Source organism: Phaeoacremonium minimum, assembly GCF_000392275.1.
Source record: "Phaeoacremonium minimum UCRPA7 unplaced genomic scaffold PA7_03_scaffold_3, whole genome shotgun sequence".
In the NCBI taxonomy this organism is placed as follows: Eukaryota; Fungi; Ascomycota; class Sordariomycetes; order Togniniales; family Togniniaceae; genus Phaeoacremonium; species Phaeoacremonium minimum.
Genome location: NW_006920910.1, coordinates 211,003 through 347,587, shown reverse-complemented (window position 1 = coordinate 347,587; position 136,585 = coordinate 211,003). Strand labels below are relative to the sequence as shown.

General features: G+C 51.9%; 33 protein-coding genes across 33 annotated transcripts in view; 19 read left to right on the top strand and 14 right to left on the bottom strand.

The window, feature by feature from the left end:
* The window catches only part of UCRPA7_90 (putative curved dna-binding protein), a gene marked incomplete at both ends in the record, with an annotated part of 1,545 nt that extends 679 nt beyond the window's left edge, over nt 1-866 (bottom strand). The window contains 3 exons of the mRNA XM_007912688.1: nt 1-407; nt 495-683; nt 842-866. The exon at nt 1-407 is cut by the window's left edge and continues 406 nt beyond it. Coding sequence (XP_007910879.1) covers nt 1-407; nt 495-683; nt 842-866 — 621 coding nt within the window. The remainder of the gene's footprint in view (nt 408-494; nt 684-841) is intronic.
* Nucleotides 867-1,965: 1,099 nt separating this feature from the next.
* On the top strand, nt 1,966-4,308 carry UCRPA7_89 (putative transcription regulatory protein snf5 protein; the record flags this gene model as incomplete). The annotated part of the gene is made up of 2 exons (XM_007912687.1): nt 1,966-3,891; nt 3,955-4,308. 2 exons carry the CDS (start codon nt 1,966-1,968, stop codon nt 4,306-4,308), a joined length of 2,280 nt encoding a protein of 759 aa, XP_007910878.1.
* Nucleotides 4,309-4,949: 641 nt separating this feature from the next.
* On the bottom strand, nt 4,950-9,475 carry UCRPA7_88 (hypothetical protein; the record flags this gene model as incomplete). The annotated part of the gene is made up of 3 exons (XM_007912686.1): nt 4,950-5,570; nt 5,620-9,081; nt 9,140-9,475. The coding sequence occupies 3 exons, from the start codon at nt 9,473-9,475 to the stop codon at nt 4,950-4,952; spliced, it is 4,419 nt and encodes a 1,472-aa protein (XP_007910877.1).
* Nucleotides 9,476-11,718: 2,243 nt separating this feature from the next.
* Nucleotides 11,719-13,088, top strand: UCRPA7_87 (hypothetical protein; the record flags this gene model as incomplete). The annotated part of the gene is made up of 4 exons (XM_007912685.1): nt 11,719-11,941; nt 11,994-12,300; nt 12,353-12,594; nt 12,706-13,088. The coding sequence occupies 4 exons, from the start codon at nt 11,719-11,721 to the stop codon at nt 13,086-13,088; spliced, it is 1,155 nt and encodes a 384-aa protein (XP_007910876.1).
* Nucleotides 13,089-13,852: 764 nt separating this feature from the next.
* On the bottom strand, nt 13,853-15,144 carry UCRPA7_86 (putative mrna capping enzyme alpha protein; the record flags this gene model as incomplete). Its single annotated transcript, XM_007912684.1, has 2 exons — nt 13,853-14,855; nt 14,963-15,144. 2 exons carry the CDS (start codon nt 15,142-15,144, stop codon nt 13,853-13,855), a joined length of 1,185 nt encoding a protein of 394 aa, XP_007910875.1.
* Nucleotides 15,145-15,839: 695 nt separating this feature from the next.
* On the bottom strand, nt 15,840-17,819 carry UCRPA7_85 (putative sorting nexin-41 protein; the record flags this gene model as incomplete). The annotated part of the gene is made up of 4 exons (XM_007912683.1): nt 15,840-15,935; nt 15,988-17,106; nt 17,159-17,425; nt 17,481-17,819. 4 exons carry the CDS (start codon nt 17,817-17,819, stop codon nt 15,840-15,842), a joined length of 1,821 nt encoding a protein of 606 aa, XP_007910874.1.
* A 6,648-nt stretch (nt 17,820-24,467) lies between these two features.
* On the top strand, nt 24,468-28,172 carry UCRPA7_84 (putative tetratricopeptide repeat protein 1 protein; the record flags this gene model as incomplete). The annotated part of the gene is made up of 3 exons (XM_007912682.1): nt 24,468-24,803; nt 25,014-27,080; nt 27,129-28,172. 3 exons carry the CDS (start codon nt 24,468-24,470, stop codon nt 28,170-28,172), a joined length of 3,447 nt encoding a protein of 1,148 aa, XP_007910873.1.
* Nucleotides 28,173-28,889: 717 nt separating this feature from the next.
* On the top strand, nt 28,890-29,900 carry UCRPA7_83 (putative methylitaconate delta2-delta3-isomerase protein; the record flags this gene model as incomplete). Its single annotated transcript, XM_007912681.1, has 1 exon — nt 28,890-29,900. The coding sequence occupies one exon, from the start codon at nt 28,890-28,892 to the stop codon at nt 29,898-29,900; it is 1,011 nt and encodes a 336-aa protein (XP_007910872.1).
* A 2,108-nt stretch (nt 29,901-32,008) lies between these two features.
* Nucleotides 32,009-34,006, top strand: UCRPA7_82 (hypothetical protein; the record flags this gene model as incomplete). The annotated part of the gene is made up of 3 exons (XM_007912680.1): nt 32,009-32,722; nt 32,921-32,985; nt 33,040-34,006. 3 exons carry the CDS (start codon nt 32,009-32,011, stop codon nt 34,004-34,006), a joined length of 1,746 nt encoding a protein of 581 aa, XP_007910871.1.
* A 222-nt stretch (nt 34,007-34,228) lies between these two features.
* On the bottom strand, nt 34,229-36,471 carry UCRPA7_81 (putative ser thr protein phosphatase protein; the record flags this gene model as incomplete). Its single annotated transcript, XM_007912679.1, has 6 exons — nt 34,229-34,700; nt 34,756-34,915; nt 35,085-35,645; nt 35,696-35,902; nt 35,960-36,064; nt 36,126-36,471. 6 exons carry the CDS (start codon nt 36,469-36,471, stop codon nt 34,229-34,231), a joined length of 1,851 nt encoding a protein of 616 aa, XP_007910870.1.
* A 2,249-nt stretch (nt 36,472-38,720) lies between these two features.
* UCRPA7_80 (putative rna recognition motif containing protein) lies at nt 38,721-40,400 on the top strand (the record flags this gene model as incomplete). The annotated part of the gene is made up of 7 exons (XM_007912678.1): nt 38,721-38,776; nt 38,859-38,868; nt 38,925-39,012; nt 39,127-39,179; nt 39,560-39,835; nt 39,890-40,143; nt 40,196-40,400. 7 exons carry the CDS (start codon nt 38,721-38,723, stop codon nt 40,398-40,400), a joined length of 942 nt encoding a protein of 313 aa, XP_007910869.1.
* Nucleotides 40,401-41,615: 1,215 nt separating this feature from the next.
* UCRPA7_79 (putative short-chain dehydrogenase reductase sdr protein) lies at nt 41,616-42,628 on the bottom strand (the record flags this gene model as incomplete). The annotated part of the gene is made up of 4 exons (XM_007912677.1): nt 41,616-41,757; nt 41,823-41,974; nt 42,035-42,281; nt 42,342-42,628. The coding sequence occupies 4 exons, from the start codon at nt 42,626-42,628 to the stop codon at nt 41,616-41,618; spliced, it is 828 nt and encodes a 275-aa protein (XP_007910868.1).
* A 5,069-nt stretch (nt 42,629-47,697) lies between these two features.
* Nucleotides 47,698-48,489, top strand: UCRPA7_78 (putative ph domain-containing protein; the record flags this gene model as incomplete). Its single annotated transcript, XM_007912676.1, has 2 exons — nt 47,698-47,772; nt 47,842-48,489. The coding sequence occupies 2 exons, from the start codon at nt 47,698-47,700 to the stop codon at nt 48,487-48,489; spliced, it is 723 nt and encodes a 240-aa protein (XP_007910867.1).
* Nucleotides 48,490-49,343: 854 nt separating this feature from the next.
* Nucleotides 49,344-50,725, top strand: UCRPA7_77 (putative ribonucleoside-diphosphate reductase small subunit protein; the record flags this gene model as incomplete). Its single annotated transcript, XM_007912675.1, has 3 exons — nt 49,344-49,373; nt 49,436-49,708; nt 49,772-50,725. 3 exons carry the CDS (start codon nt 49,344-49,346, stop codon nt 50,723-50,725), a joined length of 1,257 nt encoding a protein of 418 aa, XP_007910866.1.
* Nucleotides 50,726-51,211: 486 nt separating this feature from the next.
* UCRPA7_76 (putative wd repeat protein) lies at nt 51,212-51,763 on the bottom strand (the record flags this gene model as incomplete). The annotated part of the gene is made up of 2 exons (XM_007912674.1): nt 51,212-51,595; nt 51,692-51,763. 2 exons carry the CDS (start codon nt 51,761-51,763, stop codon nt 51,212-51,214), a joined length of 456 nt encoding a protein of 151 aa, XP_007910865.1.
* Nucleotides 51,764-52,451: 688 nt separating this feature from the next.
* On the bottom strand, nt 52,452-53,717 carry UCRPA7_75 (putative wd repeat containing protein 82 protein; the record flags this gene model as incomplete). The annotated part of the gene is made up of 3 exons (XM_007912673.1): nt 52,452-53,239; nt 53,295-53,529; nt 53,586-53,717. The coding sequence occupies 3 exons, from the start codon at nt 53,715-53,717 to the stop codon at nt 52,452-52,454; spliced, it is 1,155 nt and encodes a 384-aa protein (XP_007910864.1).
* Nucleotides 53,718-54,606: 889 nt separating this feature from the next.
* UCRPA7_74 (putative mitochondrial oxaloacetate transport protein) lies at nt 54,607-55,444 on the top strand (the record flags this gene model as incomplete). Its single annotated transcript, XM_007912672.1, has 3 exons — nt 54,607-54,623; nt 54,680-54,754; nt 54,811-55,444. The coding sequence occupies 3 exons, from the start codon at nt 54,607-54,609 to the stop codon at nt 55,442-55,444; spliced, it is 726 nt and encodes a 241-aa protein (XP_007910863.1).
* A 7,190-nt stretch (nt 55,445-62,634) lies between these two features.
* On the top strand, nt 62,635-63,879 carry UCRPA7_73 (putative cellulase family protein; the record flags this gene model as incomplete). The annotated part of the gene is made up of 1 exon (XM_007912671.1): nt 62,635-63,879. One exon carries the CDS (start codon nt 62,635-62,637, stop codon nt 63,877-63,879), a length of 1,245 nt encoding a protein of 414 aa, XP_007910862.1.
* Nucleotides 63,880-64,240: 361 nt separating this feature from the next.
* UCRPA7_72 (hypothetical protein) lies at nt 64,241-65,393 on the bottom strand (the record flags this gene model as incomplete). Its single annotated transcript, XM_007912670.1, has 2 exons — nt 64,241-65,275; nt 65,331-65,393. The coding sequence occupies 2 exons, from the start codon at nt 65,391-65,393 to the stop codon at nt 64,241-64,243; spliced, it is 1,098 nt and encodes a 365-aa protein (XP_007910861.1).
* Nucleotides 65,394-68,794: 3,401 nt separating this feature from the next.
* UCRPA7_71 (putative nuclear and cytoplasmic polyadenylated rna-binding protein pub1 protein) lies at nt 68,795-70,523 on the top strand (the record flags this gene model as incomplete). Its single annotated transcript, XM_007912669.1, has 5 exons — nt 68,795-69,172; nt 69,268-69,363; nt 69,426-70,073; nt 70,132-70,261; nt 70,321-70,523. 5 exons carry the CDS (start codon nt 68,795-68,797, stop codon nt 70,521-70,523), a joined length of 1,455 nt encoding a protein of 484 aa, XP_007910860.1.
* Nucleotides 70,524-73,851: 3,328 nt separating this feature from the next.
* On the top strand, nt 73,852-75,965 carry UCRPA7_70 (putative cmgc dyrk yak protein kinase protein; the record flags this gene model as incomplete). Its single annotated transcript, XM_007912668.1, has 4 exons — nt 73,852-74,649; nt 74,710-74,909; nt 74,965-75,124; nt 75,186-75,965. 4 exons carry the CDS (start codon nt 73,852-73,854, stop codon nt 75,963-75,965), a joined length of 1,938 nt encoding a protein of 645 aa, XP_007910859.1.
* A 2,318-nt stretch (nt 75,966-78,283) lies between these two features.
* Nucleotides 78,284-79,217, bottom strand: UCRPA7_69 (putative pentatricopeptide repeat protein; the record flags this gene model as incomplete). The annotated part of the gene is made up of 3 exons (XM_007912667.1): nt 78,284-78,913; nt 78,984-79,108; nt 79,175-79,217. The coding sequence occupies 3 exons, from the start codon at nt 79,215-79,217 to the stop codon at nt 78,284-78,286; spliced, it is 798 nt and encodes a 265-aa protein (XP_007910858.1).
* A 2,934-nt stretch (nt 79,218-82,151) lies between these two features.
* Nucleotides 82,152-83,333, bottom strand: UCRPA7_68 (putative pentatricopeptide repeat protein; the record flags this gene model as incomplete). Its single annotated transcript, XM_007912666.1, has 1 exon — nt 82,152-83,333. The coding sequence occupies one exon, from the start codon at nt 83,331-83,333 to the stop codon at nt 82,152-82,154; it is 1,182 nt and encodes a 393-aa protein (XP_007910857.1).
* A 1,115-nt stretch (nt 83,334-84,448) lies between these two features.
* UCRPA7_67 (putative dna polymerase alpha catalytic subunit protein) lies at nt 84,449-89,078 on the top strand (the record flags this gene model as incomplete). Its single annotated transcript, XM_007912665.1, has 5 exons — nt 84,449-84,743; nt 84,802-84,905; nt 84,959-85,931; nt 85,979-87,273; nt 87,327-89,078. The coding sequence occupies 5 exons, from the start codon at nt 84,449-84,451 to the stop codon at nt 89,076-89,078; spliced, it is 4,419 nt and encodes a 1,472-aa protein (XP_007910856.1).
* A 1,139-nt stretch (nt 89,079-90,217) lies between these two features.
* UCRPA7_66 (putative eukaryotic initiation factor 4f subunit p130 protein) lies at nt 90,218-94,836 on the bottom strand (the record flags this gene model as incomplete). The annotated part of the gene is made up of 3 exons (XM_007912664.1): nt 90,218-90,326; nt 90,379-94,388; nt 94,507-94,836. The coding sequence occupies 3 exons, from the start codon at nt 94,834-94,836 to the stop codon at nt 90,218-90,220; spliced, it is 4,449 nt and encodes a 1,482-aa protein (XP_007910855.1).
* A 7,777-nt stretch (nt 94,837-102,613) lies between these two features.
* UCRPA7_65 (putative atp synthase delta mitochondrial precursor protein) lies at nt 102,614-103,396 on the bottom strand (the record flags this gene model as incomplete). Its single annotated transcript, XM_007912663.1, has 5 exons — nt 102,614-102,646; nt 102,698-102,876; nt 102,936-103,086; nt 103,204-103,233; nt 103,295-103,396. 5 exons carry the CDS (start codon nt 103,394-103,396, stop codon nt 102,614-102,616), a joined length of 495 nt encoding a protein of 164 aa, XP_007910854.1.
* A 5,085-nt stretch (nt 103,397-108,481) lies between these two features.
* UCRPA7_64 (hypothetical protein) lies at nt 108,482-110,800 on the top strand (the record flags this gene model as incomplete). Its single annotated transcript, XM_007912662.1, has 1 exon — nt 108,482-110,800. The coding sequence occupies one exon, from the start codon at nt 108,482-108,484 to the stop codon at nt 110,798-110,800; it is 2,319 nt and encodes a 772-aa protein (XP_007910853.1).
* A 935-nt stretch (nt 110,801-111,735) lies between these two features.
* On the top strand, nt 111,736-112,648 carry UCRPA7_63 (putative small monomeric gtpase protein; the record flags this gene model as incomplete). The annotated part of the gene is made up of 5 exons (XM_007912661.1): nt 111,736-111,864; nt 111,992-112,031; nt 112,097-112,162; nt 112,248-112,547; nt 112,608-112,648. 5 exons carry the CDS (start codon nt 111,736-111,738, stop codon nt 112,646-112,648), a joined length of 576 nt encoding a protein of 191 aa, XP_007910852.1.
* An 810-nt stretch (nt 112,649-113,458) lies between these two features.
* On the top strand, nt 113,459-115,861 carry UCRPA7_62 (putative patatin-like phospholipase domain-containing protein; the record flags this gene model as incomplete). The annotated part of the gene is made up of 2 exons (XM_007912660.1): nt 113,459-114,470; nt 114,519-115,861. 2 exons carry the CDS (start codon nt 113,459-113,461, stop codon nt 115,859-115,861), a joined length of 2,355 nt encoding a protein of 784 aa, XP_007910851.1.
* Nucleotides 115,862-116,442: 581 nt separating this feature from the next.
* On the bottom strand, nt 116,443-116,991 carry UCRPA7_61 (hypothetical protein; the record flags this gene model as incomplete). The annotated part of the gene is made up of 1 exon (XM_007912659.1): nt 116,443-116,991. The coding sequence occupies one exon, from the start codon at nt 116,989-116,991 to the stop codon at nt 116,443-116,445; it is 549 nt and encodes a 182-aa protein (XP_007910850.1).
* A 6,159-nt stretch (nt 116,992-123,150) lies between these two features.
* UCRPA7_60 (putative heterokaryon incompatibility protein) lies at nt 123,151-125,098 on the top strand (the record flags this gene model as incomplete). Its single annotated transcript, XM_007912658.1, has 2 exons — nt 123,151-123,956; nt 124,096-125,098. 2 exons carry the CDS (start codon nt 123,151-123,153, stop codon nt 125,096-125,098), a joined length of 1,809 nt encoding a protein of 602 aa, XP_007910849.1.
* Nucleotides 125,099-128,872: 3,774 nt separating this feature from the next.
* On the top strand, nt 128,873-129,627 carry UCRPA7_59 (putative gpi anchored serine-rich protein; the record flags this gene model as incomplete). The annotated part of the gene is made up of 2 exons (XM_007912657.1): nt 128,873-129,459; nt 129,516-129,627. The coding sequence occupies 2 exons, from the start codon at nt 128,873-128,875 to the stop codon at nt 129,625-129,627; spliced, it is 699 nt and encodes a 232-aa protein (XP_007910848.1).
* Nucleotides 129,628-134,282: 4,655 nt separating this feature from the next.
* Nucleotides 134,283-135,360, top strand: UCRPA7_58 (putative parasitic phase-specific protein psp-1 protein; the record flags this gene model as incomplete). The annotated part of the gene is made up of 4 exons (XM_007912656.1): nt 134,283-134,580; nt 134,647-134,707; nt 134,766-135,170; nt 135,228-135,360. 4 exons carry the CDS (start codon nt 134,283-134,285, stop codon nt 135,358-135,360), a joined length of 897 nt encoding a protein of 298 aa, XP_007910847.1.
* Nucleotides 135,361-136,585: the final 1,225 nt, after the last annotated feature.

Sequence of the window (136,585 nt, the reverse complement as noted above, 5' to 3'; positions counted from 1 at the left end):
GCTCTCGACAAGGTTGACATCATATGCCTTGGCTACCTTCTCCAACAGGCTGTTGATCTTGGTCTGCGTAGGGGCCTTGGCAGCTGCCGCCTTCGCCTTCTCCTCATCACTGCCAGTAGCCAACAATCCAGGGGGGATCATCAGTCTCAGGAGCAGCTCGTTGGCATAGTATGTCGCCAAGATGAGATCAGCTGGCTTGCCAGAGATGACATCCTGTGGCTTGTCTTCGGAGGGAACGAGGATTGTGTCGCAGACGATCGAACCGAACCCGTCGATCTGAGCGCCGAGTTGGATCTTGACAGGCTCACCGGGCTGGAGTTCGGTGGATGCCTCGCTCTCGTCCGAGGTCAGAGGGGTGTAAGGAGTGACATAGGAGCTCGGGGAGATCGTAGTCGGGTGGGAGAAGCCTGTGTTAGAGAGGCTTGGTGTGAGTGACTCGAATATTGAATACAGAATACAGACAGGGTGAACAGTTTAGGCCAGATAGCATGTACCTTTGTTGATCTTCTTGCCACGGTAGACCTTGCCAACCTCCTCCTCAATGAGCTTGTCACCCTTCTCGCAGATTGTGACAATCTTCGCGCCGGCAACACAGAGCTCCTTGACGGCAGCAAGGACCTTCTCAGAGATCTGTGCCGCGGTCTTGTACTTGGTCAAGGTATCCGGGTTGGCCAGAGAGTAGTCTGCCAAAGCTGTCAGTAGCTGTTCACGCCGAGATTCCATAATGGCCGGTCTTCGAGGGTCAGTTGAGGTAGGGGATGGTGGGGCAGGTTGGCAGGGAAAGCAGCTGATGGTGGAAGGAGGAGGGGTAGGCGACGGTGTCGGCGAAAGGGCAACAGACCGATTTCTTTCTCCTCGGTCGCCATTTTGATCTATGATAATGAGGGACGTATCTAAGTGAGTTGAAGTCTGAAAATGACCTGAAAAGGCAGTGAAAGGAGCTTGAGGGAAGGAGGAGGGGAAGAGGGCAGGTGGTGTTGTCTTTCCAATTTTGACCTGGTAGCAGCATTTCAGGTGGGGGAGGGGCTTTTCTGTGGGCGCACCCGCTATTCGCTCCGTCATTACCTCAGAGCTTGCAAGCCAGCCCGTCTGTCTCCCAGCTTCCAATACAACCTTACCTAGCTGACCTACCTACCTAGGTGCTAGGTAGTTATCTAACTCTACCCAATAGATCAGCATCCTACGAGGTTTCTTAACCTCTAGATCTCTCATTCTACCTGGTTGGAATGAATCACAATCCAATGCAATCAACAGCAACATGGATTTGAGCTTTGACTTGCCTGTTAGTGTTCTATGTGAAGTAAGAGAGCTGCCTACCTACCTTAGGTAGGTTGGCGATTCATACTGTCTTTTTCCAGGAGTCTGTCGCTGGGCTGAGAGTACAGACGCTGTGTTGAACGTAGTAGGGGATACTTGCCGAAGTCTAAGAGGATTTGCTGCAAAGCATCCTCCAGGGCTGGGCAGTGTTCGGTCCAACTACTGACAGCTGTCACCAGCTGGCAGCTCCTAGCCTCCTGTCTTGTGCATGTACCGGTACCTCACTCGGCTGCGTTTTCGAGGCAAAGTCCAGGTCTCAGCACTTTTGAACCGCCTTCCCAGCCACATTCGTTTTCAGTCGCTTGGCGGCATGTCCAATCTCCAATCAATAGGGGAGTCCTGCACAGCATTTGCAACCTTGCCCACTAACTCAGACTCAGAGGTCACAACTTGCAAGGGTTCTGCACTCATTAGTGCTCATCCTGGCACCTCCACACTGGCTACCGATATCCTGGCGGTCTTACCCAAAAGGCTACCAGAGTACAGTACAGACTTTCCACAGACTTTCCACAGTGGCCTCCAACATCCCAGCATCCATCACCGCCACACCTTCTCAGCGCGCGCAACATCGTCGCCCACCCTGCCGCCATACGCGAATAACGGCTTCTGAGCTGGTCGTCGCTCCGTTGCGGCGACATTCTTTTCGCGATGGCAGCCTCAACACAGCAGGCCTCCACCCCGGCCATCGCCGCCCCCAACGCGACAGCCAGCAGCTCATCGTCAACCACCGCGTCGGCCCCCGATGGCGCCAATGTCGCCAGATCCAGTGATGAGTCCGCATCCAAGACGTCGAAAGAGGGCACACCCAGGCCATCAGAAGACACGCCGGTGCGCGACAAGGATTCCTTCTTCCAGGTTCTCCTGAACCACTTCGTTACCCGCGACAACATCGCCTATGCTGCTCTCATGGACGACAAGATGACGGAACAGAAGAAAATGAAAGAACGGAGGCTTGAACGGGACGATTATAAAGCTCTAAGAGGCGAATATCGCCAATGGTTTCCCCCGAGCAAAATATTCGGAGAAGGCTACAATGGCTACGGCAATGGCTTCACCGAGTCTGGCCAGCCGTCAAGGATTGTGTATCCTAAGGAAAAGCATCGCCCAGGCAAAAGAGGCACCCCGGCGCTACCTAAATTCAGCCGAAAAGACATGCAGCAGCAAGCCGAGCAGCACGAAGAACTCGTACCTGTCCGATTAGACGTGGACTGGGACAAGGTCAAGCTTCGCGACACGTTCACATGGAACCTTCATGAGCGCCTCATCCCTGTCGAGCTCTTCGCTGCTCATCTTGTCGAGGATATGGGCCTCAAGGCCCCGCTGGTCCAACCTGTCTTCGAGCAAGTACAGCAGCAGATCCACGAGCAGCTCAATGACTTCTACCCAACCGTATTTTCCGAAGAAGACGCGCTCGACCCAGAGCTCCCTTATTCCGCGTACAAGAACGATGAGATGAGAATATTAGTAAAACTCAACATCACCATCGGCCAGCATACCCTTGTTGACCAGTTTGAGTGGGATATTAACAATCCTATAAATTCTCCCGAGGAGTTTGCCCAAAGTATGGCTCGCGATTTGTCCCTGTCCGGCGAGTTCACAACAGCAATTGCGCACTGCATACGGGAACAAACACAACTCTTCACGAGAAGTCTGTACAGCATTGGCCATCCGTTTGATGGAAGACCAATTGAAGACCCAGATCTTGTGTCTGCCTTCCTCCCCTCTCCTTTACCAAACGTCTTCCGGCCACAACAGCAAGCCAAGGAATACGCACCCTATTTGTATGAGCTCAGTGACGCAGATCTGGAGAGGAATGAGGTCATATTCTCTCGCGAACAGAGGAGACAGAAGAGATCTGTCAACAGACGCGGCGGGCCTCAACTACCCGATCTCAAGGAGAGACAGAGAACTATCCGGACGCTTGTTGTCTCCAATACGCTGCCAGGGGCGGCGACGGATGTGGAAGAGAGCAGATTATACAAGAGAGCGGCCGGCGCTGTCGGCCCTGGTAGGGGCAAGCGAGGTCCTGGTGGACATGATGGCGCTATATCGGACTCGGACGATAGTGACGATTCGATGCCCGACTCACCTGCTATGTCACAACTTGCCGGTACGGCACGTACCAGGGGCATGCGCGGTGCGGCATCCGCCGCCCAGCAGCGCATGGCCAATATTGGGAGATCAGAAACACCAGAGGCAGCTACGATTCTACACCATCATGAGACTAGAATCGCTTCTCGTCGTTTCCCAGGACGGGAGGCTCGAGACTCCACCGAGGAGCCTTCGCATTACTGGGTTCACCTGAAGGTCTCCAAGGAGAAGCTCAGGAAGCTTCTGAAGGATATCAAGTCGAAAGCTGCTCCTCCATCGGGATCGCAAACTCCTGTGAGCCAAGCACAACGTGCTCCAAGCACATCTGTTCCCCCAAGCAATATGGGACCTCCCTCAACACCCTCTGCCACGACCCAGAACCTTCCTGCAAAGGCAGGCAGTGCAACACCTGCTCCTCCTGGCCAAATTGGCCGTCTCCCTGCCCCTCCACCACCGCCTCCTGGTCAGCAAGGCCCGCCACCTGTGAGTGTCTTGTCCCTCGTGTCCTAATTCTCCTTCCACCGCCGTGCTAATCCATATTCATAGCCTCCGCCTCCTGAGTGGCTCAGCTCAGCTCTTCAAGATCTCTTGAAGCAGTATCCCAATGACTCTTTCGAAGGCGTCATGCGATACTGTGCCGTCAATGCTGAGACTGAACAGCCAGTCCCGGCACCGCCTGCTGGACAACCCATCCCGCCCAATATCAAGTTCATGTACCTCCCCAGAATCCGCTGCCACGACTGCCCAGGCAAGCTATACACGCCAGGGCCGGAAACCACTGTCACCAACTTCGAGGTCCATCTCAAGAACAGAATGCACCGTGAAAAGGTCGATCAGCGGGTGGGCAAGCCTACCGGACGGTCGAGCTCCACATCTGGAGCCCCCGGGCCTGCATCATAGTAAATTCAGGCCGAGCCCGCGGGGACGGAGATATGTATAACTATGTAATTCTTGTTTGGGGGACGCGTCTGTCCCTAGGTGTTTCCATTGTACATAAGATTGAGGTCGAAACGGGACCAGGATAGCAAAGGACTCTCAAGTAGCCGTTTGCCTTGCTGTCCAGCCATGGAGTAGGGGATTCATTGAGATCGGATAACGGCCGGTTCGGCGTCTTACAAACTTTAGGGGTGCGGCGGCCCCGACTTTCCATTAGAAGGCGAGATTTCCGGGATGACTTTTACTTGGATGATTTATAGGTGACCTCATGGCAAGGTTTCGAAGAGTTTCGAGTTAGCGTCTCTAAAAGAAGCATATGCCGAGCAACGCGCTGCTAGGTATCTCAGAGTTATTCTCTCAATCTGGAATGTGACGTGCAAGTTGAATAGATTGTGGTCTTATCTGATGTTGCAGGTATTATGGCAAGCTGAATACACGAGCCACACATCATGTCACATCTTGACAGCATCAAAGGGCGGTCCTCATAATCTCAGATTACTTTTGTATCGACAAAGTATAATATCACACAGGGTATAAAAACCATAACAGGAAACTGTCATCCATCCCTGAGGCAATACTGATAAATAATAGAACACATTGAAGCCTCAGTCAATGTCCATCTCATATATATCCTTGGCTTTTTTGCCTCTTCCTTTCCCAGTTGTAGAGGCGGTTCCAGACGCCGCAGCCTTGCTCGCTGGCTTAGCCTTCGCGACGGGCTTGGGGGTGGGCTTGGGCTTCGCTCGAGAGGCAGACGCATTCCTCCCTTTCCTGCCGTTCGTCGCCGGCGGCGGAGTGGGCTCATCTTCTTCCTCTGATTCGGGAAGCTGCTCTTCCGCCTCCGGCTCTACTTCTTCTATCTCCTTTTCTTCATCGTCAGCCGCTTCCGGACCGTTGTCTTCCTGGTCTGAGTCTTTTCCTTCCTCATAGTCCCACTCAGCGACTCCATCGAGCATCTCTTCATCGTCCTCAGAAGAGTCACGCTCGATGTATGTTTGCGCATGTCTCGAGCGCCCACTACGACGCCGCTCGGAATCGGCTACTGGGGACGACGAGAATGCCTTGGCCTTCTTAGGTTTCGCCGGAGTCTTAGCTTTTGGTGCCGCCTTCTTTGCTGGGACCTTTGCTACTTTGGGCTGGGCTGCCGTCTTTGCGACCTTTACAGTGGGCTTGGCTTTCTTAGCAGGCGGATGAACCTCCGCACGATCGTCCACGGACTTGCGCTTCTAAAATATGATTAGAGAATGGAGATTGCGAAGAATGCTTGAAACATACCTTTTTCCTGTCGACTGTACGAAGCAGGTCATCCAGCTTATCATCTATACCATCCGGAATGTATTGCTTCTCGGCAATTTCTTGAGCAGCTTCGTGAGATGGCAAGGCAAGATACAGTCCTGTGGGCAGCCCAATCTTCTGCCCGTAGGCTTCAAAGGCCCATCCCTTCTTCTCTTGCCATTTGCGAACAACGGCTTGTGCAAGGTCACTAACAACGTAGAGATTCTCACTCATGTCAGGGTTGATGGCATCCCTAGTTTGCTTGACACGTTCTGCATAACGGAAGATCAGACCAAGATTTGACTCGGTCGCAACATTGCTGACGTAGAACAGAATGTATCGCGCGTGGTCAACGAGATCATCTGAGTCAGTGCTGAAGTCGGGATGATGAGCCAAGAGAGATAGTAGCCGGGCCATGATAGCTTCCATGACAGGTTGCCCACTGACTTGATAGTGGTGTACTCGGGAACGGATCCAAGTCTCGATGCGCTGTTTGAAGTCTTGTGCTGGCTCGAAGGCGGCAAGGAAGATAATTGTATAAAACTTTGGCCGCAACTTTGCTTGAACGAGATACTTTTGCAACTTCTCGATGAATGCTCGCCGGACTTGTGGGTGAGAGTCCTGTGTGACCGTGGCGAGAGCATTGAAGTCATCCGGGGGCAACATGTCGTCGAAATGTCTTTCTGTGCATAGCTTCAAGACCAGCTGAGCGGCAACAAGACGCAGACGCGATTTGTGATGCTTAGGCGTGTCCTTCGTCTTGCAAAACTCGCCCTCATTCTTGATGATTGTCTTGAGCAGCTTGAAAACAGGCTTTGCTCTGTCCTGTAGATCCTTCACTGAGTCGCCGCGGGCAGTGCCTTCAACACTACGAACGCGGTTGACTAAGATCTTAAGAGCCAGACATTTAGCTTGGCACTCTTCGTCAATCTCAGAATCTTCTGCCCAATCCGGGTCTTTTGCGCTTGCGTCGGAGCGGACTTGCTTGAGGATCTTCTGCACGGTCATATCCAGAATAGTCTCATCATACGTATCCGTAACCTTTGGTGCGAGGACTTCTAATTGGCTGACAACAGCTAATTTGTTGAGGAAGTGTGGAGAGTCGTACTTCCAATCCTTCATCACCTTCTGAATGACGTCCGTGGCATTGACCAGACTCTTTTCATCTTTCTTCGCCAGCAGGATGTTCACGGCATACTTTGCAGCTTTCCATGGCTGGCCGTACAGAGCGTAGTTCACCAGTGTCTGGTTGAAGGACCTGTCGGTGGGTATTTCCTCAGGATATTTCCGCGCATACGAAGAGCAGGCTTTCAATGACTCCACGGCCGCAGGTTCATTTTCCTTGGTTGCAGACGGAGCTTGCTCGACTAGGTCTTTGCAAAGCTCACCGATATGGGTCTTGAAAAGATCTGGACTGCGTTGGGAAATCTCATTTAGCACTTCAAGAGCTGTCGCGCCCATGCCGTCCCGGTCACTCTTGGAATATTCCAAGATAGTTGACAAGTGGCTCCGATTAAATATCAGATAGCCCGAGCGATAGAGCAAGGGTAACAAAGTCTCGAGTACGTTAGAGTGCTGGGAGCCTTGTATGCGTTTTGCCAACTCCTTTAAAGCTCGATGGACAGTCTTGAAGTCTGACTCTTGGCTGACGATAAACTTAATTAGCTGGTAGTTGCGACGGTCGTTCGCTTTCGCAAATTTGTGCAGTTCCTGACTGGCTTTGACTCCATCAGGCAAGAATTGAGCCATGTATTTGACTGTTCTGTTAAGATTTGCGGTTTTCTGGGTTGCTTCCTCATCCATAACACCCCCGTTAAACTCCTCGCATTGCTTCACGAAGGTGGCAAGAATTTTGGCGAACTGGGGTTGGCGCGCCTGCATCGCAAAGAAAGCTTTCTTTGCAGTGGTATCTAGCGACTGAACCAACAATAAAATTCGCTCTGCTCTGATAGCGTCTGGGTCGTAAGCTGCCGGGCCTGACTGTGACTGTGTTTGAGAGCTGCCGTTGGTACCCTTTGTCCCCTTCTTTGGAGGCGGCGGAAATGCGAGCGGAACCAAGCATTCGAAGATGACCGTATCGAGTAGAACATTAAGTTCAAGGTCGTTCGCGTAGAAAGCATTGCAGACGCGCGAAGGGACTCCAGACAAGGCGGTAGCAACCACATCGTTGCCTAAAGCCAACTCTCCAGTAGCCGCAGCCCACAGTCGACCCAGGAGAGTCATAGCATCAACTCGAACATTCGGCTTCCTGTCGCGGCATCTGTCGGCCAAATTGCCCAAGACAGAGTTCTCCTTGCTAACGCCTCCATGCGGAGCCAATTTCAAGATTACATCACGAAAGCTGAACGACTCAACAGCCTTGATACCTGCCAGGCGTACTTTCTCATCGCTGTCGTTGAGCTTCTCCCCTAGTCCGCGAACTAGTGTGGTTTCATCATCTCGGCTCAGTCCAATGCCTCCAGCGTCTGTCGATAAGATGTAGCCGGCTGCAATTGTCCAAGCCGCACGAATGAGGGGCGACTTATCATTCCTGCGCCCAACAAAATTTTGATATGCCGCAGGGTGGCCTTGCGCAAAGGAGTGAGGTGAGAGTGGTGTCTTAAGCGGGTTCGACGACCGACTATCCGGAGCCTCATCGCTAATCTTGAGCGGTGGATACACGGCCGGGTCAAGCACTGGAGGAGACGGTGGTCCCGCTGCTCCAATGCCAGATATCATGTCTCCAAGAGTCTCTGTCGCCAGCTGACGTAAGTGCACATTGTCTGCAGATAACTCCGCATCAACCTGCGGAATCACATTCTGTAAGACCATCGGTGCAGCCTTCCATAGCTCTCTAATGAGCAGGTGAGCCTTCCGCAGCTCCTTCAGGTCGGCCTCTGACGGCCCCGCGACACCCTCTTCCTCGTCAGAATCTTCGTCAGCCCGGTTTCCATTAGACCTCGCGATGCCTGAAGCTTCCATGATGACGTCGCTGAAGTACTGCCCAATATACCGCGCCATCTTATCGGGGTGCATGTTGCAGACCGACCTTGCCATCTGATAAGCCTCTGGCTCTTCTTTAATAAGAAGTGTTGATTGGTTCTCATCTATGGCACCTTGCTCTGTCTTGTCTCTTCCGGCGCCCGGAGCAGCGGCGCGGAGAAATTGGGCCATGATAATGTCGATGACCTTGGCGGGAAGAGCAGCTGTTTCGTCGATTATTACGGCAAGCATGTCTGTCATGTACTGTATAACATCTCTGCTTATCTGTTCGCCAGATGCGGCTTTGGATCCTGACACGGAGTCAAAAAACGATGTGAACAGGTGCGCGAACAGAGCATCGTTGTTGGGGAGTTCCTCGAGAAGCAATATGCTCTTCACATCGGTGAGAGATGCGAGAACATACTTGTGTTGGTTATTGTACGTATGCGACGGATCTTGAAGAGCGGGGAGAATAGAGGTTATAATTAAATTGAAGATTTCCTGGAAAAGTCAAGGGTTAGTCAAGACATGACTGATGTACAGCTTCGTGATGCATTACCTTGAGTTGCGCAGGGCTAAAGGGCGCATTCGGAGCGCAAATCTTCAAAATGTCCACTAAGCAGCAGGCGGCAAATGCCCTGACGCCTTTATCTTTATGCGCCAGAATCTGGTGCGAGGATAGCTCTTTTGCAATCTTGGTCAACGAATCCTTGTGCTCCCATTCTTGGTCGAGTTCGGCCAGCTCTATTGACAGCGTGTCAAGTCGCTTGACAAGCTCCCCAGTGGGAATTGGCTTTCCAGCGCGCCAGGAGAGGGTTTCGTTGAATTGTAGACCTTCGACGTCCCCTCCTTCATCCTGCTCCTCCTCGGCGGCTTGCCTTCTTCGAGGCGCCATGGTGCGCGGCCACGGTTCAATTGACGGACTCTCGTGATGTTGTCTTTGGTGTTGCGAATGACGATGGTGTGTGGTGTGGTGAACAGTGATCAGTATAACCAAGACTAATCGCCAGGCGCGGGACCTGAGACACCAAAATTTCCGGATGAAGGTGAAAAGAACAGGAATCGTCCAAAAATTCCACGTAGGGAGGTGTGCAAGAGTTCTTGAGGTACTGCACTCGGAAGAAGATGAGAGGTCGGATCAGAGGTGAGGAAATCCGCAAAACCTCTTGGGCAGGAGGGGAGTTCAATCGGTGCGACAGTAGTAGGCGATTTATTACGGGCGAGCGTCGTCCCAATTGTTACGCGACGGCAAGTGCTAGCTGGTGCCCGTGCTGGTGTGGGCGCGGCACGCGTGCTGCATCTTACTGGAAGAGCGCGAAGAGCGGTACGTACCTACCTCCCTTAGCTGAGGTAGTAGGTACCTAAGTACCTATGCCACTTAAGAGAGCTGGAGTGGGTCCCACTCACTTGAGCCTCAATCCTGGACCCCGAGGCAACATCGTTTTCCTTTTTCCAAGCTCGTCGAGCGCCATTCACCGAATATCAACCTTCCATTGAAATATGAAAGATTATCTTGCATATGAAATATCAAGCAGTAGGTTTGGGGTATAAGACTAGCAATCTAGCTGCCTTGTGATCTATCACGTCTCATTCTGTTATACAGTGCTTTTCGCATGATATCGGGGGTTGAATAATGGGCTACTCGAGCTCTACCTGCTTCTTGGTCAACTTTTTTCAAACTGCCCTTCGCATTGGATATAAACTATCTTTCTGGAGAAGGCTAAGTGGCTACAATCCTTCCTTGTCACCTTTTTAGTATCGATATCTAGTTAATCCATTCCACCTCCTGTAATTGTTTTTCTCTATACCCTTTCCGCATCGCCCTTTGATCGGATATCAGGGAACCATATGGTCTTATCAGCAATTTCTCTTATAATCTCTGAGTCATCGAGTGTTTACACAGTTCTGTTCTTCCACAATTAATGTTATTTTACGAGGCTAATGCACATTGTTTGAGGCAATGCGTCACATAGCTACATGATCTAGGATCTGGTCAATGTGCGGGCGATATTGCAGCCTACAATATGCCGAATGTGCAATGGTTGATACGATTGGCATGGAAGACCTGCCATCAGTGATGCCATTGGAAAACTGTGTGGATGGTGTTAGCTTGTTAGAGTTCACGAATGTATATCTCTACGGCCGGTGGAGGGCTACAAGTCGAGACATGTCTGCAAAATATTGGGATAGGTACCAAGCGTCGTACAGAACCGCCGTTTGCTAATAACCAGGCAGGAGGGTGTCTGTTATATATTAAATGCTTTTCGTGGAGGCCTGCCAATCAAATATGTGGGTAGATGCAGGCGGCTAGAATCAAGGGCAATCCTTGACGGGATCCTGTAGAAAGGGCCGTCTGCAATATTCGTGTGCTGCGTCGAGTTTAGCGGGGACGAGATGTTTGAATTTCGAGGCTCAACTTGATATGGCCACACTGACCCAACGTTACTGTGCCAGTTCCAACCCTTTTTGGGCAATATTTACTCCTCCCAAGTTGTTGCCCCAGCATCATCTTTACTGATCTTTCTCCCACACCACAGACAAGTCTACACATAAAACTTACTTCCAGATTTTTCTCCCCTTCCAACTCTCCTTCCTGTTTACCTCATAGCAAACGCAACCCGCAGTCGCGTTTTCTCGTACCCTCACTCACGCAGTCTCATCTTCATCCACCTTCATTCATTCACTTTCCTTCATCCCCTGGAATTTCCGCGTCTGCGAAATTTCAACAGCCATCCCACGATCTACGCGTCTTCGGTAAGCATAGCTCTGTCTCCATCTCTGCCGACTCTCATCGTTGCTCGGTACCCCTGACCGTATCCCCGAGTAACCTCAAGACAAACACCAATCTTTCTTCATCGTCACACAAGAGCACACAAAGTTCCCTCAGAAAATTTCCATATCCTTCAAATTCATCCGGAATCCCACATTTTCCTTATGTCCTTCATTACACACATTCTTTTATAATTTCCCCGGTCATTTCAAGGTGACGCGAACTCGGACCCGACGCCTGACTCTTACCCTGCCCTCCCCCTTCTATCCCCCTCTCATCTCGCATCGCCATTTTCCCTCGTTTTCATCATCCGTTTCAGCCAGTCTAACTCACCCCGCAAAGTCACTCGTTCATACCGCAAAGTCACAATGGCTACCGTTCAGGATAAGAACATCGATTCCGCCATGGAGAAAGGCAGTCCTGAGACCCCAGGTGCTCTCGATGAGCACACTCCTGCTACTCATGTGAACGCAACCAAGTTTCACCTCCCCCGCCTCCCCAGCAAGAATGTTCTTTGGTTCATCGTCAAGTATGTCATTTGCGTCTTGACCTTGACTACCCTGGTTGTTCTGGCGTTCCAGGTCTACGAGGGTAAGTAGCGCCCACCAGATACCATTCAGTACAGACCTCACCTTCCGCATAGATCACTACGACTACAACTCTCTCTTGGCTAAGTACAACGATCTTGTCAATCACGCCACCGATGTCGATCCCAAGATGGCCCGCGCCATTCAAGCTACCGATGGTGGTCAGGTCTTCACCTCCACGATCGCCCCCTTCATCACTGCTACCGATGAGGTCGATGTCTCTGCGCTTCCCTGCACTGGTCTTGAGACTTCCGTCTCTACCAGCGTGACTGCCGCTCCGATTGCGACCAGCATCACGCCTGTAGGATATTCGCTCGGTTCCTCCTTGTCCCCTGAGACCACTACCGCAACTGCGACCACACTGTAAGTTTGATCGACTCCTGAAAAGTTGCAACTGACTAATACATTTACTCAGGGACGTCACCACTATCACCATCCCGCGATCTACCCTCACTCTGACCACGACTCTGACCACCTCTCCTGGCGAGTTCACGTCTTCGGCTGATGCGTTGTCCGCCTCCATTCTTTCCAGCTCTTCCTTGAGTTCTAGGGAGGTTACCACCACCACTACTATCTTTCAGCCGGCCACTGTTACTGCCACTCTCTCCGCTCTCAGCTCTCTGCCTGCAGAGCTTTCGTCATACCCTCTGGTGTCAAGTGAGTCGGCCTCCGAGACGGGAATCTGCGCTCCAGGAACTACCCTTACTATCACTGCCACGGTCCTGGTTAGCCCTCTATCCAGTTCCCAGCCACTGACAACCACCACAGTCTCTGTCATCAACACCTTGACGACTATCACCAAGATCGTTTCTGGGCAGCAGACTATCCTCGTCACTCAGACCTTGTCTCCGTCCATCGCCACTGGATTGTCCTCGGTTGATGCCCTCTCCGGATCCATCAGCAGCACCGTGGCGCCTGTCTTGGGCACGTCCGTCTTTGGCACTGCTGGAGCCACCACAATCACTCTGACCAGCACCGCGTCCAACAACTATACCGTCTCCCACACCGGCGGTCCGGGCCCTGGAGCCACCATCTCCATTTCTGATGGAGCTAAGGGCCCCAAGCCCCTAGGCGCGAGCCACGGGAAGCCGAGCGGCTCCGTGTATTGCGTCGTGATGATTATCACAGCTCTTGTCACTCTCTTCATCTAACATCACCCGCTCTCCATCCTTTGGGGAACAATTTGGAGTTTCGGCAGTACGACCGGCTAATTCTCAAAACCATTTGCTGATGGATGAATCTTGGAGTTCACTGCTGGGTTATCAAGACGAGTCGACTGGTGGATGGTATTTGGATGTCTTCTGGTCCAAGATACTTCTCGTCCTTCCTCGACGGATTTTCAGGGTTTTGGTGGATGTTTTGAAGAGGTCACCTAATTCATGTTCTTGTCTAAAATAGGGATACTTTCACGGCGTCCATAATCACGAACAGAACTGTTGCTTTGTACCTGATGTGTCATCGCGTACTGATTGGTAGCTAGATGCTATGATTAATGAGAAAAGTCTTTTCGGCACACTGCCATGCTTTAAGTTCAATTCAATTCGTGAAAGATTTTTTATTTCTCTCTCTAAATATTCCTGTTAATGGCCATTACCAAGACTACTAAATGATATTCTGCGCGAACAATACTCAGCAATGCTATGCAAAAAATGGCACTCACAAGACGTAGGCAAAAATGTTCAAGTTGTATTGGACTTCTTATACAAACCCGCCCAAATTGGCGTAAATGATATCCGCGAGAAGAAGCTGACTCCTGGCCATACCAAAACACCTACTCGCTACATTGTACACACAGTTTGCCTGAACGCCACCTAAAGCAGCCTGCCATATCCTATTTTAAACCAGTCTCCCATTCCATATCTGCTTAGATTCCCAGTCCCCTGAAATGGTGTTTCCGACATGTACAACAGTCAAACTACCTCTTCTGGGACTGCTGTGCCTTTAAGCGGTCCGCTCGGATCTTCCAGTTGTCCTTGATCTGCGGTGCTACTTCAAGCAAATCTTCTTTACCCACCGGGTGTAGGATGCTGTCGATGACGCTCTTCACAACCTTAATGTGATTGGCATCCAGCTTGTCGTCTCGGAACCGGTATAGGCGCCACCGCTGGTGCTCGTCCATAGCGCACTCGACAACGCGACCCTGCAACGGGTCCCCCAGAGACTTCAGCTTGTCCCACTCCTCCTCCGTCAGGTACAGCTCAGCATACGGCTGGTACGGCTCCGAAGCCTCACCGCCGTAGTTTGTCAGCAGCTGCACGTGAGGTACGGCCTCGTAGTCAATATATGGCTTTGTGACGCCCTCGGCGCGATCAATATCGTCCGGCTCAACCATGGGGAACTCAAGGCGAAGCTTGAAATCAACAGTGTTTTCCTCTGCCGGTTTCCACTTCAAAATGTGCTGGTCGGTGCCGAATTGGTACGGCGTACCGACGCATGTGAAGATAAGTCCATCATTACCATGCTTGAGATGCGGCAGCACTTCACCAAACATCTTCTCGATGCCGTATCCTAGCTGCATGTCCTTCATTTGGAGCTGGAAAGCCTGGAATGGGCGCTCCTGAGGGAAACGCTTGAACAGGTCCTCATATGGCTTGAACACATTCGCCTGGAAGTAAGCGAGCCGCTTATCTAATGACCGTTCTAGAAGGACCTTGCCATCGATGACAAGGCAGTCGAATACAAGAAATTTTGGCTTCTTAGTGCCGTCTGGCTCTTCATCTATTACCAACTCGCCGTCCACTATCGTGCGAGTGTGGAATGCCTGGTCATCGCCTTGTAGAGGAAAATGGAGATTCTTGTGGTGTATGAACCAGAAGTCGTTCTTGCGATCGATCAGATAGTGGATTTCACTCCCAGTCTCGTCAGATGTTAAGTATAAGAGGTAGCGGATGCCATCGGTCTTTTCGCAGACGTAGTAACTACGACATAGAGGTCAGCGCCAGCTCATGATCCAGTTCTAACAAGTAAAGATGGCAAGGGGTGGCCGCCTGGGCCATTGCAGAATTAGGCTTATGCGCAGACGTACTCTCTCGACAGCAGCTCATCGATATGCTTTTGCGCGAAACTCACGGGCTGCGCGCCCGGGAAGCTGATCTGGTTTCTCTGTAAGAGATCGGCGACTTCTCTCCGCAAGTGATACAGCAGCTGGCCCTCGGCCTTAAGACCAGGCTGGTCAATTGCCGTGATGGGCCCCGAAGCTGAATCCATTTGTCCTGTTCGTTCGTTTGCGCGGCCGGACAACCACAATGCTATCTGCGCGACACCAAATTCTTCTTCTTCTTGGACTTGTCGCGCCTCTGCGGCGACATATCCTGCAGCCGCCTAAGATCGTCGGTCTTTGTGCTTGAGACGGAAACGGAGAAGGGTCCAGTACTGGAATGTGCGCGATGTTGGGAGGAACACCTCAAAAGGTTAAAAGGTGCTTATCGTTATCGGGATGGCGCAAAACGCAGGGGCCACCTCCCGTCTTTATTGAATGCGATGGCGCCTGTTTCATGCATGGGATCCGTGGAGTCGCTGGAAATCCACCTGCTCTCATTGAAAATACATAAACCAAAACTCCTTCAATTACCACCGCTAATTTACTAGCTCACTAATCTACTAGGTTCCCATAAGACAGATTGGTAGGTAATTTCTAGACTATGAAGTGAGAGATTCACAGGAGCGCGTTTTCAGGGATGGCACCTTTTACGTTCCATATGTATGCTTGTACATATTGTGTTTGGATGTAGCTCTCAAGTGAGAGTAGAATTTCAAAAGTTTGCTCTCTTTGACGCCGTAATTAGACGGTTTAGGGATGCTAGTCAGCGACTGGTATGTGTCCGCTATTCAATTAAAGCCCCTGACAATCATAAGGGCTGGGTCTCCATGATCATACATCTGCATGCGCATGGCTCACTGGCTCAAGATTCGTCAATCTTGTTCACCTCTGCTCTCGCCTCCTCCCACGTCTCTCTGTTCTTCTTCGCCCACTCGATCTGACTCTTGGCATATGCCAGCTGTGAAGAGATATTAGCAGAGTTCAGCCACAAGATTGTCGAGTGTACGAACCATATATCGCTTCAGATCATCTTCCTTCTCCCGTTGGAATCTCTTGAGATCCTTGAGCACACTGGCGCTTGCATCCTTTACATCTTGCGCGGCGGCAACTTGAGCTTGCTCGAGTTGACTGATAGACTCTCGAGTCTTCCCAATGGTGTCCCTCCGTGTCCGCTCTGGGTCAACGTCGACAACACCCTGCACCGCGTGGCGGATTGGGCCGAAGATCTTATTCGTAATAGAATTTCCGCTTGCCGCCTTCTTATGACCTGGATTGCTGTTGGATCTCTCTGGAGTGCCGATCTTAGCTGACGGTGCAGAGGAAACATCGCCGTGCGTGGGAGGGAAATCAGAGTCGATAGAAGCGGTATCCTCTTGGCTACCGTCCCTCCGATGCTGGGGCGCTGGATCGCGCATGCTGGTGGACCTTCGCGGAGGTTGTATCTGTTGGCTGCTGCTGAGATATTGATCAATTCTCCTGGCTTCGGCCTCGCTACGCTCTAGTTGGTCCAGGAGAGCTCTCTTTTTATTGAGCTCATCATTCGTCATCTCTTGTTGCACACGCTTAAGTACTCTGTACTTCAAAACACTCCGCACAACTCCCGCGAATTGTGCGTTCTCTCTCATCGGCTCTGCAAAACTGGCACCTAGCGATGTCGACAACTCTTCAGTCGCAATGTATGACATATCAGCAGCCTGCCCTATTCGTTCGATTGCAGGACCTAGTGTCGGTGCCTGCTCAGATAGTGCGAACGCGTTGTACCTAGCTCCCAGCTCGGACAAATCCGAGGCTAAAGAAGACAGGTGGCTCAGTGTTCGTCGATTTACTTTCTCCATGGGGCCCATGAGAAGCTGCTCTAGGTCCTTGATAGAGGCTTCAAATGACAAGAAATATGGATCCAACTCTTGTTCGCTGATATCGCCAGACTCGGGAGGGAAACGGGCAACACTCTCAGTGCCAAAAGCAGTCTCAACACTTGGGCCTGCCCCCTGTCCAGTCTTGAGCTTTGCAGAGGTCGCAGGAATAGGCAGGAAGGCATGGCCTGCTGAGGGATTGGCCGGGTCTAGTGGTGGTGCCCTGAAGATAGACTTCGGAATGGATGCGATAGGATGAGAATGTAGCACCTCGTTCTGGTCAGAAGTCAGCAGCCATGATTACAACTGAGCAAGATGAAAATCATACCCAACTGGCGTTCGGGTCAAGGAAACGCCACCAAACACCGTCTGTCCGCACCTGCTCCATTCTCCGGCAACGATTGAGAAAGACGGCAAGCATGCGCTTTCGAAGGTCAATGATTTGTTGGTCTTGCTTCGCATTCGTTGGGTTTGCTGCATAGTCTGCCATAGTATGTTTCTCTGGAATTGGAGGGATTATGAGTGTGGGGTGAAGTCTAGTCAAAGCATCCCGGAGAGAGGCAAATTCCGAGTAGCGCCTGCGAACCTCAAGATCCTAAATACCCATATGTCAGGAATGCACCGAGCACAGAGAGCCACCAATCACTTACTCCTGTTCGAATGGTATAGACAATATATCTACCACCACTCTCGAGGCTTTTCCCCGCATCGGTGATTAAAATCGGGAGCTGTGGGTTCTCGTAGAGTATCTGCTCAACCCGGCTGTCATAGCCTCCTGGCTTGCGCCGAGGGGCCAGCTCGCCTTGACCTTGGGCATTGTATTCATCGTCGCTCTCGACATCGCTGGCTTCGGTTCGATAGCTAGGTGGAGGTGGAGCCTCGTCGCCAGTCGAGGAGGGGGTCTGAGGCGCATCAAATCGAGGGTCTAATTGCTCCCAGTCGGAATCAGCATCATCTGACATTGAACGCAAGTCTATGTCATGGAACATTGTGAATTTCCCTTTCAGATAGACAAGCAAAAGATGAACTCACACTCACGAGCAGTTGGAGAAGTGGGATTAGCTGTAGAGGAAGTGAATGAATCCCGCCGGTCAAAGCTGTTCCCATACGGGTTGTTGTCCTCGTCGTTCCACATGGCTGTAAGACTTTCTGATGCCCCTCAAACAAGTACAAACAGATTCAACTTTCTACCAACAATGATGGCAGGCCACTCCTTCAGTTTGCCTGTACTTGCCTCGGCTTTGTTGATAGGTTCGGCTGGCCCAAAGCACAGCAGTGCCTGGTCGCGGGGGTGGGGCGGAGGAAGCCGGATGATGCCAGTGCACAATCGATAGAAATCGGCATGAGCTTCCGCTGATTATAGAAGATAGGTTCGTGGACTGTATCAGTTTGCTGCGAGATGCGCTGGGTGTTGTCGAGGTCCCGGAGGCTGCGGACTTGCTTTACCAGGCGATGTTGATGATGTTGGAGCTCAAAGCTTTCGGCCCACTGCTCAGGCACACTACGCTACTAGGTAGGGACCTTACCAAGAAATGACGACGCTGTGCTGTGCACGGACCACACAAGATGCGAAGATAGGCCATGTCCCAGGCTTTGCCAGCCTCCTTCCGCTTACACTACGCAGCAGCCTTACCTAATCCGTCCTCAAGAGCCATCCTCCGCCTCCTTTTCGCCCTCACTGAATCGAAACATCCTTATGTAAATTTTAGTACAGCAACGGTCCATTACCCCCTCAACAAAGGATTACTACCTGTTCGGAAGTTGACAGACCCATAGTAATAAACAGTATCTTCCTGGTCTCAACGAGTATTAAGGCTCTTACCATTGGGTACCTTCACACTTCAAGATTCTACGTTTATTATCCTAGCGGAGGAGTGAATCAGATGTGTATTATACATCTGGATTACACAGTTTGATTTCTCTATGAACAGGAAGTTGAGCATCTTGACAGCCGCCATCACTTGGTACATAGAGCTGACAGCAAGGCAACTTGGCAGCTGTGACAAATATCCAGCATTCAATTAACGAATGTACACCTTTAGAAGTGTCATTCTTCTGAAGGACGACTATGAATGTTATTTGAATGGAGTCTCCAACATTGACACTTTCTCAGACGCACTAAACAGTCTAAATGGCCCTCTGAATGATGGCCTTGATGTTTGATGACAGAAGTCGAGGCCCAATATCTTTGTTAGGTGGTGGACCACAACTTCAGCCATCTCGTGTTCATTAACGCTACGCATTCAGTTGCTAGGAAAAAAGAGAAAATCCGAACAGTGGATCATAATCATGTTTGCCAGCCCATCAGAGGTCATCATCAAACGTCACTCCTGTGGACGAGAAGCACTGGCCAATCGCATGACTGTTTGCGGCGGTCGTGTTCGTTTCGTATAAGGTTTGATTCCAAATGAGTTGAAGAATTCCCGAATAAGCTGTTGGGAGAAGCACAAATCCCTGGTTTGGCGCAACTACCTGGCTACCGTCTGCTGCTGGGGGAGGATAGACGTCCTTGAGATGTCCGGTAGGACTCCACATTAGGAAGCCGTAGACATCCATCCATCCGAATGTAGTCTGCGCTGCTCCAAGAGTAGAGTTATCTGAGGTAAATCCTATAGGACTCACCGCTCCAGCGGACAGATCAAGGTAAGGTTGGAGGTCGAATCTCTGGAAAGTATTCGAACCGGTCTTCTTCGCCAGGTAGAAGGTATCTGGTCCACAACACGTGCTATCTGGACCATCTGTCACAGCGACTGGCCGATTATGTTATTCATGACACCCAGTACTACCATGGACTGACGTACTCGCTAATTGAAAAGTCTCTGATGCCGGGAGAAGGCCACCAAGGTCTGGCGTGTAAGACCCTGGCTTGGTCTCCCTCAAGTACAGCCCTCCTATTGATGTTAATACGCATCCCACGTGAATCTGTAGGAAGAACGTACCATCAGCGTACGCTACAGGACAAGTCAGAACAAAGTCGCTCGTTATTGCCAGGACTTGAGTTGCCAGGGTTGGTACGATTAAATAGTTAATGGACCACATTGTCTTGTGGTTGTTGTAAGAGCGAAGCGCCTTATCAATATTTCAATGAGCAGATCTCTGCTGTCTAATTAATAGAGATGAATGTAATCGTCCAAAGTGTTTGCCTAATCCTGGATCCATCTCACATCTGGGTTGGGGGACAAGCTCCGTGTTATAATCGCCAACGAAATCGTGAACTACGAGCTTGTCTACCGTCAGAAGTTCTCTCTACAGTTGAACAATAAGGCTAAAACTCTTCTCCCATAGCCTGCTTTGAAATTCATTCGGTAATCCCACATTCCGTTCCGTAATCCTTTCTCAGCGTTACATCGAACTAGACATGTTATACAGACTGTTTACATATACCAGGGTTAGGGAACTTTCCCCTCTCCACTCCGTATGTTCACAAGACCTGCGGGGCTACATATCGGACTCTCATCATCGCTAAATAACTCACTTCTGTCAAAGTGATTAGATATGGCACTAGGTTTGAAGAAACCCCCAAGTTTAGGGTATGTACTCCTCCGCCAGGGTAATAATAGTTAATTTAGCAAGGGTATCATTACCTCTTCAACACAGTATTGCTACCTTTATTGAAGTTGATAGACCTATTACAATAAACAGAACCTTCGAAGTCTTTGAGTATTAAGACTCTCAATATTTAGAATCTTCACCCTTCTAGAATTAACGTTTATTACCCTGGCGGAGGAGTGGCTCAAAAGGGCGGTATCTATGCGCTGCGGCAGGGCATGACGCGTCCGAAACCGGGGGGGCCAGCCACCTACTTCTCTGGGCTTCAGCAGTCTCGAGCAATTGCAAGTGGTATACAGAGCAGTCAATCCATTGTCTAAAGTCTCCAAGACGGGAAGCTCAGGACTGAAGGATGTCATCGTGGCTTAGGCTATCAAACGTGCAGGAAACCCGGTTTTCGACAACGCCGATGACACCCCATCCTTCTGCACATGCACTACGACCTATATGCGGCCCTAATTTTCCATATTATCGGTGGCTTTCCTCCTCGCTCTGTGCACTAATTTGTCTTTTGTACGAAATGAGGCACCCGCACGGTGGGCATCTTTGGTCATAGATCATGCAGCGAGAGAAGCGAAACATGACAGCGTCAATTAGGCTTGACTACCTCGGCAGTTGGACCGGGAGAAGTTGGAAAACCATGCATAGAGATGCCGGTACTTCGCCGCCAGCAATGCCTCTCAGAATCTTGCGTATTGGCGTCGAGCAAGAGGTATCGTACATGTATGAAGATTTGTAAAATGAGGCAAAGATTTATACGCCACAATTCTGTATCGTGATGCTTGTCAAGTGACTTGAAATTCACGATTCGCTTCAGCATTCTTTCCCCCATAATTTACGTGAGCTCCCCTTTCACGCATGACCATCTCTGATATACCGAGCAGCCCTGGTAGCTCGTCGCCTATCTCTCCGAGCATCGGCTCCAACCCTGTAAGCTGATCTGCTTTCTTCGTTTAAGTGGTCCCCTAAATTGTCAGAGCTAGGACTCTGGTCATGCTGGTACTGAGCCACGGGGCTGGCTGGTGATGGTCGAGACCCAATCCACTCATCAGGAATTCCGTATACTGGGCTTTGTCGAGGCTGAACAGTAGTAGGCCCAGGAGGTGCTGCATTGGATACTTCGCTGTATGTCTCACTCGATCTGAATTGTTAGCTTTCATGTTTTCTTGAGTGATGTGGGGATATAAAGACGTGCCTTCTGGAATGTCTAGCAGTACTTGTACCGGAATGTCGAGATTCTTCTCTTTGCTGTCTCTGATCAAGCTGCGTCTCTTGTGAAGGGATCTCTGCCATCTCGGTGATAGCATTGAGTACTGTTGGAAGTAGACTTGTAATCATTCTTCTAAAGACTTGGCGCCTTGGTAGTTCGATAGATCTTGGGCCACCTCTTCCATTTCTCTGCGTTTCGTGAGCACTGTTTTCGTCAGCCACCGTTAAATTACATTATACCATTCTCCTTCAAAAGATGCTTATCAACTCACACTGATGAGGATTGAGAAGCTCTATGTGGTGATGAGTCTCGTGGTGGCTGTGAAATATAATGTTGTCTTGCCGATCTCGGTAGATTCTCAAACCCATCTCTATCGTTGTAAGACGACTCGGAGCTGTGTCCTGTGGTTGCGGCCGTTGAGGAGACCGTATTCGATGCCTCTGAGTTTTGAGCTGGTGAGAATAATCGGGGAATAGGAATTCGCATTGTTTCAAAAGGAGATTCAGGTTGAGTTTCTCGTTTTTCTGGGGATGGTCGATGAAAAGTAACTTGACGCCTTCGACGAGGACCTGTAGGCGATGCGGCCTCTGCATCTTCTACATTGCTGTGGTTACCGAAGTGCCTTTCGTTCTCGACTTCAAATGACTGGTCGTGTTGATGATCGGCTGAAGCCTCACCTATCTGTCTATCTCGCAGGAGCTCATCCAAAGATGGTCGAATAGGCGAAGTGTGCAAACTACGATGAGAAGTCCATTGTCCGTGGCTGTGATCTGCTAGGTCTCTCCCACGTCTTGACCTCCGACGGTCGCTTGCCCCCAAGGGTTGCCGTCGATACCTGTTATCCCGCACAGCTTTCAGTCCGAGACTTGTATTTGAATCTTGATGGAATCGACGGTGAGATGTGAGCTCACTGACTTCTCCAGCTGAAACATTAGAAGGTTGTTCCGATGGATTTAGTATCTCATTGGACACTCGTGTCGAGGGCTCATCTAATGATCGCTGTGTTGAAGAATGTTCTAATCTTTCTGAACGTGCAGCCGAGTCTACTTTATGGGAGAAGCTTTGGATGGGTGATATAGAGGCCTCGTTGCTAGAGTTTTCTTCAATAACTGGCTCATGAGCAATCCGTTCAGGTCCATCAATGCTCTGCCGTATAGTTGAGACCGGAGGAGGAGGTGGCGGCTGGAGGACTGGAGGGTAGGTAAGCATCGCAATACCCTGTGTTCGACCCGGAATTTCCCCTGGTGGATAGAACTGCTCTTGTAGAGGAGAGGGCACAACCATCGGGATCCTCCAGGGAAGGTTGTACCAGTTAGGCAGCCCTTGCACCGAATATGGCGGTATGATAGGGGGTGGAGGAGGTGGACACGGAGGAGCTCCTCCTGTTCCTGGTTGTAGAGATGGTAACATCGATATTGGAGGTGGAGGAGTCGGCGATATCGGAAGATCAGTTAAAGATCGTTGGCTAGGGATAGTTGGCCGTTTCGGCAAATCCAATGACTGTCTCGGTGAATCGTGACGACGTGGTGGTAGAGAGACCAACCTATTTTGATCCCGATCGTGTATCCTCAGAACACGCATCTCATATATATTCCTACCACTTCTGCCGTTCCAGCCCGCTTCGATATCATGGTCGACTGGGTCTTGGTGACTGGGAGACCGGGCAAGGAGATAGAAGTACATTAAAAGAAGGGAGACGAAGATGAACACAATACTGAAAATAACGCCAAACTGCTGTGCTTGGTTCATACAGTTCCAGCCAGAACAGTGACTCGGGTCTGGCGAAGCAGCAGGAGAATCTGCCATCATGGTCGCGTGATGCGCCAAGTACCAATGCGATAGGCGAGTTTGATGGGTAACGATACGCGCGGAGCTGGATGACAGAAGAAATTTGATCTTTGGCTGGCGACATGAACCTTTCAGTATTCATCCGAGGGCGGAAGCTTTTTGAAAGAAGTAAAGTTCACCGGGGCTCGAAGGACTTCGGGTTCATTGAGTGGAATTTCCTAGGGCCGAGATGGTTGAATAATATTATGTTCAGAGAAAGTAAGTCAGTGAAATAATAGACTAAAAATAAGTGACGGGTCGTGTTATGAAATAAAATAGTCCTGTGATGATCGCCTCAACTTTGCTCACAAGCCTGTTTGTGATATTTTTTGACCGAAACAACAATAGCGCTCAGATTTTATTATTATTTAAAAATGGGATGAATCCTACCCAAGTCATCTGTATAACAATAAACCTAAATGATCTACCCAGAATATCTTTCTAGAACATATTGCTTGTGTTTTAAGACAATACCAAAGGGGCCAACGAGAATTTTGTTTGGATTAAAGTGATACTTTGAGAGCAAATGAAGCCTCAGTACAAGTGTGCACATCTGCTATATTGTAATACTAGAGTCAGATTCTATGATAAGGAAACTGGGTTATAAATTAGCGACTACTGCTGCAACTATTCGTCTTATAGGCAGCTTTCCAAATAATTGCTGAGAAGGAGTGTTGGAAGAAGGGGTGTCACGTGATATAACTTATGGCTGTGGTCCGTGCATTTTCTCGACAAGGGTGGGAAAGCTTCAGCCTCATCTGGCATGGATACGTTTAGCCTCGCGAAGTCGCTTTATTTCTTTAATTCCCAAGCAAACAAATCTGTCGTGATCCCAACCCCGGAATAAGATCAACCCCAGCTGAGGAGTAGTCTCTGTGAATGCGTTTGCGCGCTTCTAGAGGCATCACAGCTGGAGTCACGACTGCCAAATTTATCTTTCCTTCTCTCGCTATTTATTCACAATTCTTTGTCAATTGACACGGCCTCATGATTTGAAAGGCCGCCTTCGAGTCATCCCCACAACGTCGTATCCCCCTTGTTGCGAGCCACTATGGCATCGACTCTCTATAACGGCCATGTCAATGGCGCGCCGAATGGTGCCGCCAACGGCGCCCCCACGAGCAAGCGATTCTCCGACGTGCCCGCCGTTCTCGATATTCCTGTACGCGACCAGGAAGATGAAGCAGTCGAAATTGATCTGATGAACTTGGTCGATGATCCGTCGGATCTCTGCGATCTTTTCGAGACAGAGCAAGCTGCGCGGACTTATTGGATGGCGGTTGCACTTGCCTACGCGAAACTACGACGGGTTGACTATGCCATCGAGATGTTAATCCGTGGTGGCAATGCGATGCAGAATATCAACCCCAGGGATAAGCTCAGTATGGTGAGCTGTCTCTGTTGGATGTATTTATGGAAGAGTCGTGAGGCGCCGCGAACTGCGCCAGAGGGCCAGCTAGTTTCGGAAGCGAAGACGAAAGAATACTATCTTCAACTTGCAACATCTAGTCTAAACGAAGCATCGAGAATCAACCCAGCTTTTCCGCCTCTTTTCCTAGCTCGTGGCGTTTTGCTGCTGCTCAGAGCTTCGTTCCAGACTCCTTCATCATCCGGACCTGCTGGCTCAGCCGATGCGGATAAGGCAGAGCTCTTGAGAAATGCTCTGAAATCATTCGAGGATGCAATTCGAGTTTCCCAGGGAAAGAACATGCTGGCAACCATGGGCAAGGCAAGAGTTCTATTCTCTATGGGCAAATACCCTGACGCGCTTTCTGCATATCAGGAGGTGCTGCGCAAGATGCCCGATCTTGTGGATCCTGACCCTCGCATTGGTATTGGCTGCTGCTTCTGGCAGCTCGGGTTCAAAGATGATGCAAAATCAGCTTGGGAGAGAAGCTACGAGATTAATCCTGACTCGAAAGTCGCAAACATCCTCCTGGGCCTCTACTATCTCGACAGCAGCGGACGTGTTCCAATCAACAGTCCGGAATTCATTCGTCTCTATAAGAAAGCGATGACTGAATACACCCACAAATCATTCAAGCTTGACAGCAATCTCCCACTTACAAATGCAACCTTTGCTGGTTATTTCCTGTCAAAGAAGAATTTTGATAATGTTGACAAGCTGGCACACAAAGCTATTCAATTCACCGATGTCAATGCCATTGCGAGCGACGGCTGGTATCTCCTAGCGCGGAAAGAGCATATTAACGGAGATGTGGAACGCGCTAAAGAATTTTATAAACGAGCTGATGATGCAAGAGGTGGTGATGAGCGGGGATACCTTCCTGCGAAGTTCGGAATTGCTCAGCTTGCTGTGCTCAAGAATGAGATGGGCGATGCCAGATATCACCTGGATCGGATCATATCAAAGTCGAAAAGCTACGAGGCAATGGCTCTTCTGGGTATTCTATATGCTGAAGAAGTGTTTGCGAATCAGGAGGCTGCAGGCAGGGACGAGAACGTTACTGAACAAATGAGAAGAGCTGTCTCTCTTTTGGAAAATGTCAGATCTGCCTGGAAGGATCCCAAGAAGAATCTATCTCCAGATGCTTCTGTTCTCCTCAATCTCGCGCGTCTATATGAAATTGAACATCCCGAGAAAGCTCTCCAGTGTCTGCAGCAGGTGGAGCAATTGGAGATTGATCAGATCCCGCAGTCTGACTACCCTTCAGACGTTGAGGACGAAGCTGCTGTGCATGCGGAACTTCGCAAATTCCTCCCACCGCAGCTTCTCAATAACATTGGTTGTTTCTATTCTCAAGCAGAGAAGCACGAACTTGCCAGTGACCTGTTTCAGGCAGCATTGGGTGCGTGTATCAGAATTGGCGAGAAGGATGAGACCCTGGACACAGATGCTCTTGTGACAACGATAAGCTTCAACCTCGGTCGAAGCTACGAGTCTAGGGGTCTGACTGATAAGGCTATTGAAGTTTATGAAGGTCTTCTAAAACGCCATGACGATTACACCGATGCTCGCATCCGCCTTGCATATCTCAAGTTAAGGACGACTCCGGGTCAAGACGGGCCTGATGCAGTTGCGAAGTTGTATCAAGAGCACCCAACGGATCTAGATGTTCGAGCTCTCTATGCATGGTTTAGAGGCAAGAGTTCCAGGAAGAGGCCAGGCAGCCTTGGAAACCCTAATGACGATCCTGAAGGCCATGTCTACAAGCGGACCCTGCAGAATCATGACAAGCATGACCGTTATGCACTTGTGGGCATGGGTAATCTATGGCTTATGGTCGCTCGCGAGATGCGCAGGGATACGGATGCCGAAAAACAGAAACGAAGCGCGACCTACACCAAGGCCGTCGAGTTCTTCGACAAAGCTTTACAGGTGGATCCGAAGAATGCCTATGCTGCTCAGGGCATCGCGATTGCATTGGCTGAAGATAAGAAGGACTATAAGACAGCCTTAGCGATCTTCTCAAAAGTTCGAGACACGGTCAGGGACGCTCATGTCTTTGTCAACATGGGCCATACCCATTCGGAGTTGGGTCAGTTCTCTAAGGCTATTGAGTGCTATGAGATTGCCTTGTCAAAGGACGGCAAATCGAACGACTCTAATATTCTAGCTTGCCTTGGTCGGACTTGGCTGAATAAGGCACGAAAGGAAAAGAACCTAGACGCTTACAAGTCCGCCCTCGAATGCGCCAAGAAGGTATGTCGCCCTTACACGTTTTAACAAAGGTAGCTAATTTTTCTTTAGACCTTAGAAGCAGCTCCGGAGCAACTTCACTTTAAGTTTAACATCGCCTTTGTGCAGATACAGCTCGCTTCGTTTATTGTCAATATCAAGGAACATGAGCGTACACTACAGCAATTAGAGGACGCTGCAGAAGGCCTTGAAGCTGCTATCACATCGCTAGACGAAATTTCTACCCAGCCGCAGACTCCATATCCCAAGCATGACATTGAACAGCGTGCGAATATGGCCCGGAATACTCAGCGCAAACAGCTGGAGCGTGCTATCGCAGCCCAGAAGGAATACGAAGAGAAGAACAAAGAGAAGTTAGCCGCAGCTCTAGAGCAGCGACAAGCCGAGCTTCGTCGGCGCGAGGAAGAGCGGCAGAAGGCTCTGGATAAGGAGCGCGAGAGACAGGAGAAGATCAGAAAAGAGCGTGAGGAAATTGCAGCCCGCGATAAAGTAATGGCTGAGCAGCGTGCCGAGGAAGAGCGCGCGCGACAAGCAGCAGAGATGACCACTGACAGCGAAACGGGAGAAAAGGTCAAGAGGAAGCGAAAACCAGCACCCAAATCCAGTGGCGAGCCCCGCCAGAAAGGTCGGTCTAGACGAAAGAAGCCCGAGGATGGCGATGAGTCGGAAGAAGAGAGACAGCCAAAGCCGAAGAAGAGGCGTCTTGGCAAGAAGGAATCATCCAAATACAAATCTGCAGAGCTTGTCGCGGACAGCGACGATGACAGTGACGTCCTTGACGCAGCAGACAGAGTTTCCGCACGAGACGATACTCCAGCCTCACCCATCTCCGATGTTCCCACTCCAAAATCAGATGACCAGATGGATGTTGACAATGAGGCGCGAGATGACGAGGATGAGGAAGGAACTGTGGGCAGGCGGCAGCAGTCAAAGCGATCTAGAAGAGGTCGCATTGTGAGCGATGACGAGGACGAGGAAGACGAAGGGCCCGCATCACCAATCAACGGCGATGACGCTGCAAGCCCAGGAGGAGGCTACGAGTCTCCGCCTGCAGATACTAGCATGGCTGATGCTGGCGATGATGATGACGAGTGATGCAGACCCATTGCTCTTGAAGTTGCCTCTCACAATCGAATCTACTCAACAGGCACAGCGTCAATGCGCGCTTTGCAATGTAATGATATTGTTAGTAGCTAGGAAGCGCATGTAAAATTGGTGATAGTGTTAGCCTCAAACTACTGTATAGAGTATGAAGACGACAATCAAACATACGATCCATCAATTCGAATGCCTGTGAGTACTGTCTTTGGACATGTCGGCACTCCCCCTTTGCTCCTGTTGCAAGTGGGGCCAGCCCCACGCCGATCTGCCGAGCCGACTCCCCGGGCACTCTTCCGAAGACCTCTCGTGTGTCGAAGAGCAACAACAATAAATTCGAGATGAAAACGACAGGCATCTTTCGACTTCCGGAACAGCTGCTGACGTGAGGATAAAAGACAAAGCCGAGCCTTCATAATCAACTGCAGAGGGCTCACACACTCCAAATCGCTAGACATGGCTGGAGTGACGTTCTCGACGAGCTGCAGTATTGTCACCAGGTCCTTGAGAACCTTCGATACTCTACCGAGGGCCCCGCCAATTTGGCAGCGGCGGCGACTTATTTTTGGGGCTGTATCGCATTATTACTCAACAAACATGGTGCCGAGGAGTTTTCCAGCTATCTTCGCCCGAGGTGGGACATCAAATGGTCTGGTTATCAATCGTCATGACCTGCCGCCGCAAGATCAGTGGCACACCGTCTTACCTGCTGCAATGGGCTCGCCTGATGGTTATGGTCGTCAACTCAATGGGATGGGCTCTGGGATCTCCTCTACATCCAAGATTTGCGTGCTATCACCCACCGACCGGGAGGATGCAGACGTCGAATTCACGTTCGTTCAGGTCGGCATCAAGGACGGCACACTTGACATGGCTGGCAATTGCGGGAATATGAGCTCAATAGTTGGACCTGTAGCCTTTGACGAAGGCTACATAGGCAAGACTGTTAAGAACGTCACGGCAGATGAGAATGGACAGATGACTGCTATGGTCAAAATATACAACACTAATACCTCTAAGGTTATCCACTCGCGCTTCAGGGTCGTAGGAGATCCGCTAAGGTACTGCCCTGATGGCGATTACGAGATGGATGGGGTCCCTGGGACGAACTCGCGAATCACGCTGAGCTTCCTCAGCCCAGCAGGTGCGAAGACAGGAAAGGCGTTACCAACTGGTAACCCTGTGGACATTCTCGAACTCCCCGACGGAAACACTATCGAGGCCTCGTTAGTGGATGTTTCCAACCCTGGAGTCTTCGTGCGTGTGTCTGACCTCCCAGTCCAAAACATCTCATCCCTTAATCCAGCATCTATCGAGGCAGATCCTGAGCTAAAGCTCAGGCTCGAGCAAATCAGACAAGCAGGGACCAGCAAGATGGGTCTCGACCCTCAAATTCAGAGCGTGCCGAAAATAGTTATGATATTCCCTCAGTCAGAGATCAGCTCTGACAGCGCAGACATTGACATTAAGGTCCAGGCCATGTCCATGGGTCAGGCTCACAAGGCTGTCCCTCTGACACTTGCGCTATGCTTAGGTGCCGCAACTAATATTCCTGGGACCATTCCGGCACAGATTGCTCGCTCCATGAATCAGAGGGGCTCAACAGTGATTGGGCATCCCAGTGGCAACGTGGAGATAGGAGCCACTATGGCCGGTGATGAGATTGCCTCTGCCGAGCTCCTCCGGACGGCGCGAGTTCTTATGAAGGGAGATGTTTACTTCTGATGACTGCCAAGCTCTTACGTAAATTCAAAGCATCTCTAGCATGCACGCGGCGACTTGTGATTGAAGAGACTTACGAGGCATAGATGGCACAATCCGTCTGCCCTTCGAAGATGCTGTTCACCTAGCTGGATCAGTAGTATTCGCAACGAGATGCTCTGCTTATGGTAATTGATTTTCATGAAGAATCACATAGAGGCAATTGGGTAGATTAACAATCGCGAGCCTTCCAATACCGGGTTATTTGTCAACAACCGGACACATAACTCTGCGACCTTAATGAAGGAATATTGAAAGCTATGTCGCTAAATGGAGCTATACGCCTGGGAGATAACACCGAGTGCATATAGATGTTTGTCTATTGGTTACGCGGATATGAAGTATTCACTACAAGGAATATTGGGCTCCAGACTACTAACGAAGGCATTATTACTACGAGCGAAAGTATCTTACAACCAACAAGCGGAAGTATTTGATGTACATTGTTCAGCCAGCATTTATTCCTGGCTCCATGGTCCCGTGGATCATACTTACGCTTATCTTTTCTAAAAATTAAAAATAAAAAAGAATAAAAAAACATAAAAAAAAGCCATGTAGTTACCAGAGGAGCATGGAGTTAAACGGCTCTAAGGCCAAACAGTGTCAATATCATGTGGAACTATTCAAGCTTATCCGCCGGCAAGGGCAAGCGATTTTTTATCTTCAAGTCACAGCAAAGATATCAGCTCTCCTTAAAGACCAACCAAGTTAAAAATCACCTTGTAAGGGGAATGATTAAGTTGTTTTGTCAGCTTTCCGGTGTCAACCAAAGAAGGAACACCGTATCTTAGCCCGCCGAACCCAATCCGCGCATCTAAGTAATCCTAAACCAAGTCCCATTCTTAAAGCAGTTAATCATGCTTAATGATCGATGCAAGGCTATGTTCCGGGGTAAGGTAGACTTCGAATATCTCGAGATGCCGTTCGTCTATAGAATCTGTATGGCTGACGTAAGATGCTTGTTCGGTGACACTCTAGGTGTTCAAGATACTGCTTCTGACTCTACCTAATACACTAGTTGACCCTGAGCGGAGTATTAGATTGGCGGTCCGCAGAGGAGCGGATGTACGTGCGGACTTAGTGATTTGTATGACCCCTGTGAGGCAGGAGCTTTCTTACTGCTTTATGATCGATCTGACGGTCCATCAATATGCGAAAGTCGATTGGGCTTACGCTTCTTATGTAGGTGCGCCATTTTGGCATTAGTTGCTCCGACTTGTATTAATTGTTGACTTGTGATTGCGTAGTGTGAACCGCGCGAACTGTATGTAGATTTATCCCGTTCGTGTAAGTCAATTCTCGGCGGTTGCATCGGGCCCTAGTGCACACAACCAAACGGCCGGAATAAAGCTCGTCATCTTGGATCACGCAAGATTTTATTCCGGAGATATTTCAGTAAGCCAGAATGCCATCCTTTTTAGTTCCATTACTGCCACTCTAACTGGCTGAAGACAAGAGGATATGATTGAATGACATGACGACTTCCTGGCGGGCTTGCCATTGCAACGAGGGATTAGCACGACTATGAGCGTGATGCTGACACATCTAGCATATCCCCTAGGTTTAGACTTCTATATAATACCGTCATTGCACCTTATAATGGGCATCCGCTGGGAGGAAAGCCGACCGTTCCATTGTGTCTGATTGCCTATTACGGCAGTGTTCCTTGATTCGGTTTAGCGACAAGCCGTAATCGAGGTCTCAGCTACTCCGTCTCTCCAGCCACATCGTTGATTCTTCAGCCCTGTCAGGAGACTGAAGTGTCGCCTTTCCCGGCCGCCACCGGTATTCTGGCTGCTCCCAGCTGGATTTGAAGCCGCCGGAGGGAACACACCGGCATTGACGCAGTCGTCTCAGTTGGGCAGAGATCCCTTAAAGAGGCATCGTGCCGCCCGCCCGCCCTTCTGCAACGCCGCATCTCAAGAGTTCGAGCCACAGCTGGATGAGCATTGGCTGCACTTGTGTGTCCCAGTTCCAGTCTGTCGGTTCTCTCGCTCCACACACACACATCCCTTGGCCGCTTCCTTTACGGAATTCAAAGTACCGTGCATTGCTACAAGGCGGCCAATAGGATGGACCATTTCAATGTCACAGTTGCCCAGAATGGAAAGCTGATCTCAACTCGACGTGGTCTTCAGGTGTCAAAACAGAAGTTCAACGGCACTTCTTTTGTGAACTCGTACCCACAGGCCAGCAATTGCAGTTCTAGCGCAGATCCCGACTCGTCACAGCTCCTGCAACGGAAATTCAAGTTTGTGACGAAGCAGAAGGAGCCTAAGAAACCATCTGTCAGAAATAAGGCGAAAGATGTAGACAATAAAGATTCAGAGGAGGAGACAAGAAATGACCAGGCCAAGAAACCTGCGAGGAGAAGAAACACAACGCGATCCGATGACAACATCTCTGTAACATCCGCCTCTCAAAGGCCGTCTCCCGAGCAAGACGGGCTCCAGCCATCATTTTCAGTTACAGCTCAAGATTTCTATGACATCGCCGATATTGGCAACCCAACACCATCGATCCCAACATGGGCAACTCACGACCTACCGTCATATATGACAGGGGAGAACCGCAAGATGTTCCACAATTACTTCTCCGTTGTGCCGCGGAAGATGTATCCGTTCGAAGCTGTCCTGGACTACAATCCGAGCCGTTCCTACGACTTCTACTACTTGGTCATTAATGACTTGGCAGCACTTCATTGTGTGCTGATGTGCGGGACAATGTTCGAGTCTATAGCGAAAGGAGAAATGAGCTCCAAAGACTTGTCGTATCACATATCTAAGGTGTGCTCGATCATAAATCGACAACTAGACAATAGTCCAAAAAGAGTCGGCTCAATTACTTTAGAATGCATCACGACGTTGGCCCTCATGGGGGTAGGTTTACAATCATGAAAAGCAATACATTGTATCACACTGACACTCGTGAAGAACTATATAGGCAGATATGATCATTGGCATGTACATATGAAAGGCCTACAGAAGATGATTGAAATGAACGGCGGTCTAGAAGGAGTCCGGCCGGCGCTACTCTCTAAAATCCGGAAGTGAGTATTTCTCACATAGATTTTGACCAACATCGCGCTAACAAAAATGGGTAGAACTGACATCAAGGGTGCTGCTACCCTTGGTTCATCGCCTTATTTCCCATTCAGTCGTCTCTACAAAAACGCCTCCGATACTTTACCGGAAGCAACCCGGCAAGAGATCGTCAACGATGTGACTGCCGTCCTCTCACCAAGCAACATCTCCCCTCCAGTACTGACCTCCGTATCCAACCTTGCCAAGCTCGTGAATGCTTACGCCTACGCTAAGACCTCGAGGCTGGTGACATTCGACCCGAATGAATTCACGGAGGAGTACCAAGCCGTGCAGCATGCACTCGTTTGTGAACCCGGACCACTGCGCAGCGGAGCCAGACCCGGTACCCCCGAGGCGGACGTCGACCCAATCGACCCCTCGTGGCTGAAGACCGAAGACTTTATCAAGAACCACCAAGCTGCCATTGCACCGGTCATACCGGCCGAGCACGGCAATACGCTGGATCCGCTGCTGCGGATTTGCTCTCTTCTCTACCTCAAGGAGCTACTACCCGATTTCCCGCGGAATCTAGGCGGCTACAGCATATTGTTGAGTCTTCTAACACATCAGCTACGTCAACTCATAGATGAGAACCGTGTCAAAACAGCGGTAAACTATCACCACTTAACTAGCGACGACGTCCTAGATCCGCGCTTGCTAGACTGGACAGCCGAGAACGACGATGAAGACTGGGACGGCAAAATTGTGGCGATGAAGCCGGCGCTGGTGTGGGTGTGTCTGATAGGGAATCTCTCGTCTCTCATCGGAGACAAGAACGAGTGCCGGTTTGGCGCGGACCACTATGACCGGTCAGCGTATCGTGAGTGTCTGGCGGAGGTGGTGGGCCTGAGCGTGGACACGGTTGATGACTTGACAGATTCCGATTTGAATCTCTGTCAACTCTTGGATATCAGATGGATTCAGGATGGGAAATGGGATGATAAATCGGCACTCAAGAGGATCTTGTCAGAAGCCGTTTATGAGTAACATGTGGAAAATCTGGGGAATAAGGGCGTTTAGAGCGGTATAATGGGCTAGGAAAATGGGCCGGTGGCATAAACGGGCATATATCGGTGGAATGATTTTATCTGTATCAACACAGTGGCGAGAGCGTTGACCCCCTTCGGCACTCGACTACATAGACAATGGTCTAGCAAAGGTCATTTAAGTATCGAAGTCTTCTTTATTTTCACTCTATGTGATGTTATTTTATATGGGGCAATCTGCGATATTCTCCTGCCACTTCAGCTGAGCATATGGAATCAGGTAATCCTGCGATGTGTAGTTGCAAGAGATGTAGCATGAGACCGAGTCCGCAGAGTACGCCGAACCGAGGATTCCAAGGACATAGTCCTCGATGAAATCAACAAACACGACATCCACGACATCAGGGGTACCCGTCTCAGGGAAGCCTCCGCTGCCCTGGAAGTAGTTCGGAATGGAATAGTAGGGAATCTCGCTGTGGGCAGTATCGTCACCGTCGGTGCCGAAATCATCCGTGGTGGTGTAGCCAGGTGTCAGGTCCTGCACCTGTCGACGAGTGATACCCCTGGGCGTCGCCATATCTCTCATCTCGATCGAAGAAACTGGGCCGACAATGGGGTCGGTACAGGAGTCGCGCTCCTGGATGGGCATGGCGGCATAGCGATCCCGCCTCTTGTCCGCTCCTCCGGCGTTGAGGCTGAAATGTGAGTTAGTATTGTGTATCTCGACTCGAGAGCTATGTGATTACGTACCTAGCCAGGAGCGTGCTCGCCTGGGCATATGGCACGTCTGGGATATAGAAGAACACATCCCGGAAGGGTGAGACAATGAAATTGTCATCATAGGTGAAGGGCCCCTTGACAAGATCAAAGCGGATGCCACCCGTGTTGGTGAGTACAATTCGGGCTGTGTCTGCGCGATCAGGGTTAACAACTACAGTACCCAATGCATCGGCCAGTACGGTAAAAATGTTGGTAGGATCCGTGAAAGGAACGCAAGTCTGACAGTAGTGTTCGGGTACGCATCCATCTGGAATTTTCAGCCAACAATATTTTGCCATCAAGCAACGTTTGATACTTACAGACGGTTCCAAGCTTGAGCTGTTCTCGGTAGCTTGTGATCTCTTCAGTGACCCTAAGACCGCTGTGGTAGTCAAACACTGCATCATCCTGCTTTCCAATTGCATGATACTCAAATGAATACCTATTCCAGTCCAGATATCTACGGGAATAGACAAAAGGAGCGGTTGAAGTGTTTGTTGCCTTCCGGGTTGGGTTGGGGACACCGTGGGGATTGGTCACACCAGTATAGCCGCTGTTCGTCTTGTCGAACCCGCTCATTGAGAACCAGCCGAGAGTCTCACAGTATCGCCCCGCCTCTAGAGCGGTTGTCTGCTGGTCAACTACGGCAAAATCACGGATGTGGCTGTGACCGCCGAATATCTGGATAGGTGTGCTAGAGTGAACACTCCGGATAGCGTCGTAGACAATACCAAAAGTGCTACCGCCGGTGCTAGGACGAGCAATGTTGTGCCCCAGCAGTAGGAACAAGTCGACGGGCTCGCTTGTGTTAATCGCATCGAGGAACCAATCCTGCTTGACCATTTCTGCCGCCTTGATCACCTTAGACACGTTGCTATTGCCTGGAATTGTCAGCTCGCCGGCTTTTTATGCTTAGCGAGTGTCATCGTACCGGTGAAGTCATAGAGAATGCCAAAAGCCATTATCCTTAAGCCATGGGCTGTTGTGAAGTACTTGTGCGTCTTTCCGATATACTCAAACGCACCCGTGCTGGGGTTGAGAATCTGGACATTGGATGTGAGGTACCTGTCTCCCCAAAACTTGCTGAAATCATTGAAGGTTTGATATGCGACTTCTGTTACGTATAACTCATGATTTCCTACAAATGTCATGTTAGTCTCCGCCATGTATTGTCAGAGGTGTTAGTGAAAGGTACCGATAGTCAGCAAATCATAGTCGTCGAGCTGTTCAAAAACTGGCTGGGACAGCTGTCCATCGACCGGAGTCGCATCGCTGAGGCCAGTTCCGTCATGGAGATCTCCTATAGTATATCATAATAAGCAACTCATAGGCCATTTAATACTACAATGCTGAGTTCATACCAGTGTCGACGATCAGCAAATCTACTCCCATGTTGCCAGCCTTGTGCTTCATGTGCTTGGCAAAGGTGACATAGTCACCAAAGTCAGCACCATAATTCTGTTCCTTTATGTGACCTTCGAGCCAACCGTGAGTGTCTGTGGTATGCAAGACATTCAATTGACCCCATTCGAGGGGTCTGGTAGGCCCATATGTCGCGTTCGGGGCGCCAGGCTGAATGCGCTTGACATGACGGACATGCTCCACGGCATTGATGGGACCGTAACAACCAGTATGGCCGTCACTTCCGCATGCAATAGTAGCCGGGAGGGCAGCAGCAATGCTCGTGACGAGGCTGAGAGATCTCATAGTGACAAGTACTCGTCGATCTCAGGCTAATTGGACGGTTGCGCAAAGGGGAAACGCAGCCAAGAAGGACAAGAGGAGACAAGCATTCCAAGAACTTTCTTGGGACGCGGCGAGGCAATATAAAGCGCCCTACCTGGTGCCAGATCGCCCAGCTTCCCCAGCTAGAGGGGACCTCCGCGAGGGAGGGTTGCAGCAATGAGAGCGGCCAGCATCAGCACGCCTGGGACATCATTGCTAGTTTCCGGAGATTGGGTCGACGGTGCACGAGCTGGGCGGGAATTGGCCACTGAGGATGCATTCCGGATGCCGTGCCTGCAGCGGGGGACAGTGATATGGTTGCTTTGGTATAGTGCATAGCAGCCAATTTGAGGAGCCAATCTGCCGAGGCAGCGAACCAGGTGCCAGGCGCACAAAGACAGCTTCTCGTCTCGGTGACGGGGCGGAGAAGGAGTTGGGTTGGGGGCAAGAGATTGGCCTGAGATAAGGTAAGAGGAATAACACCGTCCTCTTGTTCCTTGCACGTATTATCAGCCGCGCCGTTGTTCGCGGGGCTGGTTTGCCTGTTCTAGAAGGTGGCTCAGTACGATCATGGCTTGTGGCGCTCTAGACTGGCACTAGAACCGAGCTACCTTAGCGGCCCGTCCAGGCACTCCCAGCGCTTTCTTAAGGTTTCGGCCGGCGCCGTTGGAAATACTTGTCTTACCTCCCTTATAAACTCGGCCAAACCTTGGGCTCTCCCGATATGTTATCCTTCTCCTACCGTTATCGCAGTAAGAGATTGCTTATAAAGTACGGCATACCTATGTAAATACTTATAGGTAACTCTAGGGTGTTGATGACGGCTAATGAAGGTTCTCCTATGCCATAACGAGCACCGCGGCTGCGAGCATTGCGGGCCGACACTAAAGAAAGATGTCCTTCCACTGCTAATACTTAGGCACAATGACGAAAGGGGCTAGCAGAGTCCGGACATCATTGCATGCTGGAGCTAAATCTTATTATAGAGAACGATTTCGTCATGCGATGGCCTGACGTTGGTCGATGACGATTAGCAACCCTATGACGGCTATGACGGAGAGATAAGAGTCGAGAACTACTCATGACAGCATCCTGGCGCTAGAGAGAGAGAGAGAGAGAGAGAGCACAAAGCATCTCTCAATTGGAAGCCCGGTGCTTGATGTCAGTTAAGGAGTCAATGTGATAGGTTGAGCTAAACAGATGACTTCTCTTCGAAGCGGTCGTTGGTCCCCGTACCGCAGGTTGGCGATAGTCTCATCCAGACTGGCTACCAACTGCATGGAACATGCAGCCGTAGCCTCCTCTTGAGGTTGCCAAATTTAGCACTATGGAGTGCTTGCTTCTAAAAATTGACAACTTCTCGAGAGAAATAGAGATTTTTATTTTTATTTTTTCAGAAATTAACTTTAAAGAAAAGGAGGACACCAACACAGAACTCGTAGGAAATAACTTTGTGGCGGCGCTTACACAGTCGTTGTCACTTATATAAGCGAGGAGTTTTCGCTTCATCTGGTAACTACCAGCACGAGCTCCCACCTGCCGTGAAAGAAACATCCCTAACTGGGACCATACAATAGTTTCCTTCTTTCCATATTGTGATAATCTACTTTCTGCTGCTGAAACCGTCCGCCTTTCTAGAGGAGAAGCCACAGAACGGAAACTACAGATCATATTCAGTGTCTTTGAACACGCGACCCAGTGGAGCCCCATTGGTCGTTTTGCAGCGCTGATCGAAGATAAAGTGGTGGGCCAGGCCGTCCCGCAAGTGGCTCCTTTGGCGGAGGACCGTGCTCTTTAGGCTTGTGGAGGCGCTAATAGACCTTGGGAGCTATGGGTGCCGAATTCCAGGGCCACTAAGCAGTCATCCTGTAAGGCACTTGCCTCACACCGTCAGAAACCAACGTGCAGCTGTCCTAAAAGAGCAAGTGTGGGGTACCTGCCAGAGCCCCCCATCGCGCCTACCTCACAGTGGTCGTGCAAGTACCTGGCAGTAGCTTGTTTGGGGATCCTGGCCGTCGGAAATCTGATATCTGCAAGATTTGGGAGAACAAACGACAGTGACGAGGCAGGCCCTCAGTCGATGCGCGGGGCTTGGGCTTCTTTCCTTCCTACCTACCTAGGTAATTTCTGCAAAATCACTTTACCTTCTTTATTTATTTTCTCCCTCTCCGCCTCCTTTTCTTCTTGTATTATCTTGTCTTTCCCCCAAGACACCAGTCCCTCCCGTCAAAATGGCGTCAGACATGGTGACAATCGACCGAGCATATTTTGAGACTCTTGTCAGGAGGTATGTTACATCCAAAGCTTGCAGACCCACTATGGCATTCGTTGTTGTAGCATAGGGCTGACTATCTGTGCCACGTTCTTAGGGCCGACTTCGTACGTTTGTTTCGGATCTTTGCTATGCTACAGATCTTGACCAAGTGTGATTTTAGAATATCGACAATCCCGCTCAAACCCCTACTGGTATCATACTCAACAAGACCGAACACGATGACTTGAAGAAGATCGCCAGACAATATGGTAGGTGGTTTCCAGCATTTCAGAGCTATCCATTTGTCCACATATATATACTCCAGCATAGTTCCAATGGTGAGTCAGTTGCAGTCGAGATACATTGCTGACTCGACAATTTAGCGAACCTGAAACGTAACCTGCTGAGAGGTGGCGTAGACGAGAGTACTGTTGATGTAGGTTATTTCTCCGTTTCCATCGTGCCACGCTCTCACGGGCGAAGCGCAGAAATTGCTTGACATGTTATGATTTTTAGTATTAGTCGTTTCTCTCGAGCCCTTTGCTGATGATTATAAAGTTGCTTAGCCAAGATGATGCAACAATCCAAGACACACCGCCCATTAAGCCGACCACGACCAAGGTGGGTGTTATTGGCGATGGAGGCGCTCGCCTGGCCATGCAAGCACCACCCCCTGCATATAACGAAGCACCGCGGGGCTTTCCGACCAACATTAGAAACTATGAGACTTGGAGCAAACATTTCGCGAATGTTCATGTCCATGAGTCGGAGGATTGGGTAGATGAAGATCTTAGCCCTGACTCTATCTCATTACAGGCCCCGGTAGATGAGACGAATGTCCCGATCGACCTCCCTCAGCCGACGCAGAGGCCTCAATACGACCGCCAGTGCACCAGGACCATTCTACTTACCAATCTCCCCGAAGGTGTCACCCATGCCGACGTCACCAGAGTTGTTCGAGGCGGGCAGTTGCTGGATGTCTACCTGCGAGCGAACGATCGTTCAGTGGCCATCTCGTTTTTGCATGCTGTCGATGCTAGGGCTTTCTTTGATCATGTCAAGAAGAACGACTTGTACATCAAAAATAAGCGGGTAAGTCGCTTCTTGAAGCACTGTCTTTGAGCGTGCATACTCACAGCCAAACAGGTGGAGATCCGGTGGAGCGACCGTCAGTTTATCCTGCCCGGTCATGTTGCCAGCAAGATCGGCATTGGAGCTACAAGGAATTTCGTCATTCGACGTTGCGATCCTCGGATTACGGAGGAGAGTATTCGAGATGATCTGGAGCACATCCACAACCTTGTGGTGATCAAGGTCGAGTTCATTGGTAGCAGTTGCTTCATCTCCACAAACTCAGTGCACAATGCCATGTTTGCGAGAACCTGCATGATGAGTCGGGGGTAAGTTAGAACCGAGTGCTCGATGAGGAATTTCATGCTAATTACTGTGTAGCAAATATAAGGGTCTGAAGATCGATTGGGAGTTAGATGAGTGCGCTCAAGCGCTCGATCGTATGCCTGTCCCTGTCAAGCCACGCAAAGAGATTGTGCCGCAGAAGAAGACCAACAATAGGATGGCCAATCGGTTCCACCTGCTCAATCTTGATAACGACGACGATGACTTTCATGTTAAGAACTCGATTGGAATCACGGCATAGGAGCCACCCAGTGGTTAGTCATTACATCTGTATGCGTGTTTTGGTCGTCAACCTGGTCCAGACTCTTTTTATCTCTGAAATCGCGTGTCTTATTTAGATCAGTTTTTGCAGGCAGTCTTTCGTTGGCTTTGCTAAGGTTTTGACGGAACCCCGGAATGTGTTGGAGTTACGAATACCCCCTTTTCTTTTGTCAACGGAGTAGAGTAGGAATACCTGAGATACTACTACTGTTTCTCGTTCCTTGAGAGACCATAAACATTGGCTTTTGTTGATATTCCCCCATTAAAGTACAACTTCGGGCGAAAAGTCGTATTTATCTTAATAATACGAGCTCTTTTAGACCAATGAACCCATCCGTTTGTGGTGTAATAGACAGTGGATTAGGAGCCATCCAGAAAACAACCACCTTTCCACTTCAAACACTGTGAAGAAGCTTTTTTAGAGGGCATCGTTCGGCCTGTATAATCACCATATCCCAGTTTCTTTCTTTCTCGGACTCTTTTGTTTGGAACAGTCACTCCTACGAGAAGATGCTATGTTTAGTGGCAGTTCCTAAGCTAGAAAGCTCAGCCGCAAAGGGAAGCTATGTCTGGCAACAAAGTCCTCAACAAGAGAAGCAAATGTACTATTCACTAAATATAGAAGATAATTCTGGAAACTCAGTCTGCGCTTGCTAGAGTAAATGCGACAGACGACTTATTGAAAAGCACTTGCCAGTACATCATGATTTATCCCCCTGAAACCCGTTGACTGGAAGGATCTTTTGTTCGGTAAATAGGAAAATCTCCCCGCTGCTCACATCATCCAAGATCCTGCAGATCGCGGATCACGAAAGTATTTCCCGATTAGCTTCAAAGACTCATAACTGCCGAAGCTAGGGAGACGGCCCGCACAGAGCCGCTTCTCCACATCCCCACACACAACCCTGGGGCTACATTGGAGCACAGTATATCAATTGATAGTACATGGGGTCTCTTGATCACCATGGTTAAGAAAGTCAGGGAGAGAAGTGCGTGGAGATGCTACGGTTGTTCGAAGTTATATATGACGATGCTCAGTCGGGCCGTTTTAGACTATATGCTTATGAATAGCGCTGCCCCCTAGGAAGACCAGACCGCCTGACCCGTTATCCAAGAGCGAGTGACTTTTGCTCCCAAATGTCCAAGACTCCAGAATGCTCCAAATTCAAAATAGCTGCTAGCGAGTCAGCTGCGATCAGACTACGCTCCATGCCTGATCAACTGGTAAGCTGACGCCGTTGATCGTCCTTGCCTCGTTGCTGGCGAGAAATACAACCGTCTTGGCCACCTCGAGAGGCGTTATCTTGCGTGACTTGGTTTGTAACGCATGGACAGGCCTGTAACTGTCAGTAACGATGTTCTCGATGGTGGGATACTTCTATCGAAGCACTGGAAGACATACGCAACCTCTGCGTAAGCGCTCGCGTCCCAGCTCTCCTTTCCGCCCTCTGCAATCGCCTTGCCGATAGCGGAATCGATCGAGCCCGGCAGGATGGCGTTGCAGCGGATCCCCTCGTTGCGAAATCTCCAGGCAACGTTCTTTGTCGCTCCAAGCTGGTCATTTTCTTAGTATCAAAACACTGACACCGGATGGTATTCTCGGAAGACGCTTACCAATCCGTGCTTGGATGCCGTATATGCTATACCCGCGATGGCACCACTGAGCGCCGCCGTCGACGCCACGTTGATGATCACACCGTCCTGCTTTGCCCTCATAAAGGGAATAACAGCGCGCATCATCCTGACTGGCACAGTGAGATTTGTCTCCAGCACCCTCGCCCACATCTCGTCAGACACGCCATCCGCACTGCTGAAGTTGTCCATGACGCCGGCAACGTTGACCAGAACGTCGATGTTTGATCTAAATTTCGAAGATGAGCATCCAGCCCCTGAAAGGTGCCAGATAACGAATTAGACTTACCCAAACGTCGCAAGGCAGATCCGCACGCCCTCCTCGCATGCCCCCGGCGCCGTGAGGTCGCCCTTGTGAAAGTGAAAACGGCCATGGTCCGCGAGCCGCAGCAGGTCGTAGTCGAATGCGTTGATGTCGAGCCCGCAGACTTGGAACTGATGCGCCAGGAGTAGCTGCGTGGTTGCAAGTCCAATGCCCGAACCGCAGCCCGTCACGAGAGCGACTTTGCCATAGCCTGTCGGATCAACCGCGCTCTTTGGCTGGAAGAGCGTATCCGGGGACTCGTTGTAGAGCATTATGGATTTGTGCTTTCAATTTGAGAGCACCAACCAAATATTCGTTCTTGTCTGCAACTTTCTGGGGATGACCGTGATATTGCAGTGCACAGGTTGTCATACAAGAAAGAAACCGTTTCGAACACAATTCACTCGAGCTGTGCGTTTGCCCACTATGTATACATCAAGCCAAGAGAGGTGGCAGTCACGAGAGAAAACATATTGAACTTTATAGAAATTCCCTCAAGCAAAGAAGGGGGTAACATCACCCTGAGGCATGCGAAACCGGCACTCTCCAGAGATGTTGATGTTTGCTCACCGGTCTGGGCCGCCTGAGATGGGGTTGGTGGCGGATGGTGGTTCGATGTTGAACCTCGCCATGTTAGTGGCCGATGGCTCATAGATAAGGGACTTTGTAAGAAATAAAATCTTCAAACCATCAGCTGGGGCAACCGAACGCTCGCTCCCGAAGTGGCCAACCTCAGACGGAGAGTGGCAAGACACTGGTCAAGCTTCCCCGGAGGCTCTCTGGGAACGTTCCCATCGGATGGGGCGAGCAGGCGCTGGATAGATCACACCATGTATCTAGGTCTAGCCGGAGGCTACTACGAGGACGAGCGGGGAGGGGCTCTTCCCGACTGCAACAACCACCACGGCTAGCTGCGTGGGGTACAGGATTGGTAAAACCTGGAGACGGCAGGAGACTTACAAAAGCGTGCGAAATGCAGTGTATATCAGTCCACTCTTGCGTCGTACATGACTTAATCAAGCAGCACGTATTGTCATGTGCATGGATATATATGGCTGCCAATCGAGATCCCGTGCACAACACCAATTTCTACATCGGGCAGGCAAGACCCCACGAATACCACGGCTTCGTCTTTTTGTCATAGACAGCTTGAATTGCTGAAGGTATGAAACTCAGGTTGACTTATTAAGGGTATATATGAGACACGAAGACGGCCACTGGATAGAGAAACTATGTCCAACAACCAACTCCTTGCGATGCATGTCCCCCAATGGTAACATTTGCTGTTTCCGATGCATTGATGATATTAACGATATACGTGATCGAAATTCCAAGGATCCTAAGCTTTGCAACAGAGAAGCGCATGATGCGGGCTCAATCAATCTAGAACACTCAATAGAGGACTGATTACTGCTCGTGTCAAACGCTCTCTTGCCGTTGATGCCTGCTCTTTCAGAAAGTCTTCAACGAGCACTGTTGGATACGGACTCAAGAATGCCGAGCAGGAAGCTACGCTCCGCAGGAGAGATAGGGGTTTGAGAGCCGCGCCTTGACCTAGAAGCGCCCCCTGAAGCCCCATCCCCACTAGCGGAGGCCAAAGACGCGACGCGAGATCGAGGCGTACCGCTGTGCCCTTGCTCGTATACACTTTGGTCCTTAACTTTGCCCTTATCGTCGGAAAAGGAACCAGTGGGTGATGCCTGTTGCTTGCCAAACAGTGACAGAAGTTTTTGTCGTTGTTCTGGGTTGGCGTCTTGACGCCGCTGAACGCCTCCCGAGCCACTGAAAGATGATCCTGCCTGAGGACTTGGTAATCCGTGATAGGCCTGGGTTTGATAGGGAGATAAATTTGGGTGCGAGGCTAGTGGTACATGGCTGGATCCTATGATCTCCAGGGGTTTGCTTGCAGGAGCTGGGAGCTCACTTGAACGAGACAGAGCCGTCTGGGGCTGCTGCATTGGGCTCGGCTCGTTGCTGAGCTGGTCATTCGGGTTCTTAGACCGACTAAGAATTGAAAGAGCTCCAAATGGGAGATTCAGATCGGGGTTAACTTGGCCAGGACCACCACCCACTTGTGCAGATGTTATAACATTTTCGACATTCGGATTTCTAGAAACATAACGAGACGCAACCTGCTGAGGTTGGGAAATCGTGGGATTTTGAGAGCTCGTGTGACGTTGATGAGTTTCCGGCGCGGGGCCTTGCTGCTTGAATATGTCAAGAAGAGCAGACTTTTGCTTCTCAGTTGTCTGGGGCTGTCTGAGGGGCGCTTGAGCACCAGCAAATTGTGAAGACCCATTGCTAGGCATTTGCTGTGATGTTATGTTTGTGGGTCGAGTAGGGTTGGAGCCATGCTGAGGGCCATAGGTTGACGTCAAAGGAGCCCAGTTGACAGGCGGTGCCTGACGATCATCTTCAGCCGATGGCTGTGCTTGTGCTGTGACATGAGTGTGGGTTTCCGAAGTATGGTTGCCAGCCTGCTTGAAGATATTGAGCAGCTCCGCAGCTTGAGGGTTTCGCTGATGTTGTGGAGCCCTACTAGCCGCAACATAGTTTTGTTGCATCACTTGCATGGTGTCATATTGAGTCCGGACGTGTTGACCAGCCAGTTCGGGCACATTGGATCTTTCCTCCGGTACCGCAGGCGTTGGCACAAAACCCTTGGTGAGGAGACCATTAGGAACCTGGGGTGGTAACGGTTGGGGGTGTAGTAGCTGGATAGGTTCGCGTTGATGTTGAGGCGGAACCATATATGCCGCGTGCTGATTTGGGTACTGATTTTGCGGCATCATCTGAGGAGGAACATTAGGTGCAGGACCGTAAGAACCCGCAAAGTTTTGATTCATGTTTGGAGGAATTGGGAAAGATGGAGGAGCTTGATAGCTAGAGAAAGGCAAGCGCTGCGAAGGATGGTGATGATGCGGAGTGTGAGGCTCAGGGGCATGAGTGTACGTGAGATCGAATGGCGTATGCGGGACTTGACTATTGACCTGAGGAGGTTGTTGAGGCGGCTCCCCACCCTTGGCTTGAAGTAGAGCCATCAGCGCACCGCCCTTATCACTATTCTGGGCTGTTGACCCAACTTGCAGACCCTGTGTCGGTGGTTGAACTTTGAGGAGGCGTTGGAGCTCTCTTGTAGCGCCTTCCAGCGTATCAATTGCAGGGGTGATACGTGATGATTCGCTCAAAAGCTCCGGCTGGAGACCACTTTCCTCTTCAGTGACTGGCTCTTCATTGAGAGGTTGTGCAAAGAGGTGCCCATGATGAGGATTGCGAGCGGCATCCTTTTTCTTCTGCTGGACAACCCATTTTTTCAAAGGCACGAGAAAGGGGGCGACCATGTAGAATTTATTTGCATTCGACGCAGCAGCCGCATCGTTCTGTTGTTGATTGCCTTTCTTCCGAAACGCTGGTAGTTCTGATAACTTGTACCACTGAATCTTGCTGATTTCCTTTCTTGTCTTTGGTTCGAAATGTGTCTCCATGGGAATGTTGCGGAAGACATAGAGGCGCAATTGCTGTTCCCGCATTGTAACCTCAATATATTTCACCTCATCGCGTTCAGGGACCAGGCCAGCTGCCCTTATGTCAAATCCGGTTTCTTCGTAGACCTCGCGGATGGCACATTCCAGATCATCCTCGTCTTTGTTGATCTTGCCCCTGGGAAAGCTCCAATTGGCGCCTTTCTTCCAGCCCTTGACCAAGACGGTCGAGTCCATCGCTTCGTTGAGAAGGATTGCACCTCGGACGGGTACTCGGGTTTTGTACTGGAGAAACTCTTCGAACGCTCGCATATGGTTCTCAACAGAGAACGGTGCGAGTAGAGGACAATGCTGAAAGATGCGAAGGCAGAAGCTTCGCAGGGTCATCGACGGTAGAGTTGGATCCAGTGGCCTGATGAAATCCTCATAGAACCACTGGGCTTCCTCAACTTGGAAGCATATTCGCGCGACCGTGGACAGGTCTTCTTGTGGGAGGTTGATTATAAAGCGGACGCAGAGGTCGTCCAGCCCTTGAGGTCACAGTTAGTATGCATCATGAGGTGTGAACCTCTAAGCAGGTCGACTTGGAATATCTCTTCTGTTGACTCACAATCCTCGAGTTGCATCTTCCTTTCTGTCATCGTGATTGAACGCGTCAAGCATATCCACGGTAATAGAGAAATAGCAGCTGTCACGCTGGCACGTTGGATGAGCCGAGAGTGAGTGGTCTGGAGGCGACCCTAAGCTGAAGTGAAGTCGTCGCAATGGGTTGAAGTTCGGCGTACGAAGGGACGAGATCAGCCGCGAATGGCGCGAGGGATGGGAGATAAGGTAAGTGAAACGACGAGACTAGTGAACTGTGACTTCCCGCTATGTGTTCGCATCAGTCGCAGGAACGAAGGGAGTGAGTCTTGTGGGTGAGGCGAGCTGTGGTAGGGTAGACCGGGCAGTGGGTTGTATCGATAAGACGTGGGGAGATGGACGACGTGGATCGATCGCAACAAATGGACAGCTGCAGTGGGTTTCCCAATTCGCGACAGCAGCCGGAAGGCGGAAGGTGCTGGTTGGTCAGTTGGTTTGGTGGTGCCAGATCAGTTATTCAGTGCCAATGTGACGGCTGTACGCTAGTGAGTCCTCTCTAGCAAAATACCGCTACACACACATCATGCCCACAACTGAAATGCAGGTGTGGCTAGTGCCTGACTATCAATTTGTTGAATTGCCACTGGGCTGCATCGGTTACTCACTGAAACAACCACGCTGGAGGGAGCCACACTGGCCCGGAGAAAAACCGATGTGGCTGTGCTCCTGATTAGCCCCGCTCTTCACTTTCTAGCTCGCCAGCTTCAGCCACACGAAACAAGCTCAGTCCCCTACCTTAGTACGCTTTGGTCGCGCATCGGCTTAGAGACGTCATTGGGCATTTGCGATTTACATGCGTGTCGCGAAATCAAGAAAGCGGGCGTAGCATGGGGCCTCAAACGTATGGGCGCCCTCCGGCAGTTCCCCAAGCCTAACATTCATAAAGACCGTACCGTACCTAGGTAGGTAGTCCGACGTGTTCAGATTTCTGTTTCCTTCTGTGATCTGAGATCTCTTGCCAGCAGTCAATCACAGCTGTTGAACCTGGGTCGGGTCGAGTGCTGTCCCTAAATATAAGTCTGCAAAGCGCCTTCTGAAACAAACGACTTTCACGCGCGGCCAACCAATACTCGTATCTCCCACCCGCCACACAAAGAAACGCCCAGACCATTACAGCATTTTACTTTTAAACACGGCCATCGTCTGCCCTTGGCGTTTCTGCACTCAACAATTTTGACCTCTTCATCAACATCCACACGAAATCATAGTCAGTCACAATGTCTGGTGCGATCTTCAATTTGGTCGCCAAGAAGGCGCTGAAAGACGCAGCCTCGAAGAACATCAACTCAAAGGTTAGTGGGCTTGGATGATTAGCCTCACTCCCTGTACTGATCCGACCCGGGAAGCTAACCGTCTGCTAGGATCCCTATCACGAGGAGGTCAAGGTCTACGATAAGCACGGCCGCGACACCGGAAGGGTCAAGAAACAGAAGAAAGGCGTCCCACCTGGCATTTCCGCACACGATGGCGAGATTCTCAAGAGTGTTCGTCGGAAGGCATGGCGCCTAGACATGTCGCTATTCAATTGCTGCGGCATCCGCTTCGGCTGGAGCAGCGTGATTGGTATCATTCCCGCAATCGGTGATGTGATAGACGCTCTCCTGGCAGTCATGGTCATGCGGCACGCTAGCAAAATCGATGGGGGCCTTCCCGCAGCACTCAAGTCGCGGATGATGCTGAACATCATGCTGGACTTTGCCGTGGGATTGATTCCGTTCTTGGGAGATCTCGCTGACGCCGTCTTCCGAGCCAACACCCGCAACGCCTGGTTACTGGAAGAATACCTGATTAAGAAGGGCGAGGAGGAACGGAAACTAGCAGCTGGAAACCCGAACAATCTCATCAAACCGGGGGCAACTCAGCCACAGGCTCCTCCAACCGCGGCTTCCAAATCTCGACTCGGACTGTTCGGCGGCAGCAAAAACCGGCAAGGCGACGAGGAGATGGCTATGAGCGGTATCCGGCCGGACAACGGCCGCGCGAAGCCGTCGAGCAGCGGGCGAAAGTGATGCTCCAGGGACCATAAGCTGGACATTGGCAACGTGTCAGTCCAACTCTTCGATTCATTATATCGATTCAAGTCTCATAAGGCGTTAGATTGGCTTATACCAGCACGAGTCGCATCAGGAGTTTCGAGGTTCTGATAGTCCAGGCAGGCATGTTTAGCAATAGTAGTAATTCTCATAGCATGGCAAGCCCATTGAGTTCAATAAATGCTCATAATAACAAAATAATCTGGCCTTTTCCCCCCATATGGTCTATCTTGTAGTGGGCGATTCATATGTTCAGCAATGTACAAGATCCAGATGTGGGAGGGCGTTGGCGAGTATCTGGCGATGCCATTGGTGATGTCACTTAGGGCGCAGGCAACAGAGACTAAGAAACTCAGTTTCCATTGTTCATGACAGCATAAAAACATCCACCATCCTTACCAATGGGTCGATATTCGTGCCATAATCCATGACAAAGCTGGGCAGTCTCCATCAACAGCTCGGTCTACGAGGTGCAGCCGGCTGTTTTTGCCCATTAACACCGACAGGAATCACAATCAGGTGGCTGGTGTTGACAGGCTGGGGAAATTGAGTGCCCAGGGCGAGAAACAGGGCGGGTCCGACGCGTTTACAGGGGGTCCGCACAAACACGCCCCGCGAACGTGACCTGGTGTTTGGCGCGTCCGGGACCACTTTAGCACCGCTCATAAATTCTGCTTTCAATCCGCCTACACGTCTCAACAAACTTCCACTTCCGCAACACCGCGTTCCCATTCAGCATATCCGCATCTTACAGACCATCTTCCTTATCTGATCGTCATCTGCGGCTGCTCTCCATCTTCCTTTACCCTCAATTCATCCCCATTGACACCATGTCTGTCGAGATCACCCCCTCTAAGCAGGTAATTCGCCATCGTCGCCAGCCTCTTTGACAGCCTCAATTGCTAACACGCGTCTCTCCCAGGCTGCCTCTGCCATTGAGAACTTCAAGATCGAGTCTCCCGTCAAGAAGCTCGACTTCGGTGCCGCCGACAAGGAGAACCAGCCGATTGACGCCGGTGTCACTGACCTCGCTAAGAGCATGGATGCCAAGCAGGCCGACAAGCCCATTGCCCTCGAGGTCGCTAAGCAGGAGGAGGCCCCCAAGGCCCCTGGTCTCTCTGCTGAGGAACTCGAGGAGCCCATTCTCAAGGAGAACCCTCATCGTTTCGTCCTATTCCCCATCCAGTATCACGAGGTACGCGACGCGACTTGCCCCTCTGACGCGTAAAGTGGTTGACGCGCTGACATCCCTTGACAGGTCTGGCAAATGTACAAGAAGGCTGAGGCTTCCTTCTGGACTGCTGAGGAGATTGACCTCTCCAAGGATCTTCATGACTGGAACAATCGTCTGAATGACGATGAGAAGTTCTTTGTCTCTCACATTTTGGCCTTCTTCGCCGCGTCTGATGGCATCGTCAACGAGAACCTGGTTGAGCGCTTCAGCGGAGAGGTGCAGATCCCCGAGGCTCGATGCTTCTATGGATTCCAGATTATGATGGAGAACATCCACTCAGAGACTTACTCTCTTCTCATCGACACCTACATCAAGGAGCCTGCCCAGCGCACCTACCTTTTCAATGCCATTGACACTATTCCTTGCATCCGTAAGAAGGCCGACTGGGCCATCAGGTGGATCCAGGACCGTAACTCCACCTATGCTCAGCGCCTCGTCGCCTTTGCCGCCGTTGAGGGTATCTTCTTCAGCGGTGCTTTCGCTTCTATCTTCTGGCTGAAGAAGCGTGGCTTGATGCCCGGCCTGACCTTCTCCAACGAGCTCATCTCCCGCGATGAGGGTCTCCACACCGACTTCGCCTGCCTGCTTTTCTCACACTTGAAGAACAGACCCAGCAAGGAGGTTGTCCGCGACATCATTATCGATGCTGTCAAGATCGAGCAAGAGTTCTTGACTGAGGCTCTGCCCTGTGCTCTGCTCGGCATGAATGCCAATCTGATGAAGCAGTACATTGAGTTCGTCGCCGATAGACTCCTTGTCGCTCTCGGCAACGAGAAGGTCTACCGCTCTACCAATCCCTTCGACTTCATGGAGAACATCTCCCTTGGAGGCAAGACCAACTTCTTCGAGAAGCGGGTTGGCGAGTACCAGAAAGCTGGTGTCATGAACAGCACAAAGAAGGTCGCTTCGGACGATGTCACTTCCCCCGAGGCCAAGAACGAGAACGGTGGTGACTTCTCCTTCGATGACGACTTCTAAACCTGTGCTGCGGTCTTTGCTCTTGTATATGCATTACATCACATTGCATTTTCCTTTTGGCATAGACGCGGACAGCAGGATTTGTCCTCGGGCGTGTCTCAACCCCTTCTAATCGCGGTACATCCCGTCTCAAAATACCTCTTTGTCATTTCATGGCGTTTCGAGGAGTTGGGTCATGTGTTTATTATACTCTGCGCAGAGCAACGGTTATGGTCATGGCGCGGTATGCTGATGGGAAACGAATTGATGTCTTTGGAAGAGACATGTACTAGTAGATTTCATTGCTAGAAAATCAATGGACGATATGAGCAAACATAGCGCGCCTATGCACTCGTCGTCTTGAATGTTCTTGATCCTATTGCCGCTTTGGTATTGACTGGTCCACCCTCCAAGATGCCTTGACAATCAGCCATCTAGCAATTTGAAATATGGCAACCCTCGTTAGGTTACGTTTCCGCACTCCCTCCCTATACATACATCACTGCGCTACCTCTTGCCCTTCTTCTTTTTACCCTTTCCACCGCCTCCACCCTGCTGCTGCCCTGGCTGTGACGGGGCGGCAGCCGCAGCAGGGGCTACTGGTGCCGGCGCTTCCTCCTTCGGTGCATCGGGCATGGCCTCCTCCTGCGGCAGCGGTGGCAGCGCCGCCATCGTGCGGCCGAGCGTGCCCAGCATCTGGATCAGCCGCGCCACCTCGGCGGCCTTAGTCGTCTTATACTTGAGCGTGACGCCGCCGACCGGATCGAACGTCTTGAGCACGAGTCGCCCGCGCGGCGGCTTCGGCTCCGCGTCTGCTGCTGCTGCCGCGGCCCCCTCCTTCGCTGGCCTTGACTTCGCGGGCTTGATGGAGTATTTGCTTGTGATGCGGGTCTGTAGGGGAGGCAAGTTAGCCCAGACCAAGGCTACGTCCCTTCGATCAAGGGCACCATTGACAGAGCATCTCTTGCATCAGTAAAGTGTACTTACTGTGGAAGGTCGGGCCTCAAGAAGGAGAGAAGATTGGCGCAGCCATTCCTGGCTGGTCGGGTAGGTAGGCATTTTGGCGATGTTTTCCCACCAGTCCACTCTCTTGAACAGTGGACCAGGCACCCAAGCGTTCTCAGCTGCGACTATGGTGTTATTCCCGGCGGGCACGAGGGTGTCGTCGTCTGCGAAGGCGAGTATATTGTATGGTTTTGTGTACGTCACGCGAACGGTGCTGATAGTGGAATTTGGAGTTTTTGAGTATTCGAGATGTGGTGGGGTTATTGGTCACTGCGGGGCAGCCAATTGTGAAGGGAGCTCATCAGCTCATCCATCGATATCCCACTAGGTGTGAGCCTCACCCAGAAATTCAAGCCATCTAGGAGGCTCCTACAGAATAGGGGTACAATCATTTGCTAACCGCTCTCATCTACATTACTATCAATTTCATAACAGCACAGACTTGTGCGTAATAATAGAAGCTGCCAATAGAGTCTTGCTTCAAAAAACGAAGTTGCTATCTAATTGACTGTACTCATACAATAGCCTTTTAATATTAACACTTGAACCATATTCATGTTACTTTTGCTTTGCTGATGATTATTTGCCTCTCAAGAACTCCTTAAACCTCATTCCCTTGACGCCTTCAATGCAACGGGTATCATCTTTTCTCCACCAGAAAAAATGACGTTGACCCCTCTAAATGTGAGAGCACTTCCTTTCCTCATGAAGCCCAATGAAATCAAACCGTATTTCGAATGCGCTATACGTGAGGATCCGGTAACCAGAACATCAGATCTTGGTCGGCTGTCGCCAGGTGATTGAAACGAGGATTGTATGCCAGAACAGCCGCTTCTCGCTTGTCCTCCAGAACATAGGTCGGATCTAAAGTCTTCTTCTCGGGCGAGACCTTAAGCAGATCCCACACCAGAACATCCTTCTTCGATCCGCTCAAGACATATCGGCCGTCTGGTGAGAAACAGCAGTCCCCACTGCTCTCCAGACTCGCCGGGTTTTCTGAAGAGGCGCCATTGCCGGCGCTGCTCTCTCCTGCAGCTGCCCTTCGTGTTCCGCCTTCGGGCTTGCGCAAGTAGGCTCGCAGGCTGCCGTCAAAGGCATCCAGGACAAAGTGACCATTGCCGCGAGTGCCTAGCAGGACGCATTTTCCGTCGTTGGAGAATTCCAATTTTGTCCATCCCTGCATCGTATAGTGTTGGTCGACTGAGGCGCCAGCTGCCACTACATCGAATGTAGAGAACGGTGCCTTGTCGAAATTCCGGTGCTCATAGAGTAAGATGCTTCCACCGCTTGATGAAGCAACCGCGAATACCTTGCCAGAAGGGTCCCATGCCGTGAGATATGGTGTTTTCAGGAACAATTTTCCAGTCCATTGCTTCGTACCGATGTCCCATAGTCGGACTGTGTCGTCTCGGCTGCAAGAAATGAAGTTGTCGGCGCCTGGGTGTATTGCTAGGCATGTAACAGTGCCTTCGTGTCCCTCGAAGTACCGGATAAAGGAGTTGTCATGAGTTGCCAGGTATCTGATCGAATCTGTAGAGGTATTCAATTAGCGATATCGGAGTCTTTGGAATCTACAAAAACGTACCATTCGCTTTTGTACTCGCATACACGATGCTCGAGCTTGTGTGAGTGAACTTGGCCAATTTCACGCCGTACTTCTTGCTTAGCAGGGTCTTGTCGTGCCGACCTTCCCTGACATTGTAGATCTGAATCGTTTCGTCACTCTCTGAAGTCATGCATAGCTCGCCAGGGTCGTCGAAATCCAGAGACAGGATGTGAGGCTGGGGGCGGCCTTCCTTGACATCGTCTCGCCTGAAGTGCTGCAACGCCTCTCGTTAGTGGTTGAGAAAGCAAGTCGGGACAGAAGAACACAAACCTTTGTCGGTCTGAAGTTCGCGATCACATCGCTCACTAGACCTGTGCTGTTGATATTGGTACCTAAGGTACGAGTGATGTTAAGAGTTGGGGTATTGTTTGCCGGTGAGGACTCGGGGCCGTCGAGGTCCATTGGAGTGGACGCCATGGCTATTCCGCGCTGGCTGTCGAGTCAATGCGGCGCCGGCAAGCTGTGCGTGAGGTTTTTAGTTGAGATGATCCAGTTCTCAGGCGCTTTCGGCTGTTTTGTGTGGTAGTAAGCGTGTCTCAAGAGTGAGAGGCGCGCTTCTCAAGGGCTCGATTGAATTGGAAGCTAAGGTAAGTGCATATGATGATGCGGTTTACTACCAATAGGTCCCCTTGAAAAAGCTGCGGTGGAGCTCCGTCGTAAAGCTGGCGTCTTCAAGGTTGAGCTACTGCAGATTATTAGCCAACCAGCAGCCCGAGATCCAGATTCCCCTCCGCTGGTAATGCTGTGGTGCGCTGGTGCTGTTGTAGCCCCGGGCGAGCCAGGGCAGAGCACAGATGGTCCGTGTGCCTCGCCCGACAGTGCTGATGGCAGCGGGCGCCAAATGCCGTCATCCGGCTAGTTGGGACACTCCCCGTAGCTGAGGCGGGCATCGCATTGCACCCTCCGAATCCGCAGCGACTTTTGCGAGGACCCAGGGAAAAATTTCCCGCTACTGGAGCTAGGTCAGCGCAAGGTTTCGTTTACAACACCCAATAACCCGCACTGCATTGTAACAACACCGACCTACAGTACGGTAGAGCGAGGACAGTAAGCATCGATGCGAAAGGATGGATCTGAGCTAAGACCTAATACTAATCACCTCTCGTTTCTAATCATAACATAACTACCACTCCTTTGCTTCAATTCCCTGTATATTTTCCCCGTCATCTGTGCCGCGGGCTGCTCGGTAACAGCACAATCCTCGCTCGAGAGCTCCGGCTGCGACTCCGGAACCAGCACCGACTGGGAGTCACTGCGACGGCAGCACACAACGCACCTTGAAGAGCGCACAATGTCGACTACTGTAGGGTACGAACTCCGGGAATATCGTTTTATATTCAAGCTAGAGCTAACATCCACGAAAGTGCGTTCATTGCCGGCGGCATCGCCGCGTGCGGTGCGGTCACCGCAACACATCCTTTCGAGACGGTCAAGATTCGGTCGGTTACACCATTGGATTACTGCAATGATGGCCTAGACTAACCAAGGCGCATAGGATGCAATTGCAAGGAGAACTACAAGACAAGGGACATCAACCACATCATTACCGAGGACCTTTCCACGGCGTGTCGGTCATCATCCGGAACGAGGGAGTACGGGGCATATACCGTGGCCTGGGAACAGCATACATATACCAGGTTCTACTCAATGGTTGTCGTCTGGGGTTCTATGAGCCAATGCGCAAGACATTGTCAAACTTGATTTTCAAGGATGAGAAAGTCCAGAGTCTGGGGATCAATATGCTCTGCGGTGCCTCCTCCGGCATTATCGGTGCAGCTGCCGGAAGCCCCTTCTTCCTTGTCAAGACCAGGTTACAGAGCTACTCGCCATTCCTACCTGTTGGAACGCAGCACAAGTACCGGAATGCCTGGGACGGTTTGAGCCAGATCTACAAGGGCGAGGGTCCCCGCGGCTTGTACCGCGGAGTCGGCGCGGCCATGATCCGGACGGGCTTCGGAAGCTCGGTGCAGTTGCCAACGTACTTCTTCGCCAAAAGACGCCTCGTGAAGCATCTCGGCATGGAGGAAGGCCCAGCGCTGCATTTGACGAGTAGTGCATGCAGTGGTTTCGTTGTCTGTGTCTTCATGCACCCTCCTGGTAAGAAGATCCACCCGCAAGCTAGTTTCTAAAGCCTTGTCTAACCGCCGCTAGATACCATCATGTCCCGGCTGTACAACCAAAACGGCAACTTGTACAAGGGAGTGTTCGACTGCTTGGGCAAGACAATCAAAACCGAAGGATTCTTCGCCATTTACAAAGGCTTTCTACCCCATCTCGCCCGAATCTTGCCGCATACCATCTTGACCTTGAGCTTGGCAGAGCAGACGAACAAGCTAATCAGGAAGATCGAGAATAGGATATTGCCAGCAGATGCTTTGGCTACACCCTGATTTGTAAGAAAAAGGAGTTGTGGGGTCCCTTGATTCCAAGTTTCCCTTTATGGTTGGCTTTTTGCATATACCAGGCGCGGGTTCAGAAGTTATTCGTAGACCTTTGGTTGGGCATCAGAAAAGTTAGCACCTGGCTCAGAGCCTTGAATAAAGAAATACGATGTCAAAGACACATCTGTAAAAGCTATATCAGCTGTTGATTGATCTATCACACCCGTAACATAGCTTCCCTGTGGCGCTGCCGCCATCGTCTCCTATTTCTCCCTTCCACCTTTCGTCACCTTGTTCATCCAAAACTGTTCCACATAGCCTGCATCTATCACCGCCATGTGGTCGGTCGAGCTTCCCTGTTGTCCTTGCCACATTTGCTACTACTGAGGGGTAGTTCGCTTCCACGTCTTCAAAATATCGTGCCATCACATCCTCTATACTAAGTTCCTTGTGCGAGACGACGGAGCCTGTGTTCTCTGTGCCCTCGGGGATAAGGTCAGACAACGGGGGATCTGTGAGGGCGGTATAGGAGACGAGCTCCTTGCGGAACACATCGCGGGCTGGATAGTAGATTGCTATTGTGGATGGTTCGCGTCTCGAATTTGGGCCACTTTCTGGAGGCTCATCATCTGTTGGATAATGTGGTATGGGGAAAATTCCATCATTGACTTGCCATGGCAGCGAGTAGCCCCTGCCCTTGGCCGTTTCTCCCAAGGTAAGCTCCGCAAGGGCTGTGGTACTATACCCCAGGAGCAAAGCAGTGCACGAATGCTCGACCGCTTTGGCAATGAGGATGTGTCGGATAAAGAGCCTGAGGATGTCGGCTCTTGAGGTAAGTGATGGAAGTCTGCCAAAGAATCCCGCCAGCTTCTCACGTGGCTCCGTTTCTGCACCGGTCTCCATTGATGGTAGAACAGACCAGTCAATGGTCTTCAGCTCAAGGACATATGACAGGTTCACACACTCATACGAAAACCGGTGGTACCTTTCCTGGTACCGTTTTAGTAGGAGGTCTGCTTCAGAACCAGCATCAGAGGGTGAGGGTGGCGTAAGACTTGTGTCGACGTGAACAATTGTGAGTTGGTATGAAGCAGACTTCCGCTTCTTTAATTGATACTGGACGTTCTCCTCGAGGATGTGCAGCATAGATGACGAGGCCGGGCCAAATGACAAGCCAACAAGATAGTGCTTAGGCTGCACTGGACTCCTGACCTCTTTGTCGAGCACCTCCATTCGTTTGATGGTCTTCATGTTGATGAAGCGACAGAAACACACACTGAATAGATTTGTCAGTTTGAATCGAAAATTTTAGTTGAGAGGGCTCTATAGTCATACTTGCAAGCTGGCTCCGTCCTGATCTTATGTGTGGCTTCTCGTTCATTACACCTCCTGCAGCGCACAGGCTGCGACCCCGCCGTCCCTGACTCCATTTTCACAGAGACAACTTTCAAGCATCAAATGATAAGGTAAACCTTTTAATGTTATTGAGATAACATTCTCGTGTATCTTGGTAGGTAAGAGTGAGCTTTCACGTAGAAGAGTCATTGATTCTTTGGCTCAATTTTCTAGATCACGTGCAAAACTCTTACAATGTAGTAGGCGTGGGTTCAAGAGAACGGCCTAGAAACGACACAAGCTAAACATAGCAAATAGTAATTTTACCTCTGAAGAACAATTACAGCCTAGGGCAGTAAAGAATTTTTTAACTTGATATCATGTAGCGAAGAGGCAGCCCAGCGCATGGTCCGCAAACCACTCCCTATCTTTCTCCCATGCCTTTACGATGATATCCCTCCCTGTTTCAACCACCTCCTCAACTTGCTCGGGGCTGCCCCAGCCAGGTACCGAGCTGCCAAAGTTGATCAGGTGAATTCCCACATGGATTGCGGATCGAAAGGCGAACGCATCATTCGGTAAGTCATACCCCTTGGCGAAACCCTCTACCATCCACAAGCCAGCCTGAATATCTTTGAACAAGGTGAGTTCATATAGCTCTGCTATCATCTGTCCTAGGTCAAGTGGTCGAACACCAAGTTGGCACATTTCCCAGTCGATGATGAAAATTGGTATGGAGACATTCTCCTGAAGGGGCTCATTCGGGAGAAGGGCGCTGGCGCACTTGTTAACCAGCCTGTCTTGGTATTGTCATCGTGTGAATGCAGAGAATACATACTTGCCAGTCCAGAAGTCGCCGTGGATTATTTGTAGACTCTCTTCATCCGCAAGCTCCGCCTTTGCCATATCTCGCACTTGCTCAAATACAGGACGGGCAGTTTCAAGTAGGCGTGAATGCTTCTCAACATTGCGTATGAGCCACTCGTAATTGATCATGTGCTTCAAGTCTTGCATTTCCTTATTCTGCTTGATTTCGGATCGAAACCTGGCTTGCTCTGGCTGCTCGCCCCAGTTGTGAAAACTGCGAAGCCATTGCCCGAGGCCATAGCCGATGCTGACACACTGGGATTTGAGGGACTCAGGGGTTGGAGAAGCATAATGATGAAGTGAGTACAGCTTCAGGTTCAAAGCTCCTTTGAGATACTCTTGAAGTTGAGTGTTTGACTCTGGTATCGCCGAGTATAGCCTTGGCGTCCGTACTTCACATATCGAGGTACTTATTGGAGATAATTGCTGAAGTGTCTCAATGCAGGTCTCTTCAAATTTCTGTGATGTGATCAGCGAGTCTGGTCAAATTATAGGTTGCAGATATAGCTTTACACAACGTGATGTCGAAATCTTGAAGTTCGGGTTGAGGGCGACAAAGCCTTCGCCGTGTTTTATGAGGATCTCTGTGGTTCCATCTTCAAGAGGAGTTCTCAACTGTCCCTTGAAGATGAAATTAGCAGTACCGCCACTGAGCGGAACAACCGATTGACAGGCAAACTTAGTGGCTGTGAGCTCTTCTACGAGCCTTGCCCCGATCTCCGCAATTCCCTGCGGAAGAGCCATGGTCTGGTTGCCAGAGTTTGTCTCACCAAACGATGCAACACTTAGGATAGGCACGTAAAAGAAGGATAAATGAATGCGAGAAAAGTCCTATTAATATACTAGGAAAGTTCGTAGATACAGAACCGAAAAGAAACGAGTGAATGAGATTACCAGATGGTAGACTATAACTTCTTGAAATCCAGTCCCAAGTTCACAGGTACGGAATACTATTGCAGCTGAAGTGGAGTTCAAGCCAGTGATAGATGGCATTTGGCGATGAGTCGTCGCCGACCTGCAGGTACGACGAGTGCACTGGAGGGGCTAGGCCATTGTAACTCGCCAATTGTCAAACACGGTGCATGCAGGTCCCGCAACCAAATCTGAAAAATTGAAGACAAGCGATTTCCTCCAAATCAACGCTGGCTTACTTAACACAATGCATTGTTTTTGTCAATGCCAGATTAGAATATTGCAGCTAGCTCTGGAAATGCGAACAGGGAAGATTGATGACGACTGACGGCAGAATAGAGTTTCCACCAGCTGGATCGGCCGGAAGCGGTTGAGATCTCGTGAGAAGGTCTAGTGACTTCACTAGACAGAGTGACACCTCGCCTTCCGAGCCTCATGACGACATCTTGGGGATTTCCAGTTCGAAGCGCATTGTACCGGATGTCGACATCGAAAACAAACACGATGCTGAACAGCTTGCCCAGCGATACTGTTGACAACAACAAGCAGACCCAGTGACCAGTAATTAACCATATCAAAAGTGAAAAGGTTGAGGCGGTAACGAATGGCCATCTTTATAGGCCAGGGGTTCAATTAATTGTTAAGTGGGTACCTGGGTGCACAGGTGCCGATAAGCTTATTCTGCCAAGAGGCTCATGTGCTTAGTGGTAATAAGCTAACACTCCCAGCCAAGCGCGTCCTGAGACCGAAAGGTCGCTCAGCCACCCGGATATTTGGATGCGACCTTAGAATGCTAATAAGATGCACCAGACAGTATGCTGGGGGAGGCAAATCCTGAAACGAGCTCCCTCCCATCGCTTGCCACTCAGACCGTCCTAAATCGCAGTGCATGAAGCATCGCATCGGCTGGCATTCTTGCCATCAGATGGCGGCTTTGAACCTGAAGATTGCGAGACATTCTGCGTGTTCCTGAAGCTAGAACATATCGGCCGCTGATCATTGCTGCTGCTGCTGCTCCTGGACTCTAAGTTAGCGCCGCCCGCAAACGTTACCTCTACCACTACCTCATATACCGCACTTGACTGTCCCTCCTGCAATCGGCGTCTCCCCAACTTTGTTCTCCTTCCCGAGTTTCACCACGGTCTCTGCCCGAGCCCGAGAAGACGAAACGCGTTGCAGCTGTCCACCGGGTTCTCGCCTTCCTTCCGCGGCTGGGACAGCTTACACAGTTGGAGGGCGCATCGTGCTCCTAGATCCTCCTGGACCAGCCACCTCGTCACACCTCAACCTCTTAACCGCGTCCAAACCCCTTTTGTTGAGAATAATTCCTCTGGAACGTGCTAGCACCCGCATCCGTTGCTTTCGCCCTCGCTTGGACAGTTCGAATAGGTGCCAGCTCAGCAGTCCCCCGTGGACATTGAAATAGTCGCCAGGTCGCCGATGACCTCGCGCGGAGCTCGCTGCTCAGCCTTGCTTAGCCATTTTACACCCCAGACAACGAACAACAAGAACCACCCGCAATGGTCGAGACACAAACCCAACTATCGCCAACAATGACGAGCGGTAAAATCGAACGATCAGCCAACATCACCATCCCAGGCTCCTCTATCACCCTCCCACAGAATTCTGCCACGAGGCTGAGGAGTCAGCTCGCTCTCGATACTTATTCTCCCGTGAACCAAAACGGCAGCTTTGAGTTTGATCGTGTCATCAAGAGCGGATATGTGCAGAAGCGCACAAAAACAAAAGCATGGAAATCGATGTACCTGGTGCTACGACCGAATACGCTTTTCGTCTACAAGTCCGAGAAGGAGGACAAGCTCCGTCATAAAATATATCTTACAGACCTTACCGCTGCCACCCTTCTTAAAGACCCAAAGAACAAAAGACAACATGTTTTCGGCCTATTCTCTCCAGCCAGGAACTTCCATTTCCAAGCCCCGACAGCGCAGGATGCCCAGCAATGGATAGACCTAATTCGCAAAGATGCCAGGATAGAAGAGGAGGAGGAAGAAATGTTTCTGGCTAGTCCGGTAGTTCGTCGGGACTCTTATATGGGGTTTGGTGCTCTGTGTCGCAAAGAGCGGCAATCAGACCGCGAGCGGTTTGCTTCAAGCTCACCTGAACCTCAAGAGACCGCGATACCACGCTTTGTCCCTTCAGCCCGTCGACCGTCCCAGAATCTGGAGTATTCAGGAAACGAGCTAGCATCGCATTCTGATTTCTCCGACTCAGACATACAACGCTTACAAGGGGCATCGATTGAGAGCCTTGCTGTCCAGTCTCCACCATCTTCGTCGATGGAGCCTCGTCCGAGTCTGGGACTTAGGAACGCCAGTCAGGTCAGTGGCATCAACATCGAACAGGATCCAGACCGTATCATCTGGCAGGGTTGGCTATGGTGGCTCAAGAGCAAAGGAGGTGTGCGGCAATGGAAGGATTGCTGGGCTGTTCTTCGGCCGAGAAATTTGATTCTATACAAGGACGAGTCCGAGTATGCGGCTCTATTTATCGTTCACCTTGGTTCCATCCTCACTGTGGTGGATATCGACCCAATCAGCAGGTCGAAGACGCATTGTCTTCAAATTATTACCGAGGAGAAGAGCTACCGACTGTGTGCTCACGACGAGGAGAGATTGGTACAGTGCCTGGGAGCATTCAAAAGCCTGCTAGCGAAGAGGAAGGAGCTTGAGGCGAAGGCGGCAGCTGGTGCACCAGCCGTTGTCTGATAACCTTTTTACGATTTATGCATTCACCTCTTCCTGGAGCGAGGAGTCCAGGGATGGTAGCACTTGCTGCTACCGTTTACGTATATTACCATTCATGAAAGCGGTTGCTGTACTGTCAGGTATAGCAGCTCCAATGTGTTTACGAAGCTTACGATATGAATATATGAACATATGAGATACCACATCCTCTGTTACCATCGCAGTATGTACTTCTTCTGAAAGGTTGCCTTAAATCAAGCAATCGTAATCCGGGGGAAATGGTCTCCTGCAGCGCATAATGCAGGTGGCCAAGTAACTAATTTGTGCCTTGAAGTCCCCTACAGCAGCTAGAGTTATCCTGCACAAGTGTGAAGAGTACCAAGCGAATAGCAACGATCAATCGCACTTCACAATTTTGTGGCTAATGTGGCGTTGACCCCGCTGCATTACATGATCTTCAATGCAAATCGAACTCCTTATGAGAGGGGGAGATGAGCTATAACTGGGAAACCCCCAATGTTTGACAGTCGTCTTCAGCTGTCATTCGACATTTCCTGACAACCATTGGCAAGAGTGCCCAATCACACGTTGTATGGAACAGGTGGTTAGTGGCTTCCCGCTCACAAAGAACAGGGCTCAAGGCTTCTGCCTCTCCCTGAGGCAGAATGACTTCCTTCTAGTGTTTGTTTATTGTCTCCTTCGGTGACTTGGCCCTGTTCGGGGCTACTCCAATGATGCAGTTCGTAGTCATTGGATGCCACAATGGCTGGGTTCTACTCTTGTTCGGCCTTCAAGAGAGTTCAGCAGTCACACCCTGGACCGAGAATTTGTGCTATGGCATGTTCAATGTTACAGTGCATCTTGCACCTTCTAAGTGAAGCAAGTGATCTATAAGCCCATCAGGACAAAGTCCCAGGAACTCCCAAGCACCTCGGACCACGATACTTTGTCAAGAATCACATGTATGATAGCTCATGCAAAGCCCATGAACTACACTGGTGTATGACAATCTTGTCCTCATGTCGTCACAATCCTCTTACGTCAGTTTTTCATAAAGTATCAATATCGAAACGTATCTACCGAGCCATACATATCGACCATGCCAACCCAGCTATTATGAATCCATTCTTGTTCTTCCTAGTTGTACTGGGAATTGCCTCGCCAGCGCTGGGCTTGACTCTACCTCTACACACATCAAGCCGTTGGATTCTTGACGCAAACAATGAGCGCATCAAGTTCCGTTGTATCAACTGGGCCGGACATATGGAAACGCACCTCCCCGAAGGTCTGCATAAACAGTCCATAGACTATTTGGCAGACTGGATCCGTAATCAGGGCTTCAACTGCGTGCGCCTGACGTATTCCATCGACCATGCACTCAACCCGATGCTCAAAGTCTCTGATGCTTTCAGCCAGGCCGCCAGTCAGGCTGGTGTTCCCGTGGAGTCTATGCAGAGTCTCTACAACTCAGCGGTTGCGAAGAACCCTTTCCTCTCCACTGCTACCACCCAGGACGTCTATGCTGCGGTTGTTGAAAAGCTCTGGACCCGCGGTGTTATGACCATCCTGGACAACCACGTGTCTAAGGCTACATGGTGTTGCAATCTTACAGACGGCAATGGCTGGTGGGATTCGGCTTTCGGTTATAACGATCTGAATTCGCGATACTTCAAGACCGACCAGTGGCTGTCAGGGCTACAGGCCATGGCGACATGGGCGCAAGGCCGCCCCGGCGTTGTAGGGATGTCGCTGCGCAACGAGATCCGGCAGTCCTTCCTACAAGACTTGAACGGCCCCCACAACGACTGGTTCACATATGTAAGCCAGGCAGCCAAGCTCGTCCACAGCGTCAACCCAGACCTGCTGGTCGTGATCGGGGGCATCAGCTCGGCCACGGACCTCAGCTTTATCAGAACAAGGAACCTGGACACGAGCGGGTGGAGTGGGAAGCATGTGTGGGAGATGCACGCATACTCCTTCACGGTGACCTTCACCGACGTGTTCCAGAGCTGCGACGCCGTGCAGGCGGCCTACGGCCTCTTCGACGGGTTCCTGCTCGAGCAGGGAAAGGCGTACACGGGTCCGCTGCTGCTCTCCGAGTTTGGCGTGGGCATGACGGGCGGGCCGAGCCAGGGGCTCAGCGATGCGGATCGTCGCTATTTGCAGTGTCTCGTCGAGTACGCCACTGGCAACGATATGGACTGGGCGCTGTGGGCGTTGCAGGGCAGCTACTATGCGCGGAATCAGCAGACGGGCTACGAGGAGGCATGGGGAGCCTTGGACAAGGACTGGATGGGATGGAGAAATGCCGCTTTTCCGGGGATGTTGGGTGAAATGTGGAATGCAACCCAAGGTCCTTGACGATGAATGAAGCATGAAAATGGCTTATACGGCGGCCGTCCACTTGATTGTATATGATGGTCAAACTATGTATATGATGTCGGACACTAGCTAGGTATATCCCTTCAAGAAATGGCCAGGGAACACCGTCACAGTCAAAACGCTTGTTCCGTTTCTATCGGAAGTAATAAAACTGATGATTTCCATCTCTAGCAAACATACTGGTATATACCAACTTCTTTTGATCTCTGACCAAAATGCAAACGCCAGTTGGCTATACAAGAGACACCACTCTGGCGAGTTTGGAGATCATCTCCTGTAACATCACGAAGCCTGCAACGTCTGCTATACTGAATGCGTCTCATAGATGTTGATTGTTCCTTCAGAGTCCGAAGTAGGCGTCCGCGTCGCCCAAGCCACCCATGTCCGTATCGTCTCCCGCAAAGAAGAGGTCGTCGAAGTTTGTGTTGTCGCCAGCACCATCGAGATCTAGGTCTAGGTCGATGTTGTCCATGCTAGTGCTTCCGTCCAGGTTGAAGAAATCATCAAGACTTGTCTCTGTTGTCTTTGCGGGCTTCTTGGCCGCTGTAGCACCGGAAGTATCGCCAGCCATATCAAGTTGAGGTAGCTCCATCTGCGCTACGGGGGCGGCATCTGCAGCCGTACCCGTGCCACCAATTGTGTTTGTGCTCAGGCCAGTATCGAGGCCGTCGAGAGATAACAAATTATTGGCACTCCCGAAGTTGGTCAGGTCTAGGTCGTGGCTTTGGTTCTGGCCTTGAGTCTGGGAGTCGTTAGACGGGGCCAGAGAGAACATCATGTCAGTGAAGTTCAGCTCGTCATTTGACATGGTGCCGCTGCCTGTCAGATCGAAAGCATCGTTGAAGGAGGAGCCAGGAGCTGCCGGTGCCGACACTGGGGGCGTCGGGTCAGTCTTTGCCTCCTGCTTGAAAGGCTCGCTACTTGGCTGGGCGGGCTGGGCACCGGCTGGTTGGGGTGACGACTTCTCTTCCTTGACACTGCTGTCGGGCTGTGTGTCCATAGGCACGTCAAGACCCATATTGGGGAATGGCGCCGCAACATCACTGTCCATATTAAGATCCTCTTGGCCTCCGCCATCCATGTCTGGGACAGGAGCAGCCGGCGGAGAGGGCTCCTCAATCTTCAGCTCCTCGGGCTCATCAATCACCATGGGCGCAGCCGGCTGGACGGGCTGTTGGCGCTCAGCGCGGAGCTGCTCAAGATCGCGCATCAGAACCGACTTTGATCTGACAATCTGCTCCTCGAGATCGTCGAGAGCGATGTGAAAGCGGTTGTGTGACGCGACTATCTTGGCTTGAGACTTGATGTTGGCATGCTGAACGCTCGCGGGAGCGCCCTTTCTTGAGTTGTGCAGCAGCTTGCCTGTTTGCACCAGCTAGGTCCTATCAGTTTCCAACTGTTCATTGATATTAATGGTACTTATCACTTACGACCTCGTTCACCATCTTTTGCAACACGTCTATGGGGGCCTCGGGCCCTGTTTGAGCCACCATCATGAGGTTGTGAGAGTGAAGTGAGGGGGGGGGCCTGTCGAGGCGACGGGCTTGCGTTAGGGAAGAAGGGAGGCTGAGCCGAAGCCGATACCCTCAGCTCTCAATGAGATATGGAAGTAGTGGGATCCAAGAGAGTGAAACGGGCGAATTGATATGTGAAGATATCTCTACAATAGAAAGTCAGGGTGAGTTGGTGCTGAAGTTGGCTGCTGTCTAACTTTCCGAGGGAGGGTGTGGCTGTTAGTTTCCACCACAGTGGAGGGGTGGCTCCCTCGCTCGAGGTGTCGTTGGGTTCGGCAAACACTGCCGCCAGCGGCGCTAGTGGGAGTAGGTCAGCACTGTCAGTACGTATGGGTGGCCCTTGGGTAGCGTCTAAATTAGGACAGGCGGGACCACTGATCGACTCTATCAAGACCTGCATTATGCTCGCTTGGGATGCAACTCGACGCAATAGTTGCGCCGAATGGTGCTACTGCGTACCTACCTACTATGCAGTAGTGTCTACTGCAGATTGAGGACGAGCTGTACGAACAGACTGAACTCGCGCTGGGGCGGGCAGGCCCCCCACCTGGCCAGTCGATCCAGTCGAGCTACCGGTATTTGGACGGCTCGTCTTTTGAGGATCCTGCTTGACGCCATGTGTGTCGACTTGATATATTAGTCACTGGCTGCTGCTCTATCAAGCTTCCCCCAGGCAGCTGCCTGTACTTCGGCTGCATGCATGTCTCCGCACTCATGAGGGCCGCAGCGACTGCGGAAACTGCAGATTCTCTAATGGGATGGACTGGCAGACTGGCCATGAGATGAAGAGCAGGCGAGGACGCTGTATGTATGGATGACCTGGCTGGAACAGCTAGCGGGTTGCCCCACCATACCCTCAGTACCTGAGTTGCACTGTATCAGAGTGTGGGACGTTCATTGGCGGCTTGTCACTGACAACGGTTGCACGGAAAGACAGTTGCCGTCACTGCTATCCCTCCAAGATTGCCTACCTACGACCAGATATCTTAGGTACCTATCGGTATCTGGTTTGTACTTGAGACGTTGGCTCAACCGTCCCTAATTGAGTGATGGGCTGACATGGTGAAGCCTTCATTCACTGAACCAGAGTAGGTTGCCGCTCATGAAAGAGATCCAGGCAAGTTAGCCTGGTCCAGTCTATCTTGGCTATTCCAGTTGTCCACACTATCTGGTCTTGTTTCTACTCGAGATCTCAGTATGACTCAAGTAGCATCTTCTTCCAGGGTATCGGGTTTGGGTCTGCTACACCGGGAGGGTCTGTGGATGTGTCAATTGCAAGATCTCTGCTCCCTGCCCCCGGGTGGATAAGCCGTCTGTGCTTCAAGGCTCGGGAGAGCTCTGCTTGCTTATTTCCCGTGTCAGGATACCGGTACTCGAGTTTCTCGGGCCAGAATAACTCCACCCAGTTCAGCATCTACGGTACCAAAGCAATACCGCTAGATGTGTTCTGCTTATTGTGTTGCGTCTGTAGTCGCTTCTTCTTCTTATTATCTGCGTGGCTAGGCCCGCAGTGATGTTGCATGGCAAACGATACCGTAAAGGAGGTGTCAAGCAAGCTCCTGTCATCCCCGAACCGTTGCAAGCCGCAGCATTCCCGCCGTGGCCTTGTGGCCTTGTGGCCTTGATCGCGTGCTACCGAGCTCCGATGCTGCCGCGTCTGCATTGGGCTGGCTGTGCTAGCCGTCGTTCGGAGGGTATCTGCGTGAACTGCGATACTCGAGCATCGTTGTTATTCCCAATCCGTATGAAATGGAGAATCATTCTACTAGCGCAGCCAGAGGACCTCCTAGAAATGACATTCGACAGTTTCTCTGGCACCATGATTCTCATGCTGAAGAGCAATAGCTATGCTTGTTAACATTCTTTTGCCTTCCGACTTGAAGAGAGAGATGGAGGGTCAAGACCAAATACTACCAGGGGTTTGTCTGCCTTCCTGGTCTGTTCTTAGATTTTGGCAGAAGTTCAAAGACGGCACCAGAGCCAAAGACAAGAAGAAGGGACGGGAGACAGCAGAACAAGCTTGGATCACAGGGAGAGACACACACTAAGGCAGCTACAGCCACGCCACAGTCACCTCTCGACAGACAGACAGACAGACAGACAGACAGAGAGAGAGAGAGAGAGAAAGAGAGGACCCCCAATTTTCCAAGCCGTTACCATCGCCTAGCTTTAGGCATAGTGTAGTGACTAGATAGGTCTTACGTACCTACCAGGTAGCTGAGCGTTAATAGAGACAGGTTCTTAATCCTTTCAATCCATGCACGCTGCAACCTGCAACCACAATGCACTGGCCTCCCACTGGCAGCCGTCTCTCGGTCCGTCTAGTTGTCTAGCTGTCTATCTGGCGGGCCTCAGTCTAGCGAGCCTAGGGACTGTACTGCATAGTATGTACTGTACCTACTGTACCTTTGGTAGGGTCCCAAGGTTGGCCTGGTCTGGCAGCTCTCCACCATACAAATGGCACGATCAAAAAATTGACCCCATCCCCCCCCTCCTCCTCCACTAAGTCTACACTGCAGCACATTGAACCCTTTCCTCTTTTTATTTTTCCTTCCCCTTCCTCCCTCCTCCTCCTCTTCACCTCTCCATTTCGCAGGGTACGAGAAAACCATCTTCTCTGGACCGGCGGCTGCTGCAACGAACCTCTGGGGGACTGCTCCTTTTACGGCCGTTTCTTTTTCCCTCTTCTTCGTCGTTTCCTGCTTCTGCTTTCCCTTATCATCGTCACGGTACTGTGCTGTTGTGGCCTGCCTTAACTACCTAGGTCCCTCCATCCAGGTCCGCCTCCCGTCCGTCTCGCCTGCGCTCCGTCCGTCTGCCCACGGTTACGTTAGTCTCCGAACACATTTCGTGCGTCCGTCGCCTTTGCTGTCCTCGTCCGTCGCCTCTTCAGCCAAGCTTAGCTGTCTTGCTGACCTGCCGGCTCTAAGCATCCTTTCCATTTCCAGCGTTGGGATTTCTTCTCTTGCATTGGCGCATCTCTTATCGGGCTCGCTCGTACGACGAATCTCCTACTGTTCCTCTTGATCGACAACGTTTTCCTCCGCCTCACTGGCAACTCGATCCGTTTTCGCTGCGCAAAGAAGGGTCGCAAACCACCTCCTTTGAGCTCCTGTTTCTGCCTCGAGTCCCCAAGGAACTCTTTTCTTGTTGGGCCAGATCACTCTCCTTCTCAAGAGACAACAACATACACACGGTAGACTGCGCTTGTTTGCGAAGCTTGTAGACATAGACTCTTCAGCTTTGTCGCTCGCCGTCTGATATTCTTCTTCCGGCCAACTGAGTTGCGCCACTTCAATTAACAAGCCCGCTCAAATCAAGTCCGCTGCTGCGAGGACAGCTTCTCACAAGCCCCTTCAATAGCCTCCCCATCAATCACCATGGCTGATGCTGGCCCCCCTCCCGCTGGAGCTCAGCTTCCTCCCCCTCCTCAGCCCAACACTGGGGCCCCAGGATATGAGAATGGCCAGAACGGCCAGGGAAACCCTGCGCATATGCCTCCGCCGCCTCTTCATATCCCTCAGAACACGAATCCTATCCCGACTGCCATCACCTCGCCATTGACGGGAGGAGACCAGAGCGGCGGCATCATGTCGCCAAGCAGCGGTGGTGGGTTTGTTCGCCGCGCTGCACCCGAGCCTAACAAGCGAGCTTTGTACGTTGGTGGACTAGACCCCCGTGTGACCGAGGACGTTCTGCGACAGATTTTTGAGACGACCGGGCATGTTCAGAACGTCAAGATCATTCCTGACAAGAATGTAAGCTGTTCCTCAACCAACATTTGACAGTAGTTGCTATAACTGCTGTTCTCTGCCCACAACCAGTCACTTTGCTAACCATACCGGTGCTACAGGCCAAGGGCTACAACTATGGCTTCGTGGAATATGATGACCCAGGTGCAGCTGAGCGTGCTATGCAGACATTGAACGGACGCCGTGTCCACCAGTCGGTATGTGTGGCGCGCTGCTGCCCACTGCTCTTCGTCGCAAAGCAGCTAACTTTACTGAACAGGAAATCCGTGTGAACTGGGCGTACCAGTCCAACACTACCAACAAGGAAGACACATCGAACCACTTTCACATTTTTGTCGGCGATTTGTCAAACGAGGTTAACGACGAAGTCTTGCTTCAGGCCTTTTCAGCCTTTGGTTCTGTCTCCGAGGCTAGAGTCATGTGGGACATGAAGACTGGTCGCTCCCGTGGGTACGGCTTCGTTGCTTTCCGGGACCGGCCGGACGCGGAGAAGGCGCTCAGCTCCATGGACGGCGAGTGGCTTGGATCTCGTGCCATCCGTTGCAACTGGGCCAACCAGAAGGGCCAGCCGTCTATAGCACAGCAGTCGGCAATGCAGCAGATGGGAATGACCCCGACAACCCCGTACGGCCATCACCATTTCCCAACACACGGTGTTCACAGCTACGATATGATTGTCAGTCAAACGCCCGCGTGGCAGACTACCTGCTATGTCGGCAATCTTACGCCGTACACGACCCAGAATGATCTCGTTCCTCTCTTCCAGAACTTTGGCTTTGTTGTTGAATCTCGATTCCAAGCCGACCGAGGCTTTGCATTTATCAAGATGGATTCCCACGAGAATGCCGCTATGGCTATTTGCCAGCTGAATGGCTATAATGTTAATGGAAGGCCGCTCAAGTGCAGTGTATGTCTTCCCCTGAAGCGTTGACTTGCCCAGTCCTATTCACTGACATACTCGGAAGTGGGGCAAGGACAAAACCCCTAATCCCACCCAGCAGTTCGACCCAGCTCAAGCCGGCTACAGCCCCCAGAACCCTCAGGCTCCTGGAGGCTACCCAGGGACTCCTTCAACGTACTTCCCTCAGTATGGTGGTAAGTTATGGGGTCGCCGACAATCTCTGCAATTGGCCTTACTAACATATCAGACGTAGCGCAATACGGAGGTCAGCAAGGGAACTATGCTGGCCCATCGGCCCAGTCCCCCGCTGGCTACGGAGGCTCGCCGATGGGTTACGCCGCTGGTCCGCCCAGTGCTGGAGGTTATGGCCGAGGTCAGCAGCCGCCTGCTCAACAATGGGCACAGCCACCTCCGGGCCAGAACTTCAACAATGGCTTTCAGGGTTATCAAGGTTGATCTGCAAAGTCCATCTTTGTGATGTCTGGCGAAAATCAGTCTGTTCTTCTTCTTGGACTCTTCTGCTGGGGTACAGTATAGGGAATATTTTGTTGTTGATGATTCTCTGATGGTGGGATGTCGAAATGGATTTGCAAGCCGACACATCACCCTTACTTCTAGCGGCGTTTACCTCTTCTCGGTTGAAACTGTGAGGGTTTTTCTTTCTTTCTCTTTTGGTGGAATAAAGTTCGGGCTCCTTCTCTACTTCTTCATACCTTGTGGTGTACTTCACTTCTGCCGTACTCTCTTGTTCTCCTTTGCTAGTGATTCCCAGATGTTCAATTCTCATCAGTTCGGGTTTGTAGTTGAAAGCATGTCCATCTCGATTGAGAAAAAAAGTTGTACTGAATCTTTCCGTGTTTGGATACCACCTTACAGCAGCATTGCGAGGATATCTGATGTTTGTTCCACCTTTCTACGCTACCTTTTATCACCACATTTTCCCCTTCTTCTTCTTCTTCTTCTTCCTCATACTTTACCTCCTTTGTCCCTCTCACGAGTCACGAAGTTTCTATTATGACCAAGCTCACATAGGTGAGGGTCGCATGGTTTTTTGGGTTGTGTTTTTGCTCGCGAGGGATGATGACGCCAGAAATTAGCAGCACAGATACGAAGGCCAGGCTCCCTTGAGACAGCCTTGGTTGGGTATTCTCTTTTTTCTTTTCTTGTTGGCAGGATCTGAAGCTGTAGGGAAGGCCCCGTGGGGTTAGGGAAGATATGAGCGAAAAAAGACTGTAAAAAAGACCATTGGAGCATAGCCAAACTAAAGTAGGCAAATCAATCGAAGATTGTGTTTGACCAACGATGGCAGCCACCTAGATGATGCAGGTGTGTCTGACCATGACTGTGACAGCCGCATTCAACCACCAGGCTGGGGAGCAGCCCTCGCATTTCTTCCTTGATGTAGATAGGCTACTGGGGGCTTACTCCATGCAAAGAAAGCTCTCATCAACCGCGTTACCTGTGGTGAGGAGCCGGAGATGCTATCATACTGCATAGTAGCTACTCTGACATCCCAATCCAAGACCTGTCTCCAGGTCGTATCTTGTTACAAGATGTGTGGCTTGCCAGCAGGAAGAGGCCAATCCCACTCAACCACCACCGCCGCCCCCCCTGCGAGGGGCATTGTCTTTCTGCAGTCCCCCACTTGGCGTCATTGGGGCGATTGGTCCGCTTCCTCATCGTCACTGCATACTACATAGCAGAGAGAATCCCCAATGGCGGCTAATGGATTATAGTGGGATAATCAAGTGCTGGGTGGCACGGCGGCTGCCGTGGTAGTGCACTGTGTTTTCCCTGGAGCCTGGGCTGGGGGACGGGTGAAGCTAATATAAAAACAGTCTCCGTGGCCCAGCATCAACTTGCGTGATGCCCTTGAATACCTAATACTCGAGCGAAACGCGCGTGGGTGGTGGCGGCTGCTGCCCTGAATTGGCGGCGGCAATGAGGTCATCTCACGCTACTTGGGTTATAGAGCCACTATTGAACTGATTGATAGCTGGACTGCACAGCCCAGACTTGAGGAGTTGGGGATATGAGAAACGCGTGGCGCTCTTGTCCTTACGTCTTGTAATTATGCCCCGAATGTCATTGTCCGTGGTAGCTTGTGTTGGAAGGGCAGATCAGATCAGATCAGATTTTTTTTCTCTCTCTGGCAGAGTAGAGGCGGGCCATGCAACCGCGACCAAGTCACCGCTCATCATCGAGAGCTGTAAGAAGTGTGCATCAAGTCTTGCAAATCATGTGGGGTCCCCACCGGCCGACTTATAAAGGGCAGCCAGCCATGCTCGAGAAGAATAAAGCGCTCTGCGTAGGCGCCTCCGAGGAGTGGACTCGAGAAGCTTTGACAGAACTCGAAGGGTCAAGTTCCTTGCGACCTGGAGCTCGTTGCGGATTTTCAAACAACACAGAGAGACAAGGAGGGTCTTTGTGGCCTGTGATCAGCAGCAGAGCAACCACCAGCAACTACCAGCAGCCTAAGGTTTGCTTAGTAGTTTTAGCTTCAAGTGATAACGTTACTTGGAGATGATCAAACCACTGGCGCGCATGTCCTGCTGTTGAAGAAACCGAATGCTGGAATACCTACTACTGTACTGTACAGTGTGGGTGTTGAGCCGCCATCACTGTTCATGACTTCATCCAGCTCCAGGGTTCCTGGCTCTGAGTCACCAGGCAATCTTCACCCGCTAATCTCCACACAACGGACGCTGGGCAGACAGTGTGTGTGATACGAGTATATGGCAATTGCCGGATGATCGTCAAGAGGATGCAAATGGCCAGAGTGTAGGTAGGAGGCTGTAGCTGTGTCCCTGAGAAGTTGGGTCCTGAATGACTGGTCGAGCCCCGGCAAATGACGAGTTAGAAGTGAAGAGGCCTCGAGACTGGGGAATGTGGATTGGTGCCCATTGGGACGTACTGGGAGCGAGCTAGGCCTGAAACAGCACCAGAGTGAAGCCATCGACGCCAGAGAGGTTTCGAGCTCTGCGCTTCCCAAGCTGGAGTAGCACGACAGTTCTTGCGTCTCGAATTGGGGATTGGGAATAATATGAGCTCGATGGAAAAGTAAGTCAAATGGACAATCAGGTATGAGTGAGCCACCGCAAGCTTCGCCATATCTCTCTCTCTCTCTCTTCTCATCAAGCACTACTAAGTGCGTCAGTAACGATTTAACGGCGCCTGCGGCTGCACCTGCACCTGCACCACACACACACATACAGTACACATAAGGTACACACACCTTCCTACAGTGCACCAGTCAGGCTTGTTGTCTCATTATGAATCCCTAGACTAGTCAGTCAAATCCGCCGTCCGTCGACATTTGTCTCTTCCTCAAACCAACCCGGGGCGTTTCCGCCCAACAATAACAAGAAGTCTTCCTCTTCTTTTTTCACTTTTTCTTATCCATCTCTTGTTAGAACGGCCAAGGCTACCACCTAGTCGCTGCTTTACGACGCCCCCCGAGCCCAGCCCACTTTGGGCTTCGAACGCGTCAAGGCCAACGACGAGTTTTAGTTTAGTCGCTCACACACTGAACTGGGACTGGGACTGGGCCACACGCACACACCACGCACAGCCCATTCATTGTGTGTGTGTGCGGGCCTCTTTCCCGCCGCCTCCAGCCAGCCAGCCAGCCAGCCAGCCATACCTAATACCTACCTACCTAACCTTACGTTACCTGCCCGCGAGAGAAAGCAACACTCTCCCGCCAGAGTTCGACTTTGCATACGCATCTCGAGTCTCTCGACCTCCTCCATCTCTCCCTTCACGACGATAACCCACCGCGGCCATGGAGCAATGGCAGTCGTACAACGATGCGGCCGGCGGCTCCAACAGGTACAACGGCAATGGCAACGGCCAGCTTAACAGGGACTATAGCGCCCGGCCAGCTCAGGCGCAGCCGCCCGCTGGCTTCAAATACGAGCAGCAGCAACAGTACTCTGCTGCTGGAGCAGGAGGTGGATTGAACTCGCATCCCACACCAAACTCCATGACCTCCCCCATCACCACCCCGCAACTCCGCGACGGTAATGGCGACGTGACCATGCAGGACGCCCACGATCCCTACGCCGGGAAGCAATATCCCATGCGGCCCCATCACCAGTCGCACCTCTCTGGCGGCGCTGGCCGCTCCTCAAACCTGCACTCCCCGCAGGAGCCATCCGCTGCTGCCCAACGATACTCACCCATGGAGGTGCTATCACCAACCTCGCCCTATGCGCCAAAACAAAACGCCAGCGGCCAGTTTTCTGCTCCTCCCGCGACGCGACAATCGCCGACCAGACCGTCTGATTATCAACCCCCGCAGAGCCCTTATTACCAAGGCGGCCGACAAGCACCACAACAGCTCCCCTCTCTCGCATCCTACGCCGCCGGGAATGAGGGCTATACCGCATCCGCGACCGTCAGCTCCCTCGAGGCCAGCTACGCGAACGATCCAAAGTCACCCAGACGACCGGTTCCTCAATCAACCGGAAGAGGCCCAGTGCCCGAATTTAAGAAGCTCAGGGCTCCCACGGACCTCAGGCCAAAGGTCAACGCCCAGCCGCCATTCCGAAGAGCTAACCCTGAGGGTGGCTTCATCAGTGTAAGTAGTACAAGCCTCAATTATCGCTCGAAAGGACGGCTGACATCTTTCCTGTGACAGCCTCTCCAAGCCCTCACGGTTCACTTGCCAGCGACATATCGCATTTGCAACCCTAGCTTCAAATACGAGTCATCGCGAAACCCACGACGAGTTCTCACGAAGCCCAGCAAGGGTACGAAGAACGATGGCTACGATAATGAAGACAGTGACTATATCTTATATGTCAATGACATCCTGGGCTCTGAAGAAGCTGGCCACAAGTATGCTCCAATGCGCGAAATCCTGCTGGTGGCTGTGACGAACTAACACTCATAGGAACCGTTACTTGATCTTGGATGTGCTCGGCCAGGGTACCTTTGGCCAAGTCGTGAAGTGCCAGAACTTGAAGACCCAGGAGGTCGTCGCTGTCAAAGTTATCAAGAATCGCACTGCATATTTTAATCAGAGTATGATGGAGGTGTCCGTTTTGGATTTGGTTCGTACAACGAGAACCTTTACAGCCGCCCGCTCGCCAGCTGCTAACTTGGCGGATCTAGTTGAACACAAAACTGGACAAGAACGATGATCATCATCTTCTACGACTAAAAGATACCTTTATTCATCGGCAGCATCTTTGCCTCGTCTTCGAGCTATTGAGCGTCAATCTCTACGAGTTGATCAAGCAGAACCAGTTTAGAGGTCTCAGCACGACCCTAGTACGCGTGTTTGCACAACAGCTACTCAATGGATTGGCGCTGCTGAACAAGGCTCGCCTGATTCACTGTGACCTGAAGCCCGAGAACATTCTTCTGAAGAACCTTGAGAGCCCTATTATCAAGATCATTGATTTTGGGTCAGCCTGCGATGAGCGACAGACCGTCTATACTTATATTCAGTCACGGTTCTACCGGTCGCCCGAGGTCTTACTGGGCTTACCTTATTCGTCTGCGATCGATATGTGGTCGCTTGGGTGTATCGTTGTCGAATTGTTCCTAGGTCTTCCCTTGTTCCCCGGCTCGTCAGAGTACAATCAGGTGTCCCGTATCGTCGAGATGTTAGGAAATCCTCCGAATTGGATGATTGAGATGGGCAAGCAGGCCGGCGAGTTCTTCGAGAAGAGGCAAGACGAGTTTGGGCGACGGACGTATCACCTCAAGAGTATGGAGCAATACTCACGAGAACACGGCACGAAAGAGCAGCCAAGCAAGAAATACTTTCAGGCTAGCACACTGCCCGAGATCATCAAATCCTACCCTATGCCACGGAAGAATATGAAGCAAAGCGAGATTGATCGTGGTACGTATCAACTCAGTTCTACTCTAAAGAAACTTCACTAATATATCAACAAGAAATGAACAACCGGATCGCCTTCATTGATTTTGTCCGAGGCTTACTATCTATCAACCCCTTAGAACGCTGGTCTCCTCAACAAGCGAAGCTACATCCCTTCATCACGCAACAGAAATTCACCGGACCGTTCGTCCCGCCGATGAACCTTAAGGCTAGCTCGTTGAACAGGTCTCCGGCTCCGGGAACCCAGCAACAACAGCAGGCTGAAGCATTAAGCAAGCAGCGTGCCCAAGCTGCCCAAGCTCAAGCAAACACGGCTGCCCAAGGGGCATATGCATCCATGGCTGCCAGTCAGTATCAACAGCCTACTCATGCTGCCGCGCCTCCATTGTATTCAAACAACAACCTGTACACGCCAGGAGCTAGCCATTCTGGGGCACCGCCACCGTACGCTTCTCAGCCTAATCCTTATGGGCAGATGGTTATGTCACAAGCTCCCGCACAGATGCCACCTGCAAATTACGCCGGTGTCAATCAGTCAAATCTGTATGCGCAGCAAGCGGCCAGGTCACGGCAACGGGCTTCTACAATGGAGCAGCAGCAGAGTGGCATCCCAGCTGCTATTCAGAGAGTGGCCAGCCATCTTGACCCCAGCCAGCCTATCCGACTGCAGCCAAGCCCGGCCTACTATCCTCCTCCTACCGATGGTTCGACGCTTATGGACCAGACACCTGGACGTTCGGGTAGAAGAGGCAGTCGTGCACAGCAACAAGGCCGCGGTAACGGGACAAATAATAGGGATTTCATTCGTAATCTCGAGGAGCGAACTCTTGAGGAGGGCTTTGGTCAGAGTCCATGGGGCCATTGAACTCTCGCTGATACACGGACATCTCGCCCTACGCAACCCAGGAACTATCGCCTTTGATTTGTCCTGGCAGTTTTGAAAGGAGCTGTAGTCGACGGCTCACTTGAACCGGGTGCTGTGGCGGCTTTGGGGTAGCAGAAGTCAATCTGACATGTCGTGTGTACAACGCATACGATGTCGATGTATATCCACCGCACAGCCTTGGTATATAGGTTGGAGAGTTGTGTAAGATACCCATCACGGAGGGAAGCTGCGGAGACAAGCTGTGCTTCGTTTTCTTGCGCATGACATGATGCACCACGGCCCAGCATGCGGCAGACGCGACCTAGCATGCAGAACAATGGCCGGCTTTTCCTTCTCGACCGAGCTGACGAGAGTGGTTACGAACGACGGCGGGATAGCTGGCGATTTTGACGGGGGTCTCGAGCTCTACATATTGATGCGCGGGAAAGTCTGGCTCCGGTAGTGCCAGCCAGCGGCACTACGATTCATATATTTTTTGGTTTGGGAAACGGGAAAGGAGGGCGGTTGTCTAGCATATAAGTCTCATCATGTCCGTTTCTGTTATCGGAGGAGGATATACGGGACGTGAGGCTCGACTCAGGAGAGACTGGAGAAAGCTTGCTGTAAGGAGAATCCATACCGAGCATCGCGTAGTGCAGACCTCTCAACAATTGCACGGGAAAAGAGATGAAACCCCTGCCTGTCCTCGATTCTTGTCACTTGTGCTTCGTTGCCGTTCCTGGAATGTGTATCATACGTAGTAGCCGTCTCGAGCTTTATGTTTGCTCCTGAAACGTGTGTAGTGTACATTGCCTACAGTCATGTATCTTCTATCTCCCTCAGACGCCAGTGATATCGGCAATAGGCGCTGTTCAAAAAAGTTGCATCGCGATGGCCTTTGAGATCCGTCCCTACCACCACTATATGCCAAGCCGACTGAATAAAAACGCTGTGACCTACGACACTTGAAGCAGGGCATGTTAGGGGCTTCACAGCTAGCCAATATCAGATATGTTCACGGGAATCCAAGTGCCCCCACGGATCTATGACCTCCGTTCCGAGATTCTCGACGGCCTCGTCTTCACTGACGAGATCCAAATTACCAGTCTGAGAGCCAGCGACCATCGTTTTGTGACGGTTCTGGGTATTGTTCACGGTCGTCAGGTCGGTCCTATCGACCTGCTCCTCCGCGGCCACCCCTTTGGAAGCCTCGACCTCTTCCCCTGCCATTGCCCACTAGCTGATCGCTATACAAGCCGCTACCGCCGCCGCCGCCGCCACCAGCTCGACCATTTTGCCTCGGTCTGCTGGCGGGAGTGTCTGTATCCATCGGATCGTCAAAGCCAAGAGAGCCGTCGACCACCGTGGTGTTGCTAGAAGCGGCAGTCGTGGCCGAGGCGGCCCGAGGTCCTGTTGGCGGTGCCCGCTGCACGGCCGAGGGGCCACCGGCCTTGGGGTACACATGCAGCACTCTCCCATCAGCCTGCCGGAGATGAATCATGTCAGCGCGCGCCGTCCTCTCTGCATCGCCTGCTCTCTCATCGCCGAGCAAGACAGATCGCGTCTCTCACTCACCGTCTGGTTGTTGAACGTCTCGATGACGTTCTCCGCGCCCTCCTTGCTCTCAAACACAATCTCGGCAATGACGATGGGCTGCGTCTTAAGCAGCCTGCAGCTGCTGACCAGCCCGCCCACGGGCGTCATGGCGCTCTCAATGTCCGCGGCGGTGGTGCCCGGCGCGAAGTTCTGCGCCATCACCACGAACGGGCCCGCCAGCCCCCGGATCGTCATGCCCTGGCCCTTCCACACGCTCTTGCTGCTACCGCTGTTGGCGGCGTTGCCGGCCCCGCCCTTGACCACGTTCACCTGCTGCGCTGCAAACACCGGGTCCAGCTCCGCCTTTATCAGAGCCTGGGCCGTCTGCGCGGCGCGCCGCTGTTGCCGGGCCTGCTGCTGCTGGGCGGGCGGCTTCGTGCCGGGCGCGTGGAGGCGGCTGGCGAGCGAGTTGGGCTTCGTGTTGGCCGCCTTGGGCCTGGGCAGCGTCGCGTTGTGCAGGTCGTGCGTCCACTCGCCGTTGATGTTGCCGGCCGGGGCGGTAGTCTGGGCTCGGGGTCCGAGTGAGGATCGCTGTAGGTAACGATTAGCTTTCTCCCCCGGATACTCTCGCCGTCGTGGCATAGTGGCATAGGCTGCGTACCTTCTTCACACCCACGCGGCTTGCGAGCGACGGGCCTGTGCCCGAGGCCTTGAGGGGTGCGCTGGCGCGGCGGTCCTTGCTGAAGATCTTTGCGGCCAGAGCCTCGTTCTGTTTGCGCTCGCGCCCTGGTCCCAGACGGGAGAGTCAGCTGAACTCGTCCATAAGAAAGCAGAAACAAGTCGAATACGCACCCTCCTTAATGATCTTCTCGAAATCGTTCGCGACTTTGGCCATGATGGGCAAGCCGGCAGAGTTCAATCGACGGGAGATGGGCGTAACTTGGCGATGTTGGTCGCGCAGACTTAGGCGAGGCAGGTTTCGATAAGCCGGTAGAATTTCTCTTCAAGAAGAGGCGTCACACTACTCTCATGTATCGGGCCGTAAGATGTGTTGCTCGGCGAAGAGATTATTGCAAAGACAGATCGGTAAACGTCTCTGGATAAAAGTCGAGCTTTCAGGGCTTCTCGACTACGGCGGCAAGCTGTCGGAGGTAACATGGTGGACAAGGGGGTGCACGACTGGTCCCTGGCGCGTCACAACTAAATGTGGCCCGTGCACCCACTTACCTGTCTACCCGTGTCCTATAGACTTATGAATATTTAGCATGGCTTCGATGATAACTATAGTATAATTTCTTTAACAATCAGTGAAGTAGGATTCGGTACGATCTAACATGTATAGTTATATTGTCTATCTACCAGCCTGTGCTACTGGATTGTAACGATTGATCACTCTGGAGCAAGTCGACAGTTCACACTTCCATTCTACTACCATTCATCTGCATTGGTCGCCCACCCAATCGCTCTGCCATTTCCATATCGATATCCTCGAGTTCAATGGGTGACATGTTCTCCAAATCCTCCTCACGACGCGGCAGATCCTGGACTCGCAATCTCTGGATTGATGTTTTGCTGCGTCGAAGTTTGGAGCCATACTGATGAGCTTCCAGTCTATTATCATCCTTGACCTCAGTAAGGATTTTCGTCCCTTCATCAGCGTCATGGGCATCGGAGCCTGCTTCGTTAATTTGAGACTCGTCTCCAATTGCATCTGCATCGCCACCAGTGCAATAGGTGTCCGGTACAGGAAATGTATCCGTGTCATTCAGTGTTTGAACCTGAACCCGCTCAGAGAAAGACACATGCTTCCCAGATCTTGCCTTGAACAGCTCAGAAGTAGGTTGCGGCGAGCTACATCGTTCACCTTTCAGTGATTCGGTTCCCTCAATCTCGTCATCCTGCGTGGTACTGGAAAATGACCCGCCATTGCGTTCAACCTCAGCAAGTAGTTCATTGAAAACCGAATTGCCTTGCTTAATCAAGCGTGCGCGAGCCTCGCCAACAGTAGCGCTTCGTAGATGCGACGTGGCCTGGTTTCCTATGTAGAATATTTCCCAAACTCCACTGGTCCAGCTCTTGGGAAATTGCTGGCGATCAACCACGACCCAGGCTGGCAAAGCATACAAAGTCGACAGATCCTCTTGGTATAGTAGTTGAGTGGACCAGCCTCCAAACTGTCTCAGCAACATGAAACTCGTCAGGGCTTGGTCTCCATTATGGTACTCGACCGTCTCTCCATCACACCCCCAGAAGCCGTAGGTTGGATATTGAATTTTCACTCGCTGCTTTCTCAGCAACTCACTTATTCCATCCGCCAATGACTCTCGTTGTACGTTGTCGGGAGCCAGTCTAGATGGAGCCTCCGAACTGTGCGCGAAGCTGCTGTTTCCATGTGATGAGGGTATGTCATGTTTACGAGCCTCGCTGCCAGGTGCGCTCGCTTCAGTAGGAGAATTTGCTGAATCCGCACTTGTCATGACAGCGTCAATGGATGGATTCATTATCAAGCATTGATGGTTACGGATTGTCTCTCCGTGAAGAGGAGTGTCTGTTTCTTGATAGATGCAGGCACCCGTCAGTCAAGAACAAGGTAAGGCTCTCGACGTTTCACTTACTACCCTCTTGATCTTTCTCTTCCTCGTTGTACTTCGATCCGACTTCTGTTTCTCTGTTTAGGCATTGCTCGTCACCGTCCCGAACCAACGTACCTAGGATTGCTTGCTCAGAGATCTCGCGGAAACTGGACAGGTTCTGCGTTCCAAACTCAACGACCGATAGCATCTCTAGTCTCGGGGGCGCAACACCATTGACCACCTTCCGGGACAATGAGCTTTCGGTAACATGTTGATTTGGGTGACTGCAGTTTGAATTTCCTTCGTCTAGCTTGCTCGCCGTAAACATCAGCGGCAGCCTGTCTGGCAAGCTTTTCCTTCGGTATGCTTTGCCAAGGGAGTTAGCTAGAGCAAATATGTTAGCTTTAGTCTTGGACACACGCAAGGAGTATCACAACTCACCGAAGTCTGATGATCTATGCAATGATTCGCCATAACGGACTGATGCAGCCGCAGGGCCGACCCAGGGAATAGTCAACACCGGACCACGTGAAGTAGAGTCACTTGTTCTCAATGACTTCCACCACCTGTGTTTCGCTGGTGAGGCCGGCAAACTGGTTGTACCATCTAGACGATCCGTACCATGCAGTGTCTCGGTGGAAAAGCGATTTCGGACAGAGTGCACAAAGTTGCGAGTTTTCAGCCGCAGTGTTTCTCTCGGCGTATGAGACGCGTGACTATTCCTCGAGTCCGAAGATTCGCAGCTCTGTCGAGCTTTGGCGACTGGCGTCAGAGGCATAGCGGTCGATATTGATTGATCCGCTGTACCAGATCTGAGTGGATGACAACAGACGAAATTCGATATAATATATGTTAACCTGACGCGATACTGATGAGAACCAGAGCCAGCAAAAGTAGTGAGAGTGGATAACACAATGGTAGGCGATGCACGAACTGCTCAAGGCCTTGAAAATGAATGGAGGTATAGCTTCTCAGTTCGAAAACAGATCGACAGCTGCACGGTACATAGGCTGCCTAAGAGCGAAAGGCGCGATCCAAAGCTGCCCGGGAAGGCAGGAAGCTTCTATACCATAACAAATCTTCTGATCGAACCTTCCAATTTAGAGCCGAGCACGATGTATCAGACCATTGCCAAAGAGATGGGGCTGTTGACGTGGGGTTACTTGCAGCAGGAGCTTTGCGATGTGGCATCCTTTGTAAGTGTGAAGATACAGGGTAGTGGTTCATTATAATGTACAAATATTCGTTGAGAGTTTCTACCATGCCTGGTCACCATCCTTGGCTGGCTTTTGCTCTTCCTTACCCTTACTCTTGCCCTTCATGGCATGATACTTCTCGTAATGTCTAGCGACCTGGCGATTCAGGATGTTGCGCCGCGTCTTCAAGACCTTTATCAGTTCCGGGCTGACCATTCCCTCGCTCAACAGCTTGTCGATTGCAGCAACAATCATTCTGCTGAGACCAATGAGCTGTGCTCGGTCGTCGTACGTCCTCGCCCACTCCTCTTCCGGGGACCGTGTGTTGATATCCGGATAAGCCAGAGCATTCTGGGCCAATTTCAGGGGCTCCCACAGACGGTCCAGGGCTTGCACAATTTGTTCGCCTCTGGCAAACTTGGAACCTGAAGGGTCGCCCGTCTCCTCTAGCAGTTTAAACTTTCTATGATTGCCCAGGGCAGCTTGAAGATAAAGCTTCAAAGACTCGCAGTCCGGAGACTTGAGCGTCCGTGCCATTCCATCAAATATCATGTTGGCATTATCGAAAGCGTGCACATTGAGGTTATCCTTGACGCAGACCTTGAAAGCCAAGCGGTATGTCTTGGGCGTCAGCAGTTCCATAGGCATCATTTGGATGATTTCCGCAGCTTTCGCGCTTGCCCCTGCCTTCGCGCATACCCCTAGATAGCTGAACCAATTATCTGCATCTGGTATAATTCTGTAATCTTCCGTGAAGACCTGCCAGTACTTCGGCGCTAGGTTTGATCGCCTGAGCCGTGCAAGTGCCTTCATGACAAGCGAGAGAGCATTGCGCCCTGGCACAACGTAACCGTATGTGTTATCTTGAAGTTTCTTCCCCGTCTGCTGAGGCACAATCTGATCCTTGTCGATACGGGAAATGTTCATAGTCTGCTCCACGAGAGACAAGATGCTGTCGAGGTCACGATGGTCCCCATTCAGGAGCACACGTCCCATAGCGCAAGCAAGCTCCTCGTCGATGATGATCTGACCCTTTCTCCAACGACTAGTGACTTCATCCCAAACGACTTTGGCCCGCGAAACGGCTTGTAGTCTATTTCGCTTGACGATCTCATCGTCATCTACTCCGCCTGGCAGCCGGGGTTTGGCGGACTGTTCTCTCAAGGCATTCAACACGATGGTGTAAGTCTGACCATTCGGCGAGCGTACGGGCTTATCGGCAGTCTCTAAGATGCTGAACATAGACGCAAGATCTTCTGCTCGAGCACAAACCTGCATCACGGCATTAAGATGAATGGTATTCGGTTCGAGCCGCGAGCTTTTCGTCATGGAATGGTACAGTTTGATGGCCTCCGAGACGGCCAACTTTGGATGTAAGGACTTGGCACAGCCCCTGAAGATTATGGTGTAGGTTTGTGCGTTTGGCATTTGCGCTCTTTTTTTCATCTGTAGATAATCTATCAGCCAACATAGAACTCCCATTGACCATAGGAGACTGACCTCATTGAACAGCTTGATGGCAGCATGCAGTCTCTGCTGTTCCATTTGATAACCAATCAGATGATTCCAACTGACGACGCATTGCGCATTCTTGCTGGCCTCCCGGGTAAGAGCCAAAGCTTCATCGTACCTATTCTTCCCTAGCGTATGCTTGACATGTGCTGCGATCTTGAATGGATCTTTCATGTACTCGAGATGTTTTCGAACAACCCAGTCAAGGTTCTGGCTCGGCTTGTCTTTCTTTTCTGCTTGTTCGGTCTGAGGTACAGGTTCATCCTGCGCTTCCTCTAGTTCAGCGAATACCGTTGCCTGTTGGCGAAGATTCGGAGTCGTCGATAACAGTCGAGGAGATGGTCTGAGAGCCAAATCTGCCGCCACGCCGGGGCGCAAGAGGGTAGCGGTAACCCTCCTTGCGCAAGCTCTACATGTGAACATATCAAAGCTTGCAAAACTTGGTGTAGTACCGACTATCTCGCGTAAAGTGCGTTTGTGGATTTGTCCATACAAAAATGGTGTTGCAATTCGACAGTAACTATTTTTTTCTGCCGGATCTAAGCACAAGCAGTCTCGGGCCGCTAGTGATGACGCTCGGGGGTTGTGGGGTCTAGTTTTCCGGCCGCCTCCTTTAGCGCACCTACCAGGTAGGCAGGGGTTCGCGTCGCGACTAACACGCCCCAACGCGTCGCCCTGCCAAAACCCGCCCACTTTAACTCTGCCAGACGGTGGCTGCACTCGAGTCTCCCACACTTCAACACCTCTCATCACCGTTCACGACTATGAACCTCTGATTCTACAGCTCTGGTTCTTGGTCGTGTCCTCAATTGGCTCCTCAATCCCCCTCCTTCCCCTTGCCCACCATGTCGAAGGTTGACAAGCGCAGCAAGTTCGCAGAGCTGCGAGCTCTGCGAAAGTCTGGCAAGAAGAAGTTCGAGACATATGAGGTCGAGGAGACCCAAGCTCTGTACGAAGAGGTCGACGAAGATCAGTATAAGAAGATCGTCCGGAACCGACTGAACGAGGACGACTTTGTTGTTGACGACAATGGCGAAGGTTACGCCGATGATGGACGTGAAGACTGGGACCGCGTCGAGCCTATGTACGACACGGACAGTGAAGATGACATGATTGTTCGTGGCAAGGATCGCAAGACATGTATGCAACATGAACTCTCTAGATATCTTCTTCCAGCGTATTGACATGCTTCGTATAGCCAAGAAACAGCGCGAGGATGATCAAGCTAAGCGTGATGCCAACGATCGAGATATCAGCGAGTACTTCACGAAAGGAGCTACCAAAGTCCAGCCGAAGCCGAAGGTATGTGGTATAGACTGTTTAGTTTCGAGAAGTTTTTTCTAATGAACCACCAGATTGTGAAGACCGAAGAAGATGAGAACTTCCTCGCGAACCTTTTAGGCGAAGTCGACGCAAACATCCCTGCTCCCCTTCCTCGACAGTCTAGAAAGCGGGAGCGCTCTGCGGAACGTCGCAGAGCTCGTGTACTCTCTCCTGCGCGAGAAAACAGACAGCCTGTATCAAAGAAAGTCAAGATTGCGGACGACAGGCTTCCTCCAACCCCGTCAGCTGACAACTTTGCGGACGATGATGGCTTCATTGCTATGGACGATGATCCTCTCCCCGTCAACGATGTCCCTATGAGTGACCCTCTTCCTTCATCACCAACTGCAAAGGTGGCTGAGCGCAAGGTTCAGATCAAAGTAGAGGCTGAAGAGGAAGACGATGACATGATGGAGGTTGCGCATGCCGGTGCCATCAATGCCGCCAGTGTCAATTTGTCAGGTTCGAGGGTTCCGAAGAAGATCATCAAAGCCGAACCTTATCCTTCACCGCCAAAATCATCTCCAAACAAGGCTGACCCCGCTGTTGAAGCATCCGCATGGAATGACATCAATCAGAGACTCAATGTCGTCTCTAGCTCTCCAGCTGAGCCTCGCAGTGTTGGCAAGATTGATTATAAGGATGCTATTGAAGAGGATGGCAGTCTTAACATGTTCTGGACTGACTACACGGAGGTGAACGGTAGCCTTTGCTTATTCGGCAAGGTGCTGAACAAAAAGACAAACTCATATGTCAGCTGCTTCGTCAAAGTGGACAATATTCTGAGGAAGCTATATTTCTTGCCTCGTCCACAACGCGTTCAAGGCGGCGAGGAGACAGGAGAAGACGTTGAGATGATGGACGTCTACACCGAGATTGATACCATCATGACCAAGATGAACGTCGACATGTATAAAATCAAGGCTTGCACCAGGAAGTATGCATTTGAGTTGAAAGACGTGCCAAAGGAAGGGCAGTACATGAAGCTCTTGTACCCCTATACCAGTAAGTCACTAGTCTCATAAGTATTGCCACCCACTAATAGAAAGTAGAACCGGTGATTGATATGAACGCTACTGGTGAGACCTTCTCACACGTATTCGGCACAAACACTGCACTTTTTGAGCAATTTGTCCTGTGGAAGAACATCATGGGCCCGTGCTGGCTCAAAATCCAGGATGCTGACTTCTCTGCTGTCAAGAATGCATCACACTGCAAGCTAGAAGTACTTGTTGAACATCCCAATATGGTCTCTGCTCTCAGCGAGTCGGACAATCTCGATGCTCCTCCTCTGACTCTTATGAGTGTCGCACTCCGAACCAACTTCAATGCCAAAGACAATAAGCAGGAGATCCTTGCTATCAGTGCTAGGATTTACGAGAATGTTCTACTCAGTGATACCACGCCTGCAGACAAGCTACCTTGCCGGACCTTCACTCTCATCAGACCTCATGGAACTGCATTTCCCCTTGGTTTTGAAAAGATGGCGAAGGATCGCAAGAAGGGTTTAATCAAGACCATGAAGCAGGAGTCTGAGATGATGTCGTTCTTCCTCGCACAGTTGGATGTGGTCGATCCTGATGTTCTTCTCGGTCATCAGCTAGAAGGTGTCGACTACAGTGTTCTATTAAACCGACTCCATGAGAAAAAGGTTCATCAGTGGTCTCGTCTCGGAAGGCTCAGACGGTCTCAATGGCCTTCGTCAATTGGCAAGGCCGGCGGCAATGTGTTTGCGGAACGTCAAATACTTGCTGGTCGTCTTCTTTGCGACCTCGCCAACGACGCTGGAAAATCTGCAATGTACAAGTGTCAGACTTGGAGTTTGACTGAGATGTGCAGTCTTTATCTTTCTGGAGACAATAGGCGCAGAGACGTGGATAATGAGGCCGCGCTGAAGACCTGGGCCAATAGCAAAGATGGCTTGATGGACTATGTTACGCACACAGAGACGGACACATACTTCATCACTGCCCTGGCTTTGAAGGTTCAGCTGCTTCCGCTGACCAAGGTCCTCACCAACTTGGCCGGTAACTCGTGGGCAAGAACTCTCACTGGTACTCGTGCAGAGCGAAACGAATACATTTTGCTCCACGAGTTTCATCGCAACAAGTACATCTGTCCTGACAAGCAAACATTCAGGGGCAGACAACGCCAAGAAGAAGAGGAAGCAGACGAAGCAAATGCCGGCGACACCAAGAAGAAAGATAAGTACAAGGGCGGTCTTGTATTTGAGCCCGAGAAAGGCCTCTATGACAAGTTCGTGCTGGTCATGGACTTCAACTCCCTGTATCCTTCCATCATCCAGGAGTTCAACATCTGCTTCACGACCGTTGACCGATCTGCCTTAGTAAGTAACTGAATCTGCGATTCCACACACTTATTGCTGACAATCACCACCAGTCCGAGGACGAAGATGCCGTCCCTGAAGTCCCTACTGAGCAAGATCAGGGCATTCTACCTAAGCTTATCGCTACACTTGTCAGTCGAAGACGGCAAGTGAAGAGCTTGATGAAAGATAAGACTGCCACTATAGAACAGCTCGCGACTTGGGATATCAAGCAGCTTGCCCTGAAACTAACAGCCAACTCTATGTACGGTTGTTTGGGTTATACCAAGTCACGCTTCTATGCTCGTCCCCTCGCTGTGTTGACGACATACAAGGGTCGTGAAATTCTCCGAAGCACGAAAGAGCTTGCCGAGAGCAAATCTCTACAAGTTATCTACGGAGACACAGATTCTGTCATGATCAATGCCAATGTCGACAACGTCGCAGATGCTCTCAAGGTCGGCCAGGAGTTCAAGAAGGCTGTAAACGAGCGTTACAGGCTCCTGGAGATCGACATTGATAATGTATTCCGACGCATTCTACTTCAAGCCAAGAAGAAGTATGCTGCTATCAACATGATTGAGACCGACGGCAAGTTCATCGAGAAGATGGAAGTCAAAGGTCTTGACATGAGGCGCAGAGAGTACTGTGCCCTCTCCAAGGAGATTTCCAGTCGACTTCTCAACGAGATTCTATCAGGCGATGAGACCGAGGTCTCTGTTGCTCGTATCCATGAGTACTTGCGCGAGATCTCAGGCAAAATGCGGGAGCAAGCTATTCCTGTGCAGAAGTACATCATCTTCACTCAGCTTGGTAAGGCTCCAAAGGAGTATCCCAATGCCGACTCCATGCCGCAGGTACAGGTTGCTCTGCGTGAGCTTGCTCGCGGAAAGACCGTCCGAAAGGGCGATGTCATCTCGTATGTCATCACTGGCGACAGTAAGAGCTCCGACTCCGTCGCCAAGCGGGCATACACACCCCAAGACGTCATGAAGGCGGACTCCGGTCTTGCCCCTGATGTTGAATGGTACATCGGCAAGCAGATCTTCCCGCCTGTCGAGCGTCTATGTGCGAACATCGTCGGCACATCGACCACCCAGCTGGCGGAGGTTCTGGGCCTTGACATCAGGCGCTATGCCTCCAATGCCAACAACCACAACGCCGGCAACAACGACGTAGAGATCCACCCGCTCGAGTCGCAGATCCCCGACGAGGTCCGCTTCGCCGACTGTGCACGTCTGTCGCTCCGCTGCCGCAAGTGCAAAAAGAGCTCCGTCTTCGAGGGTATGCTGGAGGCGCCCGACCGCGTCACCCCCGCGGGCGTCGCCTGCCCCGACTGCGGCGCGGCGCTCTCGACGCTCTCCGTGGTGGCCCAGATCGAGCACGCCATCCGCACCGCGACGGCGCGCTACTACGAGGGCTGGCTGGTGTGCGACGACCCGTCGTGCGGCCACCGCACGCGCCAGATGAGCGTCTACGGCAGCCGCTGCCTGGGCCCCAAGGGCCACGCGCGCGACTGCCTCGGCCGCATGCACTACGAGATGTCCGAGCGCGACATCTACAACCAGCTCGTCTACTTCGCCAGCCTGTGGGACGTGGACAAGGCGCGCGCCAAGGCCACCGGGACCAGTGGCAGCGGCGAGGCGGCCGTCGCAAACCGTGAGGTCAGGGAGAAGGTCCTCGCGCTGGCGGAGCACAACCGCGTCCGCTTCGGCACCGTCAAGGGCGTCGTGGACAAGTACCTGGAGAAGTGCGGCAGGCAGTGGGTAGCTATGGACACCTTGTTTGCTAAGCTGGGTTTCGCGACCGCTTCAGTGTCAGCATAAGGTAGAGAGGGCTTGGAAAGAGCTGAGAAATGAGGGAGAGTGCAATAATGATGACTTTGTATGTTTGTTATAAGGCTTTGGGCATGATTTTTGAGTCTTTGAGTCATTCCTGGCGTTCAGGATAAGGGCGTTTTTACAGTCAGCTCATAGATTAGCATCAATAATGAGATCTTGAAATAGTCATCCGTCCCATGAAGCTGGTGAAAGCTGTATATCCTACAGCGTGCGTAAGCTCTGTGGTTCAGAGATGTAGGAGTCTTCGGTCATAGTGTTCACATGGCTTCACGTCACAGGCATTCAAAACAGTGCAGTTATTTTCAGTTTTCTGATTCGCTGCTGCTGGCTAGTCCTCTAGCATGAATTAGATGATGATGTACAAGCACGTAAAAGGTCCTATCGTCTCGAACCCTCTCATAACCCAAAGTCTTCCCAGGCGAAGGAAGCCATACCGTTGGCGACCGGTGACGGCACTCTTGCCCAGGAGAACTTCGGAGCCGGAGCCCGAGACGATCTCTTTTCCTCCCCCTTTTTGATCCCCTGCGAAGGAAAGTGACTAACCAGCAGCAAGCTATGTAAGGCAATGCCGCGGATAAAAGCAAACGATCCCTGAAATCCTCAGATTCCTCTTCCTCTCGCGCGATGTTGTGGTGTCAGAGCCTCCAGGCTCGACCGTTCTTCTGTTCTTCTTTCCCCTTGTATGATCGCTCTTTTCCATCGATCATGAAAAGCAGTAATGTCTTTAGGTGTTGTCACAAATTGGGAGTGCCAATCCTCGCCGATCTCTTCTTTCTGCCCTCTCGCCCATCTCAAGTGCAGCTAATGTCGCAAAATATGAAATGAAGAATGCCATCTTTCCCTGTGGCGAAATCGTAAAGTGTGATTATAGCGGTGAGCAGCCGAAGATGCAAAGCAATGTAGGTAAGGAGGGTTAAACACAGTGATGGAAGTGAAAAGGGATCCCGGTGCCGGAGCGGTCCGGGGATGGGTCGTCTATGGCGATTGAGGTATCATGAAAGAAAAATCTGGTGCAACTTTTGACACAAACTTTTTAAAGCCAGCCGTAAATGCAGAAGTACCCCCAGCCCTGTCTATGCACAGTGTGGTATAATGCAAAGACATTAATATGGAAAAGAAACAGTTCAAGCACTCTCCTTCTTGTCACTATCAGGAGTAACCTTTGCGAGCGCTGGGGACGCCGCAGTAGAGGGAGGTGAGGCAGGATGTTCCGGCTCCATATTGGCAAGTGCGCTACGAAACGGTTAGCAATTATTTATAAACGTCAGGACGAGTCATTACTTACGCAAACGCATTGGTGTGCGAGGCGGCTTCCCTCGTGGGTGGTGTGCCGGTTCGCGATGAGGCTCCTGACTCTTCTCCAGCACGATTCAAAGCACCGCCAGGGCCAAGTCTCCGGCCGCTGTTGCTTCGGGATGAGAACATGGATGTCGGTCCAAGAGTGACGTTCTGGCTTGCTGTTCGGCTTGCAGAGCCCTTCAAGCGCCGCAGATCGTCCATTCCAACCTGGTTGGGCGCAGGCTGGTTGTAGGAGAAGTTTCGTGCATCGCCACGGCCCATGGGAGCACGACCAGGCCCGCCTCTCTGACTGCTTCTAGCATTCTCAGCGGCCTTCTGGGCAGCTTGTGCTTCGGCCTCAGCGCGAATTTCCTCAAGAGTCTTGGGACCCTTGAGACCTTCCTTGGTAACCCAGTGTACCCTACGCAGATCCACAACATCCATGAGCATGAACTTGAGACGACTGGGCAGGTCAGGCATGTCGACGATGGTCTGGATGCGGCCGAAGTAGGCGTCCATCATAGGTCTGCCCTTCTCTGTGGCGTCCAGGTTGCCACCGATTGTCCTCAGAAGCTTCGACAGGGACTCGATCTCAGCCTCATCGGGAATTCCATTAAAGTCGAGCAGCTTGCGAACACACTCGTGCATGATACGTTCCGTAAGCATGCCAAGTTTGTAAAGCTCTCCGATGAACTGAACGAGACCAAGACCACGACGCTTGGCAGCTGCAGCAATGTAGTACTCGTCACTCAGCAGAGCCGCCTCCTTGCTCTCGCCCTCCTTGGGCTGCGGCAGATCAACTTGCCAACCGCGCTCGAATTCTTCTTGACATCGGTTCAGGAGATATTTTCGGAACAAAGCACCGCCGCTGACAACATTACCGTTCTTGTCCAGAATTGTGACATCTCGGATCTCGGGACTCATGGTCTCCAACATGCGCTTACAGAATTTAGCATACATGGATGCCCAGTGAGCCTCATCAGTAGCCTTCTCAAAGGTAAGCTGGATGACTTGACGAAGAGTGCGGCCATCTTGCTCATCCTTTGACTGAGCAGCAATGGTAAGAATCTGCTCTGAGATCCTGTCGAAATTCTCGGGAGTCATCTTGTTCAGGGCGGCCTTGACCTTCCGCTGGACCATCGCAGGATCGAGGGCTCCGCCACTCGTCACGCTAGTCGCCGGGGGACCTGCCTTGCTGCCAATACTAGTAGGCTTCCAGCCAGTAGCCGAGGTGGTGATAGGCTTGAGTTCCATTCCTTGGGTCAAGGGCATAGTCTTAGCAGCCTTTGCGTCATTCTGAGTGTCATATCCTGCACGCTTGCTGCCGGCACGAGTCGATCTGCTTCCCTGGCGAGGAGAGTTCGGCATACCCATGTTAGAGGATGAAGGAGTGCGAGACATCTGGCTGCTTCCGGGGAATGCACCGCCAGGACGCTGGAAAGAGGCCATAGGGTTGATGTTGGGACGGGCCATGTTACCCTGGGACATGGCGAATCGCTGCTCCGACGTGGTTCCAGGAGGTAGAGGCTTGCCACCAGCACCGGGGGCGCCAAAAGAGCCCATAGCCGGGAAACCAGGGGCACCAGTCCTTGAGTTCTGGCGACCAGAGCCTGCTCCGCCCGGGGTTCTAGCAGACTGCGAGCGGCCACCTTCACTGTCGCCAATGAGAGTCTTGACCTGCTGATGGAACTCCATGGAAGGCTCCTCAGTGAAGACCTTCTGAAATTGCAGCAAAAAGGCAGAGTCGTATTTGAAAGCCTTGCCCTTCTTGGCAACAGCGGCGTTCAGAGCCGGATTTGGCGAGTTGATACCCATTGGGTACTTCACTTCATCTCTAACGCTCAGGAAGCGGGACGTCTTCAGGGACTGGAGAGCAGCACTAGGCTGAGGAGGCTCCACGGGCTTAGTATTTAGAGGCGTGAGGTTCAGCGCAGCAGGCTTCGCTCGCTTCTCGGTCGTGTGCGGCTTAGTGGCGGTCGTTGGGGAAGCACCGTCGCCACTCTCGAGGGACAGGTTGGCAAGCTTATCCGCAACAGCGCCAGCCGAGTCCTTCTTGTCAGACAAAGTAAGATCAGAGATCTTCTCGGTCAGAAGCTCAGCGACAGACTTGGATGTGCCCTTGGACTCATTCTCCTTGCGCTGTCGCTCTCTCTCCTCTTCGAGGCGTTCCATCTCACGTTCCTGCTCACGCAGCTTTCGGTCGTTGTCCGCAGCCTCGGTAGCCTTCTGGGCGTCGGCATTCTTCTTGGCCTCAGCCTTCTCTTGAGCCTTCTTTGCTGAGATGGCAGCCTGCTCCTGCTCTCGTCTGGCATCCTCTTCCTCCATTTCGCGGATGATACGCTCCAGCTCCTCGTCGTCCATTGCGCCATCATCCTTCTTCTCCTCTTTCTTAGCTGCCTCGGCCTCAGCGTCGGCTTTCGCCTTTGCCTCTGCCTCAGCCTTGTCCTTGGCCTCCTGCGCAACCTTAGCCTCTGCCTCTTCCTTTGCCTTCTGCTCAGCTTTGGCGAGTTCCTCTTGCTTGATGCGCTCTTCCTCCTTAGCCTTCTCTTCGGCAGCGGCTTTCTCAGCAGCAGCCTTCTCAGCAGCAGCCTTGTCGGCGGCAGCCTTGGCAGCCTCCTCTTCCTTAGCTTTTACTTCAGATGGCGCTTCAGCTTGCTTTCTAACTTGTTCCTGGAATTCCTTGCGGAGCTGTTCCGCGGACTTGCCAGTAGCGGCACTGTCGGTCCGGGCGTGGGTTGCAGCGGCTGGGGTGGAGGGCTTAGGCGGAGGAGTTGGTGTCGAGGCAACAACTGGAGGTGTCTTTGACTGCTGGATGCTGGGAGCAGGCGAGGCAGGCGCCTTGATGTTGCTGAAGTTCACCTCTTCACCAGCCGCATTCTTGATGACAATCGCGGCGCTCTTCTTTGGTCGCACGAATGCAGGCGAAGAGGCAACCACAGGAGCCTTGGGCTGAGCGTTGTGAAGTTGAGGAGTGCCCTGAGCAATCACGGGCTGGCTCTGTCCAGTGCTCGAAGCGGGACGCTCCGAGATCTGAGAGGAGTTGCGGGACATAGGCTGAGCCTGAGGGGGCGGTGCGTATTGGTTAGGTACGTAGGGGTTTGCGAAACCAGCAGGAGATGGTGACTGGGGCGGTGCGTTCATGTAGTGCATCTGAGGAGGGTAGGTAGGATAACCCATGCTCAGAGGGCGACCCATGTGGTCCATCTGGGGGTATGCTCCATAGTTCTGTTTTTGTGCTGTTAGTAAGCGATCAAAATTACCGCTTGCCGGCGATAGGTCGACAACGGTTGACATCTTGAGAGAAGAAATCGCAGAAACAGGGGGCAGTGGCAGAGGAGGCTTATCCAGAGACTCGGGAGGACAAGTCCCGCCGGATCGTGGATCAGACTCCGCCATAGGCTCCCAACGCTTACTCAAGCGTCGAGGTGCCTTGTTATTGAAGTCACGAATGGAGTTCTTTTGTGAAGAGTTAAGCGGCCGCAAATGAGATGATTTCTCGAAGTCGCGACGGATGCCTTTCTTCTTCTGTGACTTGATAGAAAGATCTTGCGGAAGGAAAGGAGGGGCAAATACTTGTGGAGGATAGCCAGTGCCCATAGGGGGCGGATACTGGTGCTGAAATCCGTGGTTGGGAGGGATGGGCATAGCAGGAGCCATAGTCGGAGTGCCCTGGTTTGGCATAGATGGAGGGAGGGCTGGGCTGCCGCGTGCTGGTTGAGGAGAGTTGGGATACGGCTGCATCCCAGGGCGGCCACCGTATTGAGGAGGCATGCCACCGCGACCTTGACTGGGGCCACGAGGATACTGGCCGCCGTTGGGTGGGAAGCCCATCTGCTGGCCGTACTGAGGATTGAATGAACCTCGACCTCGACCGCCTTGTGAAAAGCCGCCACGGTTCGGGCCCTGGTTCCCATGATTTCCCATATCGCTGTGCTGAGAGTTATGTCGCATATGCGGAGACTGGGAACCGAGAGCAATGCCGGCGTTCTGAGAGATAGAGCCGGGTCTCATGTGGCGCTGAAAACGGTGTTAGCAGTGTTGTTCATTTTGATAACTAATTTTACATGGTCGGAGATAGGCGGGCCTTGAGCGACCGCGTAAAAGGAGGAAAAAGAAAATCTTATGGATAACTCACCTCGCCATCGCCACCGAAGCTACCGATTCTGAATCCGCCGTCCGGTCCAGTAGACGGAGGCTTACCGCCGCTGGCAGAAGGCTGCGGAATAGGGGAGGGAGAATGCGCAGGCGACTGGACGCGCGGGTTGCTGTTCCCAGGGATGGGGATGGGCGCCGCGGTCGTCGGCTGGGGGGTACTATGCTGCATGGCAGGCGAATCTGAGAAGCCAAACTGGATGCCGGCTTTTGCTCCGCCAACAGGGCCGCCGTTTGCAGCGTAGCTATTAGGGCCGTTGGCGCTGATGGTGACTGAGGGCTTTCGACTGTGGTCTGAAGAGTTTCCGTTCATGTTGGAGCTGCCGTGGGCGACAGCAGGGGCGGCTGATACGGTAGGTACAGCAGGTGTGATGGACGGTCTGCCATCCACGGGAGAGATGGATGACGACTTGCCATGTTGAGGCGCGGATGAGCCCACAACCACGGGGGGTGGATTGGAGCCCGTCGCGATCAGGGGCGTGGCTGGCTTCTTCGTCGCACCGGCAGCAGAAGCATACGACGTGGTGGAAGCAGCGGGTTGATTCGGCGCCGGAATTTGGGTTTGCTGACTCGCAGTAGAAGTCATAAGGGAGATCTTTTGTTTTCCGTCGTTTGCTAACCCTTGTTGCTACTTGGTTTGGATGGCGGTCGCAAAGATTTTTCTCGTCGCCGGGGGTTGGGGTGTTCCGAATCTCAGAGGTCGAATCTCAGATTCAACCGCGCGATCAAGACAAAGAGAGAGCGACTGTGGGAAAAAATCGATGGGACTCGCAAACAGCGGGATCGAGGAGACGCAGGACGGCGGGAAAAATATCGCGTCGATCTGCGATGGGAGGGCCTTTGATGGAGAGATGAGATGCGCGCGGCCTTGATCAAGATCTGATCAGATGTTGACGCAGGACAGCGTGAAGGAGTGGATGTGTCGCAAAAAATCGACCCGACCGAGACAGACAGGATGGATGGCGCTGAGAATTTGCAGGCCAAGCAAACCGGTCGTCGTAGGAATTAATTAAAAAGGAGGAGTGGAGAGGAAAGTCTCTGAAATCAACGTCCAGAGAGTCCAAGTCCAAAGGGGAAAATTACCACAAAACCCTTCCGAAGAGAAACCTCAAAAGGTGGTGATAAATTCTTGGGGGAGGGAGGATCTTCACAGAAGTGGAAGATTTTTGGAGGAGGGAAGGGGAGAGGGAGATTTTGCCTGTGATCAGATAGGGAAGGGGAACTTTTTTTTTCTCTCTCTCTCGCCCTCTCGCTTGCTCCTCCTGGGTGCTGGGTCCTGGGGGTAGGGGCTGGGCTGGGCTCGGGCTGCGTGCGCGTGTGTGGGTGCGGGTGTGGGTGTGAGAGCGCCCATCCGCCCCAGTGTGTTTAGTGCGTTAGGTATGATAGGTACCTGGGCCAGGTCACCTAGGTGGTGGTCCGGTGGTGCGTATGAGCAGCCTCACCAGTGTTGTAGCACACTGAGCTTACCTTAGGCTAGGTCACTTCTCTTCCGTAGGTAGGTTGCGGAGGGGGCGGGAATGTCCTCCCTCCCAGGTCTTAGTCCCGTCCCAGGCCCCATTTTAGCTCGGGCACCACAGCTCTTGTTCCATTCTCGCTTAGCCACCTAAAATTTCAATTCCCTGGGATAACTGACCTTAGCTGACCTTGCCATTACTATGGCCCTACAATACCCTACTCTACCATATTTATCAACCTTTTGACGCTCGCGCACACACGCGTGCGTCCCTTTATTATCACTGTACATGGTCTTCTGAGGATAGTAGACTTATCAGGATCCGGTATAGATCTCTACCATCACCATATGAGAACGTTGGTGCATGTACCCAGGTAGCTGGCCCGAGTCACTCTTCCATCTTCCATTCTCCCCTTTGCACTGTTCTCTGCGTCAGTCAGACAAAGCTCCATCGAATCTGCTCTGAGATGAGATGCGGACCCAACGGTCAGATAGAGATAGATAGGCGTAACCTGCTTGGGCAAAGGCAGCCTTACCAGTCCCATACCAATTCCCAACCTGGCCGGGGCAGCTTTATGGAAAAGAAAGGACCGGATTGGATGGGATGCTGCTGTGACTGTGCGCTGCTAACAGGAAAAGTCTCCATCCGTCGACAGGACATTGCGTCAATGTCACGCATCTTTTCCATCTCGAATGCTTTTTTCTTGTCTGCACAGCAGCTCTGTTTGTTTGACCTTGAATACAATGTAAGTGCGCACTGTCCAGGGCTCATGGACGGACGTACATGAAGAAGTCCAAAAAAACACATGAGCCTGCATTTTCAGTATTACCCATTTTGCACCTCCGGCTCATTCCCCATACCTACTTAGGCAGTCATCACCCATCGTCATCATCATCATCATTATCATCATCTCCATAATCTTCCTGTTCTAGTGTAGCACAAACTGCATAGTAGTGCTGCAGACGAGGCGAAGGTGTGGTGGTGGGTTGCGGGCTCGTCATTCCTTCATCTCCTAAATCCGTATATGTATGTGGCTTATCCCCACCGAGTGAATCACCATCTCTATCCCCATCACCTTTGCCATCCGTCTCCTCTCCTCTCCTCTCCTCTCGTCCAACGACGTGATCCAACATTATCGACTTGCCCAATGCAGCACAGCACAGCACTGCACGTGCCTAACCTGCACTTCATCCCCTCTCACGCAAACACTTCCTCTGCCCGTTCCCTGGATATGACAAATCCCCGTGGGTGACTGACTGCCCTGTGAATCACTCGCTGCCATGTAGCCAGGAGTCAGGTCAGTCACACTCATGTCAAGCAAGCTAGCATGGCAGCCACTCATCTACCCAGGTCAGGTACTACCAAGCCCAGACAACAGCGTGTTGCTTGTGCATGTTGGATAAGGTGATGAACGGACCAACGCTGAGGCTCGTACTCAGTCCATAGAATATCATCGATGCTCCCGAGGTAAGGTCGACGCTTCTTTTTTGCCACGGACCCAATCGAAGTCCACCAACCAACCAACCGTGCTTCTTCCCGGGCGAAAGGTCAAGCCACAACCGAAAGTCTCTCTCAGCTACTGTACAACTTTTTATCTGCATGGGATCTCCACATAATATTGGCACACTCTTACATCCAATCCTATGGATCAGGTATGAATTATCATTATATATGGTCTTAACAACCCATGGAACAGATGACTCGCTGGCCCAACGCGTATCAAGATAAGTCTAGTCAATTGTGATTGTCGCACTCAGGCCAGTTTTCCATGCCTACCTACTTAGCCTAGATGGGTTTTCTGGCTCGGCGAGAGAAAAAGAAGTAAGCGTTTGCGCGGCTTGCCGGCTGCCCGTCCAGTAACCTGACATTAGCTACGGTTCTGTCGCCTCTCGAAACTTGCTTCTTCTAAAAAGGGGGCGACGAGGTCACACAAGGACCGCCCACCTGGAGCCTGCTTCCCGGTCAAAACATTGTGTCCAACTACAGTTGTTAGGAGACTCGTCGAATAGCTAATTACCCACGAGTACCGGTAGATCACCGCCGTAGGTTGGGTATACCAAGCTCATTGACACTCATTATTAGGCCACCTCTCTCGTTGAACGCGTTTCAAACACCACTTCCGCGAAACACCCCTGCCCCCTGTCCGTCGCGCGCGTTGCACCCTACTCGCAGCACGCCAGGGTCTGAAGGAGAAGAGGCTCCACGACTCAAAGCTTCCTACGCACTCCGTCCGGGCTGTTAATCCATAGTCTCAATATCCAAATATTGGCTTGCAACTGTTGCCTGCAAGTGCTGTCATGACTCTCACAAACCTCGAAGTAGCGGCTGGTGTCCCTTCCTACCTTTCTCGTCACAAAGGGATATATTCTCTCTTTAGCCTATAACCCGCAACGTCTCTAAAAAGGTCGTAGAAAGTATGGAGGCGAGCCCTTTTGATCCGCCGTCCGCTGCATCAGAAGCGTTCGCTCCCGTTCCGCGCCTGTATTGTCGATCTGGGGTGTATTACCCGTGCTACCACTTGGGACGGAAAAAGGACAAAGACACCTGCTACCACCCTCTCTCTCTGTTTGGATCCGCAAGATCAGGCATATCTGAAGAAAACTCGGAGACTTGCCGACTGTTCCTCCCAGCTCGCCTTCCACGACCCCAGGATCGGGGTCTCAGCCATTACATTCCGTCCTGTGAGACAGATGAGCACCCCTGGTTGTGGCAAGCTGTACGCCCCAATCTACAGGTGGTCCAGCGTGCCCACGCTCATGAGTCCCACCGGGTCGATTGGACTGCATTGCGAATTGAGCCACTCTAGCAGGCCCATTGACGTAGGCAGCAGTCTGTATTGGGCTTGCAAACTTCGTATCAGTCCTCAGAGCCAATGGTAATGCGGATTCTGGACGTGGAGAACGCCCGGCAAGCCTAAGAAGTAGCCCCTGAGTTCTGTCATTTGTAAATAGGCGATCCAGATTCCGTCCAGTCCTGTGAGTCGAGTCATCTTCAGGCGACCTGGAAAAAAACGTTCTGTCCTCTCGCCCGTCTCTAATAATCCATCTAATGGTCCTAAACCAAAGTAAGGTACATCACAATCTGTGGCTAGTGCTTTTGCCCCCGTGCGTTGCTCCCTTGCTTCCGCTTTCCAGCGCTACAGGGGTCGTTGTCGCAGCACCTTCGCTGGCATGCCCCTTATCGATAGCACCTGCAATATGACGACAGTATCCCGATCTCTCCCAAGATTCGACCCATGCCTCCCTTAGTTCAAACTGCCATGTCTCAAAACAACTTGATGGGTCCTGTGAGTACCGGTAGTATACTTTCTTATCACGATGGCATGTTAGTATGCAGATTGGACATATCTTAGTAGAATATTGAATTGTCAAGTGCCATTTAGCAAGGCGTTGACTAAACATCTGGAAGAAACCTTAACACTTGATCAAGTCACTGAGATTGTTGCGCTGCAACCTCCATTCCCATGATTTCACTGTAACTCCCCTTATATTTGCTCAACCTATTATGCCAGTCTGTGTAGCCAGGGAGTGTCAAGGACTCCCATCGTCAGTCTCATCGGAAGATACATTTGGCTAGCCACTGTGTCAGTTTCGAAAAAGCCATATCAAGATCGCACCACATGGACAGAGTATTCAAGTATTGCTCGCTTCAAGCATTTGTTCATTGTTTTAGGTAATACAATCTGGTGATCTGCAGTTTCCCAGAGACTCTAAACGCGCAACTGGGCAGCAGTCACAGTCACTCCTACAGCCGGCCAGACTGTGTATCCGTCATTCTTTGCTGTTTCCCACGCGTGTTGTTCAACATGTCTGCAGTTTCTGGTGCCCAATATATGACTACATCCACGCTGAAGTGTCGGTTACAGCTCAGGAGGTCAACGGGCGGCTCTCTATAGGAACACTAATGTTCAAGTGTAATCTGCTCGACCTTGACGCCGAGTTCAAAAGGACCTCTCCTGAGGAAGACTCGCCCCTTTGTGTGTCTTCCTCGGTTGGTCTGCCTCCCAAACGTTGGTTTTGTTGATGACTTGACCGGCGCCTCGACGAATTTGAAGAGCTGAACTCATCTTCTCTCGAATCCGAGAACTCTTCGTTGTCCGTGACTTCAGATGAGCTCTCTAGACTTGCTGATAATGCATAGTAGATTTGGTACCTTTGAGGTTCCGGGGCTACTATGATCACTTTAGAGTATGAGGAGTTCTCAGTTTGCTGTGTGTGAGATGTCGGTGACTCCTCCGAAACTTGATCGGGAATTCGATCGCTCGGGGTTTTCTCTTGCTGTTGGCATGCCGTATTTGACGACATTCTCTGTGGATCTGTGACATAAGGCCCTGGTCGAGTGGCTGGCTTGTTCCGATCGTGGTGTTTGAGTCTCGACCGGAGGGCAGTGAAATCTAGGCGCTCTTCACTTTGGCCGATACGTCGAGATAAAAAATTCGAGCCTTTCTCGTTGTGAGCATGAAGTCTTCCGCGGTCGCCTATGCTTGTTTCTGGCTTTCTCAACCAAGATGTAGGACTTCTCGCTCGGATGAGTCTTGGACCATTTTGCCTGCTATGAGGGGCATCAACTTTGCTTTGAGGTCTAAAGGGAGGCGTGGTCTTTCCATCCAAGCCTGCAGCGCTGTCCGCAGGAACAGGTGACAATTTCCTTGACATTTCTGCACGTGTTGTATCTTCCCCATGTAGCTGCTTCGTTTCGTTCGGGTTCTCAGGCGGTCCGGGAAGCGAATGTGGCTGGCCTTCTGGTAACTCGACGGCCCCATGCTCATCCAACACATCTGAATCTGGCGTGAAGTCGTGGTGAGGTGTGTGTTTGTCATGGGCAGCATGCCATCGAGCGGCAGCGGCCAGGTGATCTTTCACATGCTGTGTACTGTACGATGCCTCGCTCTGTTGATCGCTCATATTTGGAGTCGATTCCAGAGTATTAGGGCACTGGAGATGATGAGCTGCTTCACCTGCATTGGGAGACATATGCTCTGTAAACTCTGACGGTCGCTTACCGTGAGCTTCCTTATATGCAATGCATCCAACGCTGTGCCGGTAGGGACGATACCCTTCATGAGTAGCGCGGCAAGTCGGGTCATTGCATTCACTTTCTGATGAGACTTCAGGTTGCCACGTGTAGTCCGCATGATGTGGGACATATTCGGACAGCTTTCTGTTCGCTATCACCGAGACTGGTGTGGCTTGCGCTGCTGCGGTATGGGCTTTTGTGATTCGGTCTGCGATCACGAAGGGATTGTCTCTCACAGACGAAGCTCGGCCCTGGACAGCAATAGGAGACCGAGTTGTCTTGGACCCTGTCTTCTTCGAGCGCTGGCCGACTATGCTCGGCGCACTTCCGATTGAAGATGATGACGGTAGTGATCCAGGATAGCTGGTATAAGCCTCTCCATCTCGGATGGCTAGGTGTGCTCCTCGGTTTGCAAGGAATTCTCGATGGATCTCCGTTGCGCCGTCTGGAACAGGACAGGTACATGTTTGGCAGAGAGGATGGCCACATGAGGCACAGAAAGTTCGTGAGCGAATTCTCGCTTTACACACATGACATATTCTCCAGTGTCCCCTGGGACTGGGTATATTGACCTCTTGCGGGGAATGCTGCTCGTCTCCGGACAGCTAGCCGGAGGGAGGCGACAGACCGTGTTGTTTGAAGAGCTCTCGTGCGTCCTTTCGACGGCTACTGTAAGTGGACTGTCCTGGATCTTCCGTAGGGTTTGGTGGTTTTGGAGAGCGCCTAGGGGTGTCTCGATGCCGCCTAAGCGGCTTTGTGTACGATTGCCTTGGCGATAATTGATTACTAACATACTCTTCGGCTCCCATTAGGGGTGACTTGGGGGAGGTTCGGCTCGAGGACGTAGACGGGCGGAAAGCTGGATAATCCCGGCGGTAATGGGGCTGACCCCTGGTCACGATGCGTTCACCGTGGGGAGAGATTGCCCTGCGTCGCAACTCTTCTCGTGGGCTGTTCTGGGGATATCGAGATCTCTCCTGAGCTGTATTGGAGTGTGAAGCCGGCTCGGCCGGCAATCTTGGACCCTTGCTTTCCTCTCCAGACTGAGCGCCACCTTTCTCTGATGACCCCTTCGCTAGGTGCCTCGAAACCGACGGATTGATATCTAGACCGTCCGGCTCGACTGCCGTTTCGCCAGGAGGCATTGACCAGAAGAGGTTGGAGAGTTGGCGCACAAGTCGTTTCGGAGTAGGCGATAACTACCGTCCTGGGAGGTGTTAGAAGTACTGTTTTCATGCCTAGGTATGAGCACGAAGCAAAGGGCAATGATCAAAGGATGTTCGTAAATAAAATAACTGGAATAATTAATTAGGATGCGCGAAGAAAATAGTTGATGCCATTCAAGTTGTCAGCACTCCAGGGGCTCTCAAGTATCAAAGTGACTGGCACCGGTTGGTAGTGCTTCGGGCCAAGGTAGCCATCTGGGTAGAGAGCATGACACGCAACGCCCCTTCTCAACTTCACGAAGGCAGGGAAGGAGAGAGCCTTGTTGTATTCATAGTAGACACATACGCGGAAGGAGCGAATTTCTAGGTCTGGGTAACAACGCCAATGCTGATGTGCCGACGCTAATGGAAGTTTTGAGGTATTCTACACTGGGGTTTGTTCGATATGTACACTCTATTTCAGGACAGCCTGCAGACTCTCGAGGACCTAGAATTTGTCAGTTATCATACAAATTAGACATTGTATAAGAATGCTCACCTCAAGCTCAATCTTTGCCTCAGCAATGTCCTGCTCACTGCCGCTTCCGTTCGCAACCTTCTGGGCCTCTGAGATCTGTGCCCTCACAGCCTCCGCGCTAAAATCCTCCAAAGGATATCCCTCAACGGCGTTGATGCTCATGACGGAGTTGGGCTGCACAATGGCGAATCCACCAGACACTGCGCAAAGGTTCATCAGCTAATGTCACCACCGTCTCATGATTGGAACCCAAACTCACGGAAGAACTGCTTGCTGCCACTCTCCTCGACAACCTCAATCAGACCAGGCTTCAGCTGCTCAATCGAAGGAACGTGGTTGGCAAGAACACCCATCTCTCCAGACTCGGCGGGGATGTTGACCTGGACGACATCCTGGGACTTGTAGATCGACTGCATGAGGCAATTAGCATCACGGCTCCAGCTCCTCCCGCTTCATAATTCCCGCAAGCCCTGATTTCCAAGAGACGCATTCGTGTCTCAGTCCGGCCATGACAAAAAGGTTCGTACCTGATGGGGGAGAGTCAAGCTCAGCTTGATCTGTTCACGATGTTAGCAAGCTTCCTCAAACAGCGCCCGGATGTGTTTGCCGAGGACCTACCTTGTCGGAGACAGCCTCAGCATATCCTCTCCGCTGCAGAGGAGCTCGAATAGCTGCCGGGCGAGCTCGGAGAGCCACACGGGCAATGCGCAGGGAGTTCATGATGATTGCGTTGGTCAATTGAGGTTTCTGCTTCACGAAAAGCTCCGAATAGCCGACCGATGAACTACGAGAATTGCTCTTCATCAAACTCGCTGCAGCCTGAGGCACTAATACACGTGACGAGTCACTAGGTTAGCAGGCTTCAGTCACGTGGCCATCATTGGATCCCGCTTGGCCGAAACACCCGCAATACCGTCACATCATGCAATTGAGCAGCTCTTGCGCCTACAAAGTACTATTGCACAAACCGGTTTTGTGTGCGTCCGACAACGGCGACTCTCTTCCCATTGCCGCCTGGCAACCTGGCCTTGCAACCAGCCAACCTCACGAGATCTGACGCAATGTAGCAGCATGGTTCTTGTTGTCGATGGCTGCAAAGCATTGTGCCGCCTGCGTAATGATGTCTTGCAGCGACATGAGGATGGAACGTGTTTCATTCCGAGACCCCGAGATTGACATGCTGCATAGCGAGAGAAGCGGTGTTTACTTCCCATCCGCCTAGATGCAGCAGGCCGTTGCTGCATATCGAATTCCAAGATATTACGAGCGGTAGATGATGAGATCGCTGCGCTCGCTCACATGTGAATAATGCAACGACACTCATTCAACGCTAATGGAAGGGTCCTTCTGTACGCCGTCGCCAATCTCAATCTGACTTGTGCAACCACTGTGATCGAGTGGTTTTGATTCCGGCACCAAGAAGCGCTGTTGGAGAGACAATTCCCCGCCTAACCCAGCGGCGGTAGACGTGTCAACGGTGATCACTCCCCTGATCAACATATCAGAAGACACGCTTCTCCAACTGATCTACAGTCAATCCTGTGTTGACATCCAAAGTCGCCTGAAACAAGGACGTTTGATGCAGCTAAGTTAGAGACTAGGACCGAGATATGACCATCCAGTGATGGGAGCGCTGTTATCTCGGGCGTCTACAAAAATCGCGGCAAACATGCTTGGCGTTTCAAAGAGCATTGCAAAGACCTAACGGCTACCTTACGGTCATGTATACGGAATACATGCTGCTGACCTTACCAAGATGTAATATTGTTCAGATGATAGGGCGTCAAAAACCATACCTTAGCAGACTCAAGCACACAGGGACGCGATGTGGCTTTGCCCGCAAAGGTGACAGGCGTCATCTGACTATCCATCTGCATCAGGAGATGTAGACCTCATTATGCTTGGACAGATTACAAGCTTCTTAAGGTCTTCCGGGAGCTTGCTTCCAGCAAATGCCTTTCACTTGCCCTTGCCAGGAAATTAGCTGTTTACTACCTAGGTAGCTATATTAGGGTAGCTCAAGTTGGTAGTGACGGTTAAAGCACCTTCACCGCCCGTGAAGTGGGTACCTATGTTGTGCGTGTCCCTACTTCTGCTGTGTAAGTCGAGGATTCGTCTCAGGTTCCAAGAATAGCTGGCCCTTGATCACTGGTACAGCGAGACCTAAAGCGATCTAAAGGGTCTTGCATGATACCGGGGGCGTTCGCCATGAGGGAGCTTGTGCTTCGATCGGCTTGCCAATTTCGTCTACGCGCAGATGCCGCGTGAGGAGTCCAGGAGTTAGGTTATGTTTTGCCGTCTCGTTCGCAGGGAATGTACACGCCTGCCAGGAAAACAATGCGGGGTTTCGTTTCGAGTAATCCCTATAACGTGGGGTTTACTGCCGTAGCGCTGTCGACGTATCATTAACACTAAGGGCACGGTCTGTCTCGCGGCCTCTCTTCGCCGCCCTGGCTCGCATACTTGAGGAACTGGATACAATGTGTCTATTGGATTGAACAAGATGAGGTTGGCGGCCAACGTCGCGGCCACATCTTTGCAAAAGGGGGGTCACGCTGGCCAATTCTCACACACAGTAGGGTCACCCTGTTCCAGCCAGGTGTCTCTTGCGAAAAAACGGTGAAGATGAAGCTTACGGTGCCGAGACCATCTTCAGAGGTCTGGACTTTTGCTGACAACCAGGGAAAGGTATTGTGAGGTTATGGTCATCGGCAGGAGAGTCTCTTTGTCCTGAGATTGTCCCAATTGACATTAGTCTATGGAACCTTTATTATGATCCACGAGAGGCACCAAATGGCTGGAATCTTGCTTGACATCACAGCTGGACTATTCAGCTGTGGTCTGGAACGACCCAGATAACCCAGGAAACGTAAAAGAAAGAAAAAAACTTCATTGGGTCCTTTGAACCGAGACTGGTGTTATTAACAAAGCTGCATGCGTCGTAAGAAGCCAGGGAGGAGCAAATTGGCTTTGTTGACGATATTCCCTTGTGTCAGACTTTCTACTACTTTCGTTCCTGTGGTCCGTACGCCGGGCAGAGGAAAAAGCCGGGATACTGAGAATACGGTACATGCAAGCCTCCGGCGCAACACGAGTCAGCCACACGAATTATTTCACTGAGCTGACCAGATTTATTGCTTGTGGCCGGGCAGCCATTGTCATCAACCGCATGTTACCGAGTGCTACATGACCTTCCATTCTTCTGGAATGCAGCAGGGCTTACGATAGCTAAAGTAGTTGTCCAGGCTCGTATATCATAGTGTAGTTACTGTAGTACGTCTTGAGGCGAAAGGAACGGAAAGATGCTGCGGGCGGCCGTGTTTCTCTTATTCAGCGTGGGAGACACAGATGTCAGACGGCTCTTCCGTATCCGACACGCGGGTTGCTTGACTGAGTGAATGCCGGACTGACTCTTCAGGTTCACCTACATTCAAGCCGCTTGGCTCTCCCGAGCACACCCACACCTGGGAGATCACAGCACCACGAGGCATGAATCACGATATGATCTGTAAGCCTGCATTTCGACACGCATCCTAGCGCGACCCAGAGGCCACTGTCAATTCAACGAAAACGCCAGGTACTAGGACAAAGGGATCCGATGATGATGGCCCGGGCTTGGAGCGTAAACACGTTGGATCAAACTGACCGCTTCTTCCCGAGCCCTTCATCTCGTAACGGTACGGAGCCTCCTTGCTCAACGAGGCTTGCGAAATGAAGCGAATCCCCAGGTCGGTCACCAACAAATGCCAGGGGCTCTGATTGGATTGCCTCTCTGAAATGTTTCGATTTCTGACCAGTCCGTTTTTCGCCCATCCCAATTCAATGCCCACCAAGCTGGTCCTAGCGCCCGGAAGACCTCTAAGTTTAGTGTGTTGGGGCCGATATCCGCAGGGGGAAACAGAGCACTTAGCGGTGACTGACCGCTGTGGACAATGAGGGATAAAAAAAATTTGTGGGCAGGAGGCCTAAAATTTGCTGGCGAAAGCCTTTTAAAATTACCTACCTACCAACGGTACCTACCGTTCGGCTCCCCTGGTATTCTCCACCGCTCCGATACGGTTCTTTTAGCTAGCTTCACCACCGTCGAAGACCGGGATCGCACATCCTGGAGAAACACCTAAAGCGAAGCTCAAAGAATGCTGCATGATTGAGACTGACGTCTACGTGCATGGTTGAGCATTGATGGAGTCTACCCTGAGCCGAGATAACCAGAATCCAGAATGGAGCAGACACACCTGGGCAGCGGTGTGCGGCGGATGTGCGGCTGCCGGGTGAGACTGTAGAGACTGCTACGCCTCGGCTTCCAGTCAGCCAGCCTGCCAATGGGAAACGGTGCCAATCCAGATACCTTCAACTCTCAATAGTGTGCGGACGGCGATGTACGGTGGGGATCCACAGTTTGCTCTCCGTTGTTTGGCGGCTGGTGGGAGGTGGACTCTCGAATTTCGCCATCGCAAGTCGCGCACCGCAAAGAAAGAAAAAAGTTGTTGGAAAGGCTAAGGCAGGCGCTGGTACAGGGCCATGGGCGCCCCCACTCACCACCAATTGGAGCGCTCCAGTGGAAAAGAAGCCCCGAATCTCCACGAGACCCGAGGGATCTCCAGTTACGTAGCATGCAGGCAGCGCCAAACACAAGAAAACCGTAGCGTACCGTAGCGTACCGTAGACGGACGACTTATTATGATGGGTGGACGGGCTAGCGGGCTCCACACCAATACTCTGCTGAACGCAGTAACTGAAAATGAAGAGCAAACCGGCGGCAGGCCGCTCTAGAGTACCTACACTTGCACCTGACAGACTTGTCGGCGGCTTGTATTGTTCCTGAAGTACCTGCCAGTGCCTGCTCTGCCCGGATGGTACCTACCTACTATCTACTATGCAGGACAGCTACAGATGACTGGTGAGTTTGCAGTCAGTGGTGCCCACCGCCTGCCGCACCGCCCACCGAGCCACCCTCTGTTTATTACAAACCCCCTCCGCTTTTGCTCCTTGCCCTGTCAATCCAACGGCTCTTTTTCGCCCACTCGGCCTGCCTTTTCAACACACCCAGGGCCCGCCTCTCTGCATGCCCGTGCCCTTCCCTACTCTCTCTCCCTTCCCCCCCCTCTGCCCTTCCTCTCCCCCCCAATCATCCCAAATCCTGATATCGGACCCTTAAGAACCCTTCTAAGGCCCTCTTTCATCATATTCGCCATTCCTCCCCTGCTGCCCTGAATTGGCTCCTTCACACAAACAACAACGGCAGCTTGATTCTGTCTTGACGTTTGTCGACGTTGGGTGGGTTTTCCTTAAAAGGCCGGCCGACTCATCCCAGCACTGCCACCCAGACGTCATTCTATACGCTTTCGGACCAGCCAAGTCCCCCTCGCCTCGTTGAGCCACCGCGTTCGCCAGCCGCACCAGGACCTCGAGATTCATTTTGAGGTTGCCTCTTCAGGATCTCGGGTCTTGGTCACAACATCATCCTCAATCGCGCAACTCCTCACCACCTCAAACTTTCTCCTAAACACTTTGCGCACTCGACGATGATTTCCCGGTTATAGCAACACGGTCCTGAGGGACACCAGTACAACCTTTCCCCCATTCACAACTATTGAGGGGCAGACTGCACCTGGTGTAGACTTCCTTTCCACGACTTGACGTGTGCTCTCTTTACTTTCGAGCAACTGTCTCCTCTACTGCAGTCCTCGCACTGTTAGTTCACGCGTCTCTGAACGACTCATTCCGACTACCTCAATTCCATAACACGCCCGACAACGTACAACACAAGCCTCTTTTCAATCACCTCCTGAAGCAACTATCACCATGTCGAGACATTTCACACACGAAAACGCCACGTCAAACGTGTTGGCGTGGAGCGCAAACGGCGCGAACGTTGAGTTCAATGCCGAGGAGGAGGCAAGCAGCGACGCAGACGAGCCTCCAGATTCACAATTACTCATTTCACCTGAGTCACCGCAATTCAAGAGAGCAACAATCCGTCCTTCAAAAGAGCACCATGAGTCTCTCTTGACCAAGGCTCTTCACAGCCACTCCGAGGACGATTCTGTCGACCCGCGCTCTATCTTGAGCGAGTCCGGTCGGCGGCGATCCATGACCAGCAACGTCAGTCTAGCATCGACAGCCGAGCTGACTTGCGATACTGGTATTACAACCCCAGCACGAACCATTTCTCCCAGTCCCCGTCTCTCGCAGATTGGTTTCGTTCCTATCTCTTCCGAAAAGACCCCGACCGACAGACACATCCACATTGTCGGTTCTCTACCAAAGAGGAACGACCACCCAGTTGCCCCAAACAAGCAGCAATCGGCAGTTGGCGGTGTTCCCAAAGATCCCGCTGTTCAGGCACTAGAAAAGAAGAGGTGTATCTCATTTGCATGTGGAGCGAAGCCTGTAGCTCGACCGGCGGTCGTCCCACCACCAGCACCAAAGCAGCAAGATACACCCAAGCCCGCTCAAGAAAAGCCGAAGCGACCCACCATCAAATTCGCCTGTACGGCACGTCCGGCAACGCCAAGCAGTCCACCGAAGCGTCAGGAGGCCAAGCCTCAGAACGTTGGATCAGGTGGGTTGACAGTTCCCGAGAAAACTGGGTCTCCATCGACTGCTCGGAAAATCCGGTCCCCCTCAACTGGCTTGTCTCGCCCCAATCGATCAACTACCCCGCGTCGCTCGTCTCAGAGTCCCATCGCTGTGCGTACGAAGAAGTACATTACTGCCGATTTTGGTGATCTGCAGGGCGAGCTATGCCGGTTCCACGAGTTCGCAAGCGACGTGCCACAGGAGGATGACTGGATTCGGCAAGAGGCGTCTGTCACGAGAAGGAAACTGACGATCGAGGATACTCTTCAGATGGAAAATGCTATTCGACGTCTAGCAAAGGAAGCCGAAGAGGAAGCCGAACAAGAAGAGGAAGAAGCTGAAGAAGAAGACGAAGAAGAGGAGGACGCTGATGGCGACGACCTCAATGATGCTGAAGATGGAGTCGAGCTCGACGAGGATGAAGACGAGGATGAGGAAGCATTGGATGACGATTACTCTGGCTATGGCTCTGATGATGACTTCTCAGATGGCTATAACACTGACAACGAACACGGCTTTGCGGAATCGGATGACGAAGACGATGGTTTAGTCTTGTGGACCACCAGTCATATGGCAGATATCAAAATATCTGACGCTACCTCTATCTACAAGCCATCCTCTTTTGGCGGCCATCAATCTGACTCATCAACATGCTCTGGTCACAACATTCGGGCATCGCGACCCCGACCACGGGAACTACTGAGCCATCTCGGTTTCCGACCGGCAACTCCAGAGCTACCGGATAGTACCGACTTCGTATGCGGCACGCTCGATGAGGATCGTCCCTTGGAGGAGGCCTATCTCAACCGCATTGCTCAGAGGAAGCGCGAGAAGTTGCATGTCATTCCACAGGACATTGACCCTAGTTTCCCCACCTCAGAGCCCGAGGACGAGGAGGACGAAGCCAGCTACAAGCCGGGCCGTGATAGCGACGATCAAATCTGGCTTCACGGGGAAATCGAGGACCTTGAAGAGGAACAGGATCGCGCCGACCGGAGGAAAAAGAAGTCAGCCAAGCACTCTCCGCCGAAGAGATATCACTCACCACCTCCTAAGCGCATGCACTCTCCTCCACCAAAAGCCCGTGGTCGGTCTCCTCGTCGTCTGTTCGAGCGGCAGTCACCAAAGCGTTTGCGATCTCCTGCTCCAGCTCGTATGGTTGCATCCCCGCCTGCCTCACCTGTACAGGCAGGAGCCAGAATCGCATTCAAGTCTCTCGCCTCTCGTCCTGGTCTTACTCATACAAAATCCCTTCCCAGGGCTCCCGCCTTATTCAGGCACGCGAAGCCTAAGGGTCGGCCCAGAGCCGGAACATTGACTAAAGACCGTCATGTCCGAGGCGCAATTGACATTGTTAAGGGCCTTGAGCAGAAGCGTCAGAGACGGAAGGAGAAGTTTTATCAGAAGTACTGCAACCGTGCTCGAAAGGGGCAGGTTCCAGAGCGGAAACACCAGCCTGGCCAAGGTGCCGAGCGTATGAGAGAATTGGGTCTACTCATGGCTGGCAAGATTGGCCCCGGTAACTATGTCCTTTCGGTTTAAGGATGTATGGCAAGCATTAGGATCTCCAGGAAGAGAGAATCCACGGTACATAGGGCGGTTCTCTAAGCCTGGCATGTTGACGACCACGGCATATTATGACACCTGTTCTTTGTTCTTTTGTATCTATGTTGACGGAGTTCAGCAGCAGCCCTCTTTTCTCTTTTTTTTTTTGGCTGCAGAGAGTCTCTGTGTATATACATTCTTTTCTTTGGTGTGGGTGGACTGCATCTATCACTTCATTTTGGGAGAGGATTGCGGTCTTTGCACTCGTTCCGCTTTCAAGTTAGGGAATACCCGGAGGCAAAGCGTTTTGAGTTGGGCATTTACAACAGGTCACGATAGCATTATATGGGCATCACAGGACGCTCTACAAATTGAGACACTTGCCTCGAGCAAGTCATTGAACACATCTCGAGGTTTACAATTATCTGTGTTGACATGTCAATGCGGACGGTCGTGAGTGGCAAAGTGTACGGTGTCTTTTAAGTTGGTGCCACGGGTTCAACAATTACAGGACGCCAAAACGCCATTGTCAATCTGCCATGATGTGACTCAATGCGAGAAGTAACTAGATTTGAGTTCTCGTGATGATTCTGACTTAGGTTCTCACACGAATTGCAGTAGGAATCTTCGCTGGATTTGCTGGTCGTGCCACATGTAGCAATCGGAGGCTGGCGCGTCATGTGATTTCCCTGGCGCTTTAAAGAACGGCCTACGCCCGCCTCGCGCTTCTTGCCAGCTTTTTGTATGCTGCCGATCAGTTGCTTCCTCACGACAAGAACAGCACACCGGAAGACCAACAAATTCCCTATACAGCACTCGTCATTACAAACCCACGTCCTAGTGTAGCGCAATTACTCACCTTTCGCCAAAATGTGGATTATCAACTGGTGTATGTTCTGCCTGACCTCCACGGGAGACCACAGGGCGGATGGATGCTGACCCTATCTGTCCAACTAGTCTACGATGTCCTTTCATCTCTCGGCCTGCTGAACAAGCATGCCAAGCTCTTGTTCCTGGGGCTTGACAATGCCGGAAAGACGACTCTGCTGCACATGTTGAAGGTGCGTTACGGCCTGGTGTCTGGCATCCGATGCGGTCTATTCATGCGCGCGCGTGGCATGCCGGGCGATCTCGATATTGGACGGTTCTGACGGGCGATAATACATGCTAACGCTTCTTCTTGGTTAGAATGACCGAGTTGCCATCCTGCAACCTACGCTACATCCCAGTGAGCTTCACCATGGCCCTGTTCGAACCATACGGTGCACGTGTCCAAATACTAAGTCGTCATAGCCTCCGAGGAACTTGCTATTGGCAATGTCAGGTTTACTACCTTCGATCTGGGTGGACATCAACAAGGTACGATTTATCTGTTCTCCCCGGTCGAGAAACTTGCGGGAAGACGAGGAACAAGACACAGCCAACTAACGATACAACAAACTAGCCCGCCGTCTGTGGAGGGATTACTTCCCCGAGGTGAATGGCATCGTCTTCCTCGTCGACGCCAAGGACCACGAGCGATTCCCTGAGGCCAAGGCCGAGCTTGACGCCCTCCTATCCATGGAGGAGCTTGCCAAGGTCCCCTTCGTCGTCCTTGGAAACAAGATTGACCACCCCGACGCCGTTTCCGAGGACGAGCTCCGACACCAGCTCGGCATGTACCAGACGACAGGAAAGGGCAAGGTGCCTCTGGAGGGTATCCGCCCCATTGAGGTATTCATGTGCTCGGTCGTCATGAGACAAGGTATGATCAATGTCCAGTATAAGTCTTACGTGATGAGACCTATAATCTGACACTTCACAGGTTACGGCGAGGGCATCAGATGGATGTCGCAGTACGTCTAGGGGCGTTTGAGATATTCGAAATGAGGGGAGGAAGAGGGCTAGCTCAGGCCCATCCATTGGACGGCGTGCGAAGAAGGCGATTAGGGGAAAGACATGAGTTGCTTTACTACCTAAATGGCTTACGAGAACCACCGGCCACAAGGCGTTTCTGCGTTAATCTGACGATGTTTACTGCTACGACCTTCTTTTTATAATAAGTGCGCGAGGCTCGATGGACCGATTTGATGTGCACAGGACGGACGGAGCATATTAGACTGTAAATCGTGAGATATTGTGTCTACAGCCATGAAGATGGCACCCTGCTGCAACCCAAGAATTGATACTTCAATCTGAGCAACACTATTCTGGCCGAACCAAGCATCTTCTGTCAATGTACAGGCTCACACTTCCAGCCGCTTCGGGGCTGGATTGTAGGGAGAATGCCTTGAACGATGCCTCGGCAACGGTGCAAGCTCATTCACAGGCGAGTCTTAGCAGGCTCAGTCAGGTATAGACCATGGCCCAGCGACGGTCGCTTCCGCCCCAACAAATGTATGCATATTACCTGGGGACGCCCCTCTGTACGTCATGCCACCACTAGTGCATCTCACCTATTGTCACCCACGAACCTTCGAAGCCTTTCCGTCACGAGGCAACTGCCTGCACACATGCCACACACGCAGCCGGCTGCCGCTCCTTAAGGTTGAATCGTGAGAAATCGCTGAATAGATAGGAACCACTTACACCTAGATTTCAGTTGTCATCTCACCTCCCTGAACATCTGCTTGCATCTCAACATGCTCTTCGACTGCCACAACACAGCCCGCAGACATGGCTAAGACGTCTTCATACCGGTTGCCGGACAAGAAGTACGGCTTCCCGCCTAGCTCCTTTGATCCAGAAAATCTCCCCGACTACGACCATGAGTTTCTCACACCGCAGGAGCTCGATGCCTTCATCCAAGCCCTGAGCGCCCCCGACCCGATCCAGCCCTCGGAGGATGCATCGACGGTCAGAATATCGAGCCCCGGCCTGCAGACCACCAGCAGCTGGGACGTGACCAAGCGCGCGTCCAGCGTCCTCGAGGAAGACCCGCAGAGCGCCGACACCTCCGCCTCCACGCCGAACGGCTCGGTTGGCCCGAACGGCGCGGCCCACCAGTCGCGCGACAGCCTCTTCATCACGGCGCAGAACGACTGGGCGCCCGTGAACCAGAAGGTCGTGCGGCCGGGCAACCGCCGCTCGAGGAGGAAGGGGCGGCGCGCGGCCGGCAACGTCCTCGGCCGTCGCACCAAGGACGAGACGCGCGAGGGCTACCTCTACGGCCTGCTCAAGTGGCCGTTCCTGCTGTTCGTGGGCGGCTGGATCATCGGGCTGGCCGTCACTTACGTGTTCACGCGAACGTACATATCGTTCTACGAGCAGTTTGTCACCTGGAGGGGCCGACGAGAGCAGCTGCGGCGGAACATGAGAGCTACTGCGAACTACAAAGACTGGAGGACGGCTGCCAAGCAGCTCGATGATTACCTGGGAAACCAGGCGTGGAAAGAGGAGAACGAATTCGCATATTATGATCACAAGACTGTGAGGAGGGTATGGGACCAGATGCGAAAATACAGGGCGAAGGCCGAAGATGTCGAGTCCAAGCTAGACGGCAGAGCGAACTACCTCGAGGCAAGCAATGAAGACCAGGCGAATCGCGATGACCGGTCGGCTGTGGAAGATCTCAAGTCTCTGCTTGTTGCTTGCGTCAAGAACAACTTTGTTGGTGTCGAGAACCCGCGGCTATATAGCCAGACATACTATGGTACAAAGAACCTGGTGCAGAACTTTGTCGATGAAGGTATGTTCGCATTCATATTTCCATGGAAGGTGTGCTAACACACTATAGTGGAAAAGAGTTTGAGGTTTGTCCTAGACACCAAGCAGCTCCGGCTCGACGAGAAGCGAGTTATATTCAAGAGTATGCATCAAAACTATGGCCGTACAGCCTTGTGTCTTTCCGGAGGCGCGTCTTTCGCTTATTACCACTTTGGCGTGGTAAAAGCATTACTAGAGGAAGATCTCCTGCCAGATGTCATCACCGGCACCAGTGGCGGCGCCCTTGTGGCAGGCTTAATTGCCACTCGCACGAACGAGGAACTGAAAGAGCTCCTCGTGCCTGCATTAGCACATAAGATCACAGCATGTTCGGAGCCATTCACCGTCTGGTTTCGACGTTGGTGGAAGACTGGTGCTAGATTCGACTCAGTTGACTGGGCGAAGCAGTGCTCGTGGTGGACGCACGGCTCAATGACTTTTAGGGAGGCATTTGAGCGTACAGGTCGCATTCTGAATGTCTCTTGCGTACCAGCAGATCCACATTCGCCTACTATACTCTGCAACTATCTCACAAGTCCGGACTGTGTCATCTGGTCGGCTGTCCTGGCATCCGCGGCAGTCCCTGGGATTCTGAATCCTGTGGTGCTTATGATGAAGACTCGCGACGGCAATCTCGTTCCTTACTCGTTCGGTCACAAATGGAAGGATGGCAGTTTACGGACAGATATTCCTATCAAAGCGCTGAACTTGCATTTCAACGTCAACTTCACCATCGTCAGCCAGGTCAACCCGCATATCAACCTGTTCTTCTTCTCTTCTCGCGGAAGAGTTGGCCAGCCGGTCACCCATCGCAAGGGCCGCGGATGGCGCGGCGGCTTCCTTGGAAGCGCAACCGAGCAATACATCAAACTAGACCTTACCAAGTGGCTCAAGATACTAAAGCAATTAGAACTATTACCCCGGCCCCTGGGCCAGGACTGGTCTCAGATATGGCTGCAGCAAGGCTTCGGCGGCAGCATCACCATCTGGCCCAAGTCGATCCCGTCCGACTTCGTCCACATCCTCGCCGATCCGGACTCGGGCCGCCTGGCGCGCATGATCCACGAGGGCCAGCAGAGCGCGTTCCCGACGGTCAAGTTCATCGCGAACCGGCTGAAGATCGAGCGGCTCGTCGAGCGGGGCCGGCGGGAGACGCGGCCGTTTGCGAGGCGCGGCAGCATTGAGAGCATCATCAGCGAGGACGACCTGCGGCACCTGCTGCGCCGCCCCGGCACGGCGAGCAGCGTCACTGGCACGGACGAGGACACCACGGCCGATGAGGCCGATCACAAGGAGGAGGCCGTCGCTGATGACGAGGAGTTTGCCGACGCGGCGGAGAGTGTTGCGATGCTAGATTCGACGAAGGAGAACTGAGAACCGAGAATGAGAATTTCGGCACTGGATCATGGCAAGGAGTTCTGGTTTGTTGTGTGGGAGAGACTTGAAACCTGTTGGCGACCTCATTTCTCCTCCCCCCGAGAACATCGAGTCGCTCGGCATAGAGGATGCATATATCTAGTAAAAGAGCATAGCAGGCATTTCAGTGTAAAAATATAACTCTAATTTATCAAGCACCCCTCTGGGATGTCGGCACTGCCTGGTCATAGTTTATATTTACAAGCAAAGTATAAAACGCTCTCGGAATATTGGAAGAGAAAAAGACTGTGGTATATACCGGGAATCTTATCAAAGCATATAGAACTCCGCTCCCTATCCTCTAGAGTCTATATCGAGCCGCGAGGCGTCCTTCTCTATGTAAACCCAAAACCCGCACGCAAACCCGGTATGTGATCCCAACCGTATATAACCCAGCGGCGGAACGTATGTAAGTAAAGGTGAACCAATGGGATCATCTGACCCTCGCTCCCTGAAAAATGGTATATAGCCCGCCATATTTACCCCCCCCCTTTTCGTTTCGTATGTTTTGTCATATGTCGTCCTGTATACATATCTCACTAGTCCATGTTCGAAATCATTTCCAGCCCTTCCTCGTCCGTCAGCGGGCTGAAGTCGACCGCGGCGGCCTCGCCGGGCTGGTACTGCGGCCAGTAGTGATGCTCCTGCGTGATGTCCATCTGGGGCGCCTGCGCCTGGATGGGCACAGGATGGCCCTCCTGGGCGGCGGCGACCATAAGGTGGCGCTGGTTGTAGCTCCCGTATCCAGAGTCCGTCAGGGATGTCTTTGGCCTGTGGCCCCTGGATTGGGCGGTGTTGTTGTTACTGTTGTTATTGTGGATGTTCTGCGCCTCTGTGGCCGGCAGCGACTCGAGCTCATCAGTGAAGTTTCGATGGAAACGAGCCGAGGGGGTCAGTGGCACATGGCGAAGGGTCGAGTGTTCTGAGCCGGCGACTGAAGGCATCGTCGAGAGTATATGTTGTGCGTCCTCGTCAAAGTCCTGCTCATCATCACAGTCGGTGGACTGTGAGTTCATCCCGCCCAGCAGGCCTTCCTTGTCTCGCGACTGCCCTGTGGCGGGCTGGTGTGTGGTGCTGGGAGGAATCATAGATGCTGGGCCTGTGGATGGCGCAGATTGTTGGTGTGTCATCGGCTGTCCAGTCTGGTGACCAGCAGGCCGAGAGGGAGTAGATGAGCTCCCAGCTGCAGAGGGTCCTTGTCTCCGCTGGGCCATTATATAGCTCGCGAATGCAACAAGCTTTTTATTTGACAAAACGAGTTCTTTGTTTGACTCCTCTAGAGCATCAACTCTGTTACGTAAAGCGACATGGTCACTCATCTTTACCATCTCCTCGTCGTCAATCGCCGTTGCAGGTGCAGGTGCCGCAAGTGGCAGATCTCCCGCCACAGAGATTATCTCTGACATGTCGGCGTTCGATTCTGCTATACTGCGCCTTGGAGCTGTCACATTGCTGAATATGGGGCCAGTGCCAATAAGAGGCGTCGGATCAGGAGAACTTAGGCTTCTCTCGCCATTGTCGACCAAAGGGCAGAACGTATCTTGCAAGAGCTTGTACTTCTCCCTCTTGCTACGTGAAGCATTTGCGCATGCCTGCTGCAGATGGTTGTTGAAGGCATCACGGTCTGTGAAAGGCCGCCAGCATTTCTTGCAGAGTCCTGCAGCTGGATGCCTAAATTGAGGATCTTCCATATCGAAGGAGGAAATGGATCTGTCGTCGACCTGGAGTCGGTGGGCGGCTCGTCCAAAATGACGCCTGAACAGCACATTAGCCCAGCGCAAGAATTCGAGAGGCAAGAGGGCCACTTACACAATGGTTGAAATGTTTTCGTGTTTCGTATGACAACTCGAGTACTTCTCTGAGAGGTCTCTGTTGTAGATTTCTGGATGGGCAAGCCTGAAGGGACACGGCATCTGAGTGTCATCAAGGTCGACTTCCGGCGACCGCTTAACACGTTTCCTAGGAGGTCGATCCTCTTCATCCTGATCGTCCTCGTCGTCTGAAGCCGGGGTTTGGAAGGACTTTCCAGAACGAGTCATCACTTTGGAGTGTCTGGAAGCTGATTGTTGATTTGCGGGATTGGCTCTCTGGGAAGTTGTGGCGCCTGCCTGTGGTGATGGGTTTTCAACTTTGACATTTGGCGCTTGGTATTGAACGGTAATAGAGTCTTGGATTCCCGCGTTCACGTTCTGCTGTCCTTGTGACCGTCGTCTCGCAGCCTCCATAGGTGTCAATGTTTTTATCGCCGTCTCTTGGCCCAGAGCAGCTGTTCTACCGGGTAAGTTGTTTGTAAGACTCGGATCAACGGGGAAGTCGTCTAGAAGAGCGTGCTCCGGGGAAAGTGATTCGGTCTTGTAGGTCTGTGAGAATTTCTGCAGGAAAGTTTCATTTCTGCGCAGCCTCGTCATGGGAGATGTCCAGGGGATGAAAGATTGCGAACCCTGGGTGCCTGCGTGCTCGAAGCCGAGAAAGATGTCCTCGTCACCGCTACCGAAATCTGGACGGTCTGGATACAGGATGAAATCCGGGGCAGGCTGGAGCTCAGATGGCCCTGTTACTGAAACACTTGGATACTGAGGTTCATCGGCGATGTCACTGTCGACCGTGCCCCGTCCGCCTGAATGGCCCTCACGATTGGAAGCACGAGAGCGCACATAAGTCCAGCCATGGGCCTTTTCCATATGCTGCTTGCAGTTGGACTGTCTCTTCGATCGGTAGGAGCACGGCTGAAAGAGGCATGAATAGGTTTGGGGCGATGAAGCGTGCTTGTCGTTGTAGTGTCGCTCTAGCTCCTTCTCCGTGGGCCACCCAAATTCATGATACTTGCAGTGCACGATGGAACACTTGAAGGGGCGACTGTGGGTTTTGAAATGCTTGTTTTTGTCACAGTGGCGGGCGTACTGTTTCCCACACACCTCACACGTAAAAGGGCCGTCGGAATGAGCTTCGTCCCCCGCCTCAAGATCATGCGTGAGAGATGTAGATGAGGTTATATCAGCCATGAGCGGTCCCCATGAGAGATCAGCTGTGCCATTGGCAGGTTGGTTCCAGGCGTTATGGGATTCGAGGGCGATGTCTTCGATTCTATCAGATGCTTTGTCCAGCAGCACGAGGGAAGTGCGGGGCGTACCACTATACTGCTCTGCATCAACAGGGTTGAAGCAGGGTGAACCATTCATGATATTGGCGGCCGGCTCGATGGTGTGCTGGTTGTGACCGCCAACAGGCATGCACCAGTTCTCAAAATCCCGTCCGGTCTCCAACGTCAACAGCGAAACTGGTGCCGAGGGGTCGGGTTCTTCGTGACTGTATGCTTTGTCGTCGCAAAGCTCTCGCGGTGGCCGTTCGGGAGTGATTCGATCGGGGGTATGGACGCTGCATCTGGTGTAAGTGGCTTGAGCAGGCGAGGTGGGATGTGGAGAGAGACGGAAAAGAGACGAGGAAAAAAGGGCAAGCAGCAGCAGGATGGAAAGACATTAAGTCAGGGTAGAGCCTAGGAAATCAACCTACCGGAGTGCTAGACTCAGGCAACAGTACTCAGCCTTGCGGGCAAATAGGTTGGAGCGCTGGACAGTCGTGGTATGTGTCGTGGTCGTGGTCGTGGTCGTTGGTGTAAGTGGATTGGATGGCGGGCAGTCTGGAAGGGACTAGTTCGCGGGTTCTGGACTCGAGATAAGAGGACCGGTATAATATATGATGATGATGATGATGGAGAAGCAAGATCCATCGAGGAAGTATTGCACCCAGCCAAGAGAGGGAGACGGGCCATTTTTGTCGACCTTTTCTTGCAGTGCAGTGCAATGCCATGCCATGCCATCTTCTGGGCTGAAGGTTGTCGCGTTCGTACGCATGGACATAGAAAGAGGTACATCACTCCCTGAGGGCGTGGTTCTGCGCTCGCCAGGATGCGGCACTGGCGTTGACAGCTGCGCAGTGGCTGTGCCCAATGGACGTCCCGATCCAGTCGCTGCCCGCTAAATTTGCAGTGCTCACATTGGCCCAGTGGGGGAGGACTCCAAGATTCCCCAACGGCTCGGACCAGCATCTACTGCATAGCTTAGTAGTGTAGGGAGGGAGGCACGAGCCACTGCAGCCCACTGGAGCCCGCCGAGAGCCCACCACGGCCACTACGAGAGCACGCACCCCTGGCGGCTGCTGCAGGGTTATGCAATGGCGCTGGTGCTGGCGGGGAGGGACTCGGAGGGAGCAACACACCATCGCATCATCGTCCTGTACTATGCAGTACCTACCTGACGTACCCAGGACTGCCGGGTGCTCCAGGTATGGCATAGCACGTAATGTGTGCTGTACGTACATTTCCCCCCTAGCACAAAGTACTGTGGCTTGAGCATGCAAGCCTCCCCCTTCGAACCATCGGATTGGGCTTCGCTGCCGCACACCTGCTTGGATGCTGCGAGCTATGCGGTGCTATGTGTGCATTCCCACTTGGCTCGCTGGTGACTAAGGCCTACTAAGGCCCTCTTTCTGGCGTCAGTGAGGGTCTCTCCGGACTGTCCGTCTCACTGGCCTCTGCGGCCTCTGCGGCAATCCATGATCCGGTGCGAACCGCCCCGAACCGCCTCTGGATCGATCCTTGAAGCGACCACAAAGTGCATGCTTTGCAATGAGGCCGTTGATGATGAAGCCACAGACCGCCCGGTTTCGTCTATTCCTCCTGCCCTAGACGCCAGCTTTGGTCGTCGCTGTCTCCGTGGATGGGCTCTCACTGAGAGGAGAGGGGAGGAGAAGAGGCAGCCGAGGCCGTTTCGGCCCCCACGACCTGCCACTGTATTTCCCCTGCGAATCCTCGATATACCGCCGTCCCTGCCCAGCAAAAGGATTCGCCAGAACCAGATTCTGCGGCGGCAGAGTTCCGCAGACTCAATGCCAGGGATTTCAGCCGCGGGGACATGTCGTCAGAGCTGTTTGGGTCTGGGCTGGCGGCACACATTGATCGTAGAACCCCTTGCCCGCCATGAGTGAAGTTGAGAAACTGCGGGACAAGCCAACGGAGGCTGTGCTTAAGCTACATTTCTTAGCCGACCACCAATCAACTGCTTGCCAGTCGCCTGCACACCCAATGACAGGCCGCCTACCTGGTCTCCTGGCTGAAGCCCAACCACTCAGATGGGATAGAGGGAGCCAAGAGATGGATGGTGCAAGAGCTTGGGGCATCCATGGATGTCAAGCTGAGTGCGTCCTTGAGTCCTTGAGTCCTTGAGTCCTTGACAGCTCTTCAGATCCACTCTTTCATTTTCCCATCTTTGTGCATGCACCTACCTTCTTTCAAGGGAAGGATCGATGGAAATGTCGTCGAATCAACTGACAGACGGGTACACTTGTCTGTTCAATCGTGCCCTCCAATTGATTCACAAGCCTGTCCAGGCAGTCGTACCCGGCAACTCCAGACGCAAGGAGTTCCTCATGCAGATGAATCACGGTAGACTAGGTACCTCTGAGAGAGACATGTCTTACACATTGAGATCCTGCTACAGTAGATGGTCCAAGCATCCGGTCGTGGCCAGTGTGACGACCCCATCGTAGCCGCATAGCCGCCTGGTCGCGCGAAATGGCCCTGAATCTTGTGGGGATGGTGAGAGACAATACTCCGAGGCTCTCTGCAAGGCACAGGTCAAGAGAGCACAGTCAATCACATGCCTACGATGACTTGCGTGTAGAGGGCGCTTCTACTCCTCCGCCAGGGTAATAAACGTTATTTTATGAAGGGTGAAGATACTTAGTGTTGAGAGCCATAGTACTCGTCAAAATCTTGAAGATTCTGTTTATTACTATTGGGTCTATCAACTTCTAAAAAAGTAGTAAACACTTGTTGAGGAGGTAATACTACCTTGTGGAACTAACGTTTATTACCCTGGCGGAGGAGTACATGACCTCCATCCACTTCCATAAAATCCTACTCGTCTTTCTCGCTGTGTTGTGTTGAGTCAATTAGCTGGTGGTCATCTAGTTGGCAACCTAGGAAAAGCAAGCCGCGTCTGTGAGTCTGTGCATGGGCAATTGAGGCATCCTGCTTGTTCGCTCTAGAGGGCGATCCTTGATAAGAAGCAAATCGATCTGAGATCTCGAATCCCAGGTGTTTCTAAGTATAGGTCCCGCAAAAGAAGGATCTCATTGCATCGCCGCATGAATGTAAATGTTTCCAGTAGACTCAGACTCGGCTACAGACCCCTACACGGCAAGCAGTCCCGGATGGCCTCGCTGCGCTGGGCGACCTCGCGGGACCTTTGAAACTCTGGGGGAGGCGCACGGCAAGGGCAGCCTCAATCACCTGTACGTGGGCTATCTTGGCTGCTGGTGGCCCGTCAATGTTGGGTTGACAGCGATCGTTTCACTCAGAATAGAATATTAGTTGGTGTTTGTCATGCCCTGTCTTCGCTCAAATCCGAGTGCGAAGTCGTCCTGTCCTGTCTGTCAGTAACGAGTCCGATGTTTCTAGTGATCGCCCTCTCCATCGATGGGATTCTATGAAAAGAGGCACAGTCACTAAGCAGGGCTGTGTACACTGAGATTTTTTTTATTCTGTTTGATTTGCGACAGGGGAAAGGCGAAAATCGCTTTCTGGTCCTACGACTAACGTTACCTAGGACTTGGGGGTTGGGGGCTATTTTTGCTTCGTCGTGGTTGCAGCAGTAACAATTCCTCAAGTCTCTTTGTATGTACCTAGGTAGGTGAGGCAACCAGCAGCCTTGCATAATGGCTGAAGTGAGGAGACGCTCCGACTTCCCCCAGATCCCCCTCCTCCACTTTGAGCCTTGGATTTCCTCTTTCGATCAAAAGATATTTTGTCCTGCTTGGGTAGATGTTCACGTGCGATTTACAGTCTCAATTTGGCAGCGGCCGCCGAAGGCAATATTGTAACGATATTGGCTGGCTTAGACAACCACGAAAGCCGTTAGAGTTCAGTACAACGGCCTCCTCATAGTCAACGCCTCTTCTCACTTTCCGCCCTTCCCCGTCCGCGGGTCTATCACTAAAGTGGCATGGATTCGGGCAATGAAGTGATTTGGCTCAGCGCCTGCAGGGCGTGCTCTAAAGAGAAGCATCTTACTCATACTCTACCCTCTGGCGAGACAGTCACCATCCTGACTGCCATCCCTGCTGATGGGACTTCCTACAAGGCTATATCGCACGTCTGGGGTGAAGTATCTGCCATTGGCGTACGCTGCCGGGGATGCAATGCTGAAAGCCAGGTGCGCCTGCGTGGCGTCGGCACATTTCACGCCATCATGAACATCGCCGGCGCTTCGTCGACCATCTGGGTAGACAACCTCTCTATTGACCAAGAGGATTCCGGCGATGTTGCCACTCAGGTGGCTGCCATGGGTCAAATATACAGCAATGCCACCACCGTCTCTGTGCTGTTGCCTAAAGAGGACTTGCAAGCATTGGGTCTCCTTACCGGGCTCGTGGGCTATGCCTCCTTTCTTCTGGACCGCCGGAAGCATTTCGAAGGGGAAGGTCATGTCAATAACAAGGTCTTGTCTGAGATCAGTGCAACCATCAAACGCTTCTTTGCGACCGTGAGAACACTGGCTGAAGTCACGGAGAAATCCAAGTATTGGAGCCGGGCTTGGACTTTCCAAGAATGGGCTCTCGCGAGAGACATCGAGATCTCCCTCGACGGCCACAAACAGCCCGTTCTTCGCAATGTCAAATCGAGAGTCATCGAGGCTGCCATTCTGGTCACGGACTACAAGTTGCGTTTGGGTCAGTACTCGGACTTTGATGTTGGGTTCTCCAGGGGTCTCGCGCCGAGCGTCCTTGACAATGTGAAGAAACTATTCCCAAGTCAAAAGAGGTTTCTAGCAGAGGACGAGAAAGATCAGGCTCAAGTACGGTTGCAGTCGAATCTGCCATCATACGGCACGGATCAAGTTCTGGGAGTGCGCCTCAAGCCGACACCCAGAACCGCTGAAGAAGCTTTCAGAGCTCGGTTGACAGCGATGCTGGAGGCCTTTAATGGCGGCGCAACTCGACACGCCACATTCGAGGCGGACAAGATATGTTGTTGGGCTTCCATGTGCAACGTAGAGTAAGTCAAACCCCTAGCCAAACTCTGATTGTCTGGTCATGAGCCATGTCTTAGCCCTGCCACAAGGTGCCGGAAACATGGCTAAGACATCGGCTCGACCTGCTCTTTCTGTGAATCCACGACTAACACAAATGCGAAGCTACGGCTACTCCAAAGATGACCCTTTGAATACCGCCGTCACGAAGGTAACGCGAGCGCTGAGAAAGCGTGGGCTGAAGTTGTTCAATTTTCATTGTTCAAGCAGCGCGCCTCCAGATGTGAACCCGAGGTTCTTCGCGTACAGCTTCCCTCACCCCCAATGCAACGTGACCAATGCCGACATCATTCCCGGCGTCCCTTTCCTTAGCGGTCGTATGGATACCGCTGCACATCTCCTATACTCTATCACGTTTTCGAGTGCGGACTGGAATGTCCCTGGGCCTATTGAAACTGTTGGAATCGAAGTGCAAGAAGTGAAGGATCACGAATTCGTGATGTCGCCACTCGACGACAAGGACCGAGTGATGGCGATATTTGGCATGGCAACTTCCGGAGCAGCTGATAACTTTACCTTCACAAATGTCTTGGACCATGTTGCCGGAGGACTTGCTCAACTCCCTCCACAAGCTCGTCGTATGCATATGGCGCTCTTGGCTTCTCTTCCGGTCAGCCCGGGTTCTGATGTCCGCTTTCAAAGCTGGATAGTTATCGCGATACCAATGCTCCAGAAGCTTTACAGCAACGGCTGGACCTACATGTTCGTTGGCCGCGAGTCGCTGAATGGAACGCTAGTCGTCGGTCTCCGCAAGCCTGAGGTCCCGGAGCAGGAGTCAACAGTGATCCTGGGCTACCTTGCCTTGTCCGACAACCAATGCGGCTCTTTCCTGATACCAACGTCCTCTGAAGGTGACATCTCTATCATGCTAGTTCCTCCGCAGCGCAGTGATGCTGTCAACTCTGCTCTCATGCCACGCCGGGCTCTCACCGCCAAGGTAGGCCTCGAGCCTCCGTTGTTCCGCGAGACAGTGAGCCAGGACCGCGAAATCGAATTGGTAAACAACAATAGTGCCATCAAGTACCTCGAAAGCCCCCGGGAGTCGCACCGAAACACGCTTGATCAGCTGGTGAGCATGTTGCAAGGGTCGCGCATCGCGCCTCCATAAACACTAGATATGTGCTGTCAACCCGCGCTTTCGATACCACTATCACCACTAGATAATAGGAGTCGGTCTTTGCACGGCAGTACCTGCAACAGCAAAGGACGAGAAACTGCCATCATTTTTTCCGCAAAAACGCCCAAGAACAGATTCATGATGATTTGCAGGAGCACACGATCTCGATGTCTCGCCTTCTCAAGTTTTCGAGAACGAACTAAGCACACAGGGGGTGGAAATTTGGCTCCAGATATACGAGCATCTAATCATCGATCGATCTGGAAGTCGGAATCCCTCTGGGAGCGTTCGTCTCTGTTCATTTTGGGGCGCGAAATTGGCTGTCGTATTCTTAAATCAGCCCCTGCGAAGATCACCGACCTTGTCGGCGCCACCAAAGGGGAAGGGTGGTCCCTCATTTACACCGACTCCACACTTGGTTTCCGTTCAGGAGAGCAGCTCTCCCGAAGGGGAAGGATCTCGGGAGTTTGTTTCCAGATTCCCGAAAGTGTGGAGAGGAATCCTTGGGTTTTCTGAAAATCGCATAGCACTGCATAATATCAGTGTGATTGTGCAGGCTAGAGCAAGCCCGCCTCGCCTCATTCAACGCGCCGGCGCGGCATGCACGAATGAGAAACGAGTCCGTCGTGCTCTGGGGTTGATGGTTTGATTGAAGAATTGGCAAGCCCAATTTCGCGGCGGGCGCCTCTTCAGCGAAAGATCCATGGTCGCGTAACGCCTCCAGTGACCTTGTTTCCCCGCCAAACCGCTAAACGGGCGCCAGGCGGTCTGCAGCCACTTAGCAACCAGGTTACGTGAATGAGGTTACCCGTCTTAGGAGGTAGACATGTACTAATTCGCCATACGGCCTAATGTGGCGGGCGGTTAGGGTGAAACATTGCAAACAACGAAAGAGCGCCGTTGCGGCTGCACATTGGCCTAATGGAGACAAATCTTAAAAAAGCGCAGACAGAACGACGAACTAACGACTCCTCAATGAAAAGATGCCACAGCAGCGACGTCATATGGAAAAATGTCAAACACGTTCTCCAGTTCGCGAGGCAAGGGAAATGTCCGAGACAGAGCAGATCCTCTGGGAGCTGGAGACCTGCTCGATACGGTGGTCAACACGCCCGAGATAGCATTGTCTAGAAGTACTATGCGTGTATAACACCCACCACCTAGGACTTGCATGATGCGGTTGCAGCGGTGGCTTGCCTACTACGCAGTACTGTCGGGGGAATGGCACTCGCAGGGTCTTGGACTCCTGGTCGGCCTCCGCGCACCAAAAAGTCTGGGGGACAGCTGCCTAATTGTCGCTCTTATTGCCTGTCAAAACATGTCGGTGTGTCAGGGAAATACTGATGAACGTTGCTCTTCTGAATCTGCATGTGTTCACAGCCCAAACCCCCAAGGCTCCAAGCACACGCAACGCGGGACTACCGTGTCCCATGCAGTAAGCTGTACACGATCAGATCTGAATTGGCAAGTGAAAGGCGGACAGAGCATTTATGCCGCGGCATGCTATTCCAAATGCAGAGCGCCCAAGACCCGGATGAAGTCATCGCAGCAGGTGGTGCACAAAGAGAACGTACAAAATAAGCGTGCACGGCGCAATAATAAGATTATGATATTCACAGCTTGGCGGCAGGCTGGCCCCATCGTGGGTGTTATCTCGCTTGTGTTTCGGCGCCTCAGAGTCCCCTATTTTCGATCGCCGTTGTGCATCCCGACAGCGCCAAATCCGCCTGGCTTCTGGCATAATCCAGCGATCCACCAGCCCCGTGAGCCCAATTTATCCTCTGACCTTAGTGGCCCGCCGCAGTGACTGCAGTCAGCAGCAAATCTTAGACACCTGTAAGGAACGGCCGCTCCCAGCTTCTCCTTGACAATGTGGTCTAAGAAAAAGCGGCCAAATAAAGAGGGAGGACAAGGAAGCCACGCTAAGTTCTGGTACCTGCATTACGGCGCCGCGGCTAAGGAAAGAGTGGCCCTTCCTGTGTACACCTTCCTCAGAGGGAGCAGTAGTGTGGACAGTGCGCTAAAGAGTTGTCTTACAGTAAGGAAGGTGCAACCAATGTGCAAAAATCCTTCTGCCAAACGGAAGCATCTGCTGGTCAATTGAGTCTTCCTTTTACGCTGATAATGTAAAAATTCACCCGGAATGTAACGTGATTAGATTACTGGGCCTGTGCCTTCAACGCCTCTTTCTGTGTGTCTTGAAAATGAATATCAATAACTCGACAAAATACAGCATAATTAGTGTATTGCACGAGTCGCACGTGGAGAGACACGGCACGAACCGTACCATATCTCATCTCACACTCTCTCTCTCTCACACACACACACACACATCCGCTACAGAGCCAAACGGCGGCGGCGGCATCCTCGATCAAGTGTGAGACATACTGTACGGCGGCACAACAGTTCGAGTGAGCGCGTCTGCACTATACGCGGAATTAGTTCAGCATGTTCACTCCCAGGTTTCTCCAAATGAAGGCCAATCGATTAGGCCAGCAGCGGGAGTCCCGCCGTCCGTGGCCAGCATCTGAGCACACAAGGCACTTAATCCCCTACCTACCTACTGCTGTATACGGCAGGCATCTGGGGCAGCCTCCTATCCCGAAGCTGGCAGGGCCATGCAGGGACACTGAAAGGCCCGAGGTCATGCTCTTGTCTCCCCGCTTTCAATACCAAAGTCTCCTGAATGCGAGCGCAACGGTAGCATTCTAGACCGCCGTCAAAGACCCGGCGGACAAAGCCCTGCCACCAGGGCCATTGAATTGCCAAAACCGCCTGGCGAAATGATCTCAGCAGGGCCTCGATATTGTCCAGATCCATCCGGCCCAGGTTCTCTGAGTGCTTGCAGTAGCCAAGTGGCCCGGCCAAAGTACCGAGGAGCCAACCTTGCGACTAGCCATTACACTACAGAATTGCCTGTGGTGGAGAGACGGACCGCACTCTCTCCTTTTCGCTCCATCGCTCTTCAGCGGGTGGCAGTGCCATGTCTGCTCTCAGGCGAGATTGATAGGAGGGGGAAAACCCTTGTCGTCGCTGGACAGCCTGCGCTGTACCATCGCCAAATCAGCGCCTAGTGTTCACCTCAATCCACCGTGACCATTAAGCGCTCAATCTCGTTGCTGCTACGAACGGCCGCTCAACGCCAGTGGCGTGAATGGAGAAGTGTCTTTGCAAGTCCGCTAATATGGCACCCCTGCCCTCGCAAGGCCAGGCACAAGGGGCCGCCTTGTGTATCCCACCGTCAGCGCTGGTGGGCCGGGTACCTTGCATAGGACTTGGTACTGGAGCCATGGGGCGAATCAGCGGCGCGGTCGACGTCCGCCGTTCCCCAGGTGTGTCCAGGTGTGCCCAGGCTGGCCAACTGCAGTCAGCCATCGCCTCGACTGGCAATGTTCCTTCAACCTCCACCGAACCCCTGGGCTAGTGTACTGTTCCCTGCACCACCGACGTCCAATTCTCTCCATTGTGGTTGTGTGTAATTTCCCGTCCTGAACCAGCGCTGCTCCATCGCCGTCTCTCTCTGTGTGTGCCGGCCCCAGTGTCCAACCTATTTAACAATGGCCTCCTCCGTCTGTATTCTCTCTCTTCTTTCTCTTCCTTCCTCAGCCAAGCAAGCCTCCTCAGCTTCTCAAGCAATTTGACTCAACTTTGACTTCGGTCGTCCACTCTTTAAACCAACGCTCTAAGCTTCCAGCTTCAGTCACTCTTTAGCACATCAACCTTTTCGTTCTCACGAAACAACCCACCAAAACCAGATCAGTCAAAATGCGTTTCGCTGCTGCTGCTGCCCTCTTCGCCTCCGTTGCTCTCGCTGACTACAGCGCTGAGCCGGAGAGCACCGTCTACAGCACTGACTATGTCACCATCACCTCCTGCGGCCCGACTGTCACCAACTGCCCGGCCAAGTCCACCGTGACCAGCTCTACCATCTACCCGGTCACCACCTCCACCATCTACTCCACCACGGTCCGCACTGTCACCTCTTGCGCTCCCACCGTGACCAACTGCCCGGCTCACTCTACCACCGTGGTCACTGAGTCCGTCGCCGTCTCCACGACTGTGTGCCCCCTGACCAGCGTCAGCACCACCAAGTACTACAACACCACCGTGCCGGCTGTCACCTCCTACCCGGCCCCTGAGACTACCACCGGCTACCCCGTCGAGTCTGAGACCTCCACCCCCGCTGCCATCACCAGCAGCGAGGCCCCGGCCTGCCCGACCTACTCTGTTAAGACCATCTCTACCTCAGTCACCACTGTTGTGCCGACTGTCATCTACGAGACCGTCGCTGTTCCTTGCCCCACCACATATGCTCCCAGCACTGGCTTCCCCAGCCCCTCTGGCAACGGAACGTGAGTATCATCTTTTCCAGCTTCCTCCGTGAATAGCATGCTAACCTGAATACCAGCACTCCTTCCAGCACCCCTACTCCCTCGGCTCCCGTCACTGCTGGCGCTGCTACCATGGGTGGCTCCGTCCTCCTGGCCGCTGCCGCCGGTCTGGTTGCCCTGATGGCATAAAGGCTTTTCATGTGAACTTCATTAACAGCCTGGGAGGCTACGGCATTTCATGACTCGGTGCTTGTTGGCAATTGTAAAAAGCTACTGGCTGTCTAGCATATGGCATTTATGTACTTAATCTTCTAATTGTATTTCAGGGCGTCCGGTGACCCTAGGGGATCTGGCACCTGCTTTGAAACCACCCCTTTTTTGACTGACATTGCTCTCTTTGACTTTGATATATCACGAAATATGACTTGACGTTGCAACCTCGATTCGACTGGAATGGAAGCCAGCCAGAAGTTTGCGGGGGAAGAAGCGAGCAACGGCGACAACCGACTACTCCTTCCCTTTCCCACCACGTGTGGGTGGCCGAGTCAAATTACTCGGGATCAGCCAGGCGATCGCCGTTACCCCTGGCAGGTCTCATTTCCCTTAGCTCGCATCTGGCAGGGGTGCGTAAAATTACATCTGGGGCGCAGGGAGCCGATTGGGTTTGGCCCCATGAAACGACCGAGTTGCACTAGCGCCCGCCGTTTGGGGAAGGGTGAAGAGTGTTTCCCTTGTGCACAGTTGACTGACTGACCTGACTAGCTGGGTTCGGCGTTATGCAATGGCTTCGTTTCGGAATAATGAACCCGTTTCCATGGACACAGGGTTGTTTTCTTTCTGTCCAGGGTCCTAGGAGCCTTTGACGTTTTGCTTGGCGGTCTGCTTACCTGACTCGGCGCTGTTGCGTGATGTATTCTTATGCGAGTGTGCCAGACGACTCGATTCAACGTTACTCAGATGGCTGGCCATGGAATCTCATTGTAACATGTCACTGGAATCTTGTCATACTCGAATTATAGTATCACCTTGCCGCCTTCTCTCAAGTGTTGCTCAGGTGCCTGTGTTAATTGGCCAATTAAATTTGCTATATACAGCTCGTCAACTAGTCTTTGAAGAGGGGGAGGTTCAAAATATGATCTTGCCGACTGCATCTGTTAAGCTGGGGTGTCCTTCAAAAGATAAATGCCCATCTAATTAATGCCACCAAGATTCAGTTTTCATGCACCTATTCGAGTAGTCAACAAATATTTAATATCTGTGTACCAGTCAGTCTCTAAAACTATGCTCCTCCCCCAGTGTAATAAACATTCGTTCGGCAAAGGTATCACTACCTCCTCGACAGAGATTACTGCCTTTGTAGGTGTTAATAGACCTGTAGTAATAAACAGAATATTCGAGAGCTAGGTATTACTACTCTCAATATTGAATATTCTTTACCCTTCAACAGTTGACGTTTGCTACCCTGGCGGAGGAGTAAAACATATCCTTTCTCTTGATCCTTTCCTCGGGTATGTGGCCCAAAACAAGGCAGACCATGAACACATTGATTCTTCGACGTGTTGCGACCATCTCAACGGGTTTCAAGCAGGTAACAAAAAATGACTCCATTCGGTTGTAAAGCCGGCAACGAAATGGTCTGGCTGATGTGCTACAACGATGAAAAACGCACCAATCGCCTTCGTTGAGAAACAGAAGACGGCTTTGTCAGCCACAGCCTCCAGTTATGAGTATTCGATCCGCTGCGTCTGTCCCGCCGGCTTCTACATGCGGCAGAGTCGAAGCGAATTCATCTATTGGATTCCAATTCTTCATCCATCTCTCGTCACACGGATGAGGCAGTCAGCATATTCCTCGGGTCCAGAGACGGTGAATGCCCCCTATTTGATCTGGCCGAAGAGGTATGAGAGGGGGAGCTACGCCCAGCAGCTCGATGGTCCGATCGGTCTTCAGCCTTGCCCCGTCGATCTACATAGTCATGATGGGTGAGATTGGTTTACTCCAAGACATCAAACCGAGCTGGAGCGTGGGTGTCCGCCCCCAAGACCACGATGGTCCCCTCGATGCTGGTGAACGCTGGGCGCCCTCGTGGATGGGATTGGACTATATCGTTGTCCAATTTGGAGCCGACAAGGATGCGGCAATCAACACGTATCTCCATCATTGAACATTTCAATGCAATCAGAGGATTAGACCAAACACCTGTGTGCTAACAGCAGCAACATTCATCATGTGGCATTTCGGTAGCATTTCGCAGATGCCATGATCTGTCAAGTAACAATCCTGCGGTCACTTTCCTATCTGCCTGCCTACGAACTATGGTCCCTGCTACCGCATTAAGACACGGGACGAATTTTGGGGATTTCATTCAAAGTTGTTTAACAAGTCAAGGACTTAAAGGCCATCTTAAGGCGGGCTCACCAGTCACAGCACCTCCTCGACACGGCTAAACACGGCCGACACCAGAAATTCTCCGCATTTATACACATCAACAACCCATCATCCAGTGATGGACCTGATTTAGAAGCGGGCCACAGATGAGCATTTGATTGAAAAGATGGAGGAACACCTGGCAATATTGAAAGCTGCCTGGACGGATTGTGGGGGATGACCATCATTTAAACAGGCTTGAGAGTCCCCTGCGAGCAAGCGCCCCAGGAACTGGTCCTTCTACCATTCTTCGCTGGTGTTTGAATCATACATTCGTTTCCCGTTCTGGAGGAGGACATGGCTTCCAAAATGGCGGCTAGGACCGCCTTCTCACGCTCGTTCAAGTTCCTCTGCTCGTTTTTCCTCTTCTATGTATTCATCGTCGCCTCCGGGGCTCACGGCCAGGAATCGCCAGACTCGACCACGGTCACAGATATCGATGTGAGCACTGATCTGAGCATCAGTGTCAGCGTCAAGACAGAAACGGCGACCGCAGTCACGACGACCACCGCTTCTACGCGTGTGGTGTCGATCTTTTTCATTGATGAGAGGGCCATCGAGGGCAACTACTACACGCAGCGGGCCACCGGCTCGGTGCTCAGCGTAGATGACACAGCAACTACGTTTGTAATTACCACAACACGAGGCGAGTCGGTGCCGACATGGACACACTTGAACAACAGCGCGATCGCGACGGCGATGCCAACTCGGTCTTGGGCGCCGCGCAACGCTACGGGGTTCCCGAGCACGATTACTCAGGGGCCGGAGACGTTCATCTACACAGGCACCCGCTGGGGACCGCGCCACTCGGTGATCAATCGGTGCAGCCTGAATGGAACGAATTCGGCGCAATGCAACCTCACACAGGTCGGCGCGGTGTGGTATACCAAAGACCCGGATTGGAACGGGACGTTTAGTACGTACAGTTATAACTGGACGAGTGGGGACCGGTTCGGCTTCGCTCCGGTCACCATCACAGCCGGGGTCCAGCTCATGGGGCCGGAGGTGACGACCACGGCGACCACGAATGGGGGCGCCACGAGGCCGCAGCCGAGCAAGGTGGCCGCCGAGGAGGCTTATGGGTTGGTTTGGACGGCGCTCTTAATGGGTGCGGCAATCCTAATGACTTTTGCGGTCTTGTGAGACCATATCGTTGGACAAAGGGAGGAAGAGTACGCGTCATGACACATGCTCTGGGAGCCATGTCACCAGGCCTAGTCTGCATTTACAGACACCATTCGAGGGCGAGAGTCTATGATCCGTTGATAGGCTGGATTACCTAAACATAAGCATGCCTACAGGTTCTCCCGACGCAGTTTGAAGGGTTGACCTAAAAAGTCCGGCGGCCAATTAGCGGGACACTCTAAATAGTACTCTATCATTCTTCCAACTCAGTATCCCACTTTGGTGTTTGGTGATCCGCGATGTAGGGACCGATCGCCTGGCATTCTTTCCAGCTCTTACATCTCGCCATATCTACGGCTTCCATTGATGTAGACTTGTCGGCAGATTGGCTTCTGGGATAAACAACAGGGTATTGCGTGACCAACTGACTTGCCTGAATAATCCTCGAAGGATATCTTGAACCCTATTTATTAGACAGTCTGTACTGTGAGCGTTTATTAATCAGGATGAGCCTCAATCGCACTCGGCAGACATAGGCCCTGCTATGCGAGCGAACATTCTGTGAGATGGGGAATGCCAAGCATCGCATACGTAGTCGAATCAGAGTTCAAACGGTTTGGATCCCAAGAATATGTGTAAGTTTCTGCAGGCCATTCGCATTCGCATCCCCCTGCCCACAGTTACAGTAGCAGGCGGAAGGGCTGAGCTACGTGTGCCCCACAAGCTCGCCGGGCATCTTATTCTTTAGGCCGAAGCTTGGCGGTTAAGCGAGTGCGATCCCCGAAGCTCACTGGCCCGTCACTAACACCACGGCGATCCACCCATGGCCCGTCCACACGCCGGGCCCAGGTTGTCGGGAGGAATGAGCAGCACGCACGAGGCGGGCAGGGTGTAAGTGCACTTTAGGTGCCTTATGCGGGTGCGAGCTGCGGTACACGTCAGCAGAAGCTGGCTGTGCGAAATAACGTTAATGGTGAGCTCACCGTTCTCGTCTGGATCGCGCTGGAGAATGGCAGCGGTATACGACGCCGATTCATTGGCTCCGGCTTGGTGCCGTCTGTCTGTCTCGGCTTCCTTCCAGAATAATATAAAGTTGTGCCACGACTCGCCCATGACCAAGATGGAATCATTCCAAAAGACATGTCTCATGTTCTGTGAAATTATCTAAGACTTTACAAATTCCTTGGGTTTTCAACTTTCTTCATATTCTATTCCTTCAGGGGCCGCCTTGACCATCTCTCAACCCGACTCCCTACCCACCTCGTCACGGCTCCCATCTAGCACCTTACAAGATGTCCGGCTCCTATGGTGACTTCGTCCTCTTTGGACCAGACGCCAACTGCACACTGGAGCTCTGCCCCATATCGACTACCGTCTACGAGTACAGACCCAGTCTGGCAGCGAACATCACATTCATTGCTCTCTTCAGCATTGCAATGCTCCTCCACATCTTCTTGGGCTTCCGGTGGAAGCAGTGGTGGTATATGTCATGCATGGTCATGGGTTGCCTTGACGAGATTCTGGGATATGCGGGTCGAGTCTGGATGTATTACAGTCCATGGAAATTCGAGGCTTTTATGATTCAGATTGGTACGACTGTCCTCTCCCCGATCAGATCCGTTGCTTGCACCATGGTTGTACTAAGACGTGATACAGTGACAATAACAACTGGACCCGTGTTCTACTGTGCTGCGATCTATGTCGTCCTTGCCAAGACGTATGCAAATCGTGTCCCCCTACTCCCCGAAACAGCATACTAATACGTCCTGCTACAGAATCACCGCGTTTGGCCCCGAGCACTCCCGTTTTCCCCCGCAGCTCTTCTACTGGGTATTCATCCCGTGCGACCTAGTCTCTCTGGCGCTCCAGGGTGCCGGGGGTGGAATGTCCACCACGTCCTCCGGCACGAATCAGACCGGCGTCAACCTCGCCCTCGCGGGTCTAGGCTTCCAAGTCTTCACATTGGTTATTTTCAGCGGATTGTACATTGACTATGTCGTTCGCTACTATCGCAGAACCGCGACTGGTTTCAGCATGCGCCTCAAGCTCTTCTTCGGTTTCATCGGGCTGGCTATTGTACTCACCCTCGCTCGTTGCGCCTACAGGGTTGACGAGCTAAGTGAGGGTTATGATGGTCCACTGATCTCTGATGAGGGATTGTTCATCGGGTTGGAGGGAGTGTAAGTCACTGTCAAGGTTATGAATTGAATCAATAGGTACTGACAACTACCCAACAGGCTCATTGTCTTGTCCGTCTATTGTCTTACCATCGGTCATCCTGGCTTGGTGTTTGGTAAGACTAATGAGAAGATGGTCTATGAAGCCGACTTGAGCGCCGCTGAGAGTGGCATGGATCGCCGAGAGAAATGAGATGGCTTATTCTCAGCGTGGTATATGAAGCAGCTGGCCGATGACCGAAGTTGACACCAGTCTGAATTACGCTTCAATGAAGCCATGTGAAAATTAGTCGGAGAGATGGAGACGACGATCACCTCATACCATTCAGTCTGGGGGCGAAGCGATAAATTTTCACCTGTCCCAAGGAGTTCCGGAGTATCGCATCTAGACAGGACCTATACCATAGCAGCAGAATGTTACAAGTTATACCATTTATATGCATGTTCGATCTGAGCTGCAAAGCACGTGAAATCCACTCAGCTGCATGTTACCCCATCTGAAAGTGGTTGCTTCTCAGCGCGGTCTCTTTGAATACCTATGAGGTGGCTTCCGTATAGTCTTGGACTTCAGCTCTGTAATGAACATCGCGATAATGCAGTCGGGTTCAACAAATATCCTCCTAAGCAACTCCTTTCGGTATTATTCTTTCTTCAGGCGTTAGGAGGAATACATAGTGCATCTAAGGGTCAACAGTGTTTCATCAACTTGCTTGAAGAGAAGAGATAGCTACATAGTGGATATTTCAGTCATGAAGGTTCATAGTTTAGGATATTATTCGGCCGTCAGATTCAAGACTCATGTCGAGAACATTTGACTGTTTAATACTGGTTACTGTGGCTGAAACGATAACAGGAAATCAGTCTTACTATCTATACTACAACTGCGATCTACAGAATTATGGCTTTTGAAACCATCAAACAAGAATAACTCGATAATCACCTGTAATCCTCTACCAGGGCAATAAACATTAGTTCGCCAAGGGTTATCACTACCTCCTCAACAAGGCATTACTACATGTATATATGTTGATAGAGCTATAGTAATAAACAGAATATTCGAGAGCTTCATGAGTGTTATCGAGTATTTTCACCCTTCAAGCATTTACGTTTATTACCTGGCAGAGGAGTATATCCTCGATTGGTAGTTTAACTGGAGTAAGCTTCCCATGCGGAGCGGTCCGGCGCGAGTCGACGGGGTGGATACTAGGTGGCTCAGCGCAGCGCATCTAATTAGTTGAAGACGATGGAGGGTGTGACTCGGTGCTGCAGCCACTACTGTCCATTCTTTACAAGCGAGAGCCGCTTTGCGTGATCTGCAGTCTCTTCATCGCAAGGCTGGACTCAATTTCGAGTACCAGTCCGGTATTTCGCTCCAGGGCCGGTATAGCGTGCGGGGCCGATGCAAGTTTGGAGGTACA